A 127,085-nucleotide genomic window follows, 5' to 3' on the forward strand; every position below is an offset into this window, starting at 1 on the left:
AGTTCACCCTAGATCAAAATACACTGTAATACCATATCTGTTATCTTCATGATGCCACTAACGAAGAGGTATATAATTATTTTAGTATTTCAAATTGATTCCATAACTTCCTTAAAAGCCATTGTTCCAAATGAACTGTGCAACAATCCAAAGTAACCAACAACCAAGTCAATCTTGTCATAGTCTCATTATTTTTAATATATAATAGTGACAGCCTAATATATGCAATTATATTCCCACTAGGAGGTCTATACATTAGCTATTATCATCAAAGTATATCAATTTCTTCAAGCAGATTTTTTGTATGTAAGAAACATAACAAAATTGGCTTTTCAAGAAAATCAAATATTGCCATTAAGGCTTCAAAAATATGAGGTAAAAAAAAATGCAAGTTATATACAAAACATTAAATTGTGAACTATAACCAAATTCACAATTTCAATCTAAATGGCAGAGCTAAGATTTTTCTATGGCAAATTTATCTTAATTATTTCAAGTTAAACAAAAATTCTTTTTTTTTTTTTTTTTGGTCTTTTGTCCTTTCAGGGCTGCACCCATGGCATATGGAGGTTCCCAGGCTAGGGGTCTAATTGGAGCTGTACTTGCCAGCCTACACCAGAGCCACAGCAACACCAGATCTGAGCCACGTCTGCGACCTACACCACAGCTTATGGCAACACTGGATCCTTAACCCACTGATCGAGGCCAGGGATCAAACCCGCAACCTCATGGTTCCCAGTCAGATTTGTTTCCACTGTGCTACAATGGGAACTCCAAACAAAAATTCTTAATACTTATGGTTAGGTTACTCTACCGTATTTCCTAATAAAGGTATGCTTCTGGGAACAGTTTTAAATATTAGCTTTTCTGTCTGCCTTTTACCGTGATACACTGATAATTTTAAACCATAAAGAACGTTAACAACCCCTTAACTTAAAACGACTTTGAAGTTTATTTTACAGCACTTTTATTGAGACATCATGTAACCACTGACCAGGACTGTTTACAAATGTAATTCTTGGCCTTTGAGACAATTAAAAACTTTTAAGTACTAAAATTTTACATCATGATTTGTTTAACTTAGGAAGTGTTATGATGGTTGAAAACTGAGAAGAAAATCTAAAGCAAAAATATAATGATGTCCACAAAAACCATATATTTCTCCCTTATATCAAAGGGAGAGAAGGAAAGAAGAAGGAAGAAAAGAAGAGGAAAAAAGATGAGAAGAGAGAGAAAAAGGGCAAGACAGGCAAGAAAAATACTTTTTTCCCCATTTGCAAAAAGGAGGGAAACTCTGAGGTCTCAGCAAATAGTGTAATCAACTGAGTCAGTTTATATTAAGGCATCTTCTTTACATGTTATTGAATCCCATCATGCCTTTCATATTGCCAGCTGCACCCTGCTGGAACTGCCTCATCATTGACTGAAGTCCTGCCATACCACCTAGAGTGAAAGTAGAATAAAATCAGATAATTACTAAACAGAACTTTAAACATTTGTAACTTTTACCTAAAAGTACCTGAACTTCTAAAAAATATACTGGATTCTGACTACAATTTGGTCATCAGCCTTAAAGAACATAAAAATTTATATTACCACCAGTATCCTCATCTGTGTAAGATAATGAATAACTTATCACATCAAATTATGAGGAATATATACTAAATGAAGAGAACAAACAGAAGGAGTTCCTGTTGTGGCTCAGCTATAACAAACCTGAATAGTATCCATGTGGCTACAGGTTTGATCCTGGCCTTTACTCGGTAGGTTAGGGATCCAGTGCTGCTGTGAGCTGTGGTGTAGGTTACAGACACGGCTCAGATCTGGTGTTGCTGTGGGTGTGGCATAGGCTGGCAGCTGCAGCTCTGATTTGACCCCTAGCCTGGGAACTTCCATATGTGGCGAATGCAGCCCTAAAAAGACAAAAACAAGCAAGCAAATAAACAAAAAACAAATAGAACCTGTCACGAGTAGGAAGTCAGTAAACAAATATACAAATATTTTTTTTTCCTGGGATGTCTGAGCCTTGTTGTAAACAATAATAGACTTGGGGAGGGATGGGGGTAATTATTACACTTAAAGGAAGAAGACAATCCTCCATTACTGAATATCTACATTATGCCCAGAACTGTACTAAATGCTTGCATATCTATTAGCTCATTCAATTATCACAATTTCCCAATAAGATTTTATTACCTATGGTTTTATAGAGGTTCAGAAAGTTTAAGGAATTTTTCATAGGTCAGTTACATGGTAAAAGTGGAACCGGGTTTTCAAAGTCTTTATATAATTCCAAATTTGCATCATTTGAAAATATCAAGATTCTAAACTAGGGCAAAAGGTGACCAGAACAAGCATTAACAAGAGATGATTAAGTAGCTTGCTCAAAAATCACACAGCAACAGAGGACTAAATAAAACCTCAGCTTATACAGCACTATTACAACTATTCAGCTTAGAAGTAAGATGGCCCTTTTCTTCAAATCATACATTGTTTGAAGAGATTTTCTATCTTTTTAGGGCCGTACCCCCAGCATATGGAGATTCCCAGGCTAGGGGTCCAATCAGAGCTGTCGCCACCGGCCTATGCCACAGCCACAGCAATGCAGGATCCAAGCCGCGTCTGCAACCTACACCACAACTCACGGCAACGCCGGATCCCACTGAGCGAGCCCAGGGATTGAACCCGCAACTTCATGGTTCCTAGTTGGATTTGTTTCTGCTGCACCACGATGGAAATTCCCTTGAAGAGATCTTCGTATCATGATAGAAGGCTTATCAAAAACTCAACCTTGGAGTTACTGCTATGACACACTGGGATAAGGATCTGGCATTGTTGCTATAGCAGCTCAAGTTTGCTGCTGTGGCATGGGTTTTGATTGCTGGCCTGGTGAATTCTGTCTCAGGTGTGGCAAAAAAACAAAAATAACCCTCAATCCTTATACACTAAACCATGCATTAGCATCTGGCAACAACTTTGTATTTACCCATGTGATGAAGAACTCTTGGATCCATCATTTTGGCCATTTGTTGATTCAATTTTGCCATCTGCGACTGGCTTACATTCTTAGACATGTCACCACCTGAAAAAAAAAGGTTTTGAGTCAATAGAGATCACAATACACCCAGGGTATCAAAGAAAGTTTAATGAATTGACTAAATTTTTTTTTTTTTTTTTTTTAAGGTCACATCTGCAGCATATGGAGGTTCCTAGGCTAGGGGTCGAATTGGAGCTGTAGCCACCAGCCTATGCCAGGGCCACAGCAACGTGGGATCCGAGCCACCTCTGTGACCTACACCACAGCTCACAGCAATGCCAGATCCTTAACCCACTGAGCAAAGCCAGGGATCGAATCCATGGATGCTGGTCAGATTCGTTAACCACTGAGCCATGACAGGAACACCCCTGAATTGACTAAATATTAAGAAAAAAACCCTACAATGTTATCACTGTAGCCCACTTATTTCTATTTGTACATATTCCCTTCTAATCTTTACTGCAATTACTTATATATTTTTGAGAAAGAACAAGTGAAATGCGATATTAAAGGACATTTAAGGGACTTCCTAACAGTCTACAATTTTTGTTAACACTTTTACTTTTACCTGCGAATGAGCCACTATGAGCAAAACTGTATCCAGTGGTTATTAACAGTAAGCTAGAACAACAACTGTTTAATAGTAATATGGTAGAATGCTGAACAAAAATGCTGAACATTTGCAGATGTGGGTTAATCGGGAAAGAGACTGGATTGCTGATAAGTAGATATGAAAGAACAAGCCTGAGAAAACCTTGAAGATTATATATCTAAGACGCTATTAAAAGTAACAAGAAGCTTCAAAGAATAGAAAGAAAAATAATGCAACTCCATTTACCACTGAATTTCTACACACTTAGTTGAAATGCCACAGTAAAATGGCGGCTAATAAAAGAGACTGGGGCAGAAGAGATGAGAGCATCCTTTAGAGAATAAATGCTGTGCTCTTAGGGATAGAAAGTCAAAGAGATCACTGATGCCACAGCAATGAATAAGCAGAGCTGCTTCAGCGAAACTATTTATTTCAAAGAAACATTAACTCTGGTACTTCTTAGGAACATTTGTGAAAATGCAAATCAAAGCTGACCCTGATTCTCTAACCAAAGCTGGCTGGCCTGAATTAAATAAATGAATTAAGAATCATGAAAGAAAGAAGATATGTTTTTACAAAACATGATAAAATCTGTGAAAAATTTTTCATAATTAATGAATTTATATAAGATGTGAATTCTATGACCATGTGCACTGTTGTAAGAGTTTCTATCTTTAAGGACTTAAAACTTCAGAAAATGATTAAGAGTTTGGTGGGCCAAAGACATGTGCCATATCCACTGTCCACTTCATCTTGAATGTGCCTTTATTGAAGACCCAATGCTTGGACAAGCTCTGGCTGATGGATTGGCAGTGGTTCTATCAAGAACAGCCAGGGTCCGGGGGGAGAGATAATTATGTGTCCATAAATCACTATCTGAAACAGCAGGTGATGTTAGGAATTACAATTCATTTTAAACATGTTTTTCTAACTTTCTCCCTTGTCACAAAAGAGAAAATAGGATGTAGCAAGCAAAGAAAAAAGGAAACTGTCAAAGACAAAAGGTGATTAAAAACTTATGTAGGAGTTCCTGCTGTGGCTCAGCGGCTAGCAAAACCAACTAGCATCCATGAGGACGTGGGTTTGATCTGCTGGCCCCACTCAGTGAGTTAAGGATCCAGTGTTGCCATGAGCTGTGGTGTAGGCCACAGACGCAGCTCGGATCACAACTTGCTGTGGCTGAGGTGTAGGCCAGCAGCTGCAGCTCCAATTGGACTTCTAGCCTGGGAAGCTCCATATGCCGCAGGTGTGGCCCTTTAAAAGACAAAAAGACCAAAAAAAACCAAAAACCAAAAAAAAACCCCAAACCAACTAATGTTTCTTTTTTTAGAAAGCTATTCAGTGGTGTTATTCATCTTTGGAGCATGCATAAGCAATATTTCTAGGATAATAAATTAATAGTGCTTATAATATAGAAAAAAACTTTTAAGAGAAGGCTAGGACAGCTGACTAACTCTTTTGGAAAAACAAAATTTTCTTTTTACCTTAGACAATACACAGCAAAATAAACCCCCAAATGAGTAAAAGAAAATGTAGGTGACTACTGTGGTTATCAATACGTGGAAGGCTTTTAGGAGTATAAAAGAAATTAAATCAAAAGGCTTGGTTGCATTAAAAATGAAAAATTCCATTAATTAAAAATATAAATAAAAAGTAAGGAGTTCCTGTATGGCTCAGCAGGTTGTGGCTCTGCTGCTGTCATTGCTATGGCTCTGGTTACAGCTGTGGCACAGGCTTGATCCCTGGCTTAGGAACTTCTGCATGCTGCAGATGCAGCCAAAAAAAAAATTTATATATATATAATATAAATATAAAAGGCAAATGAAAATCCTGGGGAAAATATTTGCAGATAGAACCCAAGAATTTTAAAGAATTATTACAAAGCAATAAGGGAAAAAAAATAAAACAAATAGACAAGGAAGCTAATAAGTAAGAGGTGATTCACAAAGGAAATTCCAGCTAGTGAATGTATGAAGAAATGTTAAATGGGAGTAACCAAAAAAACACATATTGAGGAGTTCCCCTCGTGACTCAGCGGTAACAAATCCAGCTACTATGCATGAGGACTCGGGTTTGATCCCTGGCCTCGGCTCAGTGGGTTAAGGATCTGGCATTACCATGACCTGTTGCAAACATGGCTGTGGCTGTGGTGTAGGCTGGCAGCTGTAGCTCCAATTCAACCCCTAGCCTGGGAACTTATTATTAGACCATTAAATTGGAAAGAATGAATTATTACAAAACTTACTCATCATCTACTCTGCCTCTAATCAAAACAGACAAAAATCCCTGGCCTCATGGAAAACTGTACAGAAACTGCTGCAAGAACTGATACTGATCTAGAAGTGGTGAATCAGCCTACATCTCCAACAAAGAGGTATTGTACTGAGCTAAGATATATACATAAATGGAACACTTAGTGGTTAACGTTATATTTTGAAGAATATTTGACAGTATGGAAAAAAAAAAGTCATGATGGATCAGAAGAAAACACTAGTTATATCAAATGTTATTTCCAACAGGACTCATGGGATTCTCTGGGGAGTAAAGGTAACCGGTGTTTTAAATTTTTTCTTACATTTCCTTATATTCTCTAAATTTTCTTTAACATATATTAAAACTTCACAAAAATAAAGTCAGTACTGTTTTTAAAAATGAATGTTTACTATGTTGAATCAGAAAACAGATCTCAATATAAATCCTATAAGTTGAATATAACATGAAAGTCAGCAGTATATTTTCTAATACCGGCAGTATTCCCTGGCTTTAATTTTTAGTTTTCCACCTCTTTCTTTTCATTCAGTGTGTCTACTAATGATGAGTTTGTTATTTTTCTCACCTTTGAAAAGTCCTTTGATGCCTCCCATCTTTTTTACCATCTGTGCAAATTTGGTATATTGTGTCAGAAGTTCTTGAACATCTCTCGTTGATACACCTGATCCTCTTGCTACTCTTTGGATTCTTCCTGGTTGCTTACTAAAAACCTTGGCACCATCAGTACTGTCAAGTTCTGTAGGCAAGGGTCAATTACTGTCACTTACATACAATTAACATGCATTATCAAAGTTATGTCCAAATAGTTTACATACAGAAAAATAAATATAATAGTCAAACTACCACCAGGTTTGGCAAATGTTATCATTTGCTATGTTTGCATCTGATTTTCAAACTTAAGCATGGCATACACTCGAAAGAGTATTCATAATAGTCTTAAGCTATAAAAACAATAAAATGCACATAATCACACCTAAAGTTTAAATTGAACATTCCAAAATTTTTCTTGGAAAAATGTTTCTTTGTCCACCCTTTCCATATCTTATATTCAACTGCTCCTCAGAGTACATACCACAGGTATAAAGTCTATTTCAAAAAGAAAAAGTGCTCACCTTGGCTCTAGTTATTATCCTTTAAATCACAAATTTAGGTATGTAAGCGAGAAGAAGTAGGCAAGTTCTATTTATAATAGAATAATTGTAATATTTCCGATATAATCAAGTAGTTACTGCTAGTATTTTAATTCTATCTGTAACATAAAGAATTAGTTAATTCCCTCCAGGGTTTTGATAACTCTTAAGACTATGAGGTACATTTCTTATGGCATTAGTTGCATATAATCTCAAGAACAAAATTTTTATTATGTCTTCATTCTTTCCACAATATCCCCCAATAAGTGGTCACCTAGTCTTGATCTTAATAACCTCAGGAGAGATGACCCACTACCTAAAATAAGGCAATGTAGGAGTTCCAGTCATGGCTCAGTGGTTAATGAACCCGACTAGTAGCCATGAGGATGAGGGTTCGATCCCTGGCCTTGCTCAGTGAGTTAAGGATCTGGCATTGCCGTGAGCTATGGTATAGTTCACAGACCTGGCACAGATCCTGAGTTGCTATGGCTGTGGTGTAGGCCAGCAGCTGCAGCTCCAATTCGACCCCTAGCCTGGGAACTTCTATATCCTGAGGGTATGGCCCTAAAAAGACCAAACAAATTAATTAATTAATTAATTAAATAAAATAAGGCAATCTATGCCATTCTACTGTACTTGTAATTGTGGAAAATCTTTAAGTGATATATGTGATATATGTTTGCCTACACTTCTTATTTTGCATAGACGTCTCATTGCCAGGCACAAAGAATAAGGCTGTCAAATATTTGAGAGCCACCATGTCTCCTGTGAGTTTTCTCTGGTGACAAATATCCAACTCATTTTGAGGCTGCACCTGCAGCATATGGAAGTTCCCAGGCCAGGGAATGAATCCAACCCACAACTGCCACTTACACCACAGCTGCAGCAACACCAGATTCTTTTAACTCACTGAGCCTGGCAGGGGATCTAACCCACTAGGCCTCAGAGACAAGGCAGGATCCTTACCCACTGCTCCAAATATCCAATTATTTTGACTCTTCCTCTTATATCATGGTTTAGCACCCTATTTATCATGCTGATTTCCTAAATACATCTTCTAATTTGTCTATGCCCTCTAAGCCTATTGTCCAGAAGTGAACTGAAATCTGGGGGAAGACTGATTACTGATGCAATACAAATAAAGATCAAATTATCTCATAATAAACTTAAAGTCTGTTAAAACCTCTAAATTCACTTCATAAATGTAGGTTTTAAGCCTCATCTTTATAATAAAATATTTAAGAAAGTTCCCGTGTGGCAACAGCAGGTTAAGGATCCAGCATTGCTGCAGCTGTAGTACAGGTTGCAACTGTGGCGCAGGCTCAATCCCTGGCCTGGGAATTTTCACTTGCCGTGGTGGTGGCCAAGAAAAAAAATTTAGGAAATGTGTTTCATATTCTTCCCAAGAGTGCAAATGGAGTGAGAGAAAGAAGACAAACTAGGGAGTTCCTGTTGTGGTTTAGTAGTAATGAACCCGACTAGCATCCATGATGATTTGGGTTTGATCCCTGGACTCGCTCAGTGGGTTAAGGATCCAGCACTGCAGTGAGCTGTAGTGTAGGTTGTAGACAAGGCTTGGATCCGGTGTTGCTGTGGTGTAGGCTGCAGCTGCAGCTCTGATTTGACCCCTAGCCTGGGAACTTCCACATGCCATGAGTGGGGCCCTAAAAAGACAAAACAACAACAACAACAACAAAAAAGAAGACAAATTAATAACAGCACATCTTGATGAGCAGTAAGACAAAGTTAGGCAAAAAGCAGAAGGAGACATCATTTAAAGAAAGGAAGTCAGGAAAGGCTCCATGCTGGCGGTTTCTCTTTAACTGTGTGGTCCTAAAGAAGAAGCATGAGTTAAGTAAAGAAGAGAAAGGAGCAAGAAACATTCCAGGAAGCATAACATAAATCCCTAGAATAAATAAAAATAGTTTTGTGTAAACAGAACTGAAGCATGTGTAAGCATTGAGATTTAAGAAGTTACATAAGTAAGTAATGATAAGATCATAACAGAATATACTAGGCTTAGGAGTTGGGAATTCATCATGAAGACAGTAAAGAGCCAATGAAAGATTTTGATCTCAGAATTGTTATGTTTAGAAAGACTATAATTGTGACAATGAGAAAGACAGATTAAAGAGAGGAGTGAAAAAAGAGAAAGGGAAATATTAGGAGGCTATTGTAGCAATCCAGGTAAGAAATGATATGTATGAATTAATGCAAGGGATACACAGACAAAGAGGAGAGAAGACATAAGAAACATCTAGGAAGTATAACTCACTAAGTCTAAAGTGATGTTAAGGTTTCTATACTTCACTTGAAATGGTGAAGTATACTTCAATGATATGAATAGATGGTGTTAAGTTAAATATGTATGTATATTATAATACCCAGAGCAACCACTACGAAAACTACTTAAAGAAATATACTAAAAAACAGAGATACATTAAAATAGAATCCTAGGAGTTCCCATCGTGGTTCGATGGTTAACAAACCCGATTAGCAACCATGAGGACAAAGGTCCGATCCCTGGCCTCGTTCAGTGGGTTAAGGATCTGGCATTGCCATGAGCTGTGGTGTAGGTCACAGACGTGGCTCAGATCTGGAGTTGCTGTGGCTGTGGTGAAGGCCAGTGGCTGTAGCTCTAATTCAACCCCTAGCCTAGGAACCTCCATAAGCCGAGAATACCGGCCTAAAAAGACAAAAGACAAAAAAAAAACAAAAACCTAAATAATGTTCAAACACCCTGTAGGAAAGTAGAAAAGAGAAAACAGAACAAAAATCTGAGTGAACAAACAGAACAAAAGAAAAAACGGTTGGAGTTCCCACTGTGGTGCAATGGGATCAATGGTGTTTCTTCAGCAGCAGGGATGCAGATTCAGTCCCCAGCCTGGTCCAGTGGGTTAAGAATCCAGCATTGCCACAGCTGTGGCGCAGGTTGCAATCCGGCTGGGATTTGATCCCTGACCCAGCAACTCCATGTGCCGCAGGGCAGCCAAAAAAGGAAGACATAACAATCCTAAATGTGTAAGCAACTGACAAAAGAGCTTCAAAATACATGAAAGAGAAAAGTTAGGCACTTCAGTACCTCTATATCTATAATCAATGGAACCACTCGCTAGAAAATCAGCAAGGATGTAAATCTAAGTGGACTCCATCCAGCTTAGGTGACTAGAGTACTCTTAGATGCAAGTGTCACTCACCAAAGGAGAAGCACTACATTTTAGACCGGATATACCTCAGAAAACTTTCAAACATGTAATAGAGATGTCTGTTCACCCTTCGGTGAGCACCTAGAGAGGAAGTCAGACTCTCAACCCAGAAGCCCAGCCTCTCCATTCCCCAGTTAGGGACCTTTGACAGATTACTCAAGTTCCTTGTATCCTAATCTGTAAAAGCTAGATTGGATTTTGACCCCAGAATTGTCCCTTAAGAATTGTGAGCTAAGGAGTTACCATCGTGGTGCAGTGGTTAACGAATATGACTAGGAACCATGAGGTTGCAGGTTCGATCCCTGGCCTTGCTCAGTGGGTTAAGGATCCAGCATTGCTGTGAGCTGTGGTGTAGGTCACAGACACAGCTCGGATCCCTCATTGCTGTGGCTCTGGCGTAGGCTGGCGGCTGCAGCTCCAATTCAACCCCTAGCCTGGGAACCTCCATATGGCGCAGGTGTGGTGCTTGAAAAAGGCAAAAAGACAAAAAAATAAATAAATAAATAGTTGTCAGCTAATATATGTAAAGTGCTCAGGACAGGGCCTAGGGCAGAGGAAACACTCTAGATATGGCTGTGGTTATTAGTTCTACATGCAAAACTTTTTTGGGTTGAAGATAGAGATGAAAAAGACACAGCCTTATCTGGGTTTCTATGAAGGCCCAGATATCAGGAAAGAGGTAGAGACTATAGAAAATAATCAGGTAGTAGACAAAGCATGTATGTGGATGAATTATCCAACAAACATGATCAGAATGATAATAAACACTGGCTAAGGACAGATGTTTCTTAGCATATATTCACTTAAGAGGTTGGTTGAGGATGAAAGAGACTGAGTTAACAAGAAAGATAAGTGTACAAGTGGGGAGATGGTGTGATAGAAATCAACAAAAAGAGGTGATTAACATCCAATGTTGAAAAGGTCAAGAAAAAGACTGAAAAGTATCCAGTAGAGACCAGTAGAAGGTTTTTGGAAATCTCTGTATGATTTCAGAGTAATGGTGGGGACAGAAGTTAGAGTTCAGTAGTCTGAGAACACAAGTGATTCTTTTTTTTTTTTTGCCATACCTGTGGCATGTGGTAGTTCCTGGGCCAGGGATATAACTGAGCCACAGTTGCAACCTACACCATAGCTGCAGCAACGCTGGATCCTTAAACCACTGAGCCATAGCAGAACTCCCACAAGCCATTCTTTTAAGAAGCTTGTCTGAAGAGAGACAGGGTAAAAGCATGAGGGAGAATAAAGCCCAGAAAATGTGAACTTGTGAACTTAAGAATGTTTATATGCTAATGGGGGGGGGGAGAGTCAGTAGATAAGGAGATACTAGAGCCACAGGAGGGGATTTTATTGATGAAAAGAGGTCCTTGAAAAAGCCTGAAGAGTGGTTTGTGGCTGTCACCATCTCATAGGTTAAGAGAACCAAAGGCTGAAAGAATTCAATGCCAAAAGCCTGTATTTCTTTGTAAATAAGAGGACAGAGGTCAAGTGGTAGAGTGGAAGGCCTACAAAAGGGTAAAACATGTTTGGCGTGCCTGCTGGGTTGAATCAGACAGGGTGCTAAAAAACAGAGGAAAAGATAAAGGGGATATGGATCCAGAAATGTTTCTGGACTGAGGACCTGGAAGCACAGGAGAGAGGGATCGTCTGGGGAGAGGGATTACAGACAATGAGCAGTGTCCTTGAAGAGACTGAAACCTTCAGAGTCTCACAGCAAAATAAGTTTGTAAACACTGCACAAACTAATCCTTCTGTTACAGATTCCTAATTAAGATTAGCATATTAGAGCTCTGAGGAGACATACAATACATAAACTTATTAGTTTTTGTTTTTAACTCAGCATTCCTCCAAATTCGTTTGAGTAGAGAACTTACCTTTTAAGTTATTTCTATCAACACCCTGTAGATGTAGTGTTCTCTCCACAAAACTCATTTGAACACTGTACTAGACATTTCTCTCAATCACAACCCTGTGAACAAGAGCTTTCAAGCAGCTACAAATCTCCCTAACAATAATCCTTCAGTCTAAATTTTTTTCCATCTTTGGGAGTTCCCATTGTGACTCAATGGGTTAAGAACCCGACGTTGTCTCTGTGAGGATGTGGGTTTGATTCCTGGCCTCACTCAGTGGGTTCAGCATCTGGTGTTTCCACAAGCTGAGGCAGAGGTCACAGAGGCAGCTTGGATCTGGTGTGGCTGTGGCTGTGGTATGGCCAGCAGCTGCAATTCTAATTCAACCCCTTGCCGGGGAACTTCCATATGCTGCAGGTGCAGCCATTAAAAAAGAGAATAAATAAATAAACAAACAGATAAATTTTTCTCCATCTTGTCCACAAGAACACAGTGAAACTCTCCACTTGCTGATATTCAGAACACTGTCCTCCAAGTCAAGTAATCTTCCACCTTACCTTGATCGTTCATACTATCCATTATCGTCATTAATTTCTTTAGCCTTGCCATTGACTCTTGTTCGTTTCCTTTGCTCATGAAATCTGTTCCAAAACCAGGGATCATCCCCTAAAACAGATATATTTAAACATAAAATCAGTAATAGCTTGAGCTTAATTGTTTATAATGTTCACATTTAACTAGTGGCTTTAGTATTACACTAAGTTTTAAAAGCATTTTTTCAATTTTTTTTTTTTTTTTGGCCACACCAGCAGCATGTGGAAGTTCCCAGGCCAAGAACTAAATCCAAGCTGCAGTTATGACCTATGCCACAGCTGCATCAATGTTGGATCATTAACCCACTGTGCCATAGTGGGAACTCCTCCATAAAGTATTTTTTAAATTACACAAATATTAAAATAATTAAAGCAAGCATATCTGTTCTTAGAAATTTCAACAAAACAAAAGAGGTTAGAAAAAAACTTTTTAGGATAACTAACCAAGATCTGACTGAAGGGGCCCATTTTCATGATATTTTGAAATTGTTCATACATGTCTCGCAACGTAAACTGACCTGAAATACAATATAAATGATTTAGATATATTAGAGAATGAACATTTCCAGTCAATAAAACTAATATTTTCCTTAATCACGGGTTTATCTTGAAGCACAATTATAAAATATCCAATTAATAAATATTCACTGCACAGTTACTATGTGCAAGATCACAGGATAAATGCAATGGAGACAAATCCTAGAGAAGCTCACATCTATCAGAGAAAACTGGACATAAACAAATACCCAGGAAATGTGAGAACAAAGGAGACAAAGTACACCTACTAGGGTAACTAAATTGAAGTCTGGCAAACCAAAAGTTAAAAAGGATAGAGAACAAGCAGAACTATCATATACTGCTGATGAGAATGTAAAATGGTAAAAAGACTTTAAAAGATTATTTGAAATTTCTTTTTTTTTTTTGGTTTTTTTTTTTTGGCTTTTTGGCTTTTTGCTATTTCTTTGGGCCGCTCTCGCCGCATATGGAGGTTCCCAGGCTAGGGGTCTAATCGGAGCTGTAGCCACCAGCCTACACCAGAGCCACAGCAACGCGGGATACGAGCCGCGTCTGCAACCTACACCACAGCTCACGGCAACGCCGGATCATTAACCCACTGAGCAAGGGCAGGGACCGAACCCGCAACCTCATGGTTCCTAGTTGGATTCGTTAACCACTGCGCCACGACGGGAACTCCTATTTGAAATTTCTTAAACAGCTTAGCTGTCTATGAACTGGAAAACGGATAGACTCTGGAGAAATACTATTCTGTAATAAAATAGGCTACAAGTAAGTAAAATCACATGCATGAATATAAAAAATATGCTGAGTCAAAGAAACAAGAAGAGGGGGGAAAAAAAGATATACTCTAGGATTCTTATAATAATTAATGGAATCATATCCTTAGAATCTGAGCATTTCATTATTACATAAATTAACGTGAATTTTTTTTAAAAAAGAAAACAAGACAAAGGAAGAAAATTATTTTCTACTTTTGTCCTAAGATAAAAACAAAAAAGCCATTTGATTTTAGACATTCTGAATTTGAAATGGCAGTACAAGATCGTAAAAGAAATTTAACAGCAAGCAGCTAGAAATGTGGAATTAAGTGGTAGAGAAGGTTAAGGCTGGAATATATATTTGGCCATTATACAGAAATAACAACTGAAGCTATAATACAGAAAATCCACTGTCATGGAACCCAAATGAAGAGGCTGAAAATATAAAAGACAGGTAACACAGGACTTCCCGCTGTGGCGCAATGGGATCAGTGGTGTCTGGGAGCACTGGGACTCAGGTTTGATCCCCAGCCCCGCACAGTGGGTTAAGGATCTGGCATTGCCACAGATGTGGTTTAGGTCACAACTGTGGCTCGGATCTGATCCCTGGCCTGGTAACTCCATATGCCATGGGGTGGCCAAAAGAAAAATGGGGGTGCGGGGAGCAGGTAACACTGTTAAATATTGGGAGCCAAGAGAAAAGAGGAAGGTCATTACATTTGGAAATCTGGAGGCCCTTAGTGATATCAGAAATTGGTAGAATGTTAGAAGCAGAAGCAAAATGCAGACACACAAAGACCTAGGAGTCAGAAAGTAGACTGACTTAGAATATACAACCCGTTTAGTGTGGCAGCAGAAACAATGGTTGGGCTATTTACCACAGAGGAAAGCAGGTGGAAAGACTCAGATAATAAAGGATAGATTCATTCACTCAACAAACATTACTGAAGACATACAAAGTATCAGAAGTTGCACTAGGCACTGTGAACGTAAAAGAGGATGAACACAACTATGAAACCTACCTTCAGTTTCAAGCAGGGAAGACAGAGATCAAATAATTGTGATGAATAATACAACAATTACAAGGCCCAATGGGAACACAGAGCAGGTGGTTCTAACTTAGTCTAGGGATAAGGCAGAACATCCCCAAAACACATTTAAATAGAGACTTGAAGTACGAGCAGGAGTTAGCTGGTCTAGCTGGGGGAAAGGAGGACGTAGGAAGAGAGATGATAACTATCTCAGGGGAAGAGGGAGCAGCAAGAGCAGAGGCCCAGAGTGAGAGAGCAGTGTACACTTGAGAAACAGAGAAATTCAGCATGGAGGGCATGCAAAATGCTAAGAACAGGGTCAAAATATGACTCAGAGTATGTGGGTTAGATGGTGAGGTCATTTAAAAACATTCTTTTTTAAAAAAAAGACTCTTTTTTGTCTTTTTACAGCCGCATCTACAGCATATGGAAGTTCCTGGGCCAGGGGTCAAATTAGAGCTGTAGCTCCTGGCCTACACCACAGCCAAACCAACACTGGATCTTTTTTTGTTTGTTTTTTGAGGGCTGCACCCGTGGTATATGGAGGGTCGCAGGCTAGGGGTCGAATTGGAGCTGTAGCTGCCAGCCTACATCCCAGCCACAGCAACACCAGATCCAAGCAGCAACTGCAACCTACACCACACCTCATGGCAGTGCAGGATCCTTAACGCACTGAGCAAATCCAGGAATCAAACCTGCGTCCTCATGGATGCTAGTCAGATTCATTTTCACTGAGCCACGACCGGAATTCCCAACACGGGATCTTTAACCCACTAAGCAAGGCCAGCGACCAAACCTGCAACCTCACAGACACTATGTCAGGTTCTTAATGTGCTGAGCCACAAAAGGAATTCCCCATTTTAAAACATTCTAAGGGCAGTGGAAGCCCCTGAAAGATTTTAAGAAAGGTAGTATTAGGATCAAATTTGCACTTCTGAAAGATCTTTTCGGCCAGATCATAAAAATAGATCCAAGGGCAGAGTCTAAGAAACTGGAACATCAGTTAAAAGACTTAGAATAAACAATCTAGACAAAAGATGAACTGGCATAGGTGCTGGAAAGAAGGGAATGGAATGGAGTTAATGAAAAGGTAGAATTACTAGAACTAACTGATGAGAAAAGGACTGGGCAGAGTGAGGAAAAGATAAAAGTTAATGATAGCATCTAAGTTTCTGACTTTGACAACAAGACAAATGATGTTAAGCTTCACTGATAACAATGGGGTGGGAGGTTGAGATGGGAAGATAAGGATAAGCTGAACTGTCTAGGGAACATCCAAGCATGGTCTAATAAACATACAGATATGAGTCTGAAGCTCCATAGAAAGATGGCCTAGAATGATTATTGAAAGGCATCAACATTTGAGAAGTAAAGGCATAGGTACCTGAAAAGATGAGTGAAAAGGAGCAGAGAAGCTGGATAACATGTGGACATGGATTTACGAGTAACATCATTTTGAGAAAAACAGAAATGGTCAATTGTAATACATGTTAAATGCTTCTGACATGCTGGATATTTTATATAATCAGCTCATTTAATCTTCACAACTCTACCAAGATACTTAGTATTACCTACTTTTTACACATAAAATTGAAGTTGATTAATTTGAAAAAGTTAAATGTTAGATTTAAAAACTTAGCTTTTTTTATTTTAAGGCTGCATCTGCGGCATATGGAAGTTCCCGGGCTAGGGGTTGAAATGGAGTTGCGGCTGCCAGCCTACACTACAGCCACAGCTACATAAGATCTGAGCTGCATCTGCGACCTACACCACAGTCTGCAGCAATGCCAAATCCTTAACCCAATGAGCAAGGCCAGGGATCAAACTTATATCCTCATGGATACTAGTTGGGTTTGTTGCCACTGAGCCACAATGGGAACTCCAGAAGAGAGTATTCTAACTTGATTTTAACCTACCTTACTCCAAGGAACCCAATGAAAGCTTCAACATTAATCTTAAGGCAATTTGTTTACAAGAAAGAAAGTAAAAACACTCAATTCTACAATTGCTTAGATGTCTGAGATTTAAAATAATTTGTATATAAATCATCTAAAAAATAAACATTTGAAGAATTGACTTTTTTGTTTGTCTTTTTTGCCTTTTCTAGGGCCACTTCCACGGCATATGGAGAGTCCCAGGCTAGGGGTTGAATCGGAGCCGTAGCCACAGGCCTACACTGGAGCCACAGCAATGCGGGATCCGAGCCGCGTCTGCAACCTACACCACAGCTCACGGCAATGCGGGATCCTTAACCCACTGAGCAAGGCCAGGGATCGAATCCGCAACCTCATGGTTCCTAGTCGGATTCGTTAATCGCTGCGCCACGACGGGAACTCCGAAGAATTGACTTTAATGGACTCATCATTTCATACAAATTATAGTAGCTTTATCAAAAGAAATCAAGCGAAGACATCTGAGAGTAACCGCTTTTTTCTACTCATATACCATGTTTCAACTTCTCTATAAGTGCTTCATTGTCATCCAACTTCAACTCGTTGACTTTATCTATCAGTCCTTCAATGTCACCCATACCTATAAGACCCAAAAAATAAAATTAACAACAGTATATATAGCCTGTTTTACATTACATAAAATGCATGCACATACATAATAAGCCTATGAGACAGGCAACTCAGGTATTTCTACTACACTTTACAGGTAAGAAAACTGAAGCTAGAGGTCAAGTGACAAAAGCAGGAACTGCAGAGCTTAATTCCAAATTCCACACTCTTGAACACCTGCAGACATCATGAAAGCTATGCTGCCATTACCACTGCTATTACTACAACCACATATTTCTGTATTGTGTTCTAAAACTTTACCAAGGAACTTTCCATCTAATGGCTCGTTTTACCACTCTAACCACAGGAATCATCCCTCTTTTGCAAGTGAAAAAGATAAATCACAGAAGAAAGAGATTTTCCTGAACTAATTAGAGAGAAGGTAGAATTAAAATACTAATTTGTCCTAAATATTCACACTATTTCTTGGATATTTTTCTATATCTCCATCACTGTACATACCAAGAAGTTTGCTGATGAAAGGCTGTGTTTTGAAAGGTTCAAAGTCATCTATATGTTCCCCTGTACCAATGAAAATAATTGGACTTTTTGTGGCAGCAACTCTGCAGAGAAAGATAAAACATAAAATAACCTCAAAAAGGAAACCAAATTTCTAAGAGATTTCAAAGCTAACTCAACAAGGGTACATAGCTCAAGGTCCTTTTCACTAGCTGAAACAAAACTACATCAGAGGGACTGCAAAATTCTGTTTCTGTTTAAACTTTTATATACTATACTATGTCGACTATTGGACTATATGTTAAATGATCAGAAGAGAGCCATAAACACACCCCACGCGTGCACACTCACACTATATAAGCACAACAGCATCAATGATACTTACGCACTGAGTGCACCACCTCCTTTTGCATGGCCATCAAGTTTTGTCACTATTACTGAGGCTACATCTACTTTATCTTTAAAAGCCTTAGCCTGGGCTTCACAAGCCTGCCCAATGGAGGCATCCATCACATAAACTATGTTATCAGGTTGCTGAAAAATTCCAATAGAAGAGAAACATATTTTTACTGACTTTAAGGAAATTTCATCATTAGAAGCTTAAAATATTATAAGTAATTATTCATTGAATCGTTAACTATTTCCTGACGGAGTACTATGTACTAGGGACTATTCAGGTGCTCAGACAGAGCTGAATAAGAAAATCTCTGCCCTCTTGGGACCTATATTCTAGTCACTGGAGACAAACAAAAAAATATGCAAATAAACATTTCAGATGTACAACAAGTGAAATGGGCTAGAAAAAATCAGTTTTGAGGTGTGGGAAGCTTCTTTAGGTAGGGTGGTCAGGGAAGGTCTGTCTAGAGGTAATATTTGATCTGAGGCCTGAATAAAAAGTTAAGAAATGATTTAGAAGAATCTCATTCTAGGCAAATGGAATAGCAAAAGTAAATCAGAGAAAAATAAAAAGTAGAAGAGTGTACACTGAAGCCAAAATAAATAAAAGATAGGTGAGACTCTTTCCCTTAGTTCTGCTCAACTACGTTAAAATAATGGCATAGCTAAAAACAAAACAAAACTTATTAGCATTAACCATTAACCAAAGAATTATTGCCAAAGAATTCTGCTCAACTACGTTAAAATAATGGCATAGCTAAAAACAAAAAAAAACTTATTAGCATTAACCATTAACCAAAGAATTATTGCCAACACCTCTATGGCAAAACATGGACTCATACTATATACTACGCATTACCTATAAACTGCCTCTTCCCCCAAATTATTTCCATCATAATTTTATTTTTAGAGAAGAATTTTTTGGTTGTGCTCACAGCATGCAGAATTTCCAGGAATCAAACCCGAGCCACAGCAGTAACTGGAGCCATAGCAGTGACAACGCTGAGTTCTTAACTGCTAGGCCACCAGGGAACTCCTCCATTACAATTTTAAAAGACACTAAATGATGATTAATATTTTTAAATGCTTCATTTTGAAAATCTTTCAAAATTTACCCACAACAAATATTTCTAATTTAAATGATTTACAGAAATGAAATTCAACAGATATTAAAGGTTAATTCTCAATTTTGGGTTACTTTTTCTTATATATCCTAATAAAATGATTGAGAAATTATTATTATTTTTGTTGTTGTTGTTGTTGTTGTTGTTGCTATTTCTTGGGCCGCTCCCGAGGCGTATGGAGGTTCCCAGGCTAGGGGTTGAATCGGAGCTGTAGCCACCAGCCTACGCCAGAGCCACAGCAACGCGGGATCCGAGCCGCGTCTGCAACCTACACCACAGCTGACGGCAACGCCGGATCATTAACCCACTGAGCAAGGGCAGGGACCGAACCCGCAACCTCATGGTTCCTAGTCGGATTCGTTAACCACTGCGCCACGATAGGAACTCCGAGAAATTATTTTTTGATACTCATGAAAATTTCACGTTAATGTAGAGAAGTCTAAGTCCTTGTTATACAGATAAAGGTGCCCAAAACAGGGAGTTCCCGTCATGGCTCAGTGGTTAACTAATCCGACTAGGAACCATGAGGTTGCGGGTTTGATTCCTGGCCTTGCTCAGGGGATTAAGGATCTGGCGTTGCCATGAGCTGTGGTGTAGGTCGCAGATGAGGCTCCGATCTCGCATTAATGTGGCTCTGGTGTAGGCCAGCGGCTACAGCTCCAATTAGACCCCTAGCCTGGGAACCTTCATATGTCGTGGGAGCAGCCCAAGAAATGGCAAAAAAAGACCAAAAAAAAAAAAAGTGCCCAAGACAGAAATAACTTACTTGGAATCTGTTTTACAGGCAAAAAAAAAAAAAAAAAAAAATTACACAGTTCATAATCTCAATCAGGGTTTATAATTAGCCAAAATCCTTATAATGATGTTAAACCGAAGCTACTTACTATAGCGTTAGCAACTTGAAGCATTTCTTCAAACAAAGAATCTTCTTGTTTATGGCGGCCACTTGTATCAACAATAATAATTTCAAAATTTTCATTTTTGAATTTCTCCACTCCTTCCGAGGCAATGATAACAGGATCCATTTCTGTATAGCTAATTAACATGGAAAAATGTTTTAACAACAACTAAAATAGAAAAACTTCCAAATACTAATAATTTAAAACTGTCAGTGTACCTTTAATCCATCCTGGAAAAGTCATAATGATCACACTTTCAATTTAGAAATTAAAAAATATTTTCTAATTATGAATCTAGTATGATCTTGCTGCATATCTTTTCTTTCTTTTTTTTTGTCTTTTGTCTTTTTGTTGTTGTTGTTGTTGTTGCTATTTCTTGGGCCGCTCCCGCGGCATATGGAGGTTCCCAGGCCAGGGGTTGAATCGGAGCTGTAGCCACCGGCCTACGCCAGAGCCACAGCAACACGGATCCGAGCCGAGTCTGCAACCTACACCACAGCTCAGGGAAACGCCGGATCGTCAACCCACTGAGCAAGGGCAGGGATCGAACTCGCAACCTCAGGGTCCCTAGTCGGATTCGTTAACCACTGCGCCACGACGGGAACTCCTGGCTTTTGGTTTTGAAAAGGACAACAGTCTTCACAAACTTTAGGTGTTTGTTTGTCTTTTTGCCATTTCTAGGGCCGCTCCCACGGCATATGGAGGTTCCCAGGCTAGGGGTCTAATCGGAGCTGTAGCCGCCCAGCCTACACCAGAGCCACAGCAACGCGGGATCTGGGCAGTGTCTGCAACCTACACCACAGCTCACGGCAACGCCGGATCCTTAACCCACTGAGCAAGGCCAGGGACCAAACCTGCAACCTCGCAGTTCTTAGTCGGATTCGTTAACCACTGTGCCAAACGGGAACTCCTCTTCACGAACTTTCATTTCATTCTTATTTTAGTACATTTCCACAATCCTCAAACTATTCAACTTGAAGAATCAAGAAACGAGATCTCACTATAATTTGCTTCTTTTGGTTACTGGCAACTTTTAACACAGATCAATACTGTCAAATGAAAAGACATACGATGTTAAAAAAAGGTTTCCCCCCTTAAATTAGCAATACAAATTAGGCAGAAATACACTTAATAAGAATATATGCATGATTTAGGAGCTCCCATCATGGCACAGTAGAAACGAATCCACTAGAAACCATGAGGTTTCGGGTTCAATCCCTGGCCTCACTCAGTGGGTTAAGGATCTGGAGTTGCTGTGAGGTGTGGTGTAGGTTGCAGACACGGCTCAGATCCAGTGCTGCTGTGGTGTAGGCCGGCAGCTGTAGTTCCAATTAGACCCCTCACCAGGGAACCTCCATATGCCTCGGGTGCGGCCCTAAAAAAAAAAGAACATACACATGATTTAAATGAAGAAAATAATTATACTTAAGGACATAAAATTTTTTTAGCAAAAAACACAGCAGGTTCCTAAAATGTCAGTTCTCCCCTAAACAGATTACTTTCAGGGCAGTTCTAATCTTAGGGAGATTTTTCTTTCTGGAACTTAATAACAAAAAAATCTAAAATTTACTTGGGGAAATAAGTAGGTGAAATGGGCAAGAAAATGTTGAAAAAGAGGACAGAGACTAGCTATTTTAAATATGATAAAGATACAATTTAAATAAAACTTGTAAATGTGCAAAGAAATATGATCAAAGATGTTCATAAGAACGGGACTGATTAGCTATACATATATATTCACATACAATGGAATATAACATCATAAAAAAGAATTAAACAGTATACTGTCCAGAATTATTAAGATCCCATTTATTTTAGTAAACACTTTAATGAAGTATAAATATATGTAGACTACAGATGTGATAAATTCATTTGAGTAATAAAAAAATGAAAATAAAATAAAATATACGTAGAAAAGTTGTACAAATTGTACACTCAGCAAATTTTCACACAGCAAACAAACCCAGATCAAGAAACAATATAAAGAGCACCTCATATGATGGAGCATGATGTAGGATAATGTGAGAAAAAGAATGTATGTATGTATGTGTGACTGGGTCACCTTGCTGTATAGTAGAAAACTGACAGAACACTGTAAACTAGCTAAAATGGAAAAAAATAAAAATCATTTAAAAATTTTTAAAAATTAAATAAATAAATAGCACCTCACTCCCTCTCAAGAATAATCACTATCTTGTCATAAGATCCCATTTTTAATTACCTCTACACTGGTAATATATACAATAAAAGGTACTATTTTAAGTGTTCATTTTAAATTAGCTTTGACAAATTTACATGACCCATATAACCACTAGCAAAGCAATTCACATACAAAGCATTGTAAGATTCCATTTCGATTTAAAGTTATCTAGCTAGCTATATAATATCTCTCTGTGTTCGTTTTTACAGACATTCAAAAAAGCACAGATGGACATGCTAAAACTGGTAATTGGGAAGTGAAACTGTTAGTGCTTTCACTTCTTTAATTTAAAACTTTAATAAAACAGTGGTTTTTTTTTTTAAGACAGAACAAATGATACTATAAACAAATATTCCTCTATCTACCACTCCCCCCAGTATATGCTAATATCTAAATTTTATATTGGAGATACAGTTCAAATCCTTCCCCAGGCCCATTTGGCTTCATCTCTCCCAGAGGAAAACAAAAACCACTAACACTTTAGTCTATATATGTAGTATGTTTTTTAAGTTTACATGAACAAAGGAGAGATTATTTAATAAATAATATTGAAAATACTGGTTAAAAATTTATGCTCTGGCTTTGGCAGACAGTTCCCGTAATCATCAGCTAAATTATGCCATTTGCAAACTGTGAACTCAAAAGATATAACTTTATTATACCTTGATTTTCAAATCTGTATTAGAAAAAGTTATCCTAAAAACAAAATACCTAACATTATTCTTTACTCTACTTGTTAGAAATTATCATAAAAAAGAAAAGAAAAAAATTTAGATAAAGAGCGTATCATAGCCAACGGTCATTAGCTTTTTTGGCCAGCCAAAAAGTAGAACATAATGACTAACAAAATGGTATCATTCATTTAATGACCTCAAATTTTAGTTTTTTAAAGCCTTCTATATTAATAACAAGCTTTTTATATTAATAACATTGAGAAAAATGCTATTTCCTCAAATAAGTCTTCTAAATTCAATCTTTTCTTTCTTTTTTTTTTTTTTGGCTTTTTGTTTTTTGCCATTTCTTGGGCCACTTCCACGGCATATGGAGGTTCCCAGGCTAGGGACTGAATTGGAGCTATAGCTGCCAGCCTACGCCAGAGCCACAGCAACACAGGATACGAGCCGCGTCTGCAACCTACACCACAGCTCACGGCAACGCCGGATCTTTAACCCACTAAGCAAGGGCAGGGATCGAACCCGCAACCTCATGGTTCTTAGTCGGATTCGTTAACCACTGAGCCACGACGGGAACTCCTAAATTCAATCTTGACCTGATTCTTTTAATTAATCATTTTAACATGTACACACCACCTAAATGAACACCAATATATAATATGAAGGAGAGCAATGATGAGAATCTTCGAAATAACTACAGATTATAGAGCATTTTAGGATGATCAAATACAAACTTTTAAAATGATGTACTATAGAAATAGACAATACGGAATTCACCAGTATGTTGAATTGAGGAATTCCTCAGACATCTTAAAACAAACAATTGCAACAGAAGCAGAAGGAGGCTGTAAAGTATGCAAGGCAGGATGATAAGTACAGACATATTATAGACTAAACAACATCTGCTCTGATACATCAGGCTGGACTGGAGAGTCATGTTACAATAATAAAAGATAACAATGTATTAAATATACCCCTACTTTGTTCCAGAAAGGATTTAAGTTTATAAGTATATATTAAAATGTGACTAGATAGCATAAAATAAAAATCAGACTGACAAGGTGACACAGATGGGTATAAAAATAAGAAACTGGAACCCACCTTCCATAGAATGGAATTCTTGCTTTGGTTGCATTCTGTTTTAGCTGGTCAAAAGCTCCTATGAAATAAAGAGTTAATGAGTCTCAAACTTGAAAATAAAAATTTCAGAAAATGATTTTCAAATTTCAACACAGTACCTGCTCTGAATGTGTCTGCACATATCAAACAGGTCTTCCAACCTTTCCTCTGGTAATAATATGCTAACTGGGAAAGAAAGATTTTTAAAAATCAGTAAATACAAATTATTATATGTAATTGTTTCTATTTACTTGAAGAGTAAAATAAAACTACTCATATTCTCCTAAAAGTAATATTATTAAATTTTGAATACAGAAAACTTCATAAAGAGTTTAAATTCCAAGTGCCATACCATCACATTCAAACAATATAAAATGACTAAGGAACAAACAGCCATAGTAAAAAAAAAAAAAAAAAAAGTTAAAACATTAATTAGTTTAAAACAAACAATAATAGGGAGCTCCCGCTGTAGTGCAGTGGTTTAAGGATCCAACACTGTCTCTGAGGCAGCGTGGTCTCAATCCCCAGCCCAGCACAGTGGATTAAGGTTCTGGCTTTGCTGTAGCTGGGCATAGATCCCAGCTATGGCTCAGATTCGATCCCTGGCCCAGGAACTTCCATATGCCGTGCATGCAGTTGAAAAAGAAATAATAATAATAATAACAATGTAATCCTCTAAGAAATAATCCTTTCCTTTTTATTTTTCTTTCTAAACTAAATAGTGAGGTAGTGAAGCAAAATCTGGTAACAAGTTGAGGCACCCATTTCTGGACAAAGTGGTAGTATAATGAATTTAAAATTAGTAGGAAGAGGAGTTCTTGCTGTGGCACAGTGGAAACGAATCGACTAGTATCCACGAGGATGCGCATTCGATCCCTGGCCTTGCTCAGTGGGTCAGGGATCCAGCGTAGCCATGAGCTGTAGTGTAGGTCGCAGATGTGGCTCAGGTCCCAAGCTGCTTGGCTGTGGTGTAGGCCAGCAGCTGTAGCTCTAATCTGACCCCTAGCCTGGGAACTTTCATATGCTGAGGGTGAGGGCCCAAAAGGCAATAAATAAATAAATAAGTAAAATTAGCAAGAAGATATGTAAAATGAAGATCTATATACATTATGCCAAGTGGGATACTGTGAAAAGGGAGTCTTGAGCCACAGGAGATAAGGTAAACTTTCTGTGTGCATTTCTCCAAAAATCATATCCTCATTTCTGTAAAGGATAGGAACAGTCTTTTTGGTAAAAGAAATAGCACAGTCATATAGAAGTCTAACATTCTTAAAAAAAGCAATCATAAGAGAGAAGATGGGATTCTTTCCTCTTATTCTACAAAAAACTTTTACAAAAACATAAGAGACACATCAAGCAACACAAAATTGTAAAGAAACAATACTAGGAGTTCCTGTTGTGGTACAGTGGGTTAAGAATCCGACTGCAGTGGCACAGGTAGCTGCCGAGGTGTGAGTTCGATCCTTGGCCTGGATTGGGCATTGATGCAGCTGTAGCAGAGGTTGCAGCTGTGGCTCAGATTCAATCCCTGGCCCAGGAACTTCAATATGCCCCGACTACAGCCATAAAATTAAAAACAAAAACAATGCATGATACTATGAAGCCTGACTTAACATAAAATTTGATTTATACAAACATCGTCACCATGACTTTTTAAAATTAAGTATAATTTACCTTTGAACATGTTGTTGTTTTACCACTGCCTTGCAATCCAACAAACATGATCACGTTCTGTTTACCTTTAGTGGGTGTCCATGCTTTAACTCCAGGGTCTACAAGCTACACACCAGAAATAAAAATAAAATTAGGTTAACACATGCTTATATTCAAAGCCCCTCCCCACAACTTTTAACTGTAAAAATAATTTAAAGACATTTCAATATAAAAGGCAACTATAGTCCTATCATTTTAATACAACTCCATTATTTCCCGTTGTAGACTCATAGTGAAATTTACAAGTTTAAAACAGTACATTGTGAAATCATAAGCCAATTTGGCAAAAGAAATAGCACAGTCATAAAGAAATCAGATACTCCCAAACCGATTCACAGGTAAGACTCTCGAAACATTTTTTAGAACAAGTTGTAGTGTGAATAAAATGTGAGAACAAGTTTGAGCCAAAGGAGCAATCTACATCATCAGTGTAGAAATACAAAATAAATGTTCAAGCCATATATGAATTTTTAATTTTCTAGCAACAACATTAAGAAAAATAAAGTGATTTTAATATTTTAACCCAGTTTATGTAAAATATTATCATTTCAAACTATAATTTATATTGAAAAATTAATGAAATATTTTACATTCCCTTTTCCCATGCTAGGTCTTCAAACTTGGTATACATCATACTTACAGCACATCTCAACTTGGACTAGCCACATTACAAGTGCTCAATAACCACATGTGGCTGGTGGCTACTACACTGGGACGGTAGCTATATTCATGTTTAATTTGACAAATGTTTACACATAAGCAAAATCACAAATTACATGTGAAGGACTTTCCAGGTCAGTTAAATATTAAACTGTCCAATGCCAGGAGTTCTCATCATGGCTCAGTGGAAACGAATCTGACTGTATCCATGAGGATGCAGGTTTGATCCCTGGCCTCACTCAGTGGGTTAAGGATCCAGCGTTGCCCTGAGCTGTGGTATAGGTTGAAGACGCGGCGCTGTGGCGTAGCTCCGATTCAACCACTAGCCTGGGAGCCTCCAAATGCTGTGGATGTGGCCCTAAAAACATAAAAAATAAAAATAAACTGTCCAATGCCAAAGATGTAATGTTCTATAACATTATTATAGAATGTTATTGTATTTAGAGGGCTAGTAAAAAATAATCACAAATTTTATAATGACAATCAGTGGAAAATTAAGGTTCATATATGGATAGTCCCCAAACTAACAAGCACGAGGCTTAGAGTTCATTAAAAAAAATAATTCAGTTCCCAGTATGGTGCAACAGGATTGGCAGTGTCTGCAGCACTGGGATGTAGATTCGATCCCAGGCCCGGCAAAGTGGTTTAAAGGACCTGGAGTTGCTGCAGCTGAGGCATAGGTCACAACTGCATCTGGCATCTGATCCCTGGCCCAGGAACTCCATATGCTGTGGAGTGGCCCAAAAAAAGAAAAATTAAAATTCACTTCCAGGTCAGCTGTTCGGAGCTTGAAACTTATCTCCATATGATGATAAAACCATAGCAATAGTTAATGTCCTAGATCAGAAGCTGGCCAACTATGTGTAAAGTTTTAGAACACAGACATGTCCATTCATTTACTGCTTCTGCACTACAACAGCAGACTTGAGTAGTTACAACACAGACTACACGGTCCACAAAACCTAAACTATTTGTTCTCTAAGGGAAATTTGTTGAGCCCATGTTAGATGACATTATAATGGTTACATAATCCATATTATAACCTGAATTTCAAGGAAAGCCATGTGGTAGAAAAGGGAAGAAAAGAAAACACATTTTGTTATCTCCTCCCTAGGCATAAGCACAAGCAAACTTTTGAAGTAAGCAAAATCTATCTTAAACATAAACCCATTGCCCTTCCTCCCAGAAACTTTCAGAACACTAAAGCTACCCTATGTTCACCTCCATTCTCTAAATTCCATGGCAAAATCACTCACCTCTCTATGAACATACTATTTGGAGTATATATGTTTTACTGAATGATGATTTTATTATAAATCTATCTTCTCTTCCTCCTGCATCTTAGAACAGCCGTACCGAAATTGAATGCTCTATTACATTAAAATCTGTTATTCTGGGAGTTCCGTTGTGTCTCGGTGGTTAACGAATCTGACTAGGAACCATGAAGTTGTGGGTTCGATCCCTGGCCTTGCTCAGTGGGTTGGGGATCCGGCGTTGCCATGAGCTGTGGTGTAGGTTGCAGACGCAGCTCGGATCCTGCGTTGCTGTGGCTCTGGTGTAGGCCAGCGGCTACAGCTCTGATTCGACCCCTGGCCTTGGAACCTCCATGTGCCGCGGGAGTGGCCCAAGAAAATGGCAAAAAGACCAAAAAAAAAAAAAAATCTGTTATTCTGTCTTGGACTTTGAATCAATCACTGGTACATGATTTTGTAACATCATACATGAGTCAAATGGAAAATACTAGTTGAGTTAGGCAGATCTTGCACTGTTGATACATTTCACTACACAAAATCAAAACATTTATTAATATCAACACTGATCATTAGAAAACTTAGTATTACAACACTGTCAAATGCATGGTGGAAATACAAGTTTCCAGTTTTCACTTGAAAGCTGGAATTTCATCACTGGCTACAATACTGTTTGTTATCTGCCTTAAAGTGACAGGCTCACTCTGTTTACTTTGGAGAAAATGTCTGCCAAAGGCCCAAGTCTAAATAACCACAGATTATCTGTCTGTTGTTCTTTCATGTAAAAATGGTGTTCTGTGAAAGAAGTGGCTAGCTCAGCTTGCAATCAAACAATTACACATTTCTTTCCTCAAGACAACCATCGAATTTCAGTATGGAGCAAAAGGGCTTTCTGCATACTTCCCATTTCATCATACAAACTCTCATAAACACATTTATACTCAAGGGTAAAGATTTAACACAACTAATGATTCCTACTACTTTATCAAGGACATTTTTAAGTGAAACTGGCTTTTTTTTTCCCCCCCTGCAAGTATGTGGGAATAAAGAGTACAATGATTAGTAGAATACTTCCGTACCACTACCTTGATTCATACCCAATGGTTTCATCCACCACTGCTTTTGCACTGATATTTACAGAGCAAATATCAACACACTAAAAAAAGGCAAATAATGTTTTATAATGAAAACCTTTGCTTTGTACACCACTGTTCCAGACCACGAGCTTCTGAGGCCTAGCCGTTTTCATCTCTATTATCAGCAGTATTTGGCATACTGCCTCAAATAAAGTAGGAACTCAATCAAGGCATCTTAGCAAAGCACCTGATGCTCCAGAACTGCCTACAGATGCCAACTCCTAAAAATAAAAATGTTCATGCACCCTGTGTTGACCTCAGGTGTTAGATGAAAAGCAGTCTGGAAAAACTGCAAGGAGTCCTAGACAAGGAGTTTGAAGATCAGGCCTAGGCCTGCCACTAACTGTCTCATTTTTCTCAACTACAGACTAAGAAGTATGACTGAATAAATTTCCTGACCTCTCTTAGGTTCTGGATTCCTTTTAGAATTTATTAATCTATACGACTAAACTGAAATGATCCAACCATCTGAAACACTACAGTTTTTCAAAGTATCAAACAGTTCTTTTGGAACCAAAGAAGTAAACAAAGCTATTCACACAATATAGGGGAAAATATCAGGAGACTATTAGCAGATATCTGTTGCTCTTAAACAATTTTTTTTTCAGTTCCCTCCTTTTTTCCCCACCACTGGACTCACGCATATTTTCTAAAGCTCTAAAATTTTCATGTAATCTTGACAATAGCAGCAGCAGTATCAGTTGACAGGGCAATAGACTATATTTACAACTCACAAAATACAACTACTAATCCAAAATTGCTTAAAATCTAGGCAAGAGTTGGGATATTTGATCTTTTCAAAGGGAATTTTGGACACAGGGAAAGTGTAGGAAATAATTATTGCCAAGAGTGATTTTCTGTACAAAAGTAGGGCCTTCAATAGGCTAAACATGATATTAAAAGAAGATAAACTCTGAGAGGCTCTTCTTTCAACTTTGTATAGTGAAGTTTTACTTTCTGTAACTTAACTTTGGCATTTTTGTCCAGGAATAATGCTGGCCTTGATATCTGTACTCAGAATTTTGTATTCAGCAAAGCCTATGATAAAAATAGGCCACTTCAGAAAAGTTAATCCTTCAATTAATATTTTTAATACAGATATTATATAAAACACAATAACATATTTGGAAATAGTATTCCTATTTGCAGCACTAATGTAGTGAGTCTACAGAGAATCATAGAACAAGCTAGATATACTTTTACCTTCACGAGTTCTTTAAAAACAGCATGCTGAATCATTTTCCTTTTGTTAAGACCAGACGCCATTTCTTCAAGATCAATAGCAGACCTTCATAATGATAGTTTTTGAGGGTAGAAGGGGGAAAAGTCAGTTAAGACACTCTAAAAAATTAGCTTCTGCCTCAAATGATGTAAGAATAGTCAATCATTCACATTAATAGTCTTCTAATTAGCATGTATATAATTACTATAGATTCATTAATCCATACCATAAAGAATTTACCATGAAATTTTAGATGTAAGACTTTGGTTAATTTTTCAAGGAATTTTTTTTTGTTTTTGGAAAGTCGAAATATTCATTTGTCCTCCTATTACTGTGGAGTATTAATTTGATTTCTTTTTCTTGCAGTATATATAATTTATACATCTTTACACCTAGCAGAAAATAGGACTACTTTTTCTAGTTCTAAATGTTTAAATGCTAGTAGTTTTATATTTAATACCCAGTCTGACAATACGAAAAGGAGGGATGGCCTGAACAAGGGCTAGGATTCAAGCAGCTAATTGTGGTACTCTCAATTATTCTATTATTCTATGTGCCCTGCCCCAGTCAGTGCCTCTCCCAATTAACACAATAACTAAGACCACACGCATTATTCCTTTATTCAAATATGGACAGAGAAGCTAGAAGGGGAACAAAAAAGAATAGAATTCTCCAATAATGAAGGAAGCTGACTACTGTCATCTTTAGTCTGAGGAGGATTAAAATGGCACCACTTTCCTATGATGAATCTGAACTGTTAAAAGCCTTCTCCATTATTTCTTTTTCTATTAAAATACTATACAGTATATGACTGAATCCATTCAGATGAAGGAGTAGTAAAATGGAAAGAAATCCGTAATTAAATGAAAGCCACATGTAGTTTATTCTCGGAACCACTATTATGGAAACACACTACACACAAAGTCTTCCAACATATGAGTTCTATTCTTTCCCAGTGCTGTATGGCAGAAACATTTCATAATACAGCAGACTTTTCTACTTAGCAACTCATCCCAGTAAACTAAATTTAGTTTTGTCCCTTTTTTTACTTGATTAATTTAACTTACTTTACATTTTCTCTTAGTTGTTTCACTAGTTTAATATTAACGTCTGCTTCCAATAATGCTGTACATACTTCTTTTAGCATAGCATTTAATACCTGCAAGTAAATAAGTAAATATATAAATAAAATTTTAAAGCTCACAGTGTATCATTTCAACCATATAAAAACAATGATTCACCAATCATCATACACTACCATAGCTTAATAAAAATAATACTACACCATTGGGCAAGGTTTTCAGTTAGCATTCAAGAGATAATCTTATTTAATGTCTGGTCATTTTGTCAAAATAAGACATTCTATTTTGTTTTATTCAACCAGGTACTAACCAACACAATTTTTTCCCTATGTTCAGGTAATAATGGTAAAGACAATACACAAGCCAAAGAAAGTTACTACACAGTACGTGTTACCACTTAAGTTTTCCACGTCTCTGAATTTCTGTTGCTGATACATAGAACTATGTAGTCACAATATCTGCTTAACTGGACTACCACAGAGGAAAATGTGACAAAAGCAAATGACCCAGTCTGACCCAGTAGCCTTACTATTTCCACACAGAGCAAAGGAACGAAGACGAAAAGGAAACTATTCTCCATTAATAACTCACTATCACACATTTGTTGAGTTGCAAGGCAACTGTGGTTAAAAGGTCACACACTATAAAGTCTTTAAAATAGATGAGGCCTTAGTTGCTCATGAAAGTAAGTGTTTGCATATTAGAATGGAAGCTGCATGAAGGCTGGGATTTTAGTCTGTTTTGTTCACTGCTATATTCCTAGTGCCAGCAAAGATGTCTGCAAAAATGCAGACTCTCAAATATAACTTGAATAAATTCTCATCTTTAACTTTCGTCATAAGTCATACAGATGCTTATCAGATTTCTCTCTCCCTCACTAAAGGGTCTGATAAAAATGGAACTATCTTTCATTAGAGGGATTTCTCCCTATTAATTTCTCAGCAGCGCAGTGCCAAGAACAAAGAAGCTGCCAATTCAAGCAACAGCTGTTATTTTACTTCCCACCAACCTCTTCTCCCTGGTTTCTTTTCATTTTTCCTACTATAAACACAAACAGAATAAGGGTTACACAATAGTGAAAACTGTTTAGAAAGCTGTTATTGCATTTATTTCAACTCCAAAGACTAAACAATGGTTTAAGTTATAATTGATTATTTAAGGATAATTATTAGAAAAAGCCCTGGATGAGAAACTAGAAAAAAGATTCTAATCCTGGCTTTTCCAATAGACATGTGAAACTGACTTTCTGTCACTGTTAAATGAGAGGCTAGCAAAGCTCAAAGATGGTCCCAAGATTATTTAATTCCATTAGCTTATTAAAGTGTTGATAGGAGTTCCCGTTATGGCACAGTGGAAGCGAATCCGACTAGGAACCATGACGGCTGGGATCCCGCGTTGCTGTGGCAGTGGCATAGGCCAGCAGCAACAGCTCCAATTAGACCCCTAGCCTGGGAACCTCAATATGCTGAGGGTGTGGCCCTGAAAGGACAAAAGACAAAAAAAAAGTGTTGATAAAAAAATTCTATATTAGAATTTTTTTTTAAGCCTCCAAGTTAGAAAGCACTTTTTGGAGTTCCCATTGTGGCTCAGTGGGTTAAGAACCCGACTAGTATCCACAAGGATGTAGGTTCGATTCCTGTTCTTGCTCAGTGGGTTAAGGATCTGGTATGGCTGCAAGCTGAGGTACAGGTTGCAGATGAAGCTCGGATCTGGTGTTGCTGTTGCTGTAGCTGTGCCATAGGCTGGCAGCTGCAGTTCCAATCCGACCCGTAGCCTGGGAACTTACATATGCCAAAAATGCAGCTGTAGGGAAAAAAAGAAAAGAAAGTGCTTTTATCTATTATTTCATTTCATCTTTAAAATCATCTTCAGAGTTCTTTTATGGAGCAGCAGATTAAGGAACCAGTGTTGTCACTGCAGTGGCTTGGGTTGCTGCTATGGCACAGGTTCAATCTCTAGCCTGGGAACTTCCACATGCTGCAGGCATGGCAGAAAATAAATAAATAAATAAATAAAATAGTATTGAACGGTAGGAGTTCAAAGTAACCATGGCTCAGTGGTTAACTTATCCAACTAGTAACCATGAGGTTGCAGGTTCGATCCTTGGCCTTGATCAGTGGGTTAAGGATTCAGCGTTGACATGAGCTGTGGTGTCGGTTGCTTATGCAGCTTGGATCTGGCTTTGCTGTGGCATAGGCCGGCAGCTGTAGCTCTGATTTGACCTCTAGCCTGGGAACCTCCATGCTGCGAGTGTGGCCCTAAAAAGCAAAAAAAAAAAAAAAATGACAAAAACAAAAAGAAATCAGACGTTGTCTTGCTCAAATTACAATCACACATCTATGAAGTGGAATGCTAAACAAGGTCTACTAAAACCATATTCAGTACTTTTCCACTGGTAGCACAAAACATAAAGTATATCTATGGACTATAACCTTTTTTCAATTGCAAACAATGAAGATACAATGTGTGTGGGAGGGAAATGTGATAAATAATTATCTTAATAAATTAGGGAGCTCCCATTATGACTCAGTAGTAACGAACCTAACTAGTATCCATGAGGATGTGGGTTTGATCCCTGGCCCCACTCAGTGGGTTAAGGATCCAGGGTTGTGGTGAGCTGTGGTGTAGGCTGCAGACAAGGCTTGGATCTGGTATTGCTGCAGCTATGGCATAGGCCAGCAGCTGTAGCACAGATTCAACCCCTTGCCTAGGAACCTCCATATGCTGTGGGTATGGCCCTAAAAAGGAAAAAGAAAAAATAGTAAAATCAGGAAGATTTAAAATCAGGAGTTCCCTGGGGGCCTAGCAGTTAAGGATCTGGTGTTGCCACTGCTATGGCTTGGGTTTGATCCCTGCCCCAGGAATTTCTGCATGCCATGGGGAAGGCCTAACAAAAATAAAAACAAAAGCAAAAAATCAAGGAGAAAAAGTATTTCAGATACCATACAGGAGTCAACTTACAAATTTCCAAAAATCTGTTTGTAACTGAAAAAATGTATGAGGATTTCAGAGAAAACTGAATGAGAATCAAAGCAGCCAAGGTGGAAATACTAGCCTTGTATAAGAATGCTAAATAAGGAGTTCCCATCATGGCACAGTGGTTAACGAATCCGCCTAGGAACCATGAGGTTGCGGGTTCGATCCCTGGCCTTGCTCAGTGGGTTAAGGATCCGGCGTTGCCGTGAGCTGTGGTGTAGGTTGCAGACGCAGCTCGGATCCCGCGTTGCTGTGGCTCTGGCGTAGGCCGGTGGCCACAGCTCCGATTAGACCCCTAGCCTGGGAACTCCATATGCCGCGAGAGCAGCCCAATAAAATGGCAAAAAAAAGACCAAAAAAAAAAAGAATGCTAAATAAAAGTCAAGGAGAAAGGGTCAGATATGAACATATCTAGCCAAGAAGGAAGAAGCAGGATACTAAAATTTTAGGCCTATGTCAAGGGAGAAAACAAAAGTGTATTCCCAGATCTGACCCATTTTCAAAATAGAAAATATATATCATTATTCCATGTAAGTTAAGGTGTTGTTTTTGTTTGTTTGTAATTCTTTATAGAAAGCTGAAATTAAGATAGTTGACTTCTCAATAAAAAAAATTATCTAGTGTATCCACTTATAGTTTCTTATCTGTAGGTATTTACACAGAGATTAGTAACCATCTATCTCCAATGCTAGTGATGATGTACAATTGCACATTTCACATACCTCTTCATTGATAATGGTGGCATTGCTCAAGGAGCGTAATGCCGATGTTATTTTTCTTCCAAGGTCTGCTAGTACCATCTTGAAGGCTTTGAGATGTGATTACAAGAAAATCTAGGAGGCAAAAAAAATTAAATAAAAACATCTGAAAACAATCCATACTAGTTCCCATAACTAAAGACTTTGAAAAAAGAGTAAGTTCAAGTTAAAGTATTCTAGTGTTTAGATACTGTAACTTCAACTTCCATAGCCTCAATCTGCCTCTTCAATAGAGTCAGGTCCAAAAGCTAAAGCTACCACTTGGTTATGATGCCTTATCTAGCTGAACACCTAACTGGAATATTCTATATGAACCAGCAAATTTAACATGTCAGATAATATGCTTTGAAGAAATGATGATTTCTCAAATTAAATGCTCTCATTTTGGACATACCTGTAAATATGAGTAACTGATAGATGTGTCATACACATTTTTAAATGAAAAAAGGGTGAGAAAGAAAAAGATAAAATTTCTGCCCAGGAGTACTATATAATTAAAGGACATTGTAAACACTGATTTATGCTCTAAGCAAGAAAAATAAATACAAGTTTTAAAATTGGTAAATCACAACTTTTCATATAAATTACATTATCTCGTTTTATTCTTCTAAAAAACAAAGAGGTGCGTTATTAATATTCCTATTTTAAAGCTGTTTTTGATTCCCCAACACTACAACAAGATAACCTCAAAGGCCCCTTCAAGATCTAAAATGCTATGGTTTTATAAAATATATAGATGTACCTACTACACATAAGTCAGGACACAAGGATTCATGGATAGTAAGCAAGCAGATGCCCTCAAGGTGCTTATCTACTAGCTGGCAAGACAAGGCACGCAAATGAACAGCAAAATAAAGTAAATCTAGGGGGTTCCCGTCATGGCTCAGTGGAATCTAACTAGTATCCATGAGGTTGTGGGTTCGATCCCTGGCCTCACTCATTGGATTAAGGATCCGGCGTTGCCATGAACTGTGGTGTAGGCTGCAGATATGGCTCAGATCCCATGTTGCTGTGGCTGTGGCACAGGCTAGCAGCTGTAACTCCAATGGAACCCCTACCCTGGGAACTTCCATATGCTGCGAGTGCAGCCATAAAAAGCAAAAAAAAAAAAAAAAAAAAAAAGTTAATTTAAGAGATAATTCCTCTGACTGCCTTTAACTGGGACATTGGCTTTTTTCTGCCTTTGGACTCAAATAGAAACATTACCTCTTCCTGGGTCTTAAGCCTGCCTAACTGCAGACTGGAAATACACCATCCACCAAGCTCTCTTGGGTCTTTGAGCTTGCCTGTAGATCTTAGGATTTGTCCTCTTCCATGATTACATGAGCCAATTCCTTGCAATAAATTTTTTATAGGTGTGTGTGTCTGTGTCTGTGTGTGATACACACACACATCCTATTGGTTATGTTTCTGTAGAGAATCTAGACGAATACCAGTAAAGCAGTTCAAAGCTAGCAATAAAAGTTATGGTCAACTGCCAATGATTAGTTACGCCAAAATTAAAAGGAGAGAAAATAGGCTCAAGTAGACAGAATAGGCTTTACTGAGAAGGTCAAACATGAATTTGATTTTGAAACATCAGAAGTTGGATAGTAGAGAAGAGAACAAAAGGAAGCTTGAAGAAGGTAAAATGGTATAAGCAGAAATGGAGACACGGAAAAGCCCAGGACACATTCATACTTTGTGTATGCATTGTACTTATAGATTACTGAGTATTATTTGGAAGCCAGTAAATAAAACATTCTGGTCAGGACAGAGAGCTATATAGTTAGAATGAGATACAGGTTGTAAAGGGCTCTGAAAAACCAAATTAAGAAATACCAACTGTTTATATGTATAACTGATTCACTATGCTGTACACCTGAGATGAATTCAACATTGTAAGTCAACTATACTCCAATACAATTTTTTTTTGTCTTTTGTTGTTGTTGTTGTTGTTGTTGTTATTTCTTGGGCCGCTCCCGCGGCATATGGAGGTTCCCAGGCTAGGGGTTGAATCGGAGCTGTAGCCACTGGCCTACGCCAGAGCCACAGCAACGAGGGATCCGAGCCGCGTCTGCAACCTACACCACAGCTCACGGCAACGCCGCATCCTTAACCCACTGAGCAAGGGCAGGGACCGAACCCGCAACCTCATGGTTCCTAGTCGGATTCGTTAACCACTGCGCCAAGACGGGAACTCCCTCCAATACAATTTTTTTAATTAAAAAAACAGACATACCAATTGTCCAACATAAGCAATGTTGGCAGAAAAGTTCACTGTTCAAAACAGCTGTTTTGGTAACTCTTCCAAGCTAATCTGGTCTAATTTAGTCAACCAGTATTATCTAGACTAGATCCTATCTATAGAGTACACAGAAAATTAAAAATAAAAGAAGCAGGAGGACAAAGGAGCTGATTCATTCAAAATAGAGAAAGTGGAGAGATGAGGGGAATCAAAGGAAGCAAGAAGGGAAAAGGCGCTCAAGAACACTCGACTGGCAAAGAGATACTCCAAGGTGAGCTCTACATTAAACACTAAACTTTCATTCAGGTAAAATTTGGTAATTAGAACTTTAAAAATACCAACATCTGGAGTTCCCATCGTGGCTCAGTGGTTAACGAATCTGACTAGCATCCATGAGGATAGAGGTTCAATCCCTGGCCTTGCTCAGTGGATTAAGAATCCGGTGTTGCCATGAGCTGTGATGTAGGTCGAAGACACAACTGGGATCCTGCGTTGCTGTGGCTGTGGCGTGGGCCGGCAGCTACAGCTCCAATTTGACCCCTAGCCTGGGAACCTCCATACGCACAGGTGTAACCCTAATAAGCAAAAAATAAAAAATAAGTACTCAAAAAAAAAATACCAACACCTGATGGAACTAAAAAAAATGTACTTACCTTAATTTTTATTTCTATTTTTTAATTACATGGTTACTTAAGCTGAGAGAGCACCATTTCATAGAAAAGATCCAGAACTTTTAACTTCTTATCCCATACTCATTACACTAAACTATCACTGCTTACGTAAACATTCTTCAGGTGAGAAATAAGATTCAGATGTTTCAGTTTATCTCATTTACCACTGCATTACCACAAGTAATCTGAATTATGACACCACAATTAGCTTTTTCAGAGATCATGTCATAAACAGACCATCCTCCATCTTATTTTTTTTCATCCTCCATTTAAAAAAGCTACACTAATTAGCTCCTATCTTCCCATGTTGATTGGCTCTTTTAAATTAAAAAAAAAAAATTCTGTGAAGTTTTCCAGTATAGTTTTCCCTTATGTAAGTACTTATTGGTAGCATATTTAAAAATATATTTGCCTGATTACAAAAACCTACACCCCAGGACAGGAATAACAATATCTAATAATACCTTTTATTTATACAGTGCTTCCCCCGCAATTTCCAAGGATGTGTTTCTGAAAACTCTGGTGTTAGATTTCTGTTCAAAACCTCAATGCCTTTCTACTTCACACAGAGGTACAGTTCTCAGAATGGACTGTAGGGCGTGCGCGCACGCACACGCGCACACACACACACACACACACACACACACACACGATTTTGTTCCTTGCTGTAGATGCTGCACATTTCCTGGTTAACAACAGAGTTCCCTCCCTCATCTCCTTCAGACTGTTGTTGCCCAGAAGTAATTTCTCAATGAGGCCTTCAGGCAACACTTGCTTAAAAATGTAAACTTCCTTCTCTTTTCTTTCTCATTTTGGTAAAAACTAACATGACTTACTTACCTGACCCCTGAGCAAAGCAGAGGTTAGTTACAGGCGCTGATTCCCTCCCAGACCCTAGTGGCAAATACACCCACTGCTATCTCTGCCTCAAAAACAAAGGAGTTGGGAGTTCCCGTCATGGCTGGTGCAGTGGAAATGAATCCGAATCCAACTAGGTTGTGAGTTTGACCCCTGGCCTTGCTCAGTGCACTAAGGATCCGGCGTTGCCATGAGCTGTGGTGCAGGTAGAAGATGCGGCTCGGGTCCCGCATTGCTGCGGCTCTGGCGTAGACTGGCGGCTGTAGCTCCGATTAGGTCCCTAGTCTGGGAAACTCCATATGCCACGGGCACCGCCTTGAAAAACACATAAGACAAAAAACAAAGGAATTGACAAATGACTCCCCCGCAAAGACAGGAAGCTGAACTAGTTTGGACAGAACAGACTCAAACCCTGGTTATGATTCCACATACGGGGATCTCCAATTGAACACAAAATTTCCCCCACATTACTTAATTTAAAGATATGTAAAATGAAAATACAGGATTATGTTTATTGAAAAAATCCACATACAAGTTGACCCACACAGTTCAAACCCTGAACTGTGGGTTCAAGGGTCAACTGTATATTATTTGTGGCCTATCACCCCCAGCTGCAACATAAGCCACATGAGGGGAGGTATTTTCACCTTTTTTGCTCTCTCCTATAAACTCACTGCTTTATTTATCCTCAGTCTTATAGAGCAAGCCTTTAGTAAAAATGAACTTTATGGATGAATAACATATTTAAGACCTTAAGGAAAAGGTAAGACCAAGGAACCAAAGACATGAAAGGCCTAACAAATATCTCTAAAATAAACCAATGGAGATAACATGACAAATCAAAAGACAATCAATGACCTAGATAATTGATATTGTGCCATTAATATTTATTTGCCTTATTTACTATAACTTTTCATAATTTCCCTAAAAAAAATTTCCAGCAGATTCTTAAAAATTTACTTTGTTCTAATATGCACACAAAAATGCAAAATATCTTTTTTAATGTTAATAGCAAACCTTATATCTCAAATTGGAGTAAATTACAATTTAAGCACACTCAAAATTCTCTTGGTGGAGTTCCCGTCGTGGCGCAGTGGTTAATGAATCGGACTAGGAACCATGAGGTTGCGGGTTCGATCCCTGGCCTTGCTCAGTAGGTTAACGATCTGGCGTTGCCGTGAGCTGTGGTGTAGGTTGCAGACGCGGCTCGGATCCCGAGTTGCTGTGGCTCTGGCGTAGGCCGGTGGCTACAGCTCCAATTCAACCCCTAGCCTGGGAACCTCCATATGCCGCGGGAGCAGCCCAAGAAATAGCAACAACAACAACAACAAAAGACAAAAAAAAAAAAATTCTCTTGGTTACCTAAAAAGGTTTATAAAGTACATATATCTGAACTAAAGTTTCATAAAAGATGATTCTCTACTTAGATGGAGGCTGTTGGAAAGGCAAAGGATTACCGCATAGTACTTCATACAGTTTAACGTCTATTCCCTCATTCCACCCTCACGACGATTTTACCATATAAACAGGTGAGGGAATGGAACAGCCATTCCCCACAAAAAAAAAAGTAAAATGACTTCCCAAAGTCCCTTGGCTACACAGTCTTAGGTCCTAGAGCATGAATGATGCTTTAGACAATAGGGTTAAATAACTCCTGCTGGCAAACTCCAGGGACAAATTTTGCTGCCTCACTACAAGAGAGGAAATCCTATTTTGAAAGCAAAGATGCACATTCCTCTTTAGGCAAGAGTGGTAACTGTAATGTTCAGAAAGAACTGATAAGCACCACTGCAATCAGGATGTTCAAGGACTGATCTTGGCCCATCACACATTCTTCTAACAGGAGACTAAGAGTGGGATAGTGAGGTGATGGAAACAAGCTCAAGTTTGAGTGCCCTAAGTAAGGCAAGCATGGGGCCAACTATCATACTTACCTGTTGCAGTGTGAAGTACTGGAAAGAGCATGGGATTTAGAGACTGACAGACCTGGATTCAAATCCCAGCTCTGTTACATACTCGCTGTGTTACTTTGGGCAAGTTACTTAATCTCTCTGAGCCTCACTTTCCTCACCTGCAAAATGGAGATAACACCATTATCAAGGTAGTTACCCTGAAAGGACATTGTGAGGATTAAATGAAATAATATGTATTAAGCTGCCTGCAAATGCATACTATAGTAACTATTATTTTCCTTCTTATCTTGAATGATCAACTGGCTCTCCCTATATAGTAAACTGAGGTGTGAGTACACTGGAAATTTTCTGAACACTGCCAAAGTGCCTATTCCACTATCCAGGAATCACTCCCCTGGATAGTGGTTTAACATTTAGTGCCAGTTACATGTACCTGGTTGTTATTCAATAGAAGCTGGATGCCAAATAGGCATTTTCCTCTACATAAACAATTATAAGTATTACTGTCAGAATCTTGCCCAATCTGAGATCTTATAAAGAGATCCTAATGATTAGAGATTCCAAAACTTACTATAATGAAAATACCTAGTAAAAAGTTCTTCTTAAAAAAAGTTTGGGAATTCTCACTGTGGCTCAGCAAGTTAAAGGCCCAATGTTGTCTCCGTGAAAATGTGGGTTCAATCCCTGGCCTCTCCCAGCATTGCCACAAGCTGCAGTACAGGTCACAGATGGGGCTTGGACCCAGTGCTGCTGTGGCTGTGGCACAGGTTGGCAGCTGCAGCTCCAGCTCAACCCCTGGCCTGAAAACTTCCACATGCCACAGGTGTGGCCATAAAAAGAAAAAAGTTCTTCTAAGCCCTAGTCAATGACTAACTTATTGGCTCAATATTAGACTAAGGAACAAAATAAACAGGAGTTCCCATTGTGGCTCAGTGGGTTATGAATCTGACTAGTATCCATGAGCTACGGGTTTGTTCCCTGGCCCCACTCAGCGGGTTAAGGACCTGGCATTGCCGTGAGCTGATGTGTAGGTCACAGATGCAGCTCAGATCCCGAGTTGCTGTGGTGTGGCTGGCAGCTGCAGCTTCAATTCAACCCCTAACCTGGGAACCTCCATATGCCACACATGCAGCCCTAAAAAAAAAAAAAAAAGAAAAAAAAAGAAAACTAACTAAATAAATACACTATTATTAGTACATATCTTTAGAAAAATGTCTCCTACATTATAAACTTTTCTAGAGTCAACATCCCAAACCAAGGAGTTCCCGTCGTGGCACAGTGGTTAACGAATCCGACTAGGAACCATGAGGTTGCGGGTTCGGTCCCTGCCCTTGCTCAGTGGGTTAACGATCCGGCGTTGCCGTGAGCTGTGGTGTAGGTTGCAGACGCGGCTCGGATCCCACGTTGCTGTGGCTCTGGCGTAGGCCGGTGGCTACAGCTCCGATTCAACCCCTAGCCTGGGAACCTCCATATGCCGCGGGAGCGGTCCAAGAAATAGCAAAAAAAGACAAAAAAAAATAGCCCAAACCAATACTTGCTTTTCTGACTATAAGACTAAATATATTTTTTCTTTTTGAATTCTGCATAGTATATGTATTCATAGAATAGAACCACAGAAAATAAAAGCAAATTACTTAACAATGTGGCCTATCAGTATTTCATTAGGTAAAATGATTCTATCTGAATAATAGAATGTTAATGACTTTTAAATTTAGCAATATTTTTTCATTCTGAATCTATTTAGTCCTCCAAAGAAATAATTCGCTTTTATGTTTTATTATTTCAAAAGGATCCATGTTCATTATAAAAATTCAAACATTTCAGAAATATAAAAAGTAAAAATATAATTCCCTAACCCTACCACCTTTGGTCGCCTGATAACCACCATAATGACTTGGTACATGTTCCTACAGACTTTATTTTTTATACATAAAATTTAGGCATGTTTTGGAGTTCCTGTTGTGGCTCAGCAGATTATGAACCTGACTAGTATCCATGAAGATGAGGGTTCCATCCCTGGCCTCACTCCATGGGTTAAGGATCCAGGGTTGCAGTGAGCTATGGTGTAGGTAGCAGATGTGGCTTGGATCTGGTATGGCTGTGGCGTGGGTATAGGCAGCAGCTGCAGCTCCAATTCGACTCCTAGCCCAGAAACTTCATTTGCCACAAGTGTGGCCCCCCCCAAAAAAGGAAAAAACAAACAAACAAAACTTTAAGCACGTTTTCACAAGAATTACGGCTTTTCAGGGACTGAAGAGGAAAGTAGAAATGAGGGGAAACCTTTGTTAACTATGCTAGCTAATGTTAAAAATATCCTTAAAGGCAAAAGCCAGATTACAAAACTGCATATATTGTATTTTGTATAAACAAATAATGGCATTAGTCACGAGGGAAATGTATATCAAAGGCACAATTAGATATGTAAATTAGGAGTTCTCTTGTAATGCAGTGGGTTAAGGATCTGGCATGGTCACTGCAGTGGCTTGGATCGCTGCTGTGATGCAGGTTCGATCCCTGTCCCGAGAACTTCTGCATATCATGGGCACAGCCATAAAAATTAAACAAAAACAAAAACAGAAATGTAAATCATAGGCACAATCAGAATAGTACTTCACCCACACTGAGATGGCTGTAATCAAAAAGAGAGGTAATAGGAGTTCCTGTTGTGGCGCAGCGGAAATGAATCCGACTAGGAACCATGAGATTGCAGGTTCGATCCCTGGCCTCGCTCAGCAGGTTAAGGATCCAGAGTTGCTGTGAGCTGTGGTGTAGGTAGTAGACAGGGCTTGAATCTGGCATTTGCTGTGGCTCTGGCGTAGGCCAGCAGTGGTAGCTCCAATTAGACCCCTAGCCTGGGAACCTCCATATGCTGTGGGTGCGGCCCTAAAAAGACAAACCCCCCCCCCAAAAAAAAGAGAGAGAGAGAGAAAGAGAGATAATAACAAGTGTTGGTGAGAATATGGAGAAATCAGGACCCTTGTACACAGCAGGTGGGAATGTAAAATGGTGCATACATCCCTTTGGAAAATAGTTTGGCAAGTCTTCAAAATTTTCACCACAGAGTTACTATATGACCCAGTAATACCACTCCTAGGTACATCTAAGAAAAACGAAGACACACATCCACATAAAGAACTGTTCTTGAATGGTCATTACCAGCATTATTCATACTAGCCAAAAAGTGAAACAAAGCCAAATATCCCTCCACTAATGAGTGGATAAATAAAATGTGGTATACCCACCAAATGTAATATTATTTGATAATAAAGAGATGAGGTACTGATGCATGCTACAAAATGGATGAATCTCGAAACCATAATGCTAAATGAAAGAAACCAGTGACAAAGACCATATGATTCCACTTATATGAAATGTCAAGAGAAAACTCTATAAAAAAAGAAAGTGGATTGATAGCTGCTTAGGGCTTGGGAATTGGGAGAATATGAGGAGTTAAGTGTTAATGGGTATGGGGTTTCTTCATGGAGTAATGAAAATGTTCTCAAATTGGTTGTGGTGATGGTTGTACAACTCTGCAAATACACGAAATACCACACCAAATGTACCCTTTGGTGAGCTGTACATATATTTTATTTCAGTAAAATTGTTAGAAAATATTAACATTTGTCATCTCTGGTTGGTGACTAATAGTTTTTACCTTCTTATATTCCTTTTTTTTTTCTTTTTTTAATGACTATACCCATAAAACTTCCCATGGGACCCATGGAAGTTCCTGGGTCAGGGATTGAATACAAGCCACAGCTGTGACCTACGCCACTGCTGCAGCAACAGCAAATCCTTTAACCCACTGTGCCAGGCTGGGGATGGAACCTGCACCTCCATAGCAACCCAAGCCACTACAATCAGATTCTTAATCCATTGTGCCACAGCAGGAACTCCCTAATTTATATCTTTTTGACTAAAAGTGTTTTGTTTTGTTTTGTTTTCTTCTTAGGGCCACAACTGCAGCATGTGGAATTTCCCAGGTTAGAGGTTGAACCTAAGCTCCAGCTTACAGCCTACACTACCAGCCATGGCAATGCAGGAGAGAACCTGATTTGTAACCTAAGAAGCAGCTTGCGACAACACCAGATCCTTAACCCACTGAGTGAGACCTGGGATCAAATCCACATCCTCTTGGACACTATGTTGGGTTCTTAACCCACTGAGCCACAATGGGAAGTCCAAGAGTATTATTATTATTATTAATATTATTATTATTATTATTATTTTGCTTTTTAGGGCCACACCCACCCTAAGGTTCCCAGGCTAGGGGTTGAATCAGAGCTACAACTGCTGGCCTATGCCAAAGCCACAGCAACACCAGATCCAAACTGTGTCTGCAACCTACACCACAGCTCATGGCAACGCCAGATCCTTAACCCAATGAGGGAGGCCAGGGATCAAACCCACAACCTCATGCTTCCTAGTCAGATTCATTTCCGCTTCGCCACGACAGGAACTCCCAAGAGTATTATTTTAAGTCGAGGAGAAAATTACTTATTTTTCAAAGTGCCCTTTGTGAGAATTAGAGTGATATTATACTAGAAGTTGAGATGGAGTTGCCACTTGTATTCATTTAATTAGTCTTTCATTAAACATCTACTATGTGTTCCAGGAACTGTACTAGGATAAGAAAAGTTCTAACTCCAAATTAATAAATTATACCACGTTAACACAAACAAGGCTCCTCTGTTAACTTCAGAAAATAAATTATGCATCACATCACCACTGACTTCTTTGCCTTAATTTTGCACCAAAGTAGTATCAGGAAATATTCTCTTCGTTAAAATAATTCCATTTTCACATTTTAAACCTCATTTTAATATTAAAGATAAAACTTGTATACTCCAGCTCCTCCTGGTTTAGCAGCAGAAGAGGAATACTGAAAATTCATTTAGCAACAATGAGTAGTAACTCAAAAACCCTGGGAATCAATTCTTTAAGATACTTTTTGGCTGTCAGATTAATCATGAAAAGACTCTTTATGTAAACTGTTACCAAGAGCAAAATTAAACAAAGTCAAAAGAATTCCTTGGAAATAGTTTGCCTTGAAGTTGAAAAGAACATAGACTGAAAATATGGATGAGGAGGGATAGCGGCATATGCGCAAGCAATGGGTAATTTCAATGACAATCAGCTAACATCTGCCAGCTAAAAATTAAATACTCAATCAGAATCTCCCAGGATGGTAACATCAGAAGGTTATCGGGAAGTGGCTGCATCTAAATTCTTGATTAGGAGGGCAAAACAAGACATCTCTATTTTGAAATACTTCACTGGCTATACTCATGTGCAGCCAGGGTTAATAATCACCACAGGGAGCGCCCGTCGTGGCACAGTGGTTAACGAATTCGACTAGGAACCATGAGGTTGCGGGTTCGATTCCTGGCCTTGCTCAGTGGGTTGAGGATCTGGCGTTGCGGTAAGCTGTCGTGTGGGTCACAGACGCGGCTTGGATCCAGCGTTGCTGTGGCTCTGGCGTAGGCCGGTGGCTACAGCTCCAATTAGACCCCTAGCCTGGGAACCTCCATATGCCATGGGAGTGGCTCAAGAAAAGGCAAAAAGACAAAAATAATAATAATAATAATCACTACAAGAAGGAATACTCCTCAAAGGAATAAGAGATTGAAAAATCTGTTCTATAATTTAAAAATTAGAGGAGTTCCCGTCGTGGCACAGTGGTTAACGAATCCGACTAGGAACCATGAGGTTGCGGGTTCGGTCCCTGCCCTTGCTCAGTGGGTTAACGATCCGGCGTTGCCGTGAGCTGTGGTGTAGGTTGCAGACGCGGCTCGGATCCCACATTGCTGTGGCTCTGGCGTAGGCCGGTGGCTGCGGCCCCGATTCAACCCCTAGCCTGGGAACCTCCATATGCCGTGGGAGCGGCCCAAGAAATAGCAAAGACAAAACAAACAAACAAACAAAAATTAGAGACAATGTAGCAAGAGCACTGAAGGAAGAAAAACTTGAAAGCAAGGAGACTGCATGCACTAAGCATACTCCAAAAGTCTGTTCAGGAGATGCGGACTTGAACTAAAGAACACAAAATGGAGGGAAGGGGCTCAAGCCAAGGGCTAACCATAAAGAAGAATCTACAGGACCTAACGACCAAATGGTTATGGAGAATTTAAGAGAAACAGAGGCAGAAATGATTCCAAGGCCTCTAGTATGAATAATCAGATGGCTAGTGATGCCATTAACCAATGAATGGAAAGCAAAAAGTGAAGCCAGTTTGAAAGAGTTAACAAAGAAAGGGTTCGGGGGGGGGGGGGGGGGGGGGCTTTAAAGGTTATTTGCAATCTTCTACTACTAATTGGGATATTCAGTGTTCATTGTATTATCCTTTTAAAAACTGAGGAATTCTCTTGTCACTGCAGCAGCTTGGGTCACTGTTGTAGTGCAGGTTCAGTCCCTGGCCCAGGCGCTTCCACATGACACAGACACGGCACAAAAAAATTACAATAAAATAAAAATTTAGCAAACAAATATCACAAAATTCAATTAGAAACATGGAGTCAAAAGTCAAAATACACCAGGAATCCCTGCTTTTATATACATTTTCATGTGTAGGATACATGTAATAGAAAAAGGGGGGAAAAGGAAGTGAATGAATTTGATTTTAGATGGATTGAATTTTCAGAAACTAAAGAACTATATAATTCATGAGACAAAGACTGAGAAAAGGATGTGGAAATGGTTGGCATACAAGGATAATATCGTGAAAGCACATAGGAACACTCAAGGAGAGCGTTTGGGTTACAGTAATGGTACAGGGCCAACCAAAAGAAGAACATTAACTAAGACTGAGAATAACCAAAAGGATAAAAGCTTTTACTAGTTCCCTTTCCCTCTTCAAAGGCATGCACAAGAAAATCAATTAAAAAACAAGAAAAGCTACTACTTATGGTTAACTTACTATGTTCCAGTGGCATGTCCAGAATTTCCAGATAGGTGGAGTTACAGGACTACTCTGCTTGAAGGAGGGCCTGATGATGCTTTTGCACAGTACTTTATATTCAGCTGGAACATACTGATTGACCAGTTCAAAAAACTAAGGGAAAGAGACCCAATGGAAATATTTCCTCTCCCTTTGGCACCACCACTGCTATATTCTAGGCACTGTACCAAACAGTTACCTTATCTTTCATCCTCATACTAAGCTAATAGATAGATAAGGAAACTGAGGCTAAATTGGAATATCAACTTGCTCAAGGTCCCAAATCTCCTAAGGAGCACACTCTCCTCTGTGTTCCCATAGCTCTCATGACTCTTTATACCTTACTGCAGTTTATTACTCATCTTGCTATAATGTATAATGTGTAATGTATAATGTATAATGTGCTTCTCTCTCATTGTTCTGCTATCTCCTCAATGCCAGGGTTGGTGTCATTCATTTCAGCAACCCTACAGATAAGAATGAGTAAATATTTTGTTGAATGAAGCATATGAAAGAACTAGGTGAGCAAAGCATCAAGAACGCCAACAGGGGAAAGAGCTTCAAGAAGTGGTTATTAGAGCCGAACGCTACAGAGAGAACCATCAATTTATCCTAAGTCATCAATGGCACTGAACTGATATCCCTTACTCATTTACTGAATGTCTACTATATGTGGGACGCTGGGTTAATTAGGCACAAGTTAACATGGAAAGATAAAATCTGGAACGCCTCAAGATTTTCAGGTAAGTAGCCTGAATCTAAATTCTTGATCAGGAAAACAAAACCAAGAGTCAGGCCTGCAACTGTTCACGTCTAACTTGGCTCAGGTAAGCCAGAAGACAATTTAAAAGGGTCACAGCGCATCTTTCAACAAAACTTCTGACGGGGATACGAGATGAAAATGGGCCAGAACATCTCGGTCTCGGGGACGACAATTGGTGGCCTAGGAAGCCGATTCCCTCCGGAGTGTCTAGACCCCTAAGCAGCGACGGGGCTGCCCCTAGCTGCTACCCGGTAGTCAGGGGCGGGAAAAAGCAGACACTTACCGCAAAAGGCACCGCTACCGCCGTGGCCCAAAGGGGCCGGGAAATCCTTCGCGAAGCCCCACGCTGGGGGAGTAAACCCGGGAAAGCGAGGATCAGAAAGACAGGGGCGACCCCACAGCCCGACTTGCAAAACTACATAAACTAGGGTCCCAGCGCCCAGCACCGCGACGCCAACTCCCACCAGCTGGAAGACCGACGACTGCCACCGAACCTTCCGCCCAATGAGGAAACGTCACCACTCTGCGTAGTCCAGCCTTTCAAGAACAGGATACACTTCCGCTTCCGGGGCACCCGCCGCATTCCTTCGGTGCGCTTTATTGAAAGGGTTTTTTGAGTTGTTTGCTTTGCAGGTTTTTGACAGTCGTTTTTTATTGCTCCATAACTAAAGCATTAAAGTTAGTATTAAGATAGGAGGCTCTCTAGGGATGCCATCTCAGGAAAGAAGTCGGGCTTCCAGGCGCCACCTTAAGAAAAAAAATGACTTGCTGTGCACCACCAGCTAAGAGAGTAATTAAGAGAGATGGGGGTGCAATTGAATGTAGGGATTCCCGGGAGCACGTGAGAACTCCACGGAGGGGGCGAGGCTTAGGACTTTCACAGCCCTGGGAGGCGGGTTCCACCTTGGGTCGAATCGGGTGTCCGGACCCTCTTCTGGCTGCGCGTGCGCGATGCAAACCTCCTCCTGCTCTTGTTTTCTGCTTCAACATGGAATTCCACTCCGCGAGGCAGGCGGTACTGCAGCTGCTTCATACGGTGGCTCCGGCGGACCTCCCAGCGCTGCTTCAGTGGATGCGAACTACCCGTAAGTGATCAGAACCAGAGGCAGGCGGTTGGGGCAAGGATATGCTGTGGGCGCCGACCATGGGGACTCAGGAAGAGGCCTAAAGCCTTCCATAGGGTAGCTGTGCTGGTCTCCGCTTTGCTAACGGGGCTGGTCAACGAGGGCACATCTCAAATTTTGGCAGGTTGAGTCCATTGTAGGATTGGGTGCAGGAAGACGTTGCTCTGGGTTTGTGATTCCGCTACAGACTTCAGACAAGCCGCTAGAGCCACCTTGTGTCTAACCCCTTTTATGAAGGGAAAATCAAAGGAGGGGTTAGCCTTCCCACATATTTGGGACAACCATTAGGATCCTACCTGAAAAGGCCCTTTGCAAGAGAGGTTTTAGGATATAGAGCTGGAAGTTTTAACCCTGCAGACAGAATCACATGTAGCTAGTGCATTTATTTTCTCAATTGTAAAATGGGCCGTTACTTTACTAGCAGTTTTTCCAGGATGGGGAAAGGGAGAAGAAAAAGGGAGAAAGGGAAAGGACCTTGATTTTTTAATAATTGTAACCATTTCTGGCCCAGGAACTTCCAGATGTGTGCCCCCCCCACACACACACAAGTAGAATAAGACAAGGATTTGTACTAATCACTTCTAGCCAGCATCAGTAATAGAGCTTCTAGCCAGTACAGTATGGCAAGAAAAGGGGTGGGAAGGAGGCATCTCATTTAGAAACAGATGAATGGATAAATTGTGCTGTATTTTTGTATTGGAATATTGACAAATAAATGGAATAAAGTGTTTAATGTGCAACAGCAAGGATAAATTTACTAAGCGAAATAAACCATATTGAAAAAAACCTGCATACCATATGATCCGATTTATATAAAATCAGGAAATTTCAAGCTAATTTATAGAAACAGAAAATACATCTCTGGGAGTTCCTGTTGTGGCTTATTGGGTTAAGAATCCAATTTAGTGTCAGTGAAGATTCAGGTATCATCCCTGACTTCACTCTGGGTTAAGGATCTTGTGTTGCCACAAGCTACAGCGTAGATCACAGATGAAGCTCAGATCTGGTGTTGCCGTGGCTGTGCAGTAGGCCTCAGCTGCAGCTCCCATTCAGCTCCTAGCCCAGGAACATCCATATGTCACAGGTGTGGCCATAAAAGAAAAAAAGAAAATACGACTCTGATGGCTGGGTCGGTGGGGGTTTGGAGAGAAGGAAGGATTACAAAAGGACAAGAGGAGACATTTAGTGATAATGGATATGTACACTTTCTTGATTATAGTGATGTTTCATGGTTGTATACATGTCAAAACTTAAGTAAGTGTACAGTTTAAATAAGTACAGTTTGCTGCATGTCAGTTCTACCTCTGTAAAGCTTTTTTCTTTTAGGGCCGCACCCACAGCATATGGAGGTTCCCAGTCTAGGGGTCCAGTCGAAGCTATAGCTGCCAGCCTATGCCACAGCCACAGCAACACAGGATCCAAGTCACATGTGCCACCTACACCACAGCTCACCGCAACACTGAATCCTTAACCCACTGAGTGAGGCCAGGGATCGAACCCACAACCTCATGGTTCCTAGTCAGATACATTTCCACTGCACCAAGACGGGAACTCCTATTCTCTCCTTTTGAATCTGAGTTGACTCTGTGACAGTTTTGGCCAAAAGAATATGGCAGAAATGACACCATGCCAGTTGCAGACCCAGGACTTAAGAAACTGGCAATTTCTCCTTCCTGTCTCTTGGAATGCTTGCTCAGGGAGAAACTAGCCATTATGTATATAGTCTGACTACCCTGAGATTTTCATATTGTCAGGAAGCCCCAGCTAGCTTATGGAGAGCAAGATGCCCATCCAGCCTCAGTGTTCCTGTCATCCTAGTCCAAGCACCAGACATGTGAGTGAGGAAGCCATCTGAGATATCCAGGCAGTTACAACTTTGTGACAAATAATGTTGCTGTGAACATTCATGTGCAAATTTTTGTTAGCGTAAGTTTTAATTTCTCTGCAGTTACGTCCAAGAGTACAGTTGCCAAGTCTTGTGGTAAGTGCATTTTAGTTTTGTAGAAACTGCCAAACTATTTTCAAGAGTGGCTTTACCATTTTACATTTTCACCAGGAATGCTTGAGTAATCCAGTTTCTCTGCATCCTCACTAGCATTTGGCATTTTCAGTATTTTTTTATTTTAGCTATCCTATAGTTGTGTAGTGATAATGTCACTGGGTTTTAATTTCCATTTCCCAAATGGTGTTGAACACCTTTTCATGTGCTTATTTTCCATTTGCATATCCACTTTGATGAAGTATCTGTTCATGTCCTTAGCCCATTTTCTGTCTTGGGGTTTCGGGGTTTGTTTGGGGATTTTTTGCCATGCCTGTGGCATGTGGTAGTTCTCAGGCCAGGGATTGAACCCAAGCCACAGCAGCAGCCTGAGCCACTGCAGTGACAATGCCAGATCCTTAACCCACTGTGCCACAAAGGAACTCCTTTATTGTATTTTATATACATCATTTTGAGTGTTCTTTATATATTCTAGATGTAAGCCCTTTGTCAGATATGTGGTTTGCAGATATTTTCTTCCAATCCATAATTCTCCTATTCATTCAGCAAATAGAGTCTTTGCAAGGCGAAAGTTTTTAATTTTGATGAGGTCCAAGTTTTCCATTTTTCCTTTTTGATGTCAAGCTTAAGATATCTTTGGCCCTATATCCTGAATATTTTCTCCTGTGCTTTTTCTTCCCTTTTTATTTAAAAATTATACATTATATCAGTTTCAGGATCTAAGGGGTTTTTTTTCTTAAAAGAATTGTGGTTTTATGTTTTACATTTAATTATTTTTGATTCAAGTTGATTTTTCTAGAAAGTTTGAAGTTTAGGTTGAAATTCATTTTTCCTCCCACAGGTGTCCATTTGCTCCCAGTACCACCTGTTGCAAAGGCTACCCTTTCTCCTTTAAATTGCTTTTGCATATTTGAAAATCAGCTGGACATTTTTGTCTGGATCTATTTCTGGATGCTCTATTTGCCCCCAGTACCACACTCTCTTGATTACTGTAGTATTATTATTTAGAAGTGTGTTGTTTGATTTCCAAGTGTCTGGAGATTTACCTGTTGTCTTTCTGTTACTTTGGCTCCATTATGGTCAGGGAAGATACTCTGTATGATTTCAGTTTCTTAGAATTTTTCGATTTTTTTTTTTTATGACTCACAATATGGTTTGCCTTAGTGAATGGTCTGTAGGCACTTGGAAAAAACTGTATTCTACTTTGGTTTAGTGGAGTGTTTTACAAATTATCTACTGGATCTTGTTGGTTGATGATATTTTTCAGTTCTATATCTTTGCTAATTTCTGCCCAATAGTCCTATCAGTTGCTTAGAGTAGGGTGTGAAAGTCCCCAGCTAAAATTATGGATTTATCTTTCTTCTTTCAGCTTTTGTTTCATGTATTTTAAGATTCTTTTGTTGGTACATGCACATTAATGATCGCTATCTTGAGGGATTGATGCTTTTATCAGTATGTAGTGTTCTTCTTTGTCACTAGTAATTTTTTTTGCCTTGAAGTCTACTTTGTTTCATATTAACATAGCTACTTTTTTTTTTTTTGCTCCACAGATCTTTATTGAACACTAACTATATACTGAACACTTCTAATTTTATAAACTTAATCCAATTTTGCCACTCCTATTTTTTAACTAATGTTTGCACTATATATTTTTCCATTCTTTTAAATTCAGTCTTCCTGTCATTATATTTAAAGTCAGTTTCTGTTGACAGTGTACAGTTGTCTTTTCAATCTATTTTGCCAGTCCCTGTCTTTTGTTTGATGTATTTAGATCATTTACAATTAAACTGTTGATGTCTTAGAGCTTAAATCTAGCATTTTATTTTTTCTTTCCTGTTTGTTCCTCCTGTTTTTCCATTTCTTTTTATCTCCTCTTGCCTTCCTGTGGGTTGATGGAACAGTTTTAGAGTTCTGTTCCTGTTTATAGTGTTTCCAAGTATATCTCTTTGTATAGTTTTCTTCATGGTTACTCTGACTATTACAGTATACATGTGTAACTTATCACCATCAGCAGTATCAGTGTTTTATCACTAGAATGAAGTATTGAAATCTTCCTTCCGTTTAGATCCATTTACCCTCACCTACTTTAAAAAAATGATTTTTATGTATTTCCTCTATGTACATTGAGCACTATACCAGATGGTTTTAAAAACCATCTGGTATAGTGCTCAATGTGGTATATATACACAATGGAATACTACTCAGCCATAAAAAAGAATGACATAATGCCATTTGCAGCAACATGGATGGAGCTAGAGAACCTCATACTGAGTGAAATGAGCCAGAAAGACAAAGACAAATACCATATGATATCACTCATAACTGGAATCTAATATCCAGCACAAATGAACATCTCCTCAGAAAAGAAAATCATGGACTTGGAGAAGAGACTTGTGGCTGCCTGATGGGAGGGGGAGGGAGTGGGAGGGATCGGGAGTTTGGGCTTATCAGACACAACTTAGAATAGATTTACAAGGAGATCCTGCTGAATAGCATTGAGAACTTTGTCTAGATACTCATGTTGCAACAGAAGAAAGGCTGGGGGGAAAATGTAATTGTAATGTATACATGTAAGGATAACCTGACTCCCTTGCTGTACAGTGGGAAAAAAATAATAATAAATAATTTAATTAAAAAAATAAAAAAAATTGTGATTTAACCATCAAATAGGATTTAAGAAACTAATGAGGAGAAAGATAATCTATTATATTTATTCTGTTTTTACTCATCCTCTTGTTCTTTCATTTCAAACCTCCTGCTCTTCCTTTTCTGTTAAAGAGTCTCCTGTACCCAGTCTTTAAGGGTAGGTCTGCTGGCAACAAATTCTTAGTTTTTACGCATCTCAGGATGTCTTTACCTCTTCATTCCTGAAGGATAATTTCATCAGATATAAAATTTACAGTTTGTGGTACTTTTTTCTAGCATTTGAAAATAATTTTTAAATTCCTCACTCCCATGGTTTCAGACGAAAATTTCACTGTTGTTTGAACTGGTGTTTCCCTTGGGTAATGAATCATTTCTCTCTGGTTTATTTTATGATTTATTCTTTGTCTTTTGTTTTTAGAAATTTATGATAATGTCATGTGAATTTCTTTGGGTCTATCATGTTCAGAGTTTACTTAGCTTCTTAAATCTGCAGGTTTACATATTGCACCAAAATTTGGGGATTTTTTAGCTATATTTCTTCAAATACTTTTCAGCCCCAGATTTTTTCTCCTACTTCTGGAATGCTGATACTAATGTTAGGTCTTTTATTATTATCCCACAGAGCCTTGAAGTTCTGTTTAATTGTTTTTTTTTTTTTTTCCAGTCTGTTTTCTCTCTGTTGTACAGATGGAGTGAATTTTTTTACTAATCTGTCCTCAAGTTTAGCCATGCTGTTTCCTGTCATCTCTACTATTGAGCCCATCCAGCAGGTTTGGGTTTCTGGGTTTTGGGGGTTTTTTTGGGTTTTTTTTGTTTTTTTTCAGTTTCATAATTTCTATTTCTTTTTCTATAACTTCTGCTGCGATTTTCTGTTTTTTTTTTCACTTGTTAAAAGTTAATTCACAACTGCTTATTGAAGCATTTTTATGATGGCTGCTTTAAAATCCTTGTCTGAGAATCTAAATTTTTGATTAACTTGTATATCAGCATCTGGATTGCCAAATTCAAATTATGATTTTTCCTGTTCTTGGTATAAGTGATTTTCCATTGTATCCTGGATATCTTGATTGTATGCTAGGATAATTTCAATTTTATTCTGGATATTTTAGATATCATGCTGACTCATGATTCTAGTCAAATCTTTTATCTTTGTAGGCAGTTGTCCTGTTTATGTTTAACCTGTTAGTTCCGATCTGCTTTTGTGGGCTATAGCTCTGATAATTTAGTTTTCAGTGCCCTTGCAACACTATTCAGGTCTGCTCTGATTTTTGGCACTGCTGAGACTCCTGCTCAATCTATGCTGATGTTGCTTTCAGGGGGAAAGACAGTTTCTTGGGTCACCCTATGTCACTGAGCTACCTTCCACTAGTGGGGGTAGGGGGACATGCAGTACAGAGCCTTGTTTACTCTCAGCCACGGGGCAGAGGCTGGGAGACCTCAGGCCTGAAGTCTTTATTCTCCTGGGTAGAGGGCCTGGAAAGAGCAGCCTCCCCTATTGTTACCAATAGCCTGTCATTGCCCCAGGTGTGGAGTGGAGATTAGGGCTCCCCAGTAATCTTTGTTGTTCTTCCTCTTGCTTGGTCTTTGGTGAGAGAGAGCAGGCTTTTCTTTGTATTTGTCTCTGTTTTGTTTTTTCAGTCTATGGCTGTTGGTAGTTCTGGGATGTGGGCTTCTCCAGGGCCCAGTCTAGGCTACATGGAAAATAAAAGAAAACCCAGGAGGGAACTCACCGTGGTGACCTTCCTTCCTTCGGTCCTGAAGTCCCTAGACAGTTTAGCTTTTTTTTCTAGCTTTCAGAGTCCTTTATGGTTGCCTGTTGATTAATTTCCAGGGCATTTAATTGTATTTAGAAGGGAGGGGAGTTCCCGTCATGGCTCAGCAGTAACAAACCCAACTAGTATCCATGAGGATGTAGGTTTCGATCCCTGGCCTCGCTCAGTGGGTTAAACGATCCAGCATTGCGGTGAACTGTGGTGTAGGTCGCAGATGTGGCTTGGATCCTGTGTTGCCATGGCTTTGGCGTAGGCCAGGGGCTATAGCTCTGCTTTGACCCCTAGCCTGGGAATTTCCATATTCATTGGATGTGGTCTTTAAAAAAAAAAAAAAAAAAAAGGGTAGAGAAACAGCGAGGAAAGTGGCCTTCTTGCCTAGGACAAGAAATCCCCTCAGTAAATTTTTAAAATTTGAATAAGTACTTCAGAATTATGTAAGATATGAATTAATAGTAGGAAGTAATATAACCCAATGCTTAGTTGTCCATTTTAAGTCACTAGAGGTAAGGATATGGGTGAGTGAAGGCCATAGGTTGAGGGTAAGACTTCATGGAGGTGAAGTTTAGCAGGCCCTTATTGCAAAAAGCAAGGTCATACAGTTGAAAGGAACAATATGAACAGGAAGAAATATGGAAAACGACTAAAGAGATTTGCCTGTCTTGAGCAAAAATTATGTTAGAGATTAATAAGAATAGAAAATAAGATGGTTAGGAGTTCCCATTGTGGCTCAGCAGGTTAAGAACCTGACACAGCATCCATGAGGATTCGGGTTTGATCCCTGGCCTCACTCAGTGGGTTAAGGGTCCACAAACTGCGGCATAGGTCACAGATGCAGCTCAGATCTGGTGTTGCTGTGGCTGTGGCATAGGCCAGCAGCTGCAGCTCTGATTTGATCCCTAACCAAGGAACTTACATATGCCTCAAGTGTGGCAGTAAAAAGAAAATAAGGTGATTAGACTTTGGCGATAATAGAGGGCCTTAAAAGTCTAGAGTGATACATTGAAAATTAGAAAACTATCCCAGAGTTGTAATGAGAGGGAGTGACATGAAATGAAGTTTAAGCAAGACTAGTTCAAAATAGTGTGCAGGATATCTTATGGTTGGAAGAAACTGATAATCCAGGCGCTAATGATGAGTTTGTAATGGTCCTCTAAGTACCTGCCTGTGAGGTAGCTGAAGTGGTAATAAAGTGGAAGTGGAATGCAAAAGAGAAAGTAATGGGATTTGATAACCTGATTAATATAAAAAGTGGGATTTGATTCATAGACTTTCAGTTTGGTGACTTCTGTTTCTCCATATGTTTAACTAAATATATGTAGAAAAATTTTAAAGAATGGGTTTTGCTCTTTATTTATTTAATTTTGTCCTTTTTTTTTTTTTTTTTTTTTTGCCATTTCTAGGGCCTCTCTCGTAGCATATGGAGGTTCCCAGGCTAGGGGTCTAATCGGAGCTGTAGCTGCCAGCCTGCACCAGAGCCACAGCAATGCAGGATCCAAGCCACGTCTGCAACCTACACCACAGCTCACGGCAACGCCAGGTCCTTAACCCACTGAGCAAGGCCAGGGATCGAGCCTGCAACCTCATGGTTCGGGTTTTGCTCTTTAGACTCTCATACTGAGTGAAGTAAGTCAGAAAGAGAACAACAAATACCATATGATATCACTTGTATCTGGAATCTAATATATAGCACAAATGAACCTTTCCATAGAAAAGAAAATCATGGACTTGGAGAATAGACTTGTGATTGCAAAGGGGGAAAGGAAAGGAGGGGGATGGATGGGGAGCTTGGGGTTGATAGATGCAGACTATGGCCTTTGGAATGGATTAGCAAGGAGACCCTGCTGTGTAGCACTGGGAACTATGTCTAGTCACTTATGATGGAACCTGATAATGTGAGAGAAAAGAATGTATACATGTATGTGTAACTGGGTCACCATGCTGTACAGTAGAAAATTGACAGAACACTGTAAACCAGCTATAATGGGAAAAAATAAAATCATATTAAAAAGAAAAAAGAATTTTGCTCTTTAGAGAAGATCTTCTTTCTTCACTCCCTTCCCACCTACATATGTAATTTTATAAAAACCTTACTATCCTTAGGCAACACCTTTAATCTTTTTCCAGGCAACATACTGTTACCACACATTCTGAAATAGCTATTATACATGTTAAAAGATGTTCAGCCTCACTAGTAATTAAAGAAATGCAAATTAAAACAACAAAGTTTGTTTTTATGGTACTAGTCAATGCTGTAAGGCTTTAATGAAATACATGTTCTTTTCTGATAGACTAAATTGTGTAAACTTTCAGGAAAGAAATTTTACATAATTTAGCAAAAGCCTTTAACATACTTAAGTACTTGTGAGAATTTATAATAAGGAAATAAATGCAGAGGTGCCATATGGCAAAATGTTAGTTGCAGTGTTCCCAATTTTTCACAATTAACAACTCTATCTAAATTTATAACAGTAGGAGTGAATGTAATATACACATAGTGGAATATTACACAGCCTTTAAAAATAACGTTAAGGAATTTATTTATTTATTTATTTATTTATTTTGCCATGCTCTTGTCAAGTGGAAGTTCCCAGGCCAGTGACTGAACCCTCACCACAGCAGTGACCCAAGCCATAGAAGTGACAATGCTGGATCCTTAACCGCTAGGCCATCAGGGAACTCCTGAGGAATTTAATTTTAATAACAAAGTAAACACTTATGTCAAATGAATTTCACTTTCACACATTTCAGTAATATCCTGTTATATCATGCCTTTTTGACTGTTTTATAGCCATTATTAGGGCAAAAATATCTTGCTCTTGGGAGTTTCTTGTGGTGCAGCAGGTTAAGGATCTGGCATTGTCACTACAGCTGCTTGGGTCACTGCTGTGACTTGTGTTCAATCCCTGACCTGGGAACTTCCACATGCCATTGGCACAGCCAAAAACAAAAACGAACAAAAATCCTACTTTTCTTTTCAGAAGTTATTTGTCAACTGCTGCAGATATTAAAACTAATTTTAGCTTTTCTTGAGCTAAATATTTCCACAGTCCCTTACATATAGTGCTCAACATGTATTAGCTATTATTATGAATCTCTTGAAATTTTTCTTCTTAGAAAAGTGTACATATTTATGTATACAACCAAGCATGCAACTTAGGTCTTTTATGGACCACCTAAAGCCCATATACAGATCCTCTTAACTAGGACCATGGTGAAGAATCCCTGCTGTAACTGAAGTGATTACCCTTGAACGTACTTGAATCAATAGGTTGGCCAACCCTCATTTTCACCTGATATCCTTGAGGTTGAGTTTTCACTTAATACTGCCTTTTAAAAATAACTGAGTAACTTCATACACAATTTGATAATACCTCTCACCTTGACTGGTGATGCTTACATTAATTAGGGGGATTGACTCCCCAGTAAACTCATTTAACTGAGGAGACAGCTGGAAATCTATTGTGATGGTTCGGAGTTTTCGGCCCTTCCCATCTTTCATTTTTTTCAGCTTCCTCTAGCTTCCTAGATCTTCTATTTAAGATGTTTCCCCATGACCACCCTTTCTGAGTCCATTAATACCCCAGCAGCAGTAGCGATCAGAGCCTTGGATGGCAAAGGATATGGTTCCCTTATCATTTGAGAAACCATATGATAGATGGCAGAGGTAGGGAGAAGAGAAGACTAAGGTATAGGAGAGCTCTTGCTAGCCAGCCACCTTCTGAACTCCCTTAGGGAGACTATATAGTCTAAAAAGTCGGAATTAGATTTACAGTCAGTTTCCACCTCTACCACTTTCTTCTAGTATAACCTAAGACAAGTAACTTAACCTCTGACCTCACACTTTTTTGTTATAAAATAGAAATGATAATAGTATCACATATAGGAGTCTTAGTATCACATATAGGAGTCTTAGGATTTAATGACAGTGTTTGTTCATGGTCAGGGAGGACAGGCTTATGGTTGCCAAGGGGGAGAAGGGGAGGGACAGGGATGGACTGGAAGTTTGGGCTTAGCAAACACAAACTGTTACATTTAGAATGGACAGGCAATGAGGTCCTACTGTTTAGCACAGGGAAATACATCTAGTCTCCTGGGATAAACTGTAATGGAAAGGAATAAAATAAAAAACAAAAAGAATGTATATATGTGTATAACTAAGCCATTTTGCTATATATACGACAGAAATTAGCACAACGTTGTAAATCAATTTTTTTTTTTCAGTGCCATACCCACAGCATATGGAAGTTCCCAGGCTAGGGGTCAAATTGGAGCTACAGCTGCCAGCCTGTGCCACAGCTACAGCAACATGGGATCTGAGCCACATCTGTGACCTACACCGTAGCTCACGGCAACACTGGATCCTTAACCCACTGAGTGAGGCCAGGAATAGAACCCGTATCTTCATGGATACTGGTTGGGTTTGTTACCACTGAGCCACAACAGGAATTCCCAGTTACAATTTTTTTTAAATGACAATTTTTGAAAAGCATTGTACAAAGCTAAGCATACTTCAGGTGCTCACGCCATAAACATCATCTTTACCACAGAGTTAAAGATGGTGCTTCCTGTTAGGCTGAAATTGGGAAAATGGGCTGATGATATGGAAAGGTAGATTCTGGCTGAGCATGTGGAAGAAATGCTGTCCCCGAAGGTGTTCTAGTCCAGACTGAGCAATTGTCATGTTAGAGATGCATAGATGAAGCCTGCCATTTGGTAATAGATCATGATCTAAATTCCCTGTTTATTGTATGATTCTTACAAGGCTGACCCAAATGAAAACTATGTTTTCTTAACATGACTGTTTATGCTACAGAATTAAATCCAAAGCAGTTGGGCTATGAAATATCTTAGTTTGATATAAGGAGATTTTGATTGGCTGCTTCAGTTACACCATTTACAAATAGAGAGAACTTGCTAAAAACCACTGGTGTGAGTGATATTAGAATTAAATGTGAGTCATAGAGAATTCCAGACAGTTTTCCATCTGTGGAGGGAAACTAAGCAGAACTTAGGTATTAATTAACACTTTGAGAAAATTTAATTAGATTTTAAGAATACAATAAAAAAGGCCAGTTTTTTAAATTATTTTAAAGGCATCACAGAGGCTATTTAAGTCCCACCTATAACAATTTGGAATGAATCTTAATTGTATTTTTTTCTCTATAATTTATATTTTGCCTCCTTCGAGAAATAATTTTTTTTTTTCTCTTTTTAGGGCCACACCAATGGCATATGGAGGTTCCCAGGATAGGGGTCCCATTGGAGCTGTAGATGCTGGCCTATGCCTCAGCCACAGCAACGCTAGATCAGAGCCACATCTGCGACCTACACCACAGGTCATGGCAACTCTGGATCCTTAACCCACTGATTGAGGCCAGAGATTGAACCCACGCCCTCATGGATACTACTCGGGTTCGTTAACCATTGAGTCACGACAGGAACTCCCCTAGAAATAATTTGAAGCAACAGTTTAAAACATTATACTAGAGAGGTGGGAAAGAAAAAAGAATGAAAAGGCTTTTCTACATTAGTTCAGGGAGCCAAATAATATGTCTTTGTATTAGTCAATAATATATCTTTGTATTACTATTGCTCAGAGAGAATTTATGCAGAGAAAGAATGTCTGTATGTAGGGACACAGAGTGGAAAAAGTGAAAAAGAAGAGTACCTTTATTTAGAGGCAAAAACCTAGGTTTATTTCTTGTGCTACTATTGGCCTGCTTTGTAACTTTTCACAATTCATTTAACCTTAGAAGACTCAGTTACCTGCTCTGTAAATCAAAGAATGTAATCTTGCTTTTTGTTCTCCTCACATGGATACTGTAATACTTAAATGACCTAGTTTCTTATGTGAAAGAACTTTGCAAACTCTGAAATATTATCCAAATTATAATTGTTATTTGTGACACGAAAATAGCATTCTCACCCAGCACAAGAACTATTATGTTTAAGAAAGAAATCATAAACTTACTTGAAAACAGCTGAAGATTTGGGGGGTAGGGGATATGGGGCTGGGTGATATTTTCTTCAGAATCTCATTTTCCTTCTATAGCTATTTTAAAACAGTAAGAAAAACGCAATCCCCTTGAGGTCTTTTACTCTAGCAATAATTCAATATAAGAAAGTCTTTTAGGAGTTCCCGTTGTGGCGCAGTGGCTGACGAATCCGACTAGGAACCATGAGGTTGCGGGTTCAATCCCTGCCCTTGCTCAGTGGGTTGACGATCCGGCGTTGCCGTGAGCTGTGGTGTAGGTTGCAGACGCGGCTCGGATCCCGCGTTGCTGTGGCTCTGGCGTAGGCTGGCGGCTACAGCTCCGATTGGACCCCTAGCCTGGGAACCTCCATGTGCTGCGGGCGGCCCAAGAAATGGCAAAAAAAAAAAAAAAAGAAAAAAGAAAAGAAAGTCTTTTAAAGGAGTTCCCTGGTGGCCTAATGGTTAAGGATCCAGTATTGTCACTACTGTGGTGCTGGTTTGTACCTGGCCTGGGAACTTCTGCATGCTGTGTGTGTGGCCAAAACAAAAAAAAAAGTCTTTTAAGAAAAAGGTAAAATGTTTTCATTAGTAGTCCTTTGCAGGCTACTATTTGACATTCAGGCCATAGCTAACTTTTAGAGTTATTTTTCTTCCAGATAAGTCACATTGTACTTAAAATTATATATGAGCTGCTTAGAAATCATATCTTTGTAAGCTAATTTTATCAAAATTTAGGAGTTCCTGTTGTGGCTCAGCAGTTATGAACCTGACTAGTATCCATGAGGATGCAGGTTCAATCCCTTGCTCAGTGGGCTAAGGATCTGACATTGCCCTGAGCTGTGGTATAGGTTGAAAACAGGGCTTGGATCCCACGTTGCTGTGGCTGTGGTGTAGGCTGGCAGGCTATTCAGCCTCTAACCCAAGAACTTCTAGACGCCTCAGGTGTGGCCCTAAAAAGCACAAATAAATAAAATAAATTTAAAAACATAGGTAAATCAAAACAACAGAACAATGAACACCATTTTTATACCCTTACCTAGGTTCACCAACTGTCAGTCCCTTACTTTTTCTGTCTTTATTGCTGTGTACGTGTGCATGCATACATACATACACTCCCTCTTTGCCAGATTATTCATAAGTAGGCCACAGCCATCAGAAATGTACTGTGGTTTTTTTAGATTGTTTTTACCATTCTGCGCCTGTGGCACGTGGAAATTTCCAGGCCAAGGATGGAACCTGCACCACAGCAGCGACCTGAGCCGCTACAGTGATAACACCAGATCCTTATTGGCTGCGCAACAAGAGAACTCTCAGAAATGAGCTGTTTTAATGATCATTTTATCTGCTGTTCAGATGCAGCAGAGCACCTTGATTCTTGTAAAGTTTATTATATAGTTGGTGCCAGCCATTAGTGCTTATTATTGGAAGCCTTGGGTACAGTTTATCGGAGGCAGGGATACTCAGATTAAAGTTTTCTTGGAATTCCTGCTGTAGTGCAGTGTTAAATATCCAGCATTGCTGCAGCTGTGGCATTGATTGCAGCTGTGGCTCGGATTCCATCCCTGGCCAGGAACTTGCATTTGCCACATGTGCAGCCAGAAAAAAAAAAAGTTATCTTCTTAGTAATCCCTGTGTCATGCCTCCTAGACATGTAAGATCTGTATGGTTATAGAAGGAATATTAGGCTACTTACTGGTAAGCTTAAGACCCTAAAAACCAATGGCAGTGCATTTCTTAAGTAAAAATAAAGTAGTGAGGAGTTCCCATCGTGGCACAGTGGAAGTGAATCCGACTAGGAACCATGAGGTTGTGGGTTCGATCCCTGGCCTCACTCAGTAGGTTAAGGATCTGGCGTTGCCGTGAGCTGTGGTGTAAGTTGCAGATGTGGCTCGGATCCCACGTTGCTGTGGCTGTGGTATAGGCCAGCGGCTACATCTCCAATTAGACCCCTAGCCTGGGAACCTCCATATGCCACAGGTATGACCCTGAAAAGACCATAAATAAATAAATAAATAAAGTAGTGAAAGTACTACATAAAGTAGTAAAAGTTTTATATTTTTAAAATGCCTATGTTGTTCTACAGCAAATTAAATTAGTCAAATTTTATATTTTTAAGCAGTTTGGGAAAAGGAAAAACTCAGTGTTTTCAATGGAACATTTGTTAGAATTTGAATATTTCATTGGTTAGAAGGTTTATTGTTAAAAATTGATGCTGTTGAATGGAAAATACTCATCCATTATGATCGCAGTCTAGGTATGACTACAATCATAAAAGCTATTTCTTGCCTTTTTTTTTTTTCCAGGAGATTTTGATGAATTCACTCAAGACAATAATGATATTATGTTGAAAAATATAGCAGAAGACCTTCGAAATTGCTTACCTCTAGAAACCATGCTTTCCTCTGAACAGCTTGCCCTCCAAAAAGTAAGTATATTATATTAATTTACTCTTTGTGCTACATGAGGATTTGCCTGTTCTTCCCTAACCCCATTACCTCTCCAGTCTAATTAGTCCTGAATTCTGCTTTTTCATTTGGTGCTTCAACCATGTGCTCAATTCTTTTGAGTCCGTAACTCTCTGGTTCACTAGTACCATTGGTTCAACAGATGTTTTTAGAGGGTGTCCTGTTTGACAAGCTCTCAATGACCCACCTCCCCAAACCCCTCAAATCAAGGCCCAGCAATGATCTGTCCCTGCCTACATCATTATCCTAGTTTTCTCTTTCCTGTTCCATTTCCCTGGCTTTTATCAAGGGTGAAGTTCACCCCCTTTGTTTCCCTCTCCTGCTTTTGCATTGCACAGTTTTTGCTTATTCTTCCATTCCTTTATTTCTAAGATTAGTTAGTTCTCAGTTGTCCTCTCCAGACAACCCTCCAGATCCCACCTCTTATGGGATACATATGCCATGAATATTGTTTCCTAAAGCAAAGCTCATAATTTCTTCCTCTTCCAGTAATCTGAAAGTAGCAGTCCTCCATGTGGTTTTTCAGCATGTAAATTCCTGAGCAGAGACACTAAATCCTGTACATTTTGAGTAGTTATGTGCACGTCATGAACATTCAGTAAATCTTAGTAAATATCCAGTCATTCACAGGAGGAAAACTGGATAGTATAAAAACTAAGAGAAATATTTATAACATAGTTTTGATGTTATTAATGAAACAGTCTTATCAGTGTCATGAAGTGTTCATTGTATGTTATTGGTGGGCCCAGAGTCCCGATCCCACCAAATTGTTTTTCTCTTCCCTTGTTTCCTTCTGGTCCTTTTATATGTTCATACATTGTACATACTTATAAATTTGTGTATGTGTGTAGATATAGAGATTATTTTGAGAATTTCCAAGCATTACCACTAAAGTAGAATGAATCAGACATTTTTTCTCTGTGGCCACTTACATTTTTTGTTTTTTTGTTTTTTTGTTTTTTTTTTGTCTTTTGTCTTTTTAGGGCTGCTCCAGTGGCATATGGAGATTCCCAGGCTAGGGGTCGAATCAGAGCTACAGCTACCAGCCTACGCCAGAGCCACAGCAATGCGGGATGCAAGCCACATCTTCGACCTACACCACAGCTCATAGCAACACCAGATCCTTAACCCCCTGAGCAAGGCCAGGGATCAAACCCACAACCTCATGGTTCCTAGTCGAGTTCGTTAACCACTGAGCCACGACGGGAACTCCCTGTTGCCGCTTACTATATTATGTACCACCAGTATTAATAAAGGGTTATTATTTGTAAGCATGAAGTTTTACTAACATTTTTATTATTTGTAAACTTTGCTTCTATGCAGAAAAAGAATTACTTGTTAAGTAATTTGTTGGGCAAGACACCAGCATGTACTAGAAGACCTAGTGTTAGTTTCCACTCCCCCCCTTTTTGGGGGGCCATGCCCTGGCCAGGCATGGAACCCACGCTGCAGCAGCGACCTGAGCTACAACAGTGAAACACTGAACCACCAGGAAACTTCAACTCTTCCCCGTCTTAACTATTATCATTTCTTTGGAGAATCCTCTCTGGGTATCAGTTTTTTTATTTGTGAAATACACTACTCAGAATGGACAAGATGGTCTCCATATCCTTTTTTCAACTAAAATTATTCCTCTTTCTCATAGCCATGTTTTACATCATGACAGGTCAAATAACAAGTTGCTTGTGTCTCAGAAATAAAAGAAGAGCAGAGTTGCTGACTTCCATAGCGAAACTTGTCTTTCTGGGCTTTGTTGTTGCTCTCAGAATTTCAGCATATGAACCACTGATGTTTTGCCTTATTTAGCAATAAAAAGAGACTTCTTTGTACTTTGTTTCTTTTGATGTTTTTCTTCTCTCCACCAGATACAGCAGCAGCCAGAACCCACAGTTCACGTTGATGCATTCCTTTATGATGAAGACTTTATTGATTCATTATGTGAGCAAGGAAAAATGAGCAGAAACTACTGTATGGTGTGCGGCTCACACCAGACGGCGCCCTTAGGTGGGCATTCAAGCCTACAAACCTGACGACTCCATGTGTCCTTACGTGTCATGAGCTTGCAAATTCTTGACCAAACGTTCACTGTTTTTTGAAAGCAAAAAGGCCAACCTGCAGCATAGCCATTACCAATGATTGCAGTCAGGGAAACTAATAGAAACATTTTCAAGAGAGGCTAGACCACTTCATGTCTCCCAGGAGGGTATTCCTGCTTTTCACTGAACATCTTCAATCAGAGGTGACTTTTCAGGTCCGCAAACTAATCGGAAATGGTTGAATACAGGGAAACTGACTCAAACTTTCCATACTCCAAAGAGATTCACATTTAACCATAATGCTGATTTACTTAACAGTGAGAAATATAACTGTCAAGGGGCCCAAAAACATTCTCCTCTAGAGATATCTATTTGAGAAGTCAGATGGTAATCGGATATTGTCAAATGGTCATAGACTCAGAAAATAGAGTTAGATAATCTTGAGAGTTTGTTGAGGCCGTGATTTGACCTAGTGGAGCATCTGCAGTCCACAACACAGAACAACTCTTGTGATAGTCTACTACATCTCTGTCTTTTAGATGAGGCACCCATGTTTCAACTAGAAAGCTAGACTGACTCCATGCTGCTAAGATGTTAACTCTTCTGTTCACATATTTTTTTATTCAGATGATATGATTGTCTAGGCTATTACTTTTTCTCCTTTCTCTCTCTCTCTCTTTTTTCTTTTCTCAGCCATCCCCACAGAATATGGAAGTTCCCAGGCCAGGAATTGAATCCCAGCCAGAGCTGCAACCTGTACCACAGCTGCAGCAACACAGATCCTTAACCCACTGTGCCAGGCTGGGGGTAGAACCCGAGCCTCCACAGAGACAAGCCAGATCATTAACCCACTGCACCACAGTGGGAACTCCCTCTGGGCTATCATTTTAAACATGCTATTTCAGTCTCCCTGCTCACTTAGATTTAGAGGTATTGCTTAGAGTGGGTAAGTAATACTGTTCTCATGTTATTGATCTCAGATAATATTCTCAACAGTTTACTACTACCAAATTTGTAATATGTTGTTAATACAAATATATTGTACTTATAGTTGGGGGATTAAACTGCCCAGGTTGACTGGTTTAAGATTCTGTTGTTAGGAGTTCCCGTCATGGCGCAGTGGTTAACGAATCCGACTAGGAACCATGAGGTTGCGGGTTCGGTCCCTGCCCTTGCTCAGGGGGTTAACGATCCAGCGTTGCCGTGAGCTGTGGTGTAGGTTGCAGACGCGGCTCGGATCCTGCGTTGCTGTGGCTCTGGCATAGGCCGGGGGCTACAGCTCTGATTAGACCCCTAGCCTGGGAACCTCCATATGCCTCGGGAGCGGCCCAAGAAATAGCAACAACAACAACAGACAAAAGACAAAAAGAAAAAAAAAGATTCTGTTGTTAGATAGTACTTAAGATTTCCATTTGAAGTAGTTGAAATTCACAGAATAGGAAAGGACTCAGATGAGAACAATAGAGGCAAAACTAAAAAGTGAATTGTAATTATATTCTAACACCGTAACACCATAATTTATAGAAATTTATAGAAGACCTATGTTTGACAAAAATTTGGAGATTAAGATTCATTTTCCCATAAAAATCAGGTTGTAAATAGTGACTGGGTACCCAGGCCAGCCCAGATAACTGTAACTCCTCGTAGGGAAAGAGGAAGGGAAAAACCAAGGACAGCCTAAAGCAGAAGCAAGAGGGAAATGCAGGGCACCAGGGTGGGACAGGCAGCTGAGTAGCAATTCCCTGGGGGCCTCTTAAATGTTATAGACTTCATGTTTGTTCTTGTGTCATACAGCTCAGAGTGACTGCAATATTACCACATTGATTTTTTTTTTCTAAATCAGCTCTGAATGGCTTTCATTGATGAAGAAAAACATGAAATATACTTTATAGGTGAAAGGATTAGAAATGCAGAATGGAATTGTTAATCCCCCAGCAAAATTTAATGTTTACTCTGTTTTGATTCTCCAGGGTTTATTTCTCATTCCTTCTCTCTCGTGGAATTGAAGTTCATTTATCATCACGTGCTCCCTGATCTGTCAGGAAAGGTCTTGGTTGACGTTGGCTCCAGGCTTGGCACCGTCCTTTATGGGGTAAAGTCCAGCTTGTGGACATACTCAACATTTGGAAATACTTTCTTCTCCTACTAGCAACACTTTTGCCTGCCACCATCCAAGGTGACAGCTTGGCTTTATTTATTAAAATAACAGAATAATACTGTTAAAATAGTGTATTGAACTTGGACTTTCAAAGGCCAGCTCTCTGATTCCTTTACTGGTTTGTTTCTGTGACATAAATGAAGGAATAGCAGCAAAACAAAAACAGGTGACCCTCATATAACACTTTGCTCTTTTGTCACTCACTCACTGCCCTCTAACTCCGTTCTCTTTTTCCGGACTGAAATAGTATGCTGAGCTTTGATAAGAGCTCTTATAAAACTGACAGATTTATTTTACCTAAGAAACTGCATACAGCTATTAGCAAGTCACCTAACACCTCTGGGCCTCAAGTTCCTCACCTGTAAGTGAGCAGACACATCTTGCTCTAGTTTTCTATGATCCAAAGTTAGAATGTAGACTTTTGTTTCTGAAATGTCACTTCAGTGTGGCTTTTTTTTTTTTTTTTTTTTTGCTTTGCTTTTTAGTGCTGTACCTGTGTCATATGGAGGTTCCCAGGCTAGGGGTCTTACCGGAGCTACAGCTGCCAGTCTACACCACAGCCACAGCAACACCAGATCTGAGCCACATCTCCGACCTACACCACAGCTCACAGCAACGCCTGATTCTTAACCTACTGAGCAAGGCCAGGGATTGAACCTGCAACCTCATGGTTCCTAGTCGGATTAGTTTCCGCTGTGCCACGACAGGAACTCCCAGTATGGCTTTTTTAAAAAATTCACATCATGAGTTTTTTACTGTTCTTAAATGCTTTTACCAAAAAACTGAAATGTGGTTTCTGGTTGTCATTAGCAGACTTGTTCAAACATGTGGCCAACAGCAGTAGAGGTTCATGCCAGAAAAAGGCACTATCAGTTCCAGCATCACTGCCTGCCTAAATAGAAACAGTTAACTCTTTAATGCTTCACTTATTGTTCAGTGTTGACTTTTATTCTGTAATTGGGAAAGACTGCCATGAAAGAAAGTAGAGTTTGTCAAATAGCTTTGTTTGGAGAACATGAGAGATTATGATTGTTTACCATATTTCGTTCACTCTTACTAATTCTGTGATTTGCTAGCAGAGTATATAGCTGAAATGATTGTGGCTGTGCATGTATTTGGCAGTGTTAATGAATATTATCATTTTTCTCAGTATTAGGTCACTGAGTCAAAAACTTTTTGAGTATTTATATATGCTTTGTTGAACATATTCTAAAAATCCACGATGAGCTATAACAATAAATTTAGTTTACACGGAGTTCCCTGCTGTGGCACAATGGGATTGGCAGCATCTTAGGAGCTCTGGGTGGCAGTTTCCATCCCTGGCCTAGCACAGTGGGTTACAGATCTGGCATTGCTGCAGCCATGGCTTAAGTTGTTGCAACTACAGCTCCAATCTGATCCATGGCCTGGGAACTCCATATGTCTTGGGGTGGCCCAAAATGAAAGAAAAAAAATTTAATTTACACAGTTATAGTTGATATAAAATGATCTTCAGAATATGATTCAACCTTTTTCGTGAGAATATTTTTATTATAATAAAAAACACATACATAATAATATATAGTCAGTTCTTGATGATTCTTGTTAACTTATAGTTATCTTTGGCAAATTGCCAGACACCAGGCTGACTTCCCTAAGACAAACAGGATATACCTCCAGCTACCTTCCTCTTATGTCAGACTGTGCATGAATTTCCATTATATTTCCCACAGGTTAACGCCTTTCTTGCTTTCCCCTGATGTAACTTCCCAAGAAATTACAGAAATAGGGTATTAAACAAAGAATCATACAGATGTGATCACTTTTCTCATTTCCAATTTTGTTGAATGTAGAGTTTTATTGGAAAAAGTTAAGAAATCAATCTTTAAAAATATAATTATTTTTAAATAATGGAAATTAATAAGCCACAATCAAGATCTTGATGAATAAGAGCCTTTAAGTTCTTAAAGTTGTTTTACATAAATTATAAAATGTTATATATCCTTTTATTTTTATTTTTCTGAATTCTGCTTTTAAAAGTTTGACTTCTTAAGTAGAGATAAACCCATAACTAAAAGTCAGTTATTTTACTTATAATGTGTTTTCATATCCTAGGGTTATCTTTACAGTTCAGCATCACAGCTATTTGGAGTGGAATTGAATGGAGACTTTTGCCAGTTGCAGGATATGATCATAAAAAAGTACCAGTTCACTGACAGAATAAAGGTACCCTTTTAAATATTTATTCTGTTAGCCATTTTATAGAATAATTTGGCCAGATTTCTTCAGAATTGGAGTTGGAAAATCTTTTTGAATATTTTTTGTTTCTGTTGTGTGGAAATAGACTGAATTAACTTAATATTTTAAAACATTAATAATAAAGATGAATATGAATGTTCCACTCACATTTTTCTCTTCCTCCCTAATTTTATTAGAAAGTAGAATTTTTTTTCTTAATTTTCTTCATATCAACTATAGTTTTGGTAGCAGCAATTTTGAAATTCTCGATGTTGGTGAGAAGTATATTTAACTCTGTTGAAAGTAAGCAAATAGGTTAAGTAGTGCTCACAGTTTTTTATCTTCTTTTTTAAGCTTTTAAGAGGAATTTTGGGTGCCACAGAATTGCAGTTCATGGGAAAATGATGCCCTGGGTTGGACTATGACAGAAATTTTCTCTTTTTCTTATATGTAAGGGGAAAGGAAGTTTTTTGGTTAAAGCAGCAATCTTTATTTCACTAGTGATCCTACACTTCTAATAGCAATGTACACAAATATTGAGTATCTAAGGGTCTTTGAAGTTAAGTGTAATCTAATAATGAAAGACATGTTTTAGCAAAGTTAAGGAGCTATCCTTTCCCTTTTCTATAGAAGGAAAATTTTTCAATCTCCTTCCATTCTTCCTTTTTTCTCTCCCTCTCTTATCTTAAAAATTGAGAGGCAAATAATCAAAGAGAAGTCATTGTCCAATAATCGTGAATTTTTCTCACTATTCTGTATGTAATGAACAAAAACACACTGCTCTTACATGATCAGGATCACATGCTTAACAAGAATGTCAATTTAATTAGAAATTGAGACTTAAACTTATGAATATTATTTATTTGTAAGACTAAATTCTTTTTTGGAAAAAAAATCACATGATACAAAGTAAACTTTTTCTCTGCTTTTTAAAATAGAAGTTATTTGCTTTGCTCTTGAGCAAACAAATATTTCCTCTTATTATCTTATCTACAAGACTTGTTGATTATAGTATAAGTTAATTTTTTTGAGGTATATGGTTTTCCAACAAATTGTTTTGTTTGCTTTCTTAGATCATATATTCAAGTGAATTTTAGATGAAGAGTCAGACAAGGCCAGTTAACATTGTATTAAAATTTATGGTTTATTTGCTGTGTTTTGTTTTTTCTTTATAGGGCTGTACCTGCAGCATATGGAAGTTCCCGGGCTAGGGGTCAAATTGGAGCTGCAGCTGCCAGCCTATGCCATAGCAACTCCAGTTCCAAGACACATCTGCGATCTATGCCACATGCCACAGCTTGCGGCAACACCAGATCCTTAACCTGCTGAGCAAGGCCAGGGAGTGAACCCACAACCTCATGGAGACTACACTGGTTTCTTAACCCACTGAGCCACAATGGGAACACCAAAGTTTTACAATTTATAAATTACTTTTAAAATTTTACATGATCCAGTTTGATTCTGTGAATCAGGACAGACATTATTTTATTTATGAAGACATTGACTACCTAAATGTAAAAACCTAGTTGATCATGGAGCCAGAGTTTGAACCTAGGTTCTTTGACTCATAACTAGCAATAGAGTGGGAAAGGCTCTGAACTGGGAGTCAAAAGAGTACAATCATGACTACATAAGTAAATCCATCTAAAACAAAATTTTCACAAGTTTATGGTTTTTTTAAGATATTAAGTATCTTCCATATGCAGTAGTGTTAAAAATTCTGTTTTCCCATTTTAAGAAGTGGTAATTTCCTATACTGCCTCACAACATCATTGATCCAATAGACATTTCTTATGTGGTTATATGATATGCTATCTTTGTTCTCTTATGTGAACTCATTCTCCTTTAGGTTCTTCATGCAGACATCTGTACACAAGATTCACTTCTTCAAAATGCTGATGTTACTGTAATGAATAATGTCTTTGAATATTTTCTTAATGAGACAGAACAGGCCAGGTACGTTATGTATTCAAGCACAATATCTGTTCTTAAGATATATCCAACAAAATATGAAAAGGAATTGGTAGAGGAGTTCCTGCTGTGGCGCAACAGGATTGGAGGCGTCTTGGGAGCGCTGAGACGCAGGTTTGATCCCTGGTCCAGCACAGTGAGTTAAGCAGTAGAAAAATTAGCAAATCTGTCATCACTTTTCTGACTTCTCATCAGAACTTATAGGTTCCTCTAGTTATAAAATTCCTGTAGTCTGAGACACCGATTTTCTGGTCATTTAGGCTTGCTGACTTGTTTATCATAGTGACATATGAATACTTTAGATGTAGAAAAGCTCCTTTCCATATGTATGAAGGGGCATTACATTCATATAGTTCATCAGTGAGGTTTTCTACTGCTGAGAAATAAAAATGCGTGTAATTACAGACCATAAACAGTTAATATGGAGTGGAATCCTGAATTGCTAAACATCTTCATCCTGCTATACCCCTTCTATATTTTCTGTGTCTATCTTCGTTTCTCTCTCTCTCTCTGTCTCACGCACACACACACACAAATATCTGTTACTTCTAGGTTCAGGTTAGGATAAAATTAACAGCGTAAGAGTTCCTGCTGTGGCACAGTGGGTTAATGACTCAGCTTGTCTCTGTGGAGTTGCTGATTCAATCCCCAGCCTGGCACAGTAGGTTAAGGATCCAGTGTTGCCGCAGCTGTGACAAGGGTTGCAGCTCCAGCTCAGATTCCATCCCTGGCCTGGAAACTTCCATTTGCCACAGGACAGGCCCAAAAAGAAAACAATAATAAAATAAATAAATAAAAAGAAACGAGTTCAACAGAAAGCTAATCATATAGTCAAAGCTCTGCCAGAATGAGTGATGATTTTTTGGTCACAGGCTAAAGACTTAAAAACCAATGTGAGCAAAGTTGTTTTAATCATGGCACACTCTTTAAGCTTAGTTTCCAGTGGTCAAAGTGTATTTAGCTTTTTACCTGTTTAAGTTCATGACAAGTAGCCAAAACATGATATAACTGTTGGAGAATGAAATAATACTAGGTTTATGTTGTATAAGAAGTTAAAAGAGAAAAACACCTTAAACTCTTTGGAGAGTCATATAGGAGGATTTTCGAATGCTGAAGAATGACAGACACTACTGGTCAACTTGATACTATAAGCTACAGCGTGTTTGGTTTGTTTTAAAAGCTATCTTGGTACATTCATTCACAAACTCAGCATGACTCACCAAATAGGTATTGACCACATGTGTTAGGTCAGTCATTTCTCCAAATTAATCTAGTGCAGTAAGTTCTAAATACAAGTAGGTTATAGCCTCTCATAGTTAATTATCTTCATCATGAATAACACTCAAGAGAAAGTTTACAAGATTCTGATATCGGAATCATTCTGACAAAACTGATCATTTATGTATATTATTCTGTATTGTAGCAGTAGAGTAATTCTTAGTTTATAATATGCCTCTGTATTTTCCTTAAGTAGATGAAACATATACCACTACTACAATGACAGCGTATCAGAAATGAGTGCTATTTTGAGAGCCATGCCCAACCATGCTAATATACTCAGCTTCTTCATTCTTATAGATAGACTTGTAAAATATGTAATTTTTAAGGAACTACATCTAACCAACACACAGCTCTACCCCAAGCACAGCGATATTTATTATCAAATACTGCTATTTGGTTTTAGTTCTAGCCTAAGAAAAAGAATATTTGTATCATTTTGCCTAATAAGCTCCAGAAAGTACTAAACCCAGTAACCATTGCTGTAACTAAAATGAACATAAGTGACACTCCCCACCAGCCCCACTGCAGGGGATCCCTGCTTTGCTTGACCCTTGCTCCCCAGTAGTGGGGTGTACCCTCAAGACTCATGCACACAGAGTTCCCATCGTGGCTCAGCGGAAACGAATCTGACTAGTATCCATGAGGACGCAGTTTCAATCCCTCACCCCACTCTGTGAGCTGTGTCGCAGACTCGGCACAAATCTGGCGTTGCTGTTCCATGGCATAGGCCAGTGGCTGCACCTATGATTTGGGGGTTTGGGAACCTCCACATGCTATGGGTGCAGCCCCTATAAAGACCAAAAAAAAAAAAAAAGACTCATGCACAGTGTAGAAATCCCATTCATGTCTGCACCACAGGTTAATCAGAACTGGTCAGAGACTGCCTTCTGATACATGCACATGGCATGCCATCGTGCTTTCAACCTGGCTGATCCCACTACCCTTCTCAGGTGCTGTACTGTCCAGAAGTCTTTCCATCAAATATTTCCGACAGCCAAGTCAAGTGTGATTTCACTCTTGATGTTATTTTAAAAGATCTAATCCATATATTATGCTCTTATGGTGAGTCAGCTTGTTTTCTTGCTTCTATGGCCTTTCTTCATAACTCTTTCCCACGTACACCCCTCAGCCCTGTTCCCTTCTGCAGAAAGTTTGACAGTTCAAAGAATTTAAGGGCTTTAACACCAGTCCACCTTTGACTTCTGTATCAGGTCTGAAAACTTCCTTTTGGCCTTACTCAATTCCTTATATTAGCTCTAATCCCTATCTTGTTAAATCTCCTTAAAACATCCCTTTCAGGAACTGAATTTACCAATTTCTAGTACGTTGTTGTGATCCTCTTTCCTGCAGGCAAACATTTTTGCCCATTTAGATTTTCATCCTCATTTTTAAAAAATATCTAGTATCTGGCCAAGCCTAATATGTAAGTCTTTAATGTGTTGTAGAGCCTGGGAGTACATCAGCCGTAATGTAAGGAAACAAGGATCATTACTAGTGACAGTGCCAAGTCTTGAAGAGTCTCTCTCAGGTCTTCAGGTATGTAAGCCTCTTTTCCAGCTTTTGGGGCTTTTTTGTTTGTTTGTTTTGTTTGTTTGTTTTTGCTTTTTAAGGCCACACTTGTGGCATATGGAAGTTCCAGGCTAGGGGTCCAATCGGAGCTACACCTGCCGACCTACACCACAGCCACAGCAACCTGGGATCTGAGCCATGTCTGCGACCTACACCACAGCTCATGGCAACGTCAGATCCTTAACTCACTGAGCGAGGCCAGGGATCAGACCCGCAACCTCATGGTTCCTAGTCAGATTCATTTCCACTGCACTCTGTCGGGAACTTCCAGCCGGTTTTATTGCCAAAACTTTTCTCTTGCTTTTTTCCAATATTCTAGAAATGTTCTCTCTGAATTTGGTGACAGATGATAGAAAAAAGAGCAAAACCTTATGGCTTAAGAACTGGTTCGTGGTTTGTTCCCTGGCCTCAAGAGCTCTGAAATTATAATTTTGATCTTGATAATAGATTCCTTTGCTTCTCCACCAATTTTTCCAACTGTGGGGGTTACAGTTTTAGGTTAACAAATGCTACTAAATATTTGTAAGAGACTTAGGACACCCACATCAGAACCTTTTCCCTGAGAACAAAGAGAACAGAGTTGTTCAGGCTTTTAAAATCAGTATGTGGCCTGGAGACCCATACCCTCATCACAGTTCAGCTCCTAGGTCAGTTTGAAATCTTGCACAGACTGCTTCTATGTTCCTCCAATTCTCTGCACAAAATAAGGCTGATCTTTAATAAGATTCAACCCAATACACTGACTCTTTTATAAAGATTAATTAATGTTGTAAAGCTCTTTGAGATCCTTAGATGAAAAATACTGTAAGTATTTTTAGTATAGAGTCATATTATCATTTTTTAATAGCACCTTCCTTGCATATAAACACTGCCAAATTGCAATATCTGATTCTTCCTTAAGAAACTAAACAATCAGAGTTACCATCATAGCGAGGCAGGAACAAATCCGACTAGGAGCCATGAGGGTTTGCAGGTTTGATCCCTGGTCTTGCTCACTGGGTTAAGGATTCGGCGTTGCTGCCGTGAGCTGTGGTGTAGGCCGCAGACACGGCTCAGATCCCAGGTTGCTGTGGCTGTGGTGTAGGCCAGCAGCTGTAGCTCTGATTCGACCCCTAGCCTGGGAACCTCCATATGCTGTGGGTGCAGCCCTAAAAGCAAAAAAAGGAAGAAAGAAAGAGAGGAAAGAAAGAAGGAAGGAAAGAAAGAAAAGAAGGAAGGAAGGAAGGAAGGAAGGAAGGAAAGAAAAAGAAAGAAAGCAAAGAAGAAAGAAAGAAAGAAAGAAAGAACAGAAAGAAGAAGAAAGAAAGAAAGAAAAGAAAAGAAAGAAGAAAGAAAGAAAGAAACTAAACTATGTCAGTAATACCTTCTGTAAAAAGTTTTGTCATCACTTCTTGGCCTTGTGGCTAAGATCAAGTGCAGTATATGTTCTTGTTAGTTTTTTTTTTTTTTGTCTTTTTGCTATTTCTTGGACCGCTCCCGCAGCATATGGAGGTTCCCAGCCTAGGGGTCGAATCGGAGCTGTAGCCACCGGCCTACGCCAGAGCCACAGCAACGCGGGATCCAAGCCGCGTCTGCAACCTACACCACAGCTCACGGCAACGCCGGATCATTAACCCACTGAGCAAGGGCAGGGATTGAACCCGCAACCTCATGGTTCCTAGTCGGATTCGTTAACCACTGCGCCACGACAGGAACTCCTGTTTTGTTAGTTTAATGTTTGATATGTCCTGTAGTCGAGGACAGTATAGTAAATGGATTCTTAGAGTGGGGAGTTAGAAAGGAGCTTGCTTGGTCCACTCCATGCAGAGCCCCGGTACTGCTGTACCTCCAGGAACGGCACACCCTTTTTCAGGGCAGTGATTGGCAAGGGCAGAATCTTTGTTTCTTTTGTTCTCCCTTTTTTGTGGGTCTGCTGCTTTCTTTCTTTGTATTTGGGACTGGCTTTTCTGGCCTCTTCTCCACTTGCCATTCCTAGCCCTGAGGGGCTTGATTTTTTTCTTCCATTTTTTTGGCCTCAAAAGTGCGACTTGCAGCAGGTTGGTGGCTGGCTTAAGGTTTGGGTATACCATTGACCTTTGTGGGTTTTTAACTTGCCGACCGGTGAGTGCCTTTGTTACCACATCTCGCGAGGTTCTGTTGTTCCCCCAAGAGCTTCTTAACTTAGCTCAACAACCCCACATCCAGGAACTAGTTTCATCCTGCTCTGCGGAGGGTGGCATCACCAGGTAACCTGCTTGAGTCCTCAAGTCAGTGGCAGAGCTGAGGCTTCAGCCACCTTCGAGCCTGCATGCTCTTCACCTATTCAGGCCTGTCTGACTGTTGACACCTTCATGGGGTCACAAGAAGCCCCAGCCTCCTGGCATTTCTATGTTTCCAGTCTCTTATCCTATAAGGCTCTCTGTATTCTTTTGGATGTCTCCATCTCTGCCTGGATTTGAAACTTTGTTCTTCTGACTCCTACCCTGAGTCTCCCCAGTCTATCCCCACCTAATTCCATCCCTGTGAGATCCCTACCCCATGAGTGGTGTGATTCTATCATATTTTTTTCATACTTATTAAAACATACTATTTGTTTGTTTGTTTGTTTGTTTATGTCTTTTTAGGGCCGCACCCACAGCACATGGAGGTTCCCAGGCTAGGGGTCTAATCGGAGCTGTAGCTGCCTGCCTACACCACAGCCACAGCAACACCAGATTCGAGCCACGTCTGCGCCTACACCACAGCTCACGGCAATGCCGGATCCTTAACCTCCTGAGCAAGGCCAGGGATCAAACCTGCGTCCTCGTGGATGCTACTCAGATTCATTTCTGCTGCACCACAATGGGAACTCCAAAACATACCTTTTAAATATACACTCTCCAATTTATAATGTATATATGTAATTAAAATAGTTCAGTGATTTTTCACTTAGCAAAATAAAATATTTTTGAAAGTGTCCTTATACATATATTTTGGAAAAACTTCATTGCTTTCCTATTTAATGGAACTTCTTTAAACAGATACATCTATTGGTGGCTCTAGAATTCCTGTATCATGGAGAGGCAGGTTTGCAGTTTGAGGGGAAGGGCCTGATGAAGCTTATGGAAGGAGATTAACCCCTTCATGCAACTTCCTAGCACCATCACTTTGTATAGATGAACAGTTTTTCTGTGTTCTCTGTGTATTCCAATTGTTTTAGTCTTTTATAGTTTAAGCCTAATGAGGGAGTTCCCTTTGTGGTTCAACAGTTAACAAACCCAACTAGGATCCATGAAGATGTGGGTTTGATCCCTAGCCTCGCTCAGTGGGTTAAGGATGTAGCATTGCCATGAGCCGTGGTATAAGTCACAAATGCTCAGATCCCATGCCACTGTGGCTGGAGTGTAGGCTGGCACCTATAGATCCGATTTGACCCCAGCCTGGGAACCTCCATATGCCATGGGTGGGTGTGGCCCTAAAAAGCAAAAAAAAAAAAAAAAAAAGCCTAATGATCATTATTAAACATTACATTAAAACAATTACTCTATTCTATATGTTCTTTATTCTTTCAACTTTCAACTTTCAAAGTCAAGATAAATTGATTAAGCCCCTGAATCCACAGACCTGCCATTTAGTACAACAAAGAAATGTTCATGTGGCACCATGTAGAACTTAATCTCTCTCACTGTGATAAAAATCTCTTATTTTCAATTACTTAATCACAGTTTCTCAAAATTTGAGAGAACAGTTTCATTCTGCAATTTTCATATTTGTCTATAACCTTTTTTTTATTCCAGGTTAATATACAGTTATCTTCCTGGGTTGAAGAGATACCACTGAACTATGATGTATACCCAGAAAAGGATATTGACAGGGAAGCTCTTGAACAAATACATTTATACCAGGTTCTCTAACACTAAGATAGTCCTACCTCAGTATAAAAATAATTATAAAATAATGAAAAAGAAACATAACCCCAGTACGCTAAACATATTTTTTTCCATGTATTCCCTTCTAGTCTTTGAACATATGCTTACATATTTGTAAATAGTTGTATGTATACAACTTTGCATGATAATTTTATTAAAATATTTGTTTGAAAAAAATGTGGTTTTCCCTGGTTTCTTTTATTCTGTTAAAAATATAAATGTGTCTTTCTTTAATCACTGACTCTATACCAAGTATACATATGACCAAAAAAAAGAAAGATCAGAAGTAGCTTCTATCATGAGAGAGGGGTAGAAAGGAAGGCAGGTTACATTATATCTCATTTATTGAATCTCTCTTCTATAAGATTCATTGTGCACAGCTTTATCTGGAGAGCCTAGCACAAGGACTAAAATACTGTAAGGCATTTTCTACTGATGGTGAATTCCACAGCCATTTAACTATTAATTACACTAATTACACAGACATGTATTAAGTTACCACTGAATACCTAGCTCTCTACCAGCCTCTGCAGATACAAAAATGAAACAGTTGACTCCACCCTGAAGGAACTCATACTGGGGAGAGAGGGATGCCGCAGACACAGGGTAAGGGAAGATGTTCTTGGTAGAGCGGACAGTATGTGCAGAAGCATAGAGGATAGTATTCTACTGTGACGAGAGTCCAGGGTGGGACTGCTTCAGGCTGGTCAAGTAGATGGATGCCACATCAGGAAGGGCATGGTGTGCCAAGCAAAGGTAATCCCATTTTTTTTTTTTTGTCTTTTGCCATTTCTTGAGCCACTCCCGCAGCATATGGGAGGTTCCCAGGCTAGGGGTCTAATCTGAGCTGTAGCTGCCAGCCTACACCAGAGCCACAGCAACGCGGGATCCAGGCCGCATCTGCGACCTACACCACAGCTCACGGCAACGCAGGATCCTTAACCCACTGAGCAAGGTCAGGGATCGAACCTGCAACCTCACGGCTCCTAGTCGGATTCATTAACCACTGCGCCATGACGGGAACTCCCGGTGATCCCATTTTATTCTGAGTTAGGGTGAGCCACTCAAAGATTTTAAGTAGCATACTGATAGGGTCAGAATAAAACTATAGAAATAAGTAGACACTGTCTATGATGATTGAAAACATGAGGCAAGAGGATTTCCCCTCTTGGCACAGTGGAAATGAATCCGACTAGTATCCATGAGGATGCTGGTTGGATCCCTGGCTTTGCTCAGTGAGTCAGGGATCTGGCATTGCCATAAGCTGTGGTGTAGGTCGAAGATGTGGCTCGGATCCCGCATTGCTATGTCTGTGGCTGTGGCCGGCAGCTGTGGCTCCGATTCAACCCCTAGCCTGGGAATTCCCATATGCTGCAGGTGCAGCCATAAAAACCACAAAAACCTTAGCTTATAAAAAGTATGTGGCTTTTTCCTGTAACAGTTGGGTATTATTTAGCACAGCCGTGTTTATATTATTAAATCATCAAGCAAGAGAACTCCGTGCGTTTAGTTTAACAATTATGTGCTTTTAGAAAGCAAATCATTGTATTAAAAAGTGTGCTAGGAGTTCCCGTCGTGGCGCAGTGGTTAACGAATCCGACTAGGAACCAAGAGGTTGCGGGTTCGGTCCCTGCCCTTGCTCAGTGGGTTAATGATCCAGCATTGCCGTGAGCTGTGGTGTAGGTTGCAGACGCGGCTCGGATCCCGCGTTGCTGTGGCTCTGGTGTAGGCCGGTGGCTACAGCTCCGATTCAACCCCTAGCCTGGGAACCTCCATATGCCGCGGGAGTGGCCCAAGAAATAGCAAAAAGACAAAAAAAAAAAAAAAGTATGCTAATCTTGGTAGGCTCATTAGGAGAAATGAGACAACTGTACTACCATCTAGTATGTATGTATATGTGGACATAAAGTTATAACTCTGAAAACACTGCACACCAGCAGTCTTCTCTTCCTCCTCTCATGTAAGTCCACTGAGGCCCCAGGCAGAATATCCAGCATCTTCACATTCTTCATACATTTTTTAATACTAAAGGTAACTCGTATTTATGACTGTAGACATGAGACAAGATTTGGAACATGTCTGACTGACAATGTTGTAAAAGAAGGAAAGTTGCTCCAAAACCAATGAAGTAGAAGGCCTAAAAGCAATGGAGTACGCTGTTCTTTTTCCTCTGTATTTAATAAGAGATCACTGGGAAACTGAACAGATAGGTACTGGGACTGGTAGGTGCATATGTACTCAAAAGTTAAGGATCAGAGTGATGCTTGTGTAAGAAAGAGGTGGCACTGATAAAACATATCTTTGATTATGGCAAAAGGACTACAATTTTTGCAGGTAAAGCAATTTGCAGAAACCAATTTGCAGGGCTCTATTAAGATCCTTATTTAGAAATCTAGTTCTGGTAAGTAATGCATTTAATGTTAATACTGGTATCAAATCATATAGTTTTATTGATGTATACTCAACATACAGTAAGTTGCAATAAGTAGAGTAACTATGGTATGACATGCACACAACTTTTTTTTTTTTGCTATTTCTTGGATCGTTTAACCCACTGAGCAAGGGCAGGGGTCGAACCCGAAACCTCATGGTTCCTAGTCGGATTTGTTAACCACTGCGCCACGACAGGAACTCCTGCACACAACTTTGAACCATTACCACAATCAGGATGATAGAGGTTCCCATCGCCTCTAGAGTTTCTCTAGTATCTTTGTCATCCATCCCTCTCTTGACTCCTACCCCAGGCAAACACTGATCTGATTTCTTCCATGATAGATTATTTATATCAATGGAATCATACTGTATACACTATACATTCTCTCTCTCTCTCTCTCTCTCTTTTTTTTTTTAGATATTTATGACCACACCTGTGGCATATGGAAGTTCCCAGACTAGGGGTTGAATTGGAGCTACAGTTGCTGGCCTATGCCACAGCCACAGCAATGCGGGATCCGAGCTGTGACTGCAACCTACACCAAAGCTCACGGCAACACTGTATCCTTAACCCACTGAGCAAGGCCAGGGTCCAGTCCCACATCCTCATGGATACTAGTCGGGTTCGTTACCACTGAGCCATAACAGGAACTACAGTATACCCTTTATCTAGCTTTTCTCATTCAGCATGAACATTTTATTTATTATTTATTATTATTATTATTATTATCATTGAGCCCTCATTCTCATTACCATTGCACCACAAGGGGAACTCCAGGCATGAGGATTTTAATATCCATCTATGTTGTTGCCTATTTCAATAGTTCATTCCTTTATACTGATATATACTGTTTCTGGTATGGATATACTACCATTTCCTATCCATTCACCAACTGATGGACTATGGGATGTTTCCAGTTGGGGCAATTACAAATACAGCTGCTATAAACTTTTGTGTATAAGTTTTTGTGTGATTATATGCTTTCATTTCTCTTGAGTAAAAACATCGTACTGGAATGGCTGGGTCACGTGAGAGATATAATTTTAAGTTTTTAAACAATTAGCAAACCACTTTCCAAAGTAGATATATCATTTGTATTGCAAACCACATTGTATGAAAGTTCCAGTTCTTCTACCAACTCTTATCATAGCCTATGTTTTTCATTTTAAGCATTTCAATGGGTATATAGAAGTATCTCATTTTGCTTTTAATTTTCATTTCCTTGATGATTAATGATGAAAATCTTTTCATGAGCTTATTGTAATCTTTATTTTTGGGGGGAGAAGTGTCTCTTCAAATATTTTGTCCATTTAAGAATTTGATTGTCAGAGTTTCCATCGTGGTACAGCGGAAACGAATCCAACTAGGAACCATAAGGTTGCGGATTTGATCCCTGGCCTCACTTATTGGGTTAAGGATCTGGCGTTGATGTGAGCTGTGGTGTAGGTCGCAGATGCAGCTTGGAGCCCAGGTTGCTGTGGCTGAGACGTAGGCCAGCAGCTGTAGCTCCAATTCAACCTCTAGCTTAGGAACCACCATACGCCACAAGTGCAGCCCTAAAAAGCAAAAAAAAAAAAAAAAAAAAATTATTGTCTTATTGAATTGTAAGAGTTATTAGTATGCTCTGAATACAAATTCTTTTTTTTTTTTTTTCTGGCTTTTTAGGGCCACACCCACGGCATATGGAGGTTTCCAGGCCAGGGGTCTAATCGGAGCTGTAGCCACTGGCCTACGCCACCGGCCTACGTAGCAACACGGGATCCAAGCCAAGTCTTTGACTACAGCACAGTTCACAGCAATGCTGGATCCTTAACCCACTGAATGAGGCCAGGGATTAACCCTCAACCTCATGGTTCCTAGTCAGATTCATTAACCACTGAGCCACAATAGGAACTCCTGAATACAAATTCTTAATTGGCTTTGTTTTGCAAATATTTTCACCCACTTTGTAGCCTGGCTTTTCATTTTCTTAGTAGTGTCTTTTATTTTATTATTTTTTCTTTTTATTTATTTATTTATTATTTAGTGATTTTTTTTCCATTATAGCTGGTTTACAGTGTTCTGTCAATTTTCTACTGTACAGTAAGGTGGCCCAGTCACACACACACACACACACACACACACACAAACACACATATATACATTTTTTTCTCACATTGTCATGCTCCATCACAAGTGACCAGACATAGTTCCCAGTGCTATGCAGCAAGATCTCATTGCTTATTCATTTCGAAGGCAATATTTTGCATCTGTTAACCCCAAATTCCCAGTCCATCCCACTCCTTTCCCCTCCCCCTTGGCAACCACAAGTCTATTCTCCAAGTCCATGATTTTCTTTTCTGTGGAAAGGTTCATCTGTGCCATATATTAGATCCCAGATATAAGTGATATCATACGGTATTTGTCTTTCTGACTTACTTCACTCAGGATGAGAGTCTCTAGTTCCATCCAGGTTGCTGCAAATGGCATTATTTTGTTCTTTTTTTATGGCTGAGTAGTATTCCATTGTGTATATATACCACATCTTCTTAATCCAATCATCTGTTGGTGGACATTTGGGTTTTTTCCATGTCTTGGCTATTGTGAATAGTGCTGCAATGAACATGCAGGTGCATGTGTCTTTTTCAAGGAAAGTTTTGTCCATATATATGCCCAAAGAGTGGGATTGCTGGGTCATATGGTAGATCTATGTATAGTTTTCTAAGGTACCATGCTGTTTTCCATAGTGGTTGTACCAAATTACATTCCCACCAACAATGCAGGAGAGTTCCGTTTTCTCCACACCCTCTCCAGTATTTGTTATTTGTGGACTTATAAATGATGACCATTCTGACTGGTGTTAGGTGGTACCTCCTAGTAGTTTTGATTTGCATTTCTCAGATAACTAGTGATGTTGAGCATTTTTTCATGTGCTTGTAGGCCATCTGTATATCTTCTTTGGAGAAATGTCTATTCAGGTCTTTTGCCCATTTTTCAATTGAGTTATTGGCTTTTTTGCTGTTGCATTGTATATGTTGTTTGTATATTTTAGAGATTAAGCCCTTGTCAGTTGCATCATTTGAAGCTATTTTCTCCCATTCTGCTAGTTGTCTTTTTGTTTTCGTTTTGGTTTCCTTTGCTATGCAAAAGCTTGTCAGTTTGGAGCTCCCATCGTAGCGCAGTGGTTAACGAATCCGAGTAGGAACCATGAGGTTTCGGGTTCGATCCCTGGCCTCAGCTCAGTGGGTTAAGGATCTGGCGTTGCCGTGAGCTGTGGTGTAGGTCGCAGATGTGGCTTGGGATCCCACATTGCTGTGGCTCTGGTGCAGGAACCTCCATATGCCGAGAGAGCGGCCCTAGAAAAGGCAAACACACACACACACACACACACACACACACACACACACACAGCTTGTCAGTTTGATTAGGTCCCATTGGTTTATTTTTGCTTTTAATTCTGTTGCTTTGGAAGACTGACCTGAGAAAACATTGGTATGGTTGATGTCAGAGAATGTTTTGCCTATATGCTCTTCTAGGAATTTGATGGTGTCTTGTCATACGTTTAAGTCTTTAAGCCATTTTGTGTTTATTTTTTTGCATAGTGTGAGGGTGTGTTCTAGTTTCATTGATTTACATGAGGCTATCCAGTTTTCCCTGTACCACTTGCTGAAAAGACCCATTTTATATTCTCGCTTCCTTTGTTGAAGATTAATTGACCATAGGTGTTTGGGTTTATTTTTGGGTTTTCTATTCTGTTACATTGGTCTGTATGTCTGTTTTTTGGTACCAGTACCACACTGCCTCTGTAATGTCTGAAGTCTGGGAGAGTTATGCCTCCTGCTTGGTTTTTGTTCCTCAGGATTGCTTTGGCAATTCTGGCTCTTTTGTGGTTCCACATAAATTTCTGGATTGTTTGTTCTAGTCCTGTGAAAAATGTCATGGATAATTTGATAGGGGTTGTATTGAATCTGTAGATTGCTTTGGGTAGTATGGCCATTTTTACAATATTAATTTCTCCAGCCCAGGAGCATGGAATATCTTTCCATTTCTTTGAATCCTCTCAATTTCCTTGATTAATGTTTTATAGTTCTCTGCATATAAGTCTTTCACCTCCTTGGTCAGGTTTATTCCCAAGTATTTGATTTTTGGGGGTGCAACTTTAAAAGGTATTGTATTTTTGTATTCCTTTTCTAATATTTCATTATTAGTATGCAGAGATATGACTGATTTCTGAATGTTAATCTTATATTCTACTACGTTGCTGAATTTGTTGATCAGTTTGAGTAGTTTTTGGGTTGTCCTTAGGGTTTTCTATATATAGCATCATGTCATCTGCATACAGTGACAATTTTACTTCTTCTCTTCCAATTTCAATACATTTTATTTATTTTGTTTGTCTGATTGCTGTGGTTAGGACTTCCAATACTATGTTGAATAAAAGTGGTGAGAGTGGGCATCCTTGTCTTGTTCCAGATTTTAGTGGGAAGGCTTTCAGCTTTTCTCCATTGAGTATTGTATTTGCTGTGGGTTTGTCACAAATGGCTTTTATTATGTTAAGGTATGTTCCCTCTATACCCACTTTGCTAAGAGTTTGATTATGAATGGATGTTGGACTTTGTTGAATGCTTTCTCTGCATCTATTGAGATGATCATGTGGTTATTGACTTTTGTAATGTGGTGTATGACTTTAATTTATTTGCATATGTTGAACCATCCTTGTGAACATGGGATGAATTCCATTTGGTCATGGTGTATGATCTTTTTTATGTGTTGTTGGATTCAGTTGGCTAAAATTTTGTTGAGAATTTTTGCGTCTATATTCATCAGAGATATTGACCTATAGTTTTCTTTTTTCATGGTATCTTTGTCCGGTTTTGGTATTAGGGTGATGGTGGCATCATAGAGTATCTTTGGGAGTGTCCCTTCTTCTTCAACCTTTTGGAAAAGTTTAAGGACTAAAGGTATAAATTCCTCTTTGTAGTTTTGGTAGAATTCGCCTGTGAAGCCATCTGGGCCTGGACTTTTATTTGTAGGGAGTACTTTTATGACATATTCAATTTCATTTCTAGTGATCAGTCAGTTCAGTTGATCTATTTCTTCTTGGTCAGTTTTGGCAGGCTGTAAATCTCTAGAAAGTTGTCTATTTCTTCTGGATTGTCAAATTTGTTGGCATATAATTTTTCATAGTATTCTCTTATGGGTTTTTTTTTTTTGTATTTCTACAGTATCTGTTGATTTCTCCTTTTTCATTTCTAATTTTGTTTATTTGGGTTCTTTCTCTCCTCTTCTTAGTGAGTCTAGCCAGGGGTTTGTCAATTTTGTTTACCTTTTCAAAGAACCAGCTCTTGGTTTCCCCCATCCTTCTTCTTACTTTTATTTAGAGGGGCCCTTTCAGTATTTCTTTTAGAATGGGTTTAGTATTGCTGTACTCTTTTAGCTTTTGTTTGTTGGAGAAATTCTATATTTCCCCTTCTATTTTAAATGATATTCTTGCTGGATAGAGTATTTCTAGGTTGCAAATTTTTTCCTTTTAGAATTTTGAGTATATGTTGCTACTCTTTTCTGGCCTGTAGTGTTTGCACAGCTGATAGCTTATAGGGGCTCCCTCATAATTAATGCTTTGTTTTTCTCCTTCTGCCTTTAGAATCCTCTCTTTAAGTTTTGCCATTTTATTATAATATGTATTGGTGTGGGCTATTTGGGTTCAACTTGTTTGGGGCCCTCTGTGCTTCCTGTATCAGTTTCCTTTAGCTTTGGAAAGTTTTCAGAGGTAAATTCTTCAAATATATTTTCAACCCCTTTTCTTTTTCTTCTCCTTCTGGAATTCCTATTACACATAGATTGGCCCACTTTATATTATCCCATAGGTCTCTTATATTGCTTTTATGTTTTTTCATTTGGTTTTTTCTGTGCTCTCCTGACTGGGTGATTTCCATTATTATATCTTCCAAGTCACTAATTCTTTCCTCTGCATTATTCATTCTGCTCTGTAGTGCCTTTAGCTCAGTTTGCGTCTCTGCAAATTAATTTTCTTTCTTTCCTTTTTTTTTTTTTTTGGTTTTTAGGGTCATACTTATGGCATATGGATGTTCCTAGGCTAGGGGTCTAATTGGAGCTGTAGCTCCCGGCCTACACCACAGCCACAGCAATGCTGGATCTGAGCAGCATCTGTGACCTACACCACAGCTGACGGCAATGCTGGATCCTTAACCCACTTATCAAGGCCAGGGATCAAACCCGAAACGTCACGATTCCTTCCTAGTCGGATTCGTTTCCACTGTGCCATCATGGGAACTCCGTTTTTTTGTTTTTCGTTTTTTGTTTGTTTGTTTGTTTGCTTTTTATGGCTGCATCCATGGTATATGAAAGTTCCTGGGCTGGGGTCAAATCAGAGCTACAGCTGCCGGCCTACACCACAGCCACAGCAACACAGGATCTGAGTGAGCCACATCTGTGACCTACATCACAGCCCATGGCAATGCCATATACTTAACCCATTGAGCAAGGCCAGGGATCAAACCTGCAACCTCATGGTTCCTAGTCAGATTCGTTTCTGTTTGGCCACAACAGGAACTCCTGCAAATGAATTTTCTATTTTTTCTATGTTCCTTGTTATATTTTCTAGTTCCTTTCAGAAGTAATCTGCATTACTGTTCATATCTGCTCTTAATTCCTTGATATTCAGCCTTAATTCTTTCAGTATTTTCACTACCTCCCTTTTGAACTCAGTGTCTGTCAGACTGCAGAGGTCTGTTTCATTGTTCGCTGCTTCATGTGAATTCTGTTCTTTTAACTGGGAATGGTTCCTGAGCTTCTTCACTTGCTTATGGTTTTCTTTTTCTGTGAGCTTAGGGAAGCCAAACTGTAGTCTTGGAGGGCTACTTCTATGCAAGAGCACCCCTTTGCATTTGGGGGGAGTTACTATTTTTTGGCATGGGAGTTTGGATATTTGCTGTCTCTTTCTTTGATGTGTGCAGGCTGTTATCCCTAGGGTGCTGAGTGTGTTTCCAAGGAGAAGGAGGCCATGGGTAGGGCTAGTAGTCAGTGCCTGGTTGCTGGACTCTTAACAGTAGCAAGGACCTGCAGGAAGGTGGCGCAGGCTATTCCTAGTTGCAGGGCCCCGGGAAGTGGTAATGAGACTTAGGCAGATTTACAAAGTGCCCAGAGCATTTGGCAGTGGCACAGCAGGGTGTGTAAGTTCTCAAGGGAGTGAGAGCAACAACAGGTATTGTTTGATCACAATGTCCTCCTCTGAGGTGACTGGGGCTGCAAGTGGTGCCTATTCAGGAACCCCTAGTGGTAGCGGGCCATGCCCCCCTTTAGAGTCAGTGATAACTGTGGTAGTTTGCCCCGCCACCTGTAGACCACGTGAAAAGCACCCCATCCTACTTAGCCCACACCGGAGAGCTGCACAGGCTAGTCCTAGTTGTATGTTCCCAGGAAGGGACAGTGAGCAAGCGTCCGGGCACTGCCTAGAGCGTTTGGCAGTGGCAGCAGCAGGGTGGGTGGGGCAGGGTGGGTGGGCTCCCAGGGTAGTGAGAGCAACAGGTGGTGTTCAGTCACAATGTCCTTCTCTGCAGTGCCCTCTGAAGTGGTTGGGGCTGCAGGCGGTTCCTGTTCAGAGACCTCCAGTGGCAGTGGGCCACACCACCTCTGGAGTCAGAGATAACTGTGGTGGTTTGCCACCACCTGCAGACCACGCAAGAAGTACCCCCATGCCACTTAGCCCATGCAGGAGGTGCTGCATTAGCTGCTCCTAGTTGCAGGGTCCTGAGAAGCAACAGTGATCAAGCATGCGGGCACTGCCTAGAGTGTTTGGCAGTGGCAGCAGCAGGGTGGGTGTGTTCCCAGGGGTGCAAGAGCAGCAACAGGTGGTGTTCGGTCACAATGTCCTTCTCTGCGGTGCCTTCTGAGGTGGTTGGGGCTGCAAGTGGTGCCTGTTCAGGGACCCCTAGTGGTAGCGGGCCACGCCCACCTCTGGAGTCAATGATAACTGTGGTTTGCCCCTGCCACCTATAGACCATGCAAGAAGTACCCTGTGCCACTTAGACCATGCAGGAGGTGCCGCACCAGCTGCTCCTAGTTGCAGGGTCCTGGGAAGCAACAGTGGTCAAGTGTGTGGGCAATGCCCCAAGGGTTTGGCAGTGGCAGCAGCAGGGCGGGTGTGTTCCCAGGGGTGCAAGAGCAACAACAGGTGGTGTTTGGTCACAATGCCCTCTTCTGTGGTGCCCTCTGAGGTGATTGGGGCCACAAGTGGTGCCAGTTCACAGACCCCTAGTGGTGGCGGGCCATGCCCACCTCTGGAGTCAGAGATAATTACGGTGGTTTGCCCCCGCCACCCGTAGACCATGCAAGAAGCACCCCTTCCACTTAGCCCACATAAGAGGTGCTGTACCAGCTGCTCCTAGTTGCAGGGTCTCAGGGAAGGACAGTGATCAAGCATGTGGGTGCTGCCCAGAGCATTTGGCAGTGACAGCAGTAGGGCAGGTATGTTTCCAGGGGAGTGAGAGCAACAATGGGTTGTGCTCAGTTGCAGTGCCCTCTTTTTTTGCTGACCCCTGAGGTGACTGAGGCCACAGGTGGAGCCCACTCCAGGCCCCCACCGGTGGCAGGCCACACCTCCCTCTGGCTTCTGAGACCCTCAGTCCATCCCTGAAACCTGTAGATCACGCAAGAGGCACCACATCACACTTAGCACCCCCGCTGCCCTTAGCCGACATAAGAAGCACCCTGGTCTCCCCTTAGCCTGAGCAAGTGGCTTCTTGCAACCATGGCCTGCGCCAGAGACCCTCACCCTCTGAAAGCCAGCGCATGTGCAGGGAGATTCCTAAGGCGGTCCGCCCCCTCCTGCTCTCGCCCTCCCCAACAATGGCGCCTTGCTTCTCCTGGGGGCCCAGACTTCCTCCCAGGTTCCCCGTACAATGGAGTTCCACTCCCCCGACCCTGGCACAATGCTCCTTAGCCCCTCAGGCTGTCCCTACACAGCCAAACCTAACCCTCTCCCTGGAACTGACCTGAGTCTCAGCACCCAGCCCCTGCCGAGTGTCTCAGACTGTGGTGTCCGGGTGGTGGTGCAGATGATCTGTGCGGTTCTCACTCCTCCTCAGTCCAGCGGCTGCGCTTTTCTTGGCGACTTTGAGGTCCTTCCGGCTCGGCTGATCTCCCCGTCAGTCAGGTGGCTTCCCAGGGTGTGGATTCCTTTTCTCTTTCACAGCTCCCTCTCAGGAGTGCTAGTTACATCCTGATTCCTTTTCTCTCTCTCTTTTTTTCCTTCCTTCCACCCAGTTATGTCAAGAGTTTATTGCCCTCTTTGAAGGTTTAAGCTCTTGCGTCAGCGTTCAGTAGATATTCTGTGTGAATCGTTTTACATGTAGATGTATTTTTTTGATGTGTTTGTGACGTCTTACTCCTCTGCCATCTTGATCCTTCCCCTTCAGTGGTGTCTTCTTTTTTTTTTTTTTGTCTTTTTGCCTTTTTTAGGGACGCACCTGCGGCATATGGAGGTTCCCAGGCTAGGGGTCGAATCAGAGCTGCAGCTGCCAGCCTATGCCAGAGCCACAGCAACGCGGGATCCGAGCCGTGTCTGCAACCTACACCATAGCTCAGGGCAACCCCGGATCCTTAACCCATTGAACAAGACCAGGGATCGAACCCGCATCCTCATGGTTCTTAGCCAGATTCATTAACCTCTGAGCCACGACAGGAACTCCTCAGTGGTGTCTTTTAAAGAGCAAAAATTTTGGAGTTCCCCTGTGGCACAGTGGATTAAGGATCCAGTGTCGTCACTACAGCATCATGGGTCCCGGCTGTGCCTCGGGTTCAGTCCTTAGCCTGGGAACTTCCATATGCTGCGGGTGCAGCCAAAAAAAAGGAGCAGAAGTTTTTAATGATATCTATTTTATCAATTTTTTCTTTATAATTTGGGGCTTTTTGTGGTCCTTCCTATAGAAGAAATCATTGTCTAACCCAAAGTCTCTAAGATTTTCTCCTATGTTTTTTCCTAGAAGTTTTATAGTTTTAACTCTTACATATATAAATGGGGTATAAAGAACTAGTTCACTTTCCCCCCACATATGGATATTCAATTATTCAACACCATTTTTTGAGATTATTCCTTCTTCCATTGAATTGATTTGGAAACTGTCAAAAATCAATTAGACATATTAAGTTTGTCTATTTCTGGACTCTATTCTGTTTTACTAGTCTATTATTTTATTTTTATGTCAATACCACATTATCTTGATTACTATTGCTTTATAATAGGTCTTAATATAGGACATTGTAAAACTTCCAACTTTTTCTTTCAAAATTGTTGGCTATTTTATGTTATTTACATTTCCATATAAATTTCAGAATCCACCTGGAAATCTCCACAGAAATTCCTGCTGAGATTTTCACTGGGATTGCATAGAATCTATAAATCAATTTGGAAAGGAGCGTCTTAATTACTGATTCTTCTGACCCATGAACAAGGTATGTGTTTGCAATTACTTAGGTCATCCTTAATTTCACTCAGCAATATTTTATAGTTTTCAATGTACAGATCTTGTACTTCTTTTGTTAAATTTATTCCTATGTATTACATATTTTTAATGTTTTCTATGAATGGTATTTTTAAAAATTTCAAATTCTGGTTGTTTGCTGCTAGTATATAGAAATACATTTTATTTCTGCATATAGACCTGTATTCTGCAATTTTGCTAAATTCGTCTATGAGTTCTAGTAGGTTTCTTGTTGATTCCTTTAGAAAAACAATTTTACTTCTTCCCTTTCAATCTGTATACTTTTATTTCTTTTTTTTTTTTTGCCTTGCCCACAGCATACGGAATTTCCCAGGCCAGGGATCAAACCTGCAAAGCCGCAGAGACAAGATCATTACATTGCATCACAGTGGGAATGCCTATTATTTATACTTTTTGATGATGGCCATTCTGACCAGTGTGCAATGCTACCTCATTATCATTGTGATTTACATTTCTCTAATAAGTAGCAATGTTGAGCATCTTTTCATGTGCTGGTTGGCCATCTGTGTGTCTTCTTTGGAGGAATGTCAATTTGGGTCTCTGCCCATTTTTTGATTGGGTCGTTTGGTTTTTTGATACTGAGCTGCACAGGCTGTTTGGAATACCATCTAGATGCCATTGTGCTGGAGTTTTGTATTCCCTTATATGTTTGTGGGGTTTGTTCTGGGATGCAGTTTCATCCTTTCAAAGCTTACTGTTAAGCTTTGTTGGGTAGGTCCAGAACAGCCTTTAATATAGGGCTTATTTGGCTCAACTACTGAGGCAATAACCTTCTACTCTACTCGATACACACTGCATATTTGGAGGTCTTTCCACTCTATCTGATTGAAACACATATTATTCCCAGGCTGTGTGACTCCAGGTTGTGTTCTGTTTATTCTTTTCTAGTGATTCTTTCTCCAGCCTTAGTTGTTTTCTCACATGCATGTACTGATGAGTACTCAGCTGAAGATTCAAGAGGAACTCTTCCAACTTCTTTTTCTTTGTAGCTCTTTCCTCTGGTTTTCACCATCAAATTCTGAAGTCTTTGCCTCCCAGAGCTTCAAATTCTGTTTCCTCCTCAACTCAAAGAGGTGGCTGGTCTCTGTTTGGGTTCCTTCTCCCTATCCTGTAGCCTGAAAAATCTCCTGCAGCGGGGGTAACCTTAAAAACTCACCTTGTGGGAGTTCCGGAGTTCCCATCAGGGCTCAGTGGTTAATGAGCATGACTAGGATCCATGAGGATGCAGGTTTAATCCCTGGCCTCGCTCAGTGGGTTAAGGATCTGGTGTTGCCTTGAACTGTGATGTAGGTCACTGACATGGCTTGGATTCCATGTTGTTGTGGCCGTAGTATAGGCCAGCAGCTGTAGCTCTGATTCGATTCCTAGCCTGGGAACTTCCATATGCTGCAGGTGGGGCACTAAAAGCAAAAAAAAAAAAAAAAAAAAGACTCACCTTGTTTATTTCCTATTCTGAGAAATCACTGTCCTGCACTGCCTTCTTTCTGCCATCTGAAAACTATTACTTAAATTATTTTAGGTGGGAGACTAGTTCTGGTCCATTACACCACCCCTGCTGGTAGCAGAAGTCATGTCATAAATTTTTAATTTCCTAGTATTTCCCTAACTAAATAAACAATCCACATTAAATTTTTTGAATCATTTCACAACATGGAAGAAGCTAAAAAAGGTGGGAAAGGGAAGAAAAGCCTAAAATGAACAATTGAGAAATGAGAAAAATAATCATGATACTTGCCAAAATATAGTACCAGCTGATAATTAAGGAACTTAAGTAATACCTCAAAGGCTTTTAGAAAAGACATTAAAAAATCTTTTAATCATTTACTATATCTTGATTTTACAGCTTCAAGTATCAAATACCTATTCTAACAACTTTTTAAAAACCCACCCTTCTACTGCAATTTTGCACATAAGTAAAATTTGAAAAATTTGCTTAAAGTTATAGAAAGCATTGAGTATAAAATTTAATTTTCAAGTGATCAGCTTTTACGTTAATGAAGTAAAAAACAAGTAGGATCAGGAGTTCCCATTGTGGTGCAGTGGTTAACAAATCCAACTAGGAACCGTGAGGTTGAGGGTTTGATTCCTGGCCTTGCTCAGTGGGTTAAGGATCTGGTGTTGCGGTGAGCTGTGGTGTAGGTCACAGACACAGCACAGAATCCCGCGTTGCTGTGGCTCTGGCGTAGGCCAGTGGCTACAGCTCCGATCCAACCCCTAGCCTGGGAACCTCCATATGCCGCGGAAGCAGCCCAAGAAAAGGCAAAAAGACAAAAAAACAAAACAAACAAACAAACAAAAAAAAACAAGTAGGATCATTTCCAGCACAAGTTACAGAATGGCAGATCAGAGAAGGCAACTCAAAAGAAATTATTTTAAAAGAAAATTTTCAAAATGAAATAATATATTTTTCCCTGTGAGTATTTTAAAAAAATCACCTTGGATGAGCTATCTCACATTTTCCAAACCGAAAAATAATCACCTCTCCGTTGACAAAAGGCATGGAAAGTTTCAAACACAGTTTTCATACAAGGTGGTGCAATTGCAAAGGGACTGTAATATAGCCACCTCTCTAGTAGACATTCCTGATTCCTAATCACCTGAAAGCTGTATGGTCAGCATTCCTGTCAAATAATGAAATGAGCCCACAAAGCTACTGATAAAATGAAAAATACAGTAAATGTTACTATGTAAGGGTGGCAGTGAACTGGGGATTGACTTATTAATACTCTACTAATTGTCCAGAAATAAAACATCTCTGCTCCTTTTTTTTTTAATTGTTGTTGTTGTCTTTTTTTTTTTTTTTTTCGTCTTTTTGCCATTTTCTTGGGCCGCTCTCGTGGCATATGGAGGTTCCCAGGCTAGGGGTTGGATCGGAGCTATAGCCACCAGCCTACGCCAGAGCCACAGCAACGCAGGATCCGAGCCACGTCTGCAACCTACACCACAGCTCACGGCAACGCCGGATCCTTAACCCACTGAGCAAGGCCAGGGATCGAATCCGCAACCTCATGGTTCCTAGTCGGGTTCGTTAACCACTGCGCCACGACGGGAACTCCTGTTGTTGTCTTTTTAGGGCTGCACCTGCAGCATATGGAGGTTCCCAGGCTAGCGGCTGAATTAGAGCTGTAGCTGCCAGCCTATGCCACAGCCACAGCAACCCCAGATCCTTAATCCACTGATCGAGGCCAGGGATCAAACCTGCATCCTCATGGATGCTAGTCAAATTCATTTCTGTGGAGTCACAACGGGAACCCTTTTCTGCTCCTTTTTGAGTTTCCTAATGATCCCTCACCTCTCGGCTTTCACATCTTTGTGTAATTTCCTCCCATTGTGGGTGGACTGGACCTAGTGACTTGTTTCTAAAGAGTAGAAAATGGCAAAAGTGGTATCCTATCTGAGATTAGATTACAATACACTATGACTTCCAACTTCCTCTCTCTCTTGCTCTCTCACTTACTCATTGTGATGAAGGAGACTGCCATACTGTGAATTGCTCAATGGATAGGTCTAGGTGGCAAAGAACAGAGGGCAGCCTCCAGTCAACACCTTGAGAGGACCTAAATCCTCCACCCATCCTCCTGAGTGACAAGGAAGTAGACTCAGGTCCAATCAAGCATTAAGGCTGTAACAATAGCCAACACACTGATGGCAGCTTTTCATGAGACCCAAGTCAGAAAACTCTGTGAGATACACTTAAAATAGCTATTATAAATATACTTCCTGCCCTCAAAAAATAGAGGAAAGTACAAGCATGATAAAAAGAGGTATATAAAATATTAAGAAGACCCACCTCAAACTTCTAGGGATCAACAAAAACATCAAAATCAACAACACTCTGGATAGGATTAACAGCAGACTAGACATTGCTGAAGAAAAGATTAGTAAACTTGAAGATATTAGAGATAGAAAGTTTTCAAAATGAAATGAATCTGTGTGATAATATTTATTGCTTCAAGCCACTAAGTGGCAATTCGTTGTGCACCAATAGATAACTAATACAGATTCCATTTGATAAATGTTAACTTACCCTTAGCACAAATCTCACTCAATTAAAGAAGAAATTAATTCTCATCTGAGATTTATTCTTTATCCAGTTAAGGTTGTTATTGCCCGGGAAAAAAAATCAAAGAAATTTGCCAAGTGATTATGTCATGATCTCACTTCTGAGTTTAGAAATGAATCTTAAAAGAACTATAGTTTCCAGTCACACTTTTTCATTAAAAAAACCATGAGGCTCTTTTTATAAGCCACAGGGACCTAATTAGTTCTTTACTATTCTGAAAAATAATATACTCTTAACTCTGTAATAACTATCTTCAATTCTGGAAATAAGTACTCTGTAGTAGAAATGATCAGAGCTGTGGATTTATTAGACTTATGTCTTTAATTAAACCATTTTGTGAAAGCTCAGCTGAAAAACAGAAAATTCATTTGACAGTTTTCATAAATAGTTAATTTAAGAAATTATTTTCAAGCTGGTGGGTACATCATAGATATTTCTTTAGTTATTATTCTAAACATCTACATATATGTTTTATACCCTTTTTGGTTTATATGTTATATTTCATAATAAAAATGAGCTTTAAAAAAAATCTGCCTCATTCTGATATTTAAGACTTTGGCTAAAAGTTCCAGTTTTAAAGGGTGTACATTGTAGTCATCTGAAAAAAAGATAGTGCAGAATTCGTGGTGGCACAGAGGGTTAAGGATCCCACATTGTCACTGCTGTAGCATGGGTTCAGTCCCTGGATTGGGAACTTTCCCATGCTGGGGGCACAGCCAAAAAAAAAAAAGTGCTTTCTAAACTTCCATTAAGTTTAACATAGTTTAATTAATTCTCCTAAAATTGTGTAAGTTACCAATTTACCAAAGATCAGTTACTCACTTCCTCCAAAGTTAATTACTCCTTTAGATTGGGAAGATAAAGGGTGAAAAAACAAAAGTTAAAGAGAAGCCAGCAAAATCAGACAAAGAGAAATACTCCTGCAGTTACCTTGTTTTTCATTCTCTATAGGCTTAAACCCCTGCCACATGGACTGATGCTCTGCCTTCTCTCAAATGTCCAATCAGAACCCGAAGGGCTACCTTTGACACTGGTATTATGAACCCCTCTCTGCCTTTATTAGTCATCTGCATTTTAGCTATTACTGCTGATATCCCATTACATCATTCATTGAGAACCAGTAATGCATGTTACCACTGTAACGTCTGGAATTCAATTAAACTTATAACTCTGTTGAGAAATCTGGTTTGTTTTAGATGTGGATGACTTTAGAATTTTTGTTTATAGTGTTTTTATAAGTTCAATGCCATTTTTTAAAATTCTTTTAAAGTTATGTTTGTATTTTTCACTCATTCACCAAATATTTATAGACCTTTTACTACATATTTGGAACTGTTCAGGATAGGAATGCAGCAGTGAACAAGACAGACAACTCATAGTCTTTATGGATTGTATATTCTAATTGGGGGAGGGGTGGGCATGGCAAGGACTAGTCAAGCAAAGTAAATCACCAAATTTTTCAGTAACATATGACCTATTGTTATTCAAGGGTTACTATATTCACACCTATATATAACTATGTATCTTTTATTATAGGTTTGTAATAAAGCAACAGTATGCTCTCTCCCCCTTCCTATGTGTGTCTTAGATTAAAGCACACACCTATGACCTCTATATTTCATATAATCAACATCCTAATTAACAGTTTTGAAATTTCTCAGTGATAAGTTGCACTGCACTAAAAATGGATATATATACTTACTAAAACTGGAGGGGGGCAGTTCCCATCGTGGCTCAGTGGTTAACCAATCCAACTAGGAACCATGAGGTTGCAGGTTCGATCCCTGGCCTTGCTCAGCAGGTTAAGGATCTGGTGTTGCGTGAGCTGTGGTGTAGGTCGCAGACAAGGCTAGGATCCCAGGTAGCTGTGGCTCTGGTGTAGGCTGGCAGCTACAGCTCCGATGCTATGTCTCTGGTGTAGGCCAGTGGCTACAGCTTCAAACCCTAGCCTGGGAACCTCCATATGCCCTTGGGAGCAGCCCAAGAAATAGCAAAAAGACAAAAACAAAACAAAACAAAAAACCTGGAGGGGATTAACCCTCACCATGCATATACTCAAATCAAGTTAATGCCACTTGGTTTTCCCTTCCTTTTTTATGAAAATTACTTAATTTACAATCAAATTTAAAAAAAAAAAAAACTTTGCATGGACCTGATCTTTCAGTTCATGAATGTTTAATGAAAACAGTGGAATTAGTTCTTTGAAGAGAAGATGATTCAGGTAAGAAAGACCTATAACTTGTAGTAAACTGCTTAGTACTGCACAGAAGGCATCAAGCAAAAGCAAGTTGGAGGAGTTTCCGTCGTGGCGCAGTGGTTAACGAATCCGACTAGGAACCATGAGGTTGCGGGTTCGGTCCCTGCCTTGCTCAGTGGGTTAAGGATCCGGTGTTGCCGTGAGCTGTGGTGTAGGTCGCAGACACGGCTCGGATCCTGTGTTGCTGTGGCTCTGGCGTTCGACCCCTCACCTGGAACTTCCATATGCTGCAGGAGTGGCCCAAGAAATAGCAAAAAGACAAAAAAAAAAAAGCAAATTGGAGAAGAAAGGAACGGTCCCCAAACTTTTCTTCTCTTTGATCTACATATTGTATCTCGCGTGATAAGGGTGTGATACTACTTTAAATGAAAACTTACCCTTCCCCACCCAAGCACCAAGCTGGCAGGGTAGAATATATAGAGCACTGTGTCTCTTTCCTGGCATGACACGTCAGGGAGGAAAATCTCTATTAAACAATTTCTGCATCTTCAAAACAAATCAAGTCTTCAAAGAAGAGATATTGTCATTCCTAGAAAATTTTACCCATCAGAATAGGAGATCTTCATACGTTGTTGGTAAGACTGCCATAAAAGCTTTAAAGTGTTTAAATACCTTACTAAGCAGTACAATTTCTAGGAACTTAAGAAAATAATCAGATATTTAAAAATGATTTATATATGGTAGCTAACTACAGTGTTGTTTACAATGCTTGAAAATTGGGAACAAGCTAAATGTCTAACAGCAGGGATTGATTAACTATGGAGCATCCATATTCTGGAACTGACAATCAGGTATAGAAGACTATTTCAGGATATGAGTAAAGAGTCACAATATACTATTGGGTTAAAAAATAATGTTCCTTCCTTCCTTTCCTTCCTTGCTTCCTTTTTCAGCTTTCGTTTTTGTTGTCATTTACTTATTTTTTGGTAACTGTGTAGTGGGAAAAGTCTTTTTCTTTTCCCCTGCCCAGAGGTCTTAAGGTCTCAAGCACGTGAACAAGTGAATGTCTGCTCTCTAGGAGAGTACAGCTCCAGGAAATCAAGACCAAGCACAATGCATGTGCCCCCGAGGGGGTGGTGGAACTAGGTTCCCTACCCTTGGGAAATTAATATTAAAATGCCACCCTACAAATGGAATTACTAAAAAGATAAGTCACTCTGTGATTTAGGGGAAAGCAAGAGTGGTGAGAGTTACAGGGATGTATAACAGAGGGCTATGTGATGGTCCACACCCAGCAGACAGAGTTGGGGCACAATCAACAGAAAACTTTCATCAAAAAGCAGACTAAGGAGTTCCCATCGTGGCTCAGCAGAACCAAATCTGACTAGTATCCACAAGGACGCAGGTTCACTCCCTGGCCTTGCTCATTGGGTTAAGGATCCACCCACGATGCCGTGAGCTGTGGTGTATGTTGCAGACTCGGCTTGGATCCCACGTTGCTATGGAGTAGGCTGGCAGCTACAGCTCTGATTCAACCCCTAGCCTGGGAACCTCCATATGCCATGGGCACAGCTCTAAAAACTCAAAACAACAACAACAACAACAGAAAACAACTACAATTTTGGGTGTCCAATATGCTAGCAGTGATAAAAGCAATTACTTACATTAAGGGAACACAGAACTGAAAGCTGCAAATTACACTTTTTCTCTTCAGTGCTTTGCTTTCCAGCAAGTCACATGTTTATCAGATTTCTCTTTATTTAAAAACTGGGTAAATACTTCTTCCTCACCTCACAGGTGTCTCCTGAAACTTAGTCAACACAAAGCTGTGTTTTGGCAACTTTTGTTTTTTAAGAATAATCCCAAATCAGCATTTTTAATCAGCCACATAGGACCAGATTGAGAGAGAAAGACTAATGTGTTCCAGTTGTCTTGTTCCCCTTTATGACCAAGCAGGAAGTTTCAGAGCAAACCTCCACCTCTCAGGAAGTGTACGTCAAACTGAACACTGACATCCTGTTTAATATAGTCTTAAATTTTTTCCTCAATTTTAGATACTCACTATTTGAATTAAAATGCTTGAGTAATCTGTCCTGATATCATGATGCCTTTGACTTTCAAAAGACTACATGTATCTGTTCTAAGTGACAACTGGAATATCTCTATGACTAATAATGACAAAAGTTAAAGTTTTTCTTAATGTTAAGTGCCTATAATTATAACTCTACTTATAGTCCTATTCCCAACTTCTTATTTGATCTCTCCAGTAGGTCTTTATTAATCACATTCTGAGTCATTAGTTATGTGGCGTATACACTAAAAACAAGCAAATAAAACCTTCAATGGAGCACCCTGGGGCTTCCCTCCAGGACATACAGTGTCATACTGAAGTGAAGGTGACAGCGTAGTAATTCTGGATCTTCTAGAAATGTGTGACTTTGTCTAAGTCCCTTAACCTTTCTGGCTTTAGTTTTCTCACCTGAAAGTGTGAGGGATGGGATAAATCTTAGTACATCCTTTGCGATTGTACTGTGGGGAGGTGGAAATCTTTATCTCATATACTGTAAAGTCAGACTTCTTAAATTAAAAAAAAATATGCTAAGTGTAAGCCTCAGGATAAATACAGTTTCATCTTGCGAGATACACTGATTAGGATTCACTATGGTTGCAAGTAATAGAAATCCAAATGGATCTTGTTTAGACAGGAAGATGAATTTATTATAAGGGTACGGAAGGATCTGGCAAACAGAAGGACAGGAAATCGGCTGCGCATAGGAGCCAGGAAGGCGAATGTCCAGAGGACCCTCCCTCTCCTGTCCCCCTTCTTTTTGTACATCTGCTTCACTCCACCTTCTCTCTGTAGACCAGGTACTTCTGCCTCCCCGGACTGTATGATGGAAAACAGGGCACCCTGGAAAGCTCTTGAATTTACAAGGTGTAGTCTAGGCACATGAAGAGAGACAGATCTCCATCCAAATGCCTATTTCCTGGAAAAGGCTCTAATTCCCACATTAGGACAGATGCCCACCCCCTGGACTAATCCACTGTCATCCAGGTTTGGGACCACTTAAACCAGACATCACAGCTTTCATTACAATTGTGAGCAGGGGGAGGAGTGAAATTTCTAGAAAGGGGATATAAGCAGAAATCCAAAAGATATTCACATCCTAAAATACCACTTTACGCAATAGTATTTTTATTTTGAACTCATTATAGATTCACAGGAAGTTGAACAATTAGTGCAAAGAGTTTCCACCCAGTTTCCCACAAAGGTAGCATCTCACTGTAGTACAATATCAAAAGTAGGAAATTAGCAAAAAATAAAATATTTTTAAAAAGAAAACAAAATTTAAACCCAGGAAGTTGACACTGGTACAATCCACAGACTTCACCACTCAGACTCAGATGGGTTCACTTTTACATGTGCTCATTCGTACGTGTATATGAAAAAAATCTATGAGATTTTATCACATCTTTACAGATTTGTGTAACTACCACCATAATAAAGATACAGAACTATTCCCTCACCACAAAGATCCTGTTCACTGAATTTTCATGAAGTAAATGTCCTCATGTAAGCTAGTTCAAGAAACAAAAACACCATCACCTTAGAAGACATCTTTGTACCCCCTTTTGGAGTCATGACTTGCCCTTAAAAGTGATTCATAGATCATGTATTTCTTTCCTATCTGGATCAACATTATTTGTGGCATTTGTCTATGTCATTTTCTGCAATTATAGTTCAGCCATTCCTTTTTTTTTTTTTTTTGTCTTTTACTGCTGCCCGCCGTAGCATATGGAGATTCCTACGCTAGGAGTCCAATTGGAGCTGTAGCCGCCGGCCTACGCCACAGCCAGAGCCACAGCAACACTGGATCCAAGCCGTGTCTGCAAACTACACCACAGCTCAAGGCAACGCCAGATCCTAAACCCACTGAGTGAGGCCAGGGATCGAATCCACGTCCTCATGGATGCTAGTCTGGTTCGTTAACCACTAAGCCATGACGGGAACTCTGAGTTCACTCATTCTTCATGAAGTTAATTTTTTACAATTTTATTGAGGTTGTAGGACATACCATAAATGGTACCTTTTAAAAGTGTATAACTGGATGCGTTATGACATATGTACACCCCTGTGGCAATACCACAATCAAGATAATGAACTTATCTATTCTGGCAAAATAGTCCATGAATTTTTAAAGCTAAAAATGAAACTTGAAAAAGATCAACAGTTGGGGGCTAGATTGGCTTTCAGAGCTTTTGTGGAAAGTTGTGATAGGTAATGTTAACTTTTCTCTATTGTTAGGAGGACCTTAGGGAGAAAAATTTATATTACATATGTTTTTTTTTTTCTCTCTCTTTTTAGGGCCACGCCCTCGGCATATGGAAGTCCCAGACTAGGGGTCAAATCAGAGCAGCAGTCACCGGCCTACACTACAGCTACAGCAACGCCAGATCCTTAACCCACTAAGCAAGGCCAGGGATTAAACCATTGTTTTCATAGATCCTAGCTGGGTTAGTTACTGCTGAGCCACAATGGGAACTCTGTAAGCTTTGCATATTAATAAAAACATGGTTCTATAAATGCCAGAAGTTAAACATTTTTTCTTTATTGAAATGTGAAATATAACTAAGAAAAACAAGTTGAAAAATATTAAAAAATGCAAAGACATCTTGATACCTAAAGAATGGGTTTTTCTCTGCATTTTATAAATCTTTCATAAATAGGATAATTATTAGGAATGTCAATGGTATCTCATTACTCCAAGTGTCTCTCTCTGTATGCAGGTCATTAATGCTGCCATTAGGATTATAGGTGCTAGAGAAAGTTTGCTAATATAGACAAATTAAAATTAAACTAGGGGAGTTCCCAGTGCAGCTCAGTGGGTCAATGATCTGGTTTGTCTCTGTGGCAATGCCGGTTCAATCCTGACCCAGGGCAGTGGGTTAAGGATCTGGTGTTGCTGAAGCTGCGGCATAGGTCACATATGTGGCTCAGATTCAAACCCTGGCCTGGGAATTTTCATATGCCACCAGTGCAGCCAAAAAATGGAAAAAATTCTAAATTAAAATAAATTAAATTAAATCAAACCAATATTCTCTGGTGGCTCAGCAGGTTAAGGATATGGCATTGTCACTGAGGCTATGGCTACTGCTATGGTATAGGTTTGATCCCTGGCCTGAGAATTTCTGCATGCTGCAGGTGTAGCCAAAAAAAAAAAAAAGAAAAGAAAAAAGAAAGAAACCATTCATTTGGATGGTCCTATCAAATTTTTAATCATTTAGCAAATATCAATTGGAAATCTACCGTGGAGCATTTTTTTTTTCCAACAGGAAAATAACTATTTCCAAAAATCTTTCTCATTTGACATTTAAGTCAGTTTTTAAATTAATCTTTTTATCTGTATATGAAAGTGCTCATAACATTTTTTTAGTTTTACTGGAGTCGACTTACAATGTTGTGATAATTTCTGCTGTGCAAAAAATTGAATCAGTTATAGATATACACACATACATTCTTTTTCAGATTCTTTTCCCATAAAGATTATCACAGAATATTGGGTAGAGTTTCCTGTGCTAGGCACCATTTCCATGTTTGTCTAAGGCCATACCACCCTGATGTACCCAATCTCATTTTTCAGTGTGGAAAAAGACTACCTTTATAACCTCCACAAAAGTCTGAGAGCACCAGCACACAAACCAGGCATGTACCTAACTGCAGCTATCAGATTACCAGATTATTTGTTAAAGATCATCAAAATTTGTAGATTATGTTTTTGTGGCCATATCTTCTTAATTAATGGTATGAACATAAACTATTTACATGTAGGGAGTTCCCATTATGCCGTAGTGGGTTACGAATGTGACTATAGTATCCATGAGGACTTGGTTCAATCCCTGGCCTCACTTAGTGGGTTAAGGATCCAGAGTTGCCATGAGCTGTGGTGGAGGTCGCAAACAAGATTCAGATCTGGTGTTGCTGTGGCTGTTATGTAGGCCGTCAGCTGCAGCTCCTAATTGACCCCTAGCTTGGGAACCTCCATATGACACAGGTGCAGCCCTAAAAAGTAACAAACAGGAGTTCCCGTTGTGGCACAGTGGTTAACGAATCCGACTAGGAACCATGAGGTTGCGGGTTCGGTCCCTGCCCTTGCTCAGTGGGTTAAGGATCTGGCGTTGCCGTGAGCTGTGGTGTAGGTTGCAGACGCGGCTCGGATCCCGTGTTGCTGTGGCTCTGGCTTAGGCCGGTGGCTACAGCTCCGATTCGACCCCTAGCCTGGGAACCTCCATATGCCGCGGGTGCAGCCCAAGAAATAGCAACAACACCACCAACAACAACAAAAGACAAAAAAAAAGTAACAAAAAACACACAAAAAAAACCTATCTACATGTAAAAAAATAAGGCTTTTTAGCCTGAAAAGTGATGAATTGTGATAAAAATCTATTCACTGTTGGTTGTGTTGGTTATATATTGTTATATCTATGGCCAATATGTACTTGATCAAAGATCTCTATGCTTTAGATCAAGAAGTTTCCTGTTGCTCTTCCAGTCACTTTCCAACTTTCTTGTAGACTTGTCAGGAAACTCTTAAGAAAATAAATAATTAAATTGAAAACAATGCAATTTCTTTTGTACTTTTTTTTTTTTTTAATGCTTTTTTAGGGCCACACCCTCGGCATAGGGAGGTTCCCAGGCTAGGGGTAGAATCAGAGCTACAGCTGCCGGCCTACACCACAGCCACAGCTACACAGGGTCTGAGCCAAATCTGCCACCTACACCACAGTTCACGGCAATGCCAGATCTTTAACCCACCGATCAAGTCCAGGGATTGAACTTACAACCTCATGGTTCCTAGTCAGATTCATTTCCACTGCACCACTACAGGAACTTGTGTGTAGAGCTTCCACATATACCATCTACCCCATTCTTCTCACATGCTGAAACTGTTCTTTGCATTCGTTACTATTAGGCTCTGTGAGATGAACCTGCCTCACACCCCAGCCTGGACCAAAAATATTTCCAGATGAGGCCATTTCCTCCTATACATTGTCACAGTGATCATAGCTGAGAAATCCTAAGGAAGAAGAGAGGTGTCAAAGGGCTGTAAAGTCAAAACAAGATGATTTTCAACAATGGAAGGCAAATAGAGTCTGCATATTGTATTGTGGCAAACTTAATATCAGTGCCAGGAAAAAGTCTAGAAAGGATTTTCATAGGTGATTTGAGAGCACTTAAGGAGAAGATGTTGATCACTTGTAGCCAGCCTGAGTTTACAAAAATTACATTAAGCTACACTAACTTTATTTTCTTTTCTTTCCTTTTTTCTTTTGAGGATCCCAACTGTGGCACATAGAGGTTCCCAGGCTAGGGGTCGAATCAGGGCTGCAGCTGCCAGCCAACACCACAGCCACAGCAACACCAGAAGAGAGCTGCATCTGTGACCTACACCACAGCCTGTGGCAACAGTGGATCCTTAACCCACTGAGCAGAGCCAGGGATGGAAGCCGCATCCTCACAGACAGTACCACAGGTTCTTAACCTCTGAGCCAAAACAGAAACTTTTTTTTTCCTCCCCAGATAATTTTGGTAGCTTGGTAGTCAAAGAGAATGCTACATAAAAGTACAACATTTAACTCCTTGTGGGCAAGACGAAAAACTGGACTAGTTTATAATGCAGTTAGATCTTGCTTGAAGGACTTTGGCCTAAGAAAGCAGATCAGTGTTCTCATGGACAAGTACTCCTGTTATTGCTGCAGGGCTCTGTCATGGGCTCCATCACACTTAACATTTTTGTTAATGATTTGGATAGAGAACCACATGTAGTTAGACTGAAGGTCATTTGTAATTAAGGATTACTAATTTGTTCACTGACATTAAAGATTTATTGGGTAAATCTAATGGTAAAAGCCAGCATTTCAGTTAAAAGTCAACTATACAATCATAATTCAGGTAAATATGTCCTTCAGCAGTATTTGGAAAGACAAGAATTTAATAGACTACAATCATGGGCTTCACTAATTAAAATTCACTTCTTAGAACCAGAGGAGAATTGGTTCTATCTATTCTTGCTTGATCAGACCACACCACATTTTCAAATAAACATTAATAAACCAAACTTTTCCACAGGAGGCCAAGATAATAGGATTTGGAACTATGTGTTATTAAACTGCTGAATAATTGGTTTTGTCTCAGGGAGAGGAGATCATATATCTTCAAATATCTGAAAGAGAGTTATGTGGCAGATATTAAACAATATTTGTGACTTCAGAGGACAGAACCAGGGTCAATGTGTAGAAACTACATGAAGACAAGTTTAGCTCAATACAAGAACTTTCTAGCCATTACGATGTGGGCTACTTTGGAAGTTGTGGTAGACTAATGGCCCCCCAAAGATGTCCATATATCAATCCTTGGACCTCCTCATATGTTGCCATATATAGCAGAAGAGACTTTGTAGATGTGATTAATTTAAATGGATTATTCTGGATTATCCAGATGAGCCCAATGTAATCTTTAAAAGATGAAACAGAGAGGCAGAAGTGTCAAAGAAAATGTGATGATGGAAGCAGAGGTTCAGAGTCAGAGAGAGAGGTTAAGATGCTATGTTACTGGCTTTGAAGAAGGAGGAAGGGGCCATAAGCCAAAGGATGCAGGCAGCCTCTAGATACAGGAAAAAGCCAAGAAGCCAGATTCTACCCTACAGCCTATGGAGGGAACTCAGCCCTGCCTTGACTTTGACCCAATGAAACTCATTTTGGACTTCTGACCTCCAGAACTGTAGGATTATATTTTTGCGTGTTTAAACTACTAAATTTGTGGTAATGTGTTACAGTGACAAGAAGAAACTGATACAGGAGTAATGAGTTTCCATCATCACAGGTATAGCAGTAGAGCTGGACTTTTTTGTTTCTGAGGAGTTAAGATCTATGGAAAGGATTAGACTAGAATGATCTATAATGTCTTTTACACCAGGACTGAGCTCTCATTTTTCTTTTTTTGAATATTTCCCCATAACTTTAACTTTTTAAGAAATAAACCCAAATTCTCATCTCTAGCTCTAATTTCTCTTAATTTCTAACCTCACATATCTCATTAGCTGACATTTTAATTTGAACATCCTGAAATTCCTTTAAATCCAAAATACTTCCAGAAAGAAAAGATGCATGGATTGAGAATTTAGAATGCAGACAGTTATATGTGGTCTGTTCTTGAAGGAGGAAAAATAAAGCCAACTTGTCATCCATAATGTACAAAATTGAGCAAAATCCACCATGAAGAATTCTGATGACAAAATTTCAAGAGATTTTTGCAACAAACTATGCAGAGGCTTTTTAACCTCAAAGGGAATAAAGTTAAAGATTTTTTTTCCTGGAGTTCCCGTCGTGGCGCGTGGTTAACGAATCCGACTAGGAACCATGAGGTTGCGGATTCGGTCCCTGCCCTTGCTCAGTGGGTTAAGGATCCGGCGTTGCCGTGAGCTGTGGTGTAGGTTGCAGACGCGGCTCGGATCCCATGTTGCTGTGGCTCTGGCGTAGGCCGGTGGCCACAGCTCCGATTAGACCCCTAGCCTGGGAACCTCCATATGCCGCGGGAGTGGCCCAAGAAATAGCAACAACAACAAAAAGACAAAAAAGACAAAAAAAAAAAAGATTTTTTTTTCCTTAAGTATACTTTAAATTTTTTAAAATATTATGTTCTTAACAAGAAAAATTAGACTAATTAATATCTGGACCTGACATGCATGTCTCCAGTCATCTCTCTCAAGACTATGCTGAGCCCGGTGAAATGAAAAATGATCAGCATGACTTAAAACTGCAGAAAGCAATATACCACAGTGGTTTAGAGCACAGACTCTGGGGTCAAGCTGCCTGAAACAGTCGCAGCGCTAATATTCTGGGGGTGAGTAACTTTGGACAAGCTGGTTAACCTCCTTTTCCTCAGTTTCTTCTATAAAATGCAGATTATCTACTTCATGTGGTTGTCATAAAAATTATGAGGTAGTGCAAAATGCTTAGAGCACAGATGGTACATACCAAATGCCCAATAAATATCATATTTTTTATTTTATTTTATTTTATTTATTTTGTCTTTTTTGCTATTTCTTGGGCCGCTCCCGCGGCATATGGAGGTTCCCAGGCTAGGGGTCCAATCGGAGCTGTAGCCACCGGCCTACACCAGAGCCACAGCAACGCGGGATCCGAGCCACGTCTTCAACCTACACCACAGCTCACAGCAACTCCGGATCATTAACCCACTGAGCAAGGGCAGAGACCGAACCTGCAACCTCATGGTTCCTAGTCGGATTCGTTAACCACTGCGCCACGACGGGAACTCCAATATCATATTTTTTAAAAGGAAGACTGGAGTTCCCACCATGGCACAGTGGATTAAGTATCCAACTGCAGCAGCTCAGGTTCAATCTGCAGCCCAATCCAGTGGGTTAAAGGATCGGTATTGCCAAAGCTGTGGCTCAGATTCAATCTCTGGCCCAGGAACTTCCATATGCCAAGTGTGTGGCCATAAAACAAAACAAAATAAATAAAAGAAATACAACCCAGGAAAACTCTTGACATCAACCTAAAAGGAGTTTCTAGTTTCCTGGGGGCATGTGTTTGCATACAAGATTTAATCCAAGGATACACTGGCTTTTTCCCATGGCAGCCTGACTCATCTTGGTCCCTAACTCCTACCCTGGTAAGGCATCTTTTTTGGTCTCCTAATTCCTGGTTCATTTTGCTCCTGACTTGATGTCAACATTCTCCCTGACATCCCAGTGACTAATTCTGAGCATACCACAATTCCTTTCTTGTTCCTACTCTACCTGTTCTACAATGGCACCTAGACCCACCTGTTCTTCAGGGCTTTCAGGAACGCCCTACTTCAGTAGCCCTCTATTGCCTTCATGGTTCATCCATTCTAACAGGTGCAACATTTCGGCTTTGACTTCAGCTTCAGTGGACCTCTGATATGTTTGGGCAAGCTGTTATTAAAAAGAATTGAAATGGAGTAGGGGAGGGGCTTTGAGTATAAGTATTTGCGTGTCTCTATATCTTACTGAATATGATATTAAACACATGGCTTTAAGGAGTCTCCGTTGTGGCTCTGCAGTTAACCAATCTGACTAGCATCCATGAGGATGCAGGTTCGATCCCTGGTTTTGCTCAGTGGGTTAAGGATCCGGCGTTGACATGAGCTGTGGTGTAGGTCGCAGACACGGCTCAGATCCCACGTTGCTGTGGCTGTGGCGTAGGCTGGCAGCTACAGCTCCAATTCGACCCCTAGCCTGGAAACCTCCATGTGCTGAGGGTGCAGCCCTAAAAAGCAAAAACAAAACAAAACAAAAAACCCAAAACAAAAAACTTATGGCTTTATTTAAGTCAGTCACACCTTGGGGCATTTTTTGGGTGGCGCCCTCAGCTTGTAGTTCCTGGACCAGACATCGAACCTGCCCTATAGCATCTACCCAAACTACTGCAGTGGCTATGCCAGATCCATAACTTGCTGGGTCACATGAGAACTCCCTTAGGGTTTTGTTTTGTTTTGTTTTTGTTTTTTAGGGCCACACCCACAGCATATGGAGATTGCCAGGCTAGGCGTCTAATCAGAGCTACAGCTGCCAGCCTACACCACAGCCACAGCAATGCCAGATCTGAGCTGCATCTTAGACCTACACCACAGCTCACAGCAATGCCAGATCCTTAACCCACTGTGCAAGGGCAGGGATCAAACCCGAATCTTATGAATACTAGTCAGGTTCATTATCGCTGAGCTACGACATGAACTCCTAAAAAGGCATTTTAAAATGGTGTCCAGTGACCAATAATATGATGTAGAGGAAAGAAAATGTTTCATTACATATGTGTTGATTATAAAGCTAAAAAATAGAAGCAGCTATTTGGGGAATAAATGGCCATAGAAAGAATGACCTTTTGTACAAATTATGTACCAAACACAAATCTGTTGAAAAATTAATATTTATATAGCACTTCATAATACACTTGTAATATACTCTACCTCCTTAATTTCTTGTAACAGTATTATAACATTGATGCTATTATTCTTCATATTTTAAAAATGAGCAAATTAAAGGGGGGATTTTAGGAATTTAAAAAGAGCAGAACTGGGACTCCAGTACTTTTGCCCTGATTCCAAGTTCTAGACTTTTCCTGTTATGTCATGCTGCCATTAAGAGTCCATGGGCTACATTGAAATGCGTTGAAGAACTTGACCATCTAAATAATCTGCTAAAATCTCTGTTCTCTGGAATCTTCAAGAAGAAAATATGTTTTATATCATCTTATCCAGTCTGTAGGCAGACTTTTTAGGCATAATCATCTTGAGGTTCTTGTCTGCTTTTTGATTACTATCAGCCTACTTTTCACTAAAGTTTGTGACGTATGATACCTACCTGGCATGTAGCCTGAGTATCTACTCTCAAAGTGTAACTTTCAATGAAAGGCAATCTTTCAAAGAAAGGCAGTACTGTGTAGGTGATCGGGTAATTGTCTTACTAGGTCACACCCCTCTGACCAAGCCAGGATTCATAACCTCATAAGAGGCTGGATTTGTGAACGTGTTCCGGTCCCTTCCGCTTACCCCCACCCCCAGCCCCGCAACGACCTAGGCTCCCTCGTTCTCCTGCTCCCTACCACCCCTTCCTGAAGCTCTGCTGGGAAAAAGGCCCAGTTAAGCCTCCATAGTCCCCAAAGTTTTGTTTTGCTTTTGGAGACTGCCACTCCAAACGTCGTCCGCACAAATCCTGTCCTGAAAGATACACAATGACCTGAAGAGACTGAAGGCCTCCTGGGCCCACAGCCACCTACAGGGCCGAGGCCTAATCCAGAGGGCTCGCCCTGTGGGAGCTGCAACAGCGCACCCCCACAAACCGATCCCGGGATGTGTCTGGTGGAGTGCGAGTCTACGGCGGGAAGCGGAGGCTCAGGGACCCGCGAGGAGCAGCGGCCGCTTGGCAGGATGCGAGGACCCCAGCCAGGGCGACCAATCGTGAGAGGTGAGCACTGGCCCAGCAGCTGGAGGGCGGACGCGCTGCCCCCGCGGAGCGAGTAGTCAGCTTGCTAGTGTTCACGCCGGTCGGAAAACAAAACTGATCTGCTGTAAACTACCACGAGCCGCCTCTATCCCACAAGGGCATTAGAGGACTCTTCTAGACTCAGTTTTTGATTATGAAAGTCCTTAACGGTATAGTCCTTAATGATATAACCAAGGGCTGGGGTCTTGACATCAGTTGTCCCCAAACCAATTGCTGAAGCCCAGTGCTCATATCTAGAGCTGGCTCCTCTTCCTAATAACCTCTAGTTTTTTGTTTAAATTCATCCCCTGGTCCAGCTCTTTCTCTCACAAACCTGATGTCTTTTTCTTCTCCTTTTTTTTTTTTTTTTTTTTTTTTGAGGGAATCTAAACTTAGTTTTATTGAATGTTTGGTCATCCTGTGTTAGAAGTTTTTCCGGGCTAGGGGGTCTAATCGGAGCTGCATCTCCCTGCCTACACCGCAGCCACAGCAACCCTGAGCCCCTCTGCCACCTGCAGCACAGCTCACCAGCAACGCCGGATCCTTAACCCACTGAGCAAGGCCAGGGATGGAACCTGTTATTTCACAGTTGCACATGAGTTTCTGGGTGATATTTTCATCTTATTTATTTATTTATTTTTCTGGGAGGTATTTTCCATGAGTATATTTCAGTGTAACTCCTACAGGCCCCTAAGATGCTGCGGTGTAGAGTGTACTTCGCTTATAAAATACAGTCAACAAAAAATGTCTCATTGAATTAAAATCTTTTAACTGCCCACAATGTAGTCATCTTATTAACAATATAATAGTATATATAATAGATTTAAGAGAATATAGAATGTAGTTATTACAATCTTGTGTATAGATGAGAAAAATAAATATTATTAAAAGGCATAGTAATAATCCACAAGCAAAAGAATAAATTTGGGCTGTTAACTTACACCATAGACAAAAATTAATTAAAATGGATCAAAGACCTAAATGTAAGAGCTAAAACTATAAAAATGTTAGAAGAAAATGTAGGAGGAAATCTTTATGACATTGGATTTGGCAAGGTTGTTTTAGATATATAACAAAAGCACAAGCGACAAAAGGAAAAAATAGATAAATAAATTGGAATTTATCAAAATTAAAACCTCGTAGGGAGGAGGAGGGAGTGGGATGGCCTGGGAGTTTAGTGTTAGTAGATCCAAACTATTGCATTTGGAATGCATAAGCAATGAGGTCCTGCTGTATAGCACAGGGAACTATATCCAATCACTTACGATGGAGAACATGATGGAAGATAATATAAGAAAAAATATATATATATAAAACTGTGTCACTTTGCTGTACAGTGGAAATTGTCAGAAGATTTTAAATCGAGTGTGATAAAAATTTAAAAAATAATAATTAAAAGACTTGGAGTTCCCATCATGGCTCAGTGGTTAACAAACCAACCTAGTATCCATGAGGATGAGGGTTTGATCCCTGGCCTTGCTCAGTAGGTTAAGGATCCCTCATTGCCATGAGCTGTGGTATAGGTCACAGACACAGCTTGGATCCTGAGTTCCTGTGGCTGTGATGTACGTAGGCTGGCAGCTGTAGCTCTGATTAGACCCCTAGCCTGGGAAACTCCATATGCCAAGAGAGCGACCCTAAAAAAAAAAAAAAAAAAAAAAAATTAAAGGTTTTACATCAAAGGACACTATCAAGAGAGTGAAAAGACAACCCACAGAGATGAAAGAAAATATTTGCAAATCATATATCCAAAAAGGGGTTGATATCCCAAATGTATAAGGAACTCAATAACAAAAAACCCAATTTTAAAAATGGGCAATAACCACATGAATAGATGTTAGTCAGTAGGGAAATACAAACTAAAATTACAATGAGATATTATTTATATCTACTTTATACCCATTTGGACGGCTTTTTTTTTTTTCTTAAAGGGAAAGTTGGCGAGGATGTGGAGAAATTGGAACCCTTGGGCATGGCTGGTGGGAAAATGGTGCATACCGGAAAACAATATGGCAGTTCCTCATAAAATTAAACAGAATTATTATTATTATTATTATTATTATTATTATTATTATTATTATTATTATTTTGGTCTTTTTGCCATTTTCTTGGGCCGCTCCCACGGTATATGGAGATTCCCAGGCTAAGGGTCGAATCGGAGCTGTAGCCGCCAGCCTACGCCAGAGCCACAGCAAAGCAGGCTCCAAGCCGAGTCTGCAACCTACACCACAGCTCATGGCAACACTGGATCCTTAACCCACTGAGCAAGGCCAGGGATCCAACCCGCACCCTCATGGTTCCTAGTCGGATACGTTAACCACTGAGCCACGACGGGAACTTCCAAACAGAATTATTATAAGATCCAGCAATTCCAATTCTGTGTATATACCTAAAAGAACTGAAAATAGGAACTCAAACAAATACTTGTATACCAATTTTCATTATACTATTCTTCATGATAGCCAAAAGGTAGACATAATGCCCATTAAGAGATGAATAAACAAAGGTCATACATACATGCAAAGGAATATTATTCAGCCTTTAAAAAGGAATGAAATTCTAATACATAGTACAACATGGATAAACTATGAATATATCATGCTAAGTGAAATAAGCCAGGGAGTTCCTGTCGTGGCTCAGTGGTAACAAACCTGACTAGGATCCATGATGATGCGGGTTCTATTCCTGGCCCTGTTCAGTGGGTTAAGGATCCAATGTTAATGTGAGCTGTGGTGTAGGCTGGCAGCTGTAGCTCCAATTTAACCACTAGCCTGGGAATTTCCATATACCACGAGTGCAGCCTTAAAAGAAAAAAAAAGAAGCCAGACATTTTTTTCTTTTGTTTCAACTTGATTAATTGAATAATCTTCCCTGTACTAAATAGCCACCTTTATCATATTCCAAATTCTTTTGTTTTAAAATATATTTCTCTACCTACTATTAAACTTAGTCTATTCATTCATAAGTCATTATCACAATGTGAAGTTACTATTGCTTTATACTATATCTTAATCTTATTTATTTCAGAATTGCCTTATAAACATGATAGACTTGAAATAGTCCCTATTAAGGAATAAATTTCATCTTGTTTATTTCAATCTGTGAAAATATTTTTGAATCTTAATTCTGAAATTAAACTGCTCTCTCTCTTTTTGTACAATCATATTTGATAACCATGCCTATAGCTCTTAATCCAATATAAAATTTTCAACAGAAAAGGGCTAGAAATAGAGTCCTATAGCATTATCCTAGAGCCTTATTACTCTAAGTATGGCCTATGGACCAACCCCATTATTATTTTTGGGAACTTATTATAAATTCTGAGTCTCAGGCCCTAACCCAGACTTACTAATTAAAAAGCTGAATTTTTTTGGTCACTCCTGCAGCATGTGGAAGTTCCCAGGCAAAGGATTGAACTTGCGCCACAGCAGCCACCTGAGCTTCTTCAGTGACAATGCTGGATCCTTACCCTGCTACGCTGCAAGGGAACCTCTAAAAATGTGCATTTTATCAAGATTCCCCAAATGATTTGTACACATGTTAAAAGTTTGAGTGCAGTATACAATAGAGATTTCCCTGTAGGATAATAATTCACAACTTTCACTGCACATTAAATTCACCTGGGAGAGCTTTTAAAAAATATTGAGGCTTGGCCTGCACTCCTAGAGATTGATTTAATTGGTCTGGGGTTAGGACCCTTGGCATTGATATTTTTAAAAATCCCTAATTGCAGCCAGGGTTGAGAAACAGTGCTCTAGAATTACAGCTTGCCATTGTTAGGGTCCCGGTTACTTAAAAACCAGAAAGTATGCCTTTATCATCTGTCAGGACATCATTAGGAAAAAAGCTATGATCCAAAAGCGTTATCCATGCAACTCACATCCCCAGAACTTAGCTGTTATGCCCTGTCTGGCTTGGCTTTTCCCCTCACCATTTCTTTGATTTCCTTGATAAATGACTCTTGCTTTCTTCTCTCTTTATCTTTCTGTTCTGACACCCAATAAAGGTTTCTGACTTATCTGCCTATTCTAATAAGCAGCCACAGATTGATTCCTGCCTGTGTTTCTGTCCTACTGCCTTAAATATTCCTTTTCATGAATCTGATATAATTTTTATCCTTGCCTGTGGGTTCCAGATGTAGTTTAAGAAATTTGAATTCCTTGTACAGTTAAAATTCCATACTCATGAATAGCTATTATAATGGTCAACTCATCTTACTGTTCAGCCATGGTCATTAGCAAAGGATTCCCCTGATGTACTAACCCAGTAACTTAAGCTAAAGTGGAAAGGGGGTTCGTTTTGAATGACATTCTGAGGGAATATATTTCAGCTTACTGTGTTAAGTATACTTACTATGTTTAGTATAAACTGCTGTAGAATGTTGCAGGCTATCAGAATCAAGCTTTCCCCCGAGTAATTATTGAAAAACATACTATTGAAATTTGGAAAGATATCAGTCTACACTTTTCCAGAAACCTACTCACCCCTCTCCCTTTTTAAAACATTATTTCTCAGAGGTTGCTAATACTGACACTGCAATCAATAGGCACATTCTTTCAGCATCTGAACGTATAATTCTCAGGAGTCTTGGAGTCATAACTTCTGTTAGAGTGCTTAATTCTCATTTCTTCACGTATTTTAAGCTTCTGGTCTGCCTTTAGGTTTGTTCACTTAACATACATGAGTGAAGCACCATAATGTGCTGAACTTAGAGTTGAATAATCAGGAGGTTTAGCCTCCATTTGGAGTTGGTGATATGTGTGTCCTCAACCAGTACACACTCTGGTGTGAATGACTGGATGGGGTAGATGAAATTATATGTGTGGAAGCAGCTGATCTTAAAGTTCTGAATTTTTGATACTGATATTATGGATTTGCAGATTGTATGTGTGTGTGTGTGTGTGTGTGTGTGTGTGTGTCTGTGTATTTAGGGTGGCACCCACAGAACATGGAGGTTCCCAGGCTAGAGGGCAAATCAGAGCTGTAGCTGCTGGTCTACACCACGGCCCTAGCAACGCATAATCGGAGCCTCATCTGTGACCTACACCAAAGCTCACGGCGACTCTGGATCCTTAACCCACTGAGCGAGGCCAGGGAGCAAAGCTGAATCCTTAGGGGCGCTAGTCAGATTTCTGCTGGGCCACAGCGGGAACTCCGAATTTGCAGATTTTTAAAGTTTGCCCTTGAGGTGTAGATAATGCTCAGAGTTTTATCTTGACCTGTTTCCAAGTACTGTTTTGATTTGTGTGTGTGTGTGTGTGTGTGTGTGTGTGTGTGTGTTTGCCATTTCTAGGGCTGCTCCTGCAGCAAATGGAGGTTCCCAGGCTAGGGGTCTAATCAGAGCTGTAGCCTCCGGCCTAGACCAGAGCCACAGCAACGTGGGATCCAAGCCACATCTGCAACCTACACCACAGCTCATGGCAACACCAGATCCTTAACCCACTGAGCAAGGCCAGGGATTGAACCTGCAACCTCATGGTTCCTAGTTGGATTCATTAACCACTGAGGCACAATAGGAACTCCTGATTTTCTTTTCAGCTTGAAATATTTCTTTTTGTTTAAAAAGATGGAGGCAATATAATAAAAAGTAGCCCAATTCTCTTTTTTTCAGCTACTAAAATCATACAATTTCCCTCAAGCAATAGGCCTATTTCTTCTTTGAAGTATTTCTCCCCACATACTTTTTTTTTCTTTTGGCTGCACCCATGGCATGTGGAAGTTCCTGGGCCAGGGATAGAATCTGAGCCACACCTATGACCTACACTACAGCTTTGGCAACACCAGATCCTTAACCTGCTGCACCACAGCAGGAACTCCTCTTCCTACCAACTTCTGAAGAGACTCTACAGGTGAAAGAAAGAAAATTTAAGAAAAAAAAGAAAGAAATTTAACATCTTTGGTTTTTGTGGCATACAGTTAGAGTGCTAAAGGCAGATTTGGCTCAGCAAATATTTACCAACAAGTCATTTGTAACATATTTTACGATCTTCCTTAAAGTCTGCCTTGGAGTTCTCTTTGTGGCACAGCAGAAACGATCTGACTAGGAACCACGAGGTTGTGGTTTCAATCCCGGGCCTCGCTCAGTGGGTTGATCCGGCTTTGCCGTGAGCTGTGGTGTAGGTCGAAGACACGGCTCAGATCCTGAGTTGCTGTGGCTGTGGTGTAGGCTGGCAGCTACAGCTCTGATTGGACCCCTAGCCTGGGAACTTCCATAAGCCTAAGGGAGTGGCCCTAAGAAGTGGAAAAAAAAAAAAAAAAGCCTTTTCCAACTTCAGAATAGTGGCAGAATAGTCGGGTAGGGGAGAGAATTAATAATGATGACTGAATAGTATTTTACTCTTTGCCAGGCACCTGTTTTATTTGATCCTCAGAACAACCCTCTGGGGAAGGCACTAACTTCCATTACAAATCAGGAAAACAGGCAGAAGATCAGGCAATAAACACTAACACACATTGTTTAGTTGCATCTATTAAAGTGCCAGAGTTAGGGAATTCCCATTGTGGCGCAGCGGAAACAAATCCAGCTAGTATCCATGAGCATGTGGGTTCATCCCTGGCCTTGAACAGTGGGTTGGGGATCCGGCGTTGCTGTGACCTGTGGTGTAGGTCACAGACACGGCTTGGATCCCGTGTTGCTGTGGCTGTGGTGTGAGCCAGCAGCTGCCACAGGTGTGGCCCTAAAATGCAAAAAAAAAAAAAAAAAAGTGCCAGAGTTAGAATCCAAACCCAAGCCTGCCTGACTTCAGCTCTGAGGAGGAAGTGAGAAACCACCATACAAACTGCTCTTTTATATGATATGCTACAGTAGGGGGTAAAACACGCCTTCCTGCTTACCTTCAGGTTGTCAGGGGGCTATTGAAGACTCAGATTCAAAATGATGCCTGGGAGCTGATGACTAAGCAATTTCATCTGTTGTTAATTTCATCCACTGTACTGGGGGGGGTTGGTGTGTTTTTTTGTTTTTTGTTTTTTTAAATAAAACACTCTGCTTTCCTTCAGGGACATGTTAAAAAGAAGAAGAAGAGTAGGGGGTGGTCCTTTTCTAGCCCCTCTGCTCTATTCTTTGAGGAGAGGTTCAAGGGCTCAATAGTGCCCAGGAGGCCTATATATGCTTTCTTTCCTTTCTGAAACCTACAGAACTATGGACATCTACCCTCCCTAAATATCTCTATTACATTTTCAGGTTTTGAACTCAGCACCTGATTAGAGCCCATATCAGAATTGTGCACAGAGAACAACTGAGAAAGAACATGGTTTTCTCCAATAACTTACATGTTGAGTGATCTCATCTTTTCTAATAAAATTAAAAACACATCTTTACGTCACTATAAATGACAGTAAATGACCTTACCACTTCAGCATTGGCTCAGCTACTGACTAGGATCTGCCGTAATAGAATGTTGAGATTATACTACTGTTTTTCTGTAGGTTACTGGTTTTTAACTGCTAGAAGGGAAAAAACCAGTAGAATAAATAGAATACTTCATGGCAATGTGAAATTCAGCCTATAACTTTCCTAACACCAAAAAAGGTAATTATTTAAGTATTTCTTAGCTGTTTGAACTTTTGTTATCTGTAACTGCATTTAGTATTTAACGTCTGCCTCTTTTGAATACTGCTTGGAATCAACTGGATAAATACTCTAGCTTTTTTGAAAAACTGTGAACTAGATGAAGTTTTTCTCCATGAATACTGTATCTCCTTTTCCGTGGCATCTTTCTGTATTCTCCATCCTTCCAGGGACTTATGTTCTTCCGCTGTTTCCCAAACTGCTTGCTGTCTCCACTGCAGCTTCACTAGTTTGGCAGCTGTTCTTTCTTTCCCCTTCTATACCAAGCTCCTGTTTTCTGCAAGTCTTACTCAGGTTGGTAACTGATAAACTAATTCAAACTAACATATTAATGGCTGACAGCTGCCTTGGGAATCTGGGGAATAAGTTTGGGAAAGGCTTCTCCCTATGGCTTTCATATCCCATCTGGGCAACGGGTTAATTAGTTTATCTTCAAGAGTGGCCAAATTAGGAGTTCCCATCGTGGCTCAGTGGTTAACGAATCTGACTAGGAACCATGAGATTTCAGGTTCGATCCCTGACCTCACTCTGGGTTAAGGATCCGACGTTGCCGTGAGCTGTGGTGTAGATCTCAGATGCAGCTCGAATCCCGTGTTGCTATGGCTCTGGAGCAGACCAGTGGCTTCAGCTCTGATTAGACCCTTAGCCTGGGAACCTCCATATGCATCAAGTGTGGCCCGAGGGGGAAAAAAAAAAAAGAGTGGCCAAATTAACTGACAAGTACTATCAATTGGAAAGAATGTATGGTTTAAATATAAAATAGTTATTGGGAGTTCCCATCATCACTCAGCAGGTTAGGACCCGACTAGAACTCATGAGGATGCAGATTCAATCCCTGGTCTCACTCAGTGGGTTAAGGATCTGGCATTGCCGTGAGCTGTGGTGTAGGTCGCAGATTCGACTCAGATGCTGCGTTGCTGCGGCTCTGGGCAGCTGCAGCACCAATTTGACCCCTAAGCCTGGGAACTTCCATATACTGCAGGTGTAGCCCTAAAAAGCAAAAAATTAATTAATTAAAGAGTTCTTTATTAAGGGGCTGTTGCTTAGATTTAATTGTGTCTCCCACGTGGGAATTTTTAATATCCAGAGTTGAATTTGAATTAGGAAACTGATTCCAAAATCACATAGCAGAAAATTATCTTTTCCTGGCTTTGTTACTACTGGATATCCTATAGGCATTCTCATATTAATCTTCTATAAAATAAGAATAAAGTGTGGTCATATTTCCTGGGGATATCATAGAAATTAATGATTATTCATTATATTATGGATATAAAATAAATATAATAATTATGATATTTGAAGTCATAATTTTGTGGTTTTTCTACAGTACTGCCATTCTTAAAACTTCACAGGTTTAAATGTAGCCTTATAAGTTTATAATTTAAAAAGTGTGTGTGATATGTTAATTCATGTCAATATTAAATCAGAATGGATAAAACTTTGGAAGGGTTAGTAGTTCCTTTCGTGGCTCAGTGGTTAATGAATCTGACAAGGATCCATGAAGATGTGGGTATGATCCCTGGCCTCACTCAGTAGATTAAGGATCTGGTGTTGCTGTGAGCTGTGGTGTAGCTCGCAGACACAGCTTGGATCCTGTATTACTGTGGCTGTGGCAAAACCAGCAGCTGTAGCTCCCATTCAGTCCCTAGCCTGGGAACTTCCATGTGCCCCCGGGTGTGGCCCTAAGATAGCAAAGAAACCAAACCAACTTTAGAAGTGTTAGATACTCAAAATGAAATTGCTATAGAATTTAATTTTTGTGTATGAAATCTTTCCCTAGTTAGCAAGTCAATAGAATAAGAAAACAATTAGCAGAATTCTCTCCTGGTACAGCAGGTTAAGCATCAGTTGTCACTACAGTAGCTTGAGTTGCTGCTGTGGCACAGGTTCGGTCCCTGGCCTGGGAACTTCCACATGCCACGAGCCTGGCCAAAAAAAGGCAAAAGAAAATGATTGGCACTTTATATTAGGTTTTAAATTTTAGGTTCTAATGTTGGAAGATAACATGAGAAAAAGAATATATGTATGACTAGGACACTTTGCTGTACAGCAGAAATTGGCACAACATTATAAATCAACTGTAATACAAAAAATAGATAATTTTAAAAGTTTAGGGTTCTAAATCAATACTGCTTGTTGATATAAACTAAATTATAATTTTAAATTTCATACACAGTGTATACTCTAAGTACTATTTAAGTTGCAGTTCTCATCAATTCTATTTTTAAACTATAGTACCTAATTTGAGTTTCTCTCTGAGGTTTTAGAATTAGGAAAAAAAATTGGCTTATCTTTGAAAGCAGAATTTTTTTCCAGTAATTATGTTGAAAGGTTCTTGTGTTTGTTTAATTAATTTTCAATATTTTTGTGGACAATTTGAATCGTGTATTTCTTTGAATTAAATAAAACATTTTTTTGGATTTTCACATAAATGTGATTAAATATTGTGCATCATTTTAATAAATATTTTATTGGCTCATTCATTTTGCTCATGTTAATCATAACTTTTTTGACTGATCAATAACTATAGACTTAAATGTGCAGAGATGTTGCTTTTTCATTATTGCAACAAATTGTAGAAATTAAATTGGACCTAATTTTTCAGAACTTAGAGATAAAACTCAGAAGTAATTTGTGAACTATGCTTATTCTTTCTGATCCATTTGAAATATATTTTTCTATTTACCTGTGGATTCTTCATACATTTGCTGTACAATAATCATTTGGTTATCTAACACAGATTTATTAGGTATTGTTTATAGGTGTAGCTCTCAGCTGATGATATTTACGTGGAATGATCCATTTTCTAAGCCAAAAAAATAGGGCACATGGTCTGACAAATATATCTTTGGGACAGTGTTTCTAAATTATAGAAATGAGGACAATCCTGGACAATCTAAAACACAAGTAATTTAAAAAATAATAATAAAAAATAAAACCCAATGTTGCTAAATATGTTACTTGAAAAAAATTACATCATATAAACAATAATAAAAAGTGATTTATTGAATAGGTATTGTATGTCAGGCACTTTATATACAGTGTAGTACACCTAATTTTTATAGCAGCTCTACAAGGTAGGTGCTATTATTTCCATTTTACTTGTTAGGAGCTGGGGTTTGGGAATGGGAGTGAGGTTTGGATATGAGATGTAACTTAAGATCAAATGACTGGTTGATGCCAGAGCTGAGTCTCAGGGTCAGAGCTGGTTTAACATAGCCTATGATGTCCTAGTATCTCTTAGTCTACTGATACTGATATCTGTGGTTGAGAAAGGATGGGGAGGTGAATAGAGTCAGTCAGACCTGTGTTGACTATTTGCTATATCATCTCTACCATTTAGTAGTTGTCTGACTTTGAGTAACTTAACTTCTCTGGGCCTTCATTTTCTCATTAGTAAAATGGGTTTAATAATATCTGCATGGAGGGTATTATAAGGATTAAATGAGATAATATATATAGCACTTATGTTAATATATATAACATATATAGCACTTAACAGTGCCTACACATAGTAAGCGTTCAGTAAATGTCATCTATTATTTTATTTCACAGTAACAGTTCAAAGGAGATAGTGACATTGATAATATGCTAGTAAAAATGCTATTGCTGGTGAAAAACTTTATCTCATGTAATTTTCTATTATCAGATTTAATAATTTAACTAATAAAATGATTTCCAAAAAATGATTTCATATTTTATGATTCTGCCTTTGTTAATTTAGTGCCTATAATAAACCTAGATGAAGCATTAATAGAAGAGAATTAACAAGTATTTATTGAGCCTCTATGTGCCAGGCACTGTACTAGGAGCTGGGGCTCTAATGGTGAGCAAATGGTGTCCTCATGGACTATACAATCTAGTGGGAGAAGTGGAAGAATCAATCACACAAATGAATGTAAAGCTATCTTTGTGGTAAGGGCTATGGAGAGACGCACATGGTGCTATGAAAGATTATAGCAAAAATTTTTTTTCTTTTTAGGGCTGCATCCGTGGCGTATGGAGGTTCCCAGGCTAGGGATCTAATCGGAGGCACAGCTGCTGGCCTACACCACAGCCCCTGGCAGCGACAGATGTGAGCCACATCTTCGACCTACACCACAGCTCATGGCAATGCCGGATCCTTAACCCACTGAGCGTGTCCAGGGATCAAACCTGCAACTTCATGGTTCCTAGTCAGATTCGTTTCCACTGAGCCACAACGGGAACTCCTAGTAAATATTTAATTTAGTCGAGGAAGTCAGTCTAGGCTTCCATGAGGAAGAGACAGCTGAACTCTGAAGGATGAGTACAAGTAAGTAGCAGAAAACAGTGGGAAGGATATTCCCTTGAGAAAGCAATACCAGGCTAGATGGGGAGTGTGGGGCCTGAAAGAAGGTGAGTGTGGCTGAGAAGCGAGCTCAAGCAGTGATTGGAATAGGAACCTGGAATAGGAGAGGGACGAATGCCCAGGGTTTTGAAGGCTGTGCTAAGGAGTGTGGGCTTTAAAGGCAAAGGGAAGACATTTAAGGTTGTAGAGTTGAAAGTGACATGATTAGGTCTCATTAAAAAAAAAAAAGTCTGGATTTCCTGTCATGGCACAGTGGAAAAGAATCAGACTAGTGTCCATGAGAATGAGGGTTCAATCCCTGGCCTTGCTCAGTGGGTTAAGGATCTGGCATTGCTGTGAGCTGTGGTGTAGGCCAGCAGCTGCAGCTCTGATTTGACCCCTAGCCCAGGAACTTCCATATGCCACAGGTTTCACCCTAAAAAGTCCAAAAAAAAAAAAAAATCTGTAACATAGAGAGCTGCTAGAGAGAAGGAATAAATACAGGTAGAGTGAGAGGGCATGGAATGATTTTAGGCCAGAAATGATGGTTTTGCATTTGGATGGTGATAGTGATGATAATAGGAAAATTAAACTGATTTGAGTGATATTCAAAAGGGAAAAAGGGGGGGATTTTTATTAATTAGATAGTGGGTATCAAGAGACAGTGAAGTGGTTTGACCATAAATTATAAGTATGCTTTAAGAGATAAAGTAATTTGGGAGCTAATTCTATTAGTAATCACCACAGCAATAAATCAAAGTAAAAACCCCCTAAAATGTAGCTGAAAGTGAAACTCTGTTAACAAAGATAAATTGTTTTACCTGGAAATAATTTACTATAAAAAGCATTAGTAGAAATCTAAATTATTTCTATTTTTGGTGGTAGTCGTGATATGGCACATTTACATGTCTTCTTACAAAATCTGAAATGATATTTTAGATGTACTCTCAAATTTGTGCAAGTAGATTGTCGTTGCACTGTTGCTAATGATGCATTACTCTTGAATGTCTTTCAGCCCAGCATGGTAAAAGCCTTTGCAGATACTAAAATTCACAACACCTCTGACAGAGAATTTATAGGTAATTAGATTCTGTGATCTACCCACTTGATATATGAATCAGTTCCTGGTTAATATGCCCTCTTCCATATTTAAAGTGAAATTTAAAAATTTAAATAACAATAATGACACAAGCCACAGAGAAATGCAAAGGAGTTTAAAATAACCATGAAGCCTCCTAAATTCAGCAATAGAGCTCCTTTAGAAATATGTGAAACTTTATGCTTGCACTAATTCAAGTTGGACCTAAGATTTTGAAAATGAATTCACCCTTCAAAAAATATTTTTAGGGGGTTCTGGCTGTGGCACAGTGAGTTAAAAATCCAACTGCAGGGAGTTCCCATTGTGGCTCAGCGGGTTGCAAACCCAGCTAGTATCCATGAGGATACACGTTCGACCCCTGGCCTCCCTCAGTGTGTTAAGGATCTGGCGTTGCCACGAGCTGTGGTGTACGTTGCAGACATGGTTTGGATCCTGCATTGCTGTGGCTGTGGTGTAGGCTAACAGCTGTATCTCCGATTTGACCCCTAGCCTGGGAACTTCAATATGCCGCAGATGCAGCCATAAAAAAAAAAAAAAAAAAAAGCCAGAAAACAAAAGTATTTTTAGAGGCCCAAAAGTATTTTTACATGCACCAGACATGTGCTAGAAGGGTATGAGGCATAAAATACAGCAACACTGGCACCTCTCTTTGAGGAGCTAGTTGTCTCATGGAAACCATCAAGGAGGCAAATGATTGTAATACAAAGTGCTGTAACAGAGCTGCTTACAAAAGCCCTATTCTGCTAATGTACAAGGACACTATCATGTAAAAAGGCAAAATATCTTACTATAATTATTAACAATCATGCTAAAGACTGTGTTAATAATACCAGTTTTTTCTAAGGCCCCAAATTTACATTTCTGTATTATGGAATAACCAGGGGCCTCACAGAATCTATGAGTAAGCTGGTTTTATGGCAAGCGTTCATTTAAACTTCTTATTTTATAGATGTGTGAGGCTACCACTAAAAATTGTGTGCCCTCCACCGTCAGAAGTTTAGTGAATGGTGGAGTTCTCTTCCTGGCTCAGTGGTTAACGAACCTGACCAGGATCCATGAGGATTTGGGTTCCATTCCTGGCCTTGCTCAGTGGGTTAAGGATGTGGCATTGCCATGGGCTATGGTGTAGGTCACAGACTGGCTTGGATCTGGCATTGCTGTGGGTGTGATGTAGGCCAGTGGCTACAGCTCCAATTCAACCCCTAGCCTGGGAACCTCCATATGCCGTGGGTACACCCCAAAAATAGAAAAGAAAAAAAGAAGAAGAAGTTTAGTGAATAGAGTTAATCGCAGAGACTAAATCTCTCTTGGCTTCCATTGTTGTGGAAGCATTGTTGTGCTTTCCATCGCACTTTTTTTTTTTGTCTTTTTGCCTTTTTGCCTTTTCTAGGGTTGCTCCTGCTGCACATGGAGTTCCCAGGCTAGGGGTGTAATCAGAGCTACAGCTGCTGGCCTACGCCAGAGCCACAGCAACGTGGGATCAGAGCTGCGTCTGCAACCTACACCACAGCTCACGGCAATGCCAGATCCTTAACCCACTGAGCAAGGCCAGGCATCGAACCCGAAACCTCATGGTTCCTAGTTGGTTTCATTAACCACTGAGCCACGACTGGAACGCCCCATCTCACCTTTAACATGTATTTACATTGTTCACAATTCAAGAAAGGAAAAACTGGGAGTACTCTTGGGAGCTGGATTCCTGGCCTGAGAACTTCCACATGCAGCAGGTGCAACTAAAAAGAAAGAAAGAAAAAGAAAGAAAGAAAGAAAAAGAAAGAAGGAAGGAAGGAAAGAAAGGAGGAAAGAAAGGAAGAAAGGAAGGAAGGAAAAAATGATTTCAAATCTCTATAAATTCATACAATGTGGATGCGAAAAAATACATCCAGATTCTTGATGATATTCATACTCCTTCATCTGGGATATATTAAATAAGGGACCATTGTATGTCAGGTATTGTTTTAGAGGAGGACAGCACAGTCCCTGCCCACCCCCATCCCAAGATTATTGGCATGTAAACCAATAGATACAATGTATTACAGGATCTATGTAGGGGAGTGAGAGCAGCAAGAAAAAGCTTTTCAGCATCACTAGCATGTGGGGGCCAGGGTACAGAAAGTGCTTTCTTGAGAAGATACCTCCTTAGTCTAATAAGCGTTCTTATTCTGTACTTGCAAAATAATGGTTTGGTTTATGTAA

General features: G+C 39.7%; 2 protein-coding genes and 1 pseudogene across 3 annotated transcripts; 2 read left to right on the top strand and 1 right to left on the bottom strand.

Annotated features, from left to right (window-relative positions):
- Positions 1–928: 928 nt before the first annotated feature.
- Positions 929–49,119, bottom strand: SRP54 (signal recognition particle 54). Of its 2 annotated transcripts, XM_047797672.1 has the most exons (17): positions 48,866–49,119; positions 40,904–41,040; positions 35,178–35,288; positions 31,465–31,556; positions 30,379–30,463; positions 26,091–26,195; positions 24,536–24,602; positions 24,399–24,456; positions 20,409–20,559; positions 18,390–18,538; positions 18,008–18,108; positions 17,430–17,516; positions 13,121–13,194; positions 12,641–12,749; positions 6,466–6,636; positions 2,987–3,082; positions 929–1,443 (listed from the first exon to the last, which is right to left on the bottom strand). In XM_047797672.1, exons 3-17 carry the CDS (start codon positions 35,253–35,255, stop codon positions 1,352–1,354), a joined length of 1,515 nt encoding a protein of 504 aa, XP_047653628.1. In that variant the 5' UTR covers positions 35,256–35,288; positions 40,904–41,040; positions 48,866–49,119; the 3' UTR covers positions 929–1,351. The 2 variants fall into 2 exon arrangements, with proteins under 2 accessions (XP_047653628.1, XP_047653627.1); XM_047797671.1 differs by lacking the exon at positions 40,904–41,040.
- An 8-nt stretch (positions 49,120–49,127) lies between these two features.
- On the top strand, positions 49,128–79,858 carry LOC125136839 (uncharacterized). Its single transcript, XM_047797673.1, has 8 exons — positions 49,128–49,667; positions 64,401–64,522; positions 66,428–66,566; positions 68,569–68,690; positions 70,851–70,961; positions 72,823–72,929; positions 75,671–75,761; positions 79,550–79,858. Exons 1-8 carry the CDS (start codon positions 49,343–49,345, stop codon positions 79,664–79,666), a joined length of 1,134 nt encoding a protein of 377 aa, XP_047653629.1. The 5' UTR covers positions 49,128–49,342; the 3' UTR covers positions 79,667–79,858.
- On the top strand, positions 77,178–77,281 carry LOC125137064 (uncharacterized; annotated as a pseudogene).
- Positions 79,859–127,085: the final 47,227 nt, after the last annotated feature.

The sequence above is a fragment of the Phacochoerus africanus genome, chromosome 9 (assembly GCF_016906955.1).
Source record: "Phacochoerus africanus isolate WHEZ1 chromosome 9, ROS_Pafr_v1, whole genome shotgun sequence".
NCBI lineage: Eukaryota > Metazoa > Chordata > Mammalia > Artiodactyla > Suidae > Phacochoerus > Phacochoerus africanus.

Coding starts and splice junctions, on each gene's coding strand:
- SRP54 (XM_047797671.1), bottom strand. CDS start 35,255: ATGGTACTAGCAGACCTTGGAAGAAAAATAACATCGGCATTACGCTCC. Junction 20,560..24,398: donor AGAATTCCATTCTATGGAAG/GTGGGTTCCAGT, acceptor CATGTTAATTAG/CTATACAGAAATGGATCCTG. Junction 13,195..17,429: donor TATAGAGAAGTTGAAACATG/GTATATGAGTAG, acceptor ATTGTATTTCAG/GTCAGTTTACGTTGCGAGAC.
- LOC125136839 (XM_047797673.1), top strand. CDS start 49,343: ATGACTTGCTGTGCACCACCAGCTAAGAGAGTAATTAAGAGAGATGGG. Junction 49,668..64,400: donor TCAGTGGATGCGAACTACCC/GTAAGTGATCAG, acceptor TTTTTTTTCCAG/GAGATTTTGATGAATTCACT. Junction 72,930..75,670: donor AATGAGACAGAACAGGCCAG/GTACGTTATGTA, acceptor AATGTGTTGTAG/AGCCTGGGAGTACATCAGCC.